Below are 122,702 nucleotides of genomic sequence, written 5' to 3' on the forward strand. Positions count from 1 at the left end.
CTGCCTGCCTCCAGGGCCGGTCAGTGGGCTGCAGGCTGCAAGGAAGTGTCATCGTAGCTGCCTTTCCTCCTGCTTTGTTCTCCACATCACCCCCAGAACAAGTTCCACACAAATTAACATTTACCAAGTACTAATATACATAACCTCAAAAGAGGAAGTACACACTGCTGAAATCAAGACCATTTTGGTGTTTTTTAGAATGCAAATTATCAGTGTGATGTGTTATTTTGAACAAAGAGGAAATAGTTACCACTCTCCACGGGAGAAATTCTGGTAATATATGAAGTTCTAGGCTATTCGGCCTGCCCCCCTGCTTAAAACAAATGAGAAGTGACTTTTGAAAGCACGTTAGACGTACCTAAAACTTTAACAAGACTCAAGAATACACTTTCTGAATTTGAAAAAAAAAAGATTTTGGAAATACTTCTGTTTTGGGTACAAATAAAATTTTGGAATTTCAAATGTGTTAGTACATGTTTTTTCAGGTAGAGTTGTAAGGATATTAATTATAAGCCAGTAGAAGCACAAACATAGAAGCCCCATTTCCCTTTCACACGTTGAAACACAGCCTTCAGTTCAGTAAATTGGAAGATCTAACGCTTTACTGAGCGGTTTGTGCATCGGGGCAGCATCCCACCAGCAAGGAGGGCGCAGCTCCTCCCAGCGAAACACCGGGAAGGTTTGTAAAGGCAGAGACGGGATTAAAGAGAAGAGGAATTCATTAGCAAGGAATGCATTGTTTAGGCAAAGCTGCGTCCAGGGGAGGCTGGGGGCCATCCGAACCTCCTGGGACTGCCCCGGAAATTCCACCTTCATTGAATAAAGGTTACATTCCTGACCTCTAGCAACTCCGACCGCGGCTGTCCTCACCCGCAGGGGCAGAGGCGGCCCTGGCCCCCCGCTGCTGCGGGGTCCCGCACCCCCAGCCCGCCCCGCCCCCGGCCCTCCTCCCCCCGCCCCCCGCCAGCGCCCCGCCCCCGGCCGGGACCCCCAGCCCGCCCCGCCCCAGGCCCTCCTCCCCCCGCCCCCCGCCCCCGGTCGGGACCCCCAGCCCGCCCCGCCCCAGGCCCTCCTCCCCCCGCCCCCCGCCCCCGGTCGGGACCCCCAGCCCGCCCCGCCACTGGCCCTCCTCCCCCCGCCCCCCGCCCCCGGTCGGGACCCCCAGCCCGCCCCGCCCCGCCCCAGGCCCTCCTCCCAGCCCTCTCAAGGATCTTTCTGCCCACACACCGGTGCCGACCCCGCCCGCGCTTCGACCCCTCTCGCACCCCCCGGGTCCCGACCCCGCCCGCGCTTCGACCCCTCTCGCACCCCCCGGGTCCCGACCCCGCCCGCACAGGGAGGCCCACGTCCAGCCCCCCGGATTGGTTGGCCGGGAGAAATGGGTACCCGTAAAGCGGCACCTGGGAGCGCAGTGACCGACGCGGGGACGCCCCGCAGCGAGGCTCTGCGCTCCCGGCCTGAGGAGCGTCTCCAGGGGACCCGGCACAGCCCCCTCCCCAGCGCACGGCCGTCCGGGAGCACATCCGGGGTGGTGGCGCTCCACCGCCCAGCGGCCGCCGCGGAAGGCGCATGCGCCCCTCTCGGACCGGAAAGTGCGCGTTCGCGCGCCGCCTGCCGGCCGCCGGGGACAGCGCAGGAGCGCAGAGCTCCTCGAGTAGTGTTGCCTGGCGCCCCCTCCTGGTCTCTGTGTGTGACGGAACTTCAGCCCTCAGTTTGGAAGCTGACCAAACGCACCCACCACCCGGTGCTTTGACTGGAATGCAAGGAGATACCAAGAATCAGAGTATAAAGTCAATTTACAAAGGTCGACGGCTTTCCTACGCACTAATAATAAACGATTGGAATTTGAACATTTAAAAATGTCATTTTTAATAGCCATTTAACATCCCCCAAATTGAAGTCCTTAGATACGAACCTAACAACCTATGTAAAAATCTGCGTTCAGTAACATATTAAGCCTGCTGAAAGATCGCAAACAAAATCTAAATTAACGCAGAGATGTTAGTTTTTCATGATCCACAGACTCAGTATTCTTAAAATGACAATTCTTCCTAATTTGATGCACGGATTCAGCTTAATCCCAACCAACATGCAGGCAAAGCTAGGAGCTAGACCTAGAATACACAACATAAGACTGAGGAATAAAGCTAGGGAACTCACACACCCACATTGCAAGACTTACATAAATACAGTAAATGAAGTAGAGTAAATTACAGCAATGAGGGGAGTGATCTTGGCAAAGGACTAGACACAGAGAGAACTGGAAGAAGTGAGACCCATGTGGGAAAAAAATGACCATGGACACCAACTTTACAAACTACACAAAAAATACATTCAAATTTAATAGACTTAAATTTACAATGCAAACCGTAAAAATTCTGGAAGAAACCATACAAGAAAATCTACATGACCCTGGGTTTGGTGACATTTTTATTTACAACAGCAAAAGCCAGTTCATGCAAGAAAAAAAAATTGATAACATGGATTTTAATAAAATTAAAAAGTGTATATTTTGTACATGTACACCAGCAACAGTGAACTCTAAGGTAAACCGTGAACTCTGGGTGATAATGATGTGTCCCTGTAGGTTCGTAGATTCCACAGAGGAACCATCTGGTTGATAAAAGGTGGGGGCTGTGCATGTGTGGGGAAGGGTGTGTATGAGAAATCTCCACACCCTTCTCTCAAAGGGGGGGCAGGAGAGGGGTGGGGCACCTGGAGGGGCTGGGAGTGGGGCGCAGGAGCACCCAGAAAGGAGCCCGAGGGGACTGGAGGCAGTGTGTGGAGACCAAGAGTGGCACGTGGCGAGTCAGGGTCGGAGAAGGGCGCTGGGGAGCAGTTCCTGGAGTGGTGCCGAACAGAAGGTAGATGGTGTTCGCGAAAATATCACCTGGAAGCATAACCAGATAAGGAGACCCAGGCACCCAGCAGTATCAATAGTATGAGCTAATAAGATCAATGATCACAGGGCGTCTGCCACAGGGCAAATGCAAGGTTGGAAAGAGGATATACTCAAAATTATTACTCAGAAAGCACCCTTTTTTACAACTTTGGGCCGAACTTACTGGAAAAGGCCATCCTATGCATCTTCCCTAAAAGAAAAAAACGCAATTAATGCATTCTGAAAGACTAGTCCAATAAAGTCAGATTATGAAAAAGACGAGCTATAGCTCTTTTTTTCACATGCAGAGTTACTTGAAAACAAGCACTCTAGAAATCTTTTTTTTTAAATATTTTATTTATTTATTTGACAGCGAGAGAGGGAACACCAGGTGCCCCACGCACTCTAGGAATCTTGAAGAACTCTTGAGTCTTTTGGGTAATTTACCCCTCACAGGGCTCACTGGTGCTCTGCACATGGGACCCAAAGAATTTTCACACACACACACACACACACACACACACACACACACACACACACAATGGCTGTGCCCCGACACTTGAGTAAATGAGTTAAAGTCTTTGCTTTACGTTTCATCTTCACTATTGTCCTGTAAAATATGGAGTGTCTGGGGGCGCCTGGGTGGCTCAGTCGTTATGCGTCTGCCTTCAGCTCAGGTCATGATCCGGGGGTCCTGGAATCGAGCCCCATGTCGGGCCCCCTGCTCCATGGGAAGCCTGCTTCTCCCTCTCCCTCTGCCGCTGCTTGTGTTCCCAAATAAATAAACAAAATCTTAAAAAAAAAATACAAACTGTCTGGCCTCTGGACCGATGTTGTTTACTGAATTATGTATATGTACTTCTGTTGCAAAGGGAATTTAGCGCAGTTAATTGTCATGATTTACATGCAAGATTGCCAAGGCTGCCTAGTGAACTTCCTCCCCAGCACTCCTCAAACTCAGCAGTATTTGCGACTCCGTGGGATCTCATTCTGCTGTCCGTGCATCTCGTGGAGATTTGCCACGACCAGAGTGCTAGACGCAGCACGAGAGGCCAGCGACCCTAGGGAGTGCCGTGCATGTGATCATTCAATGACCAGCGGCCAACCCAGGGGCTTTGGGGCACAGAAACTCAGACGCTGCTGTTTGCCCATCATGACTTGGGTTCTGAACCCACTTCCTTCCAGTGGGGGACGCCTTGTGCCCACTGATATCTCGGCTCCCTTCCCTGGTCGCTGTGGAGCATCAGGACTTCTTACCAGCACTGTTCAGGCAGGAGAAAAGACACTATTGTATACACTTTCAAACTTCTGAGGGAAAGGGTTGGGCTTGTTTTTGTGTTCATTCCTGAGGCCCTGCAGGATGTGGGGGTGAGAACCAGCAGTGAGAGCTCTGTCTGATCCTAGAGCCCACATCACCTTCTGGGGCCACCCTCCCCAGGGATTCTTCAGACCACCTGCCAAAGCCTGGCCTCTCCATCCTTTAACCAGTGCCCAGGACGCCCGCCGCCCAGTCTCCAGGGGCTCTTCCTCTCTCCTGCTCTGCTCAGAAGCTGAGGTCTCCAAGCGGGCTTGCCCTTCTGTGTAATGTCGCATCTCCGTCCACCTGGTTCATCCGGCCAAGCCCCGGCCTGATTTCAGTCCCGCCGGCATGCTCCCCGAAAACCCGCGCCCCCCCAAGGACAGGTCCGCCCTGCTCCCAGTGGCCATTGGTGGTCACCCTACAACGTTCTGCTGGTCCTTTCTCTCGCGTCACCTCCTAGGTGACAGTCTTGACGCGGTGGAGGCAGTCGGAGCAGGGCTCCCTGGGCTCCCACGGCCTCCTCCCTGGGGGCCCGGCTCCCCTCCCCTTGCGTGGTCGGGTCTGATCCCGTCCCTTGTCACCACCCCAGAGGCCTCCAGACACAGCAGCGCTGTTCACCAGATGCTTTACTCTTCTCTCGTGATCAGGTCATTCCCGCCCGCGCACGCGTGGGTCACATCACCCAGGAGGACACCGCACGCCCTCTATGGGTCCCTCACACCCCGCCAGCGACTGTTCCCACAGAGGGTCTGTCTGTACTTGGCGTCTCCCTCAGCCCCTTCGGAATCTGCTGGAGTCAGCTGCCCATCGCACAGACAGGGTCCCCGCCACCGGGGACCTCCACATCCCAAGGCACGAAATCCCGTGGGCAGCTCGCCGTCCTCCTTTACCCCAGGGCACAGCCAGCATTTGACCCGGCCTCTGCCCATCGTGTGGTGGAACCCTCATTTCCCTGGTCTTCAGAACATTGCCTTCCTTGTCTTTGTCCTTCAGCAGCCGGCTCTCCTCGGGGTCCTGGTGCGTCCCCACTCTTCCTGACCTTGGTTGGATCTGTGATTCCTACAGCCTCCGCATCCCATAAATGGGGGCCCCGGGCTGTGACAGGGTTTCTTTCCTCCTGCGCAGACTCATCTTCAACCTGTGAACAAATCCTGCGGGCTCACGCAGACCCCCGAGGCCCAGGCCAAGCCGGGGCACCGCCTGCTCTCACCCGGTTCCTGACCTCAGCCTCCGGCCTCTAGCCTGCGACCCAGCACTGCCGGCAGAGAGTGGCTCTTTGAAAACTGGGTCCCCCCGTGTCTCCCCTTGACTCAAAACCCTCCAGTGGCTTCAGTGTCAGAATCAACGCCTCAGCCCCCGGGAGCCACACTGGCCCTCCAGGACGCAACCCCGACCACCTGTGGGATCTCCCCTGCGCCCCCCGCCCCCCCCCGCCCCCAACCGCTAGCGGTCTCCAGGCACGGACAATGCACTCTGCACAACTTCCCAGGCCTCCCCTCTGCCTGCAGAACTCCTCTCCCGGCGAGTCCCGGTCCCCACCCACACCCCTAGGAGCCACCTGCCCCTTCCCCACGCAGGACACTCTCCTCGCTGCTTTGCTTGGCTCGTCAGCACCGAGAACCCCCGACACCCTGCACACCTCGTCCATAATCCCTCTCCTGACTTCAGCCGGGGCACACAGGGCTGCGTGCGGCATGCGTGCCCCGTGATCCCGCGCCGCACGGTGAGGCGCGCGAGGAACACAGGAGAGAAAAGCGGCCCGCACAGGGGGAGCACGGAGCTGGGCTCCGCGGTGGGACCTTCTGAGGAGCCAACCAAGGGCTCCCTGAAGCCGCTCACGGGAGGGAAGGAGGCGCACGTCCTCAGCCTGCACTTCCAGGGCGCGTGAGTGGGTGGGGGAGGGACGTCACGGGGTGGGAGGGGTGCTGGGCAGTGACACCCCCAGGACGCCCGCGGGAGCCGGCTCGTTGCGGCTGCCACAGCACTGCTGCGTTAGCCAGGCCTCTGCAGAGAACCAGAACCAAGTGGATGTCCGTGGATTAGCAGGAGGATTCCTCCGGAGGGACGGACCCACGTGGATCTGCCATCTGCAGGCCGCGGGCCCAGCAAAGCCTCTGCTGTCTCCAGCCCAGTTCCAGGGACCCGCAAACTGGGGAGCCCAAGTCTGAGGGCACACGGTGGACATCTAGCTCGCGCACGACAAATTCGCCCACCCCCTGCCCTTCTGTTCCACTTGGGCTTTCCTTGATTGGCTGATGCCAGAGTCTGTCCCAGTCACGGGAACATAGGGCCGGATTTCAGCCCCAGCCCGCCCTAAGGCTGGTGTCCTTGTCCGAGTCTGCAGAACAGGACACATCCCTGCTGAGTGACCGACTCAGGATGACTCGGCTCTTAGGTGTGTCGGAAACAAAACTGAACCCTCTCTCTCCAAAATCTGTGCTTTTCCCTCATGCGACCGACTCCTGCCGGCAACACTGCTGGTGCCAAAGAAACATTAGGGTCTTCAGGGAATCTGGTGAGACTCTGGCCAAGCAGAGACACCGGCTCCCTGCTCTGGGCCCCTGCACACCTTTGTCCTCACGCACAAGGCCATCACAAACACGGGTGGCAGGCGGTCCTTCCAGGGGCTCGAAGGACCCCTCCTGCATTCCGAACACCTGCTGAAATGCTGGGGCCCTTGAGCGCACTGCCCATCGAGTCGGTGAGCTCACAGACACCTCGTGTGACGGTCCTGCCGAAGGACGGGAAAACTTGGTCTGTCCTGTTTGAAGAAATCCACCCAATCTGAGTCAGGCCCTGTTTAGAATCTGAAGCACAGAATGTTGGAAGTGAGCTGTGGCATGTCAGGAGTTTGGTGCATTTGCTTCTGTTTTGATGTATTTGGTTATATATTCAGCATTGAGTTCTCTGGGGTTTATTTGTTTTGTTTTTGTTTTTTAATGTGTCCTTGATCTCCCCCTACCTCCCAGATTTGTTGGAATAATCTTGCATTTTTATGTCAAATTATTATGCAAATTCTTTTAATATTATGAAATTTTTCTTTTTTTTTAAGATTTTATTTATTTATTTGACAGAGAGAGAGACAGCGAGAGAGGGAACACAAGCAGGGGGAGTGGGAGAGGGAGCAGCAGGCTTCCCGCGGAGCAGGGAGCCCGATGCGGGGCTCGATCCCAGGACCCTGGGACCATGACCTGAGCTGAAGGCAGACTCTTAATGACTGAGCCACCCAGGAACCCCCATTATGAAATTTTTCTTTCAGAAGAATGTGTATTATTCACATTAGATTAGGTTTTATAATCATACAGAAAACAACCATTTCCATATGAACTCTCAGTAGTGTAGGTTGTTCTCATCACCACTTTCCCTCCAGACTCTGTGTCCCTCATCCTCAAACCCATCCTGGGCAGGATCCCAGGGGCAGCGATGCACCTGAAGCCCAGCTTGTCCTCACCGTATGGCTCAGAAATTCCTCTACTTTCCTGACAAGTGTCTGGTTCTCCTTTAACATTTCTACCATCAGAAAAGATTTCCCTCATTTTTTGGTCATTTTCTTGGCTTTGTGGGAAGGAAAGAAAGTTAAATATATTGACTTATATGAGGATCTTGAATTTGAGGACCTTCTAAATGGTATCACTGAAAAAATAAAGACGCCCGAGGGTCAAGAAACACTTCCTGTGCTGTCATGGAAACAGGGCTCTGGAGTGAATAGTTCACTGTGTCCACTGTCTGGACAAGTGTTGTGTCTTTGTGGGAACCACATGCACCTCGAGAACAGGGGCCTGTCAGACGCTCTGCTGTGCCCTGGGCTGCACATTATAAACTTCGTGGCACATTATAAAAATGCTTTGATTCACCAGTTGTAGATCTTATGTAAGAATCATGAGCCTAAGGGGCGCTGGGGTGGCTCAGTTGTTTAAGCATCTGCCTTTGGCTCAGGTCATGATCTCAGGGTCCTGGGATCAAGTCCCGCATTGGGTTCCCTGCTCAGTGGGAAGCCTGCTTCTCCCTGTGCCCCTTACCCTGCTTATGTTCCCTCTCTCGCTGTGTCTCTCTGACAAATAAATAAATAAGATCTTAAAAAAAAAGAATCATGAGCATATTATTTAGCCTCTAATAAACCACTCAGAACAAATTAAACTTCAAATTAAAAGGTTTAATTTTTAAAATTTCGGAAATGTATTCTATTTTCTTTCTTTTTTTAAGATTTTGTTTATTTATTTGACAGAAAGCGAGTGAGAGAGCACAAGCAGGGGGAGAAGCAGAGGGAGAGGGAGAAGCAGGCTCCCCGCTGAGCAGGGAGCCTGATGTGGTACTTGATCCCTGGGATCATGACCTGAGTCGAAGGCAGACACTCAACCAACTGAGCCACCCGGGTGCCCAAAAATGTATTCTATTTTCTAAATTGGTCCAGTAGGCTAAACACAGACACACACATGGACGAGGGGGAGAGAGAGAGGAGCAATACTTAAGGTTTATATTCAATAATTACCAGAAATAGAAGCTACACAATTGTCCCTTCTTCTTGAAACGACTGGTATGAAATCCAAGCAGGCAACAAGTGGGAAGCCGGCAAATCCTTCCAAAGTGCTGAATTCCTACTAAGATTTGGCTTCTTTTTCTGGCTCATCTGTTTCCTTCCCCTTCATCAAAGCCGTGTTGTAACAGAGCTACAGGTCCGGAAAGGACCGTGCGGCACGAAGGGAACGGCCCTGAACAGGTCTTCAGCGCCAAGCTCTCATTTGCAGGCATTAGAAGAAGATCCGATCACGTATGTACTCTGCTCCTCATCCCAGACAAACTGGCAGAACTGCCTCCTGGTTTGAGAATCCTGCCTGTGGGGACGCCTTCTGGAAGGGCAGACCCCCTGAGCACACTTGCTTAGGTTCCAGAACCTTCCCACATCCCCACTGTGGCACCAGCTCTCCACTTCCCTCCCACACAACTCAAACAGAGCACTTGGGATCCTTCATATTCGTGCTGTCGCCTGCGGGCGAAGGAACAGCGTGCCAAAATGCCGGTGTCGAAACCAGTACGGCGAGAACACACGGTGAGTGGATGCCCTGGGTCCACGTGAACTATCAGTCTCTGCCCCATCAGTTAGGTCATGCGGCTCGAGGGCAGAGGACGTCCCCTTGCCACATGTCTGCGTCCCCTGCACCAGGACACACGGCCCCTCTGGTGCAGGGACAGGGAGGACAGCCGGTCCCCTGTCGGGAAGCTGTGGCTGGCTTGGCCCCGTGGACGCCTGTATGAGGACTCGGGACTATAGTCACCGGACATCAGAGCCACACGAGACTGTAGAGTAAGGGGTCAAACAGCTCACCGGAACCGCGCCCTCCCCTCTCTGCACCCATCCCACGAGAGCACATCTCCGCTGTGGGGTCTGTCTTGACCCCCTTCCCACCGCCCACCAGGCCACGAGCATCTGAGAGCTGGGGTTTGTGTCCTTCACAACATAAAGTTCACCGAGTGTACAGCTCAGAGCTCCTGTCTCCACCGCTCATCACTCCCGGTTGTCTAGCACATGATCGACACTGATGTAATGATTCTATGCGTGAGAAAGCAAATCGAGGCCCACACGAGTTTTGACCCAGGCGAAAGCCACAGATTCAGGTAAACGAGAGGACACAGACTGTATCTTGCCACCTCCCAGGCTGTATTTCCAGATGTGGTCCCCAGTGGGCCAGGCTCAGCTGTGCTGTGGGGGACAGGCTTCTGCTGCTGGGTGGGGAGCTCGCCCCCAGACTCCCTGTTCCGCACGGGGGCCTTCATACGCTTCCCGCAAGAAACCCCCTTCTGACGACTCCCCAGCCAGGAAGAGCAAGTTCCCTGAGTAACGTCAGCTTCCTCTGGACACTGATGCAAGGAGGGATGGCAACTCAATTTTGGCAGTGCTTCCAGAAACGTCAGAGCCAAATTTGCAGCCCCCGCCATGAGATTTATCCCTACCCTTGCCTACTCTTCCTTCCTTCATATATGGGTTTTTTTTTTAATATTAAATTTTTATTTTTTTAAGTAAACTCTACACCCAGGGTGGGGCTTGGGCTCACAACCCTGAGATCAAGAGTCGCACGCTCTACTGACCTAGCCAGCCAGGCGCCCCGTTTCTTCCTTCATCTTAATTACAAGTCAGACTGCCTTATTCTGTTTTTTGGGTGACTGCCCAGTGTTTTATGGCTGATGGGCTGCCGCGAGGCAGACACCCCCGATGCCAGCCTTCTGCTCTGCTCCAGAGAGGGTCTGACACAGAGTCACTGTGCACCTCCCAGTGCCTCTGCAGGGCCAGCCCGGGGTCGGGGTGAGCAGCCCCCATGACCACGCTCCTCCCCCTCCCTTCCCTGCTTCTAGGGTAGCCCAGCACCCGTGACTGCGGCGTCCTCCAAGCTCCCAACAGCCCCACCTCAACCACGGCCTCCGGACTCAAGTCTCTCTTATAGCTCCTCCTGCTCGCCATGAGCAGTAGCCGGAAAGCCTGAGCCACGGGAGCTCGGGTCCTGCTCATTCCTCGCACAACTAGGATGGCCTGCTTTGTGTTCAGGATGGGCCGCGTGCTGCTCGGCGGCAAACAACCACAAGCCACAGCGTCCCACGGCAATGAAGGGCCCTGTGCCACCGGCACCGAGCACCCTTACTGCAGGACTAGAAGGTGGCAGTCTCTCGCTGGCTGGGCCTGTGACCAGGATCAGGGCAGTTCCCTGCTGCCTGAGAGGAAGGAGGAACAGGCAGAGAGCCCACGCGGAGGCAGGGGAGGCATGGGGAGGGCGGGCAGTGGGAGCCCCCCCCAGAAACAATGTAATCCAAACAAGCAAGACAGACTCTCAGACAGGATTAGCACTTGGAAGCGTGCAGACTAGTGGAGGGTTTGAAATCATTCACTTGTGGGCAAATGTCAATGCTCGGTTCCTTTCCAAAGCCAGGTGCTTCTCAGGTGTCAGCTGGGGGTCCCCGAGAGGCAAGTGCCCTGGTGAAAGAAGGATTGAATTCATTTTTCACGCAGCCGCCAGGCTTTCCCCAACATTTAAATCTTTCTCCGGCCCTTGGATAATAAGGTGTCATGGCAGGAAGACAGTTTCGGAAGGACTGTCAGCGCAGATGGGGGTCAGGCCAGCAAGGGAAGCTGGTCTGCTGTTTACACAGCAAATTACATTTTCGAATAATGTATCACAGCAGACCAAGCATTCACAAATCATTCTTTCAGGCCACTGAGCACTTTGAGGGGTTATTCAGTCAGAAGGGACTCCTGATGGTCCTGCACTCAAGGTCAGGAGAACAGAATTTCCTTTGCAGCTGTGCACATCCCAGTCTCAGCGGAGGTGCGTCTGGAGGTCAGCTCACCACACGCTCTCCAGGCCAGTCACCACCCTGAGCATCACTGCCACCTCTTTCTAGGAGAGGCAGCAAGCATTTATTTAAAGCATGCACTTACACCAGTGATTTTTTTTTTTTTAAGTTAACTTGAAATAACTGCAAGACTTTGGGGCTTGGTTTTTCCATAGGAGTTTTGATTGTTCCAGCATCTGGGTCTGGCGTGCAAACGCATACCTGACCTGTCCATGAAAACTAAATACATTCCCAGTTGAGACTCCCTTGGGGTCCAATATTGCAAGCATTCAGGAAAGAGTGTGTCTCCTGCTGGCAACAGTCAGGAGAACGAGGGACAGCATGCTCTCAGGCAGATCATGAGTCTGGGGTCGGGGGTGTCTGTGAGGGATCCACAGGCATTTGGGGTGTTTGCCTCTCAGCTCCCGTTGCACTGGTCTGACTCAGTGGGCTTCTGTCCACAGCCCCACACCTCCCGTTTCTCATGTTGTTGACCAATGGACTCAGAGGCTCCGGGAAGGCTGCCCAGAGCCCCAGATGCATTTACTAACTGCCCCCACACGTGAAAATCACTGAAGGGCAATCTGTCCTTGGCTTAGGGAGGCTTTGCACACATTTTCTCTATTAAAAAAAAAAGGAAAAAGTCTCCTGTAGGAGAGGAGTTGGTAGAAAATTGCCCTGGGGCAACAGCAGAGGCCTAGGGCAGACTATGGACCCCAGGGACTGTCCTCGAACCGGACAGTGCGTGTGAACTGCCCGGCAAGGCGCGTCTGTCCCCAGGGCGTGCCTAGGAGCCAGGGGGAGGGCAGTGGGCAGTTAGCGGATGAGCAAGAGAATACACGGAGCGTGGGTCTAGCAGTCCCGAGAGGCTGTGTCTCGTCAGCAGACCCCACACAGTGGAATGGAGAAATGTAAGGTCTTGAGCACCACCCTCCAGGCAGAGGTAAAAGCAAGAGCTCGGGTCCCGAGGAGGTCCTGGGGAGGTCCCAAGGTCCTGCTCATCCTCTTTGCAGTTCAGAGAGAAGCCCAGAGAGGCTGGAGCCACATGAGCAAGGGGGAGCTGGGGAGGCACAGAGCGGGGGGCCGGACCTACCTAATTCACCCCCAAGGCCACCGGTCTCCGCGTGGAGGGTGCTGGGGGCAGAGGGCACACCAGTGCCGAGGCTCCCCTGACCCGTGGTGCTGGGATAGATCCCTCATCAGGATGTGCTCGTGGGCTGCAGATTCGGACGAGGGCGGGAGGAGAAGGAACTTTGGAGGGGCACAGCCTGGGGCCAGAGCTCCCCCAGGCACCTGGGCTGAGTGAGCAGAGATACTGCATATATGCCAGGAGCCAGCGGGCGTCCTGCGCTGCTGTGAGGAGGACAGGATGCCTGGTCTGGAAGAGCTCCAGGGATTCAACCCCTCCTCGGGGTACATGGGTATGTGGGCGTCTGCTCGCAAAGAGCATGCGGAGGTGAGGCGGGCAGAGGTGTCAGCAGGATGGAGAGGGGAGGGGAGGGGAGGAGGAAGGAGGAGGAGGGAGGAGGGGGAGGGAGGAGGGAGGAGGGTGGGGAGGAGGGGGAGGGAGGAGGGAGGGGAGGGGAGGAGGAGGGGGGAGGAGGAGGGAGGAGGGGGGAGGAGGAGGGACGAGGGGGAGGGAGGAGGGGGGAGGAGGGAGGGGAGGGGAGGAGGAGGGGGGAGGAGGAGGGAGGAGGGGGAGGGAGGAGGGGGGAGGAGGGGAGGAGGAGGGAGGAGGGAGGAGGAGGGGGGAGGAGGGGAGGAGGGGGGAGGAGGGAGGGGAGGGGAGGAGGAGGGGGGAGGAGGAGGGAGGAGGGGGAGGGAGGAGGGGGGAGGAGGGGAGGAGGAGGGAGGAGGGAGGAGGAGGGGGGAGGAGGGGAGGAGGGGGGAGGAGGGAGGGGAGGGGAGGAGGAGGGGGGAGGAGGAGGGAGGAGGGGGAGGGAGGAGGGGGGAGGAGGGAGGAGGAGGGAGGAGGGAGGAGGAGGGGGAGGAGGGGAGGAGGGGAGGAGGGGGGAGGAGGGGGGGAGGAGGGGAGGAGGGGGGGAGGAGGGAGGAGGTGGGGGAGGGGAGGAGGAGGGAGGAGGCGGGGGAGGGGAGGAAGTCTGACCCAGGCCTGGAGGTGACTCCTGCGCTCCGGCTCCCACACCCTCGTCCTGGGTCTTTTGTGGAACCTCCAGGGGACCAAGGAGCGCGGATGGAGCCAGACGCAGTCCCGGCCGCCACCGAGACACGAGACACGGGGAGACCTGAGCTGTCATCAGGTGGTCAATACGGTGCTGTTAACCGTAGTCACCGTGCCCTGCGGCAGGTCTGGGGACTGACTCATCCCGCACGACTGCGGCTTCGCCCCCTTGGACCAGCGCCCCCCGTCCCCAGCTCTTGCCCCTGCTCACCACCATCTACCTGCTGCCTAAAGTTTCAGCAGATAAAGCTGACGTGTTTGCCTTGATGAGTCAGGGAGCCTCTCTCTGGTGAGGACTTGGGCACAGCGGAGGCAGGAGGCTGTCCGGCTTGGGTCACCATGCACTATTTGTTTTGTGTTTTTCTTTGTATTAGGGAAATTTAGAAGCACGTGCAAAAGTAGACAAAGATGTAACCATCAGCCAGTTTTGACAGTTTTGACAGTTTTGACAGTGACGCAGCTTGGCGAATCTGGTCTCTCCTCATTCCACGTCCCTCTCCCCCAGGGGTATCAGGGCACTTCCTGGCAGAGTGTCATTTCATCTACCCTGAGTATCTCTAAAGGATGGGAATGCTTTGCAAATACAATTGCAGCCCTACACTCAAGTGAAAGTTAACAGTAATTGCTGAGCAAAATAAAGCATCCAGCTGTAGTCATCAAGACATGGCTGAGTCCTGTTTAGCCCATAGGCTGCAGCAGAAGTGACGGGTCTCCCTTGGGGGCTAAGCCTTAAGGACCCACAGACCCCCGTTTGCTCCTTGTCGGGCCTGACACCACTGTAGCGGGCAGAGCCAGGGAGGGATGATTTGAGAACGGAGAAGGGAGCAGCCCACAGGCCTCAGACGCCGCTGGGTGTCCCCCTGGGTTTCCAGGCACAGTGGGAGGGCCCCACACCTGGCTGGAGGGGTCATCTGGGCAGTTCAGCCCCTGCAGACACCCGCCTCATAACCAGCCAGCCTGCAGCGCCCAGCCCTGAGATGCAGGCAAAGAAAGCGCTGTTATTTTAGGCCAGTAAGTTTGCGGTAGCGTTGCTACACACGAGTAGAGGAAAGAAAATCATTGTTCTCAATTCCTCAGATGGCTCAGAATTAGACTTTTTTTGTTCAGACTGGAGGGTCCCAGCTATGATGAGCTGATGTGTCTGGTGAGTCTCATAGTCTGGAAGCTGCCCCCCTGCGCCCATCTCCACCCTCCCTGCAGGGAGCCCTGCTCTCTCGCGAGTGCCTGCCCCTAGGTTCCCACTGACAGCAGTCCTGTGGGGTCATTTTGGGAGTTCACCACACCCTGTGTAGACCTGGAAATGTGAGCAGACTCAGGTTCCTGCTTGATTTCTTGCCAAATGAGGAGAGACAAATGTGGATGGCTGGAGGCTCCTTTCTTCCCATCTGGGGACTCGGGAGAGCTGGCTCAGCTGTGCCCACTGTTTCTGGGAACCCCGAGGGCCTTGGTGACCCTGGGGACCCTGACCTGTTCCCAGGACCTTCGACAGACTGAGAGCTTGTGTCCCCAAGTTCTTGAAATCCTAACTCCCACTGAGGTGATGCTGGGGGTGGTCCTTTGGGAGAAGAGGTCCTGAGGCCAGCCAGGCAGGGGGTCAGTGCCCTGCACAAAGGCTGGAGGGCTAGCTCGAGGTGGCCTCTGACACCCACACAGGCACCCATACACCCTCCTCTGAGTGACAGTCCTGGGAGGGGGCGTTCCCTGGTGGGGAGGGCGTGAGCAGGGGAGGGTCCGAGCATGGGGGAGGGCTCGCTGCGGGGGAGGCTCTGTTGGATGGGGGCGAGGGTCCGCAGGGGCGTTGGCGGGGGGCGGAGGGAAGCGTTTGCCCGAGTGAGGGTCTGCATGGTCCTGGCGTGATTTCAGCGCTCTGGTGGTTGGCAGGGATTGGACGGTGCTCGGGTAGGTTTTCCCAGGACTGTTGGCTGTGGCTTCTTTTTTAAAGATTTTATTTTATTATTTATTTGAGAGAGAGAGAATGAGAGATAGAGAGCACGAGAGGGAAGAGGGTCAGAGGGAGAAGCAGACTCCCCGCAGAGCAGGGAGCCCGATGTGGGACTCGATCCCAGGACTCCAGGATCATGACCTGAGCCGAAGGCAGTTGCTTAACCAACTGAGCCACCCAGGCGCCCTTGGCTGTGGCTTCTTGGAAGAGTACAGGACAGCGGAAAGGGTCTTCCGGAGCCTGCTGGAGGGAGGGGGGCGGGCTCAGCCACTGGACGGCGGGTGCCGCAGCGACCGCCCTTGGCCCCGGATGCCCCTGAAGCCCCCCCGCCCCCGCCGGCGCTGTGCCCTGGTGCGCTGCTTGGCCATGGGTTCGGGTCCCAGGAGTTTCTCCTGGCGAGGGAGCTTGAGAGCTGCAGGGGCCTTGTTGGGGTTGCTGGTGTGCGGGGTTTGGGTGCTCCCGAGCTGTGGGGCCCTGGAGCCTGCCCGCTGTCTTGTGCGAAGCCAGAAATGGAAGGCTCTGTCTCCACCGCCCCGCTCCGCCTTCCGGCGCTCCTCGGGGGTGGTCTCCATAGGCTTCCATCCGCGAGGCCGCCGGCGGCTCAGTGCCCTTTCCCACGCCCCTCACGGATGCTTCCAGCTGCAGGAGCTGGACCCTGACCTGCCTGTCAATGGGGGTCATGCAAGCGCTTGGCCCTCCCGGTTCGAGGAGGGGATCTTCAGTGGGTGGTCAGTTTTGCTGTCCAGTCCAGTGTGTGTCTGTTTCTAGGAGATAAACAAGGACACCCCACTGCCCCCATCTTCCCCGAATCTTCCTTGAACCTACGTTTACCTCTTCTAAGGAAACGTGGGCCGAGGTCGATTACAGAAAAGATGAAATGTGTGTCATGTCCATCTCTCTCCACAAACTGTAAGGGGGAGTATATTCCTGGGCGTCGGTGGAAAAGCATGCGTCGCACTATTGTACACGATAATCACTCACTCACATTCGGATTCAGTAGTTCTCTCCAGTACTATAGTTCTCTAGAAGTCTGATCTCCAGTTTCTGGACTGCAGGCTGCTCTGGGGATTAGGAAATAATTCTCCTGGCCTCTGAGCAAATGTGGAGCGAATGGGTCCATCATCATGGCTCCACCCCCTGCAGAGTAGGATCTGCACACTGATCAGCACACACCACCAAGTGGGTCGCAAGCTGGAAAACAGTTTGGAAGGAAATGCGTGATGAATTAAGTTTCAATTGTTGCTGTAAAAAAGTTACCAACCATGACTGGCTTAAACAGCGCGATATTATTATAGTGCCAGGGATCAGAAACCTCTACTGAGGGCCAGTTCTCCAGGGAAGAATCCGTGTCCTCACGGTTGTCCAGCCTCTGGAGGCGCCGGGGCTCCTGGGCTGGTGCCCCTCCTTCTCCAAAGCTAGCAGCCCAGTATTGTCTCCCCTCTCTGGACTCTGCTCCCTCACACCCTGAGCCTCCTGCCTCCTCCTTACAGGGACCCCGTGGTGGCAGTGGGCCTGCCAGATACTGTGAGCGATGCTGAGAGAGCGCCTGGGGCCAGAGGGGTGAAGCATGGGACTCTGGCCAGGGTGGGGGCACAGGGATCGGAGCAGAACTCCCCCAGCCCCACTCCTGCATCTGTGGCAGGCACGGCTCCAGGGAGTTCGGGGCCTGGACGTCTGAGGACACTGCGGCCTTGCCCATGGGAGCACGCTTGGCAGTGGAAGTAGAACTCAGAGGGCTTCCCACTGAGTCACAGGGCGGCCGGCCCTGCAGTGGTTTGCCCTTGAGCCCCTTCTCATGGGACTGCTGTGTAGGGGAGCGCTCGGGGCTAAGGGCAAGGTTTTTGTTTTTGTTTTGTTTTTAAAGATTTTATTTATTTATTTGACAGAGAGAGACAGCGAGAGAAGGAACACAAGCAGGGGGAGTGGGAGAGGGAGAAGCAGGCTTCCCGCCGAGCAGGGAGCCCGAAGCAGGGCTTGATCCCAGGACCCTGGGATCATGACCTGAGCCGGAGGCAGACGCGTAACAACTGAGCCACCCAGGCGCCCCTAAAGGCCAGGTTTTCACCTGGTCCTTGGGGAGGTGGTTCCCTGCCCTGCTGGTCCTGCTGAGTGGAGGTCTGATTCACCCACGGACCGACTGGAATTTGCCTCTGGGGTCATTTCTGTTTAATGCTGTTTATTATTTTTCAGCTACGTTGTCTTACACAGGTCAAAAAGTTTCACAAAATCTCTTGCTTTATTAAGTAAAGAAGCCAGATTGGCTTCTTCACTTGGTGATCTGCATTCCAGGTTCTTCTGTGTCTTTCATGGCCTGATTGCTCATTTCGTTTTGGTGCTGAATAATATCCATTGTCTGGATGAATCCATTCACTTATCTGCTCACCTATGGAAGGACACCTTGGCTACTTTCAAATTTTGGCATTTATGAATAAATCTGCTGCAAACATCCACTGCAGGTTTTTGTGTAGCTATGTTTTCAACTCCTTTGGGTAAATACGAGAGAGCATAATTGCTGGACTGTAAGGTGAAGAGTATGTTTAGTTTTGTCAGAAAACACCAAACTATCCTCCAAAGTGGCCACACCACTCTGTATGCCCGCCGGCTGTGCGTGGGGGCCCCCGATGCTCCGCATCCGCATCCCCGTCAGCACGTGGTGTGGTTGGTGTTGGAGATCTGGGCAATTCTCACGGGGCAGTGATATCTCATTGTTGTTTTAATGGGCATTTTCCTGATAACTATGATGTGGAGCATCTTTTCCTATGCTTACTTGTCCTCTTTATGAATTTTAATTTAGTTTCCAACATTCCTAGGGGAAAAAAAAGAGATGATTTTTGGTTAAAGTTTTCTGGCAAATTGAAGAGGTAGCACATATTTTGTGTTCACATGGCAGATGGTGTGTCTCTGGAACATGGGTGCATGAGACTCCACAAACATCTGGGGGAGAAGGAGTGTCCATAAGGAGACCCGGCATACTGAGCTCTAAGTATTTTGACTTTAGCTAATCACGAGACACTCCTTTAGGTTAGAGAGGTTGAGTGCCATTGTTTTAACCACAGGTGAAAGGAAGCTTTCTGCAAAGTCTATCCATAATAAAGAACTGGAGTATTGAATAAAATGCTGTTCCCTTCCTTTAACAGAACATCCTGTATTGATATAAATAGAAGTGTGTGTGTGTGTGTGTGTGTGTGTGTGTGTAAGCAAGGACACCACTCCAGATTTGTTCAAACTGGTTCAACGCCTGTTTCAATTCAAGTCAAATGCTGGTTTGGAAGGATTTTTGGGGTCATGTGTAATCTACAGTCTAATGATCTAAGCTGATTGAACGTTGAGTAAGAATTTATTTTTTTATATCATGTTTACTTGTTGAAAGCAGAATTTTTTTCAGAGAAAGAGGGGAAATGCCACACATTTCAGTTTAAAAATGTGAAACGAATGGGGGCGCCTGGGTGGCTCAGTCATTAAGCGTCTGCCTTTGGCTCAGGTCATGGTCCCAGGGTCCTGGGATCGAGCCCCGCATCGGGCTCCCTGCTCCGCGGGAAGCCTGCTTCTCCCTCTCCCAGCACCACCACCCCCGGCCTGTGTTCCCTCTCTCGCTGTGTCTCTCTCTGTCAAATAAATAAATAAAATCTTTAAAAACAAAAGTGAAATGAAGTATATTTTTTTGCCAATAAAATATGTGAGTTTCTTTTTCCCAATCCACAGAGTTGATTGAGCGGATCTAGTGTCTTTGCTGAGCCCACAGGTTGAGTATGTAGTGGACCCCAAGTGTATCCACTTAGACCTGCCACAGCTCTCCCAGCCTCCAACGCCAGCCCAGATTCTGATGCCCTCCACGCAGGGTCTTCCTTCCCACAGCTTCACCTCCCGCTTCTCTGATGCCCCGAAGCTCCTCTCTTCTTAATTCCATTAGCTGCTGTTGTCTGTTTCTGTCTTGCACACTGGCTTGTGGGGCTCCCCTCAACGTGACCGCCAAGCTCTTTCTCTCCAACAATTAAAACCAGCCCCAGACCAGGTGTCCACGCAGCTTTGCTGGCAGGCTGCTGGCTTCAAACTCAAACCACTTACAAAAAAAGAGCACTGAGTTACTTACGCTTGTCTGACTTGGATTTACCCCATGGTGACGTGGACCTGATTCAGGACACAGATCCTCAGCGCCCTCCGTGCCAGGCCCTGCCTCGGAAGCCAGGACCCCGGAGAGGAAGAAGCCAGAAAGAAACCAGGTGCTGGAGCGCGGAGCCTGCTCTCCCCTGAGGAGTCAGAATCGGGCCACAAGGAGGGTCGGGTGGGCGCAGGGCGACATTTCCCACGCGCATCACCTGCTGGGTGTGCTGGGCGTGACTGAAGGAGGAGGAGGAAGGGTGTGGGGGCGCCGAGGGCGCAGGTGGATGGGAGGAACTGGCCCCTTGTATGCACGGGGGGCATCCCCAGGCCCCGGTGCACACCAGAAACCACAGAGCCCAGCCAACCCTGGACAGACTGTTTTTCCCTCTACACAAAGTGTGATGATCCATGAGACGGTAACGCACAGGACTAATTGTGAAATCGGACAAGGATAACAACATGCGGTGATGAGGCCGTGCAGCTGCGGTCTCTCCCAGATACCTCGTCCTGCACTCGCCCTCCTGCCCCCTGTGCGGAGGTAAGAGAAAAAAATCAGATTTACAGAAAGTTCCTAAGGCTAGGGCCTCAGCAGGGGCTGCTTTCTGCTGCACAGAGCAGGGCCAGGAAGGCCAGGAACAGATGCCCTGTAGAAGGCTGGATCCTGAGCCCAGAAAACAGTGCAGAGCCTACAGATCTGTGACTCTCGGCGTAATGTTGGGATGGACGCAATCACCTGAGTAGTGAGGGACAGAGAAGGGTTGTGAGCTGGAGTTTTCCAGTATTTACAGGCTGGAAGAGAGCAGGGGTCCAGCCGAGGGGCCAAGGGCACAGAAGGAAAACCAGAGAGGTGTGGTATCTTGGAAGCCAAGTGGAAAAACAAAAAATGTTCAGGGAAAAATCATTTAAAATCTTGGTTTCTGAGAAGTTAGCCAAGGTGTCCCAGTACCGTGGAGAGGAGGGTATGGACCGAGGTTGCCAACAGGGTTTTGCTGATGGGAAGTTGACAGAGACTTTGTCAGGAGCGGTTTCACACAGACCCTGGGGTTGGAAGCTGCTTGGTTCCAGGGAGAATGGAGGGGAGAGTGTGCAGTTCTCCTGGAGAGTTTGCAGCAAACGAGAGCAGAAAAGTGTGTGGAATTTGGAGGCAGGTGTGTGATCGTCAGTGATGCGGGTTTTTGTTTGATTTCTGCTTTGGTTTTGGACAGAGATCGGCATGTCTGCATATTGATGGGTTGATCCGAGAGAAAGAAAACAATAAAGCCATGGGGTTATGGAAAGACCTGCTCGATGTATGCAGATTCCCTTTAGTAACAGGCGGGAAGCCTCTCGTCCTCATTTCTACCTGTGCTGGGGTTCTCGGGGCTCCCTGGTTCGCCCCTCATTCGAACTGCCGGCCAACCATCCACTGTGGCTATTATGAATCACTATACCTCATTCTCTTCTACTTCCTCAGATGGCCTTGTTTGTTTTCTGCACTTGGCGCAAACCTAGATGGTGGGGGCCAGCCTCAGATACACCCACCCGCATGTGCCCCACGCCTTGCTAGCACAGGGGTGTGTCCCAGATGTTACTGTGAGCCTCAACTCTGGAGTCATTTGGAGGAACATCTCGCTCAGTCTGGGCATTAGCAGATCAACTCCATCCGGGATTCTCTGCCCAAGGGGAGGGAGGAGCCGGGCCCAGGGCAGCCTTCCCAGCAGCATGCCCACGTCCCTGGGTGCACAGACTGCACAAGAACCATGGTCCCGGCACTCCATGCCAAGAGGGAGGCTCGGAAAAGCGAACTCTGGAGAGAAATTCAGATTCTACTTCAAGGGAACATGAATTCTGTGCAGATGTGTTTTCCCAGCCGGCGGTCTCGGGAGGACCAAACGGCCTCGACGGGTCCTGTCTGAGGCTGACTACGCGAAGAGGGGAGGTGCGCCAGGCGGTCCTCAGCGCCAGCTGGCCACCCAGACATTCCTGGTCCAACCACGAGGGTACACCAGACGCTCATTTCTCTGTGCTTTTGAGGGTTTGAAGGAAGGATGCTCTAATATTAGAGTCAGAAATGTTAAGGAGACAAGACACATGCTGACATTTTAACAGCTTGCCTTTTTGCCTGTTGTTAAACAAAGACAAGATCCATTGCAGGGAGAGGTTTCCAAGAGAAGGAACTAGAGGGCAAGCTGATTCAGGACGGATTTAAGTAGCATGTCAGAAACAAACAAAAACCAGAGGAAGGCAAGCACAAATTGACTTGAAGTGACAAAATGACAAGCAGAATGAATGTCCTTTGACATATCTAAGGTTTGAAAACGAAAGCAAGTTTATCTGCGCGTGTATGAATTACGTTGGCGTCTTTTGCGTCTTGTCTGACTGCATTCTGTTTCCAACCTCCCGTGAGTCCCCGGCGTTTCCTCTGTGGAGGGGTCTGCAAGGGCCACAGCCCCCAACCAGAAGTCTGTGTACTCAGGGTGTATCCATGGAAACGACGAATGAATTCAGACACGAATCTGTCCTGCTTCCCTCTGCCTTCCTGCTTCGTAGTCCTGTCTCCAGACACCACCTGCTGCGCCCCAGCACACGCGCACACGCACACTCACACGCGCACACAGGACACAGGTGCACCAGGAAACTCTTAGGGCGACACCCCAGGTGCCAAGCCACTCCATCCGTCCCAGGGGGATGGCTCAGCCCGCACATGAAAATCCTTGTGAGTCTGAGGACCCCAGGTTGTAAACCTCACCGAAAATGTACATCAACCTGTAGGCACCAAAGTTCAGCCTTTTTATCTCCGCGTGTCTGCTGCTAGAGGTCCACACAGCCACACTCGTTTCTAAAAGGCTGAGATATTTGGACAGTATTCTGGACTGAATTCATATGCTGAGACCCTAACCCTCAAAACCTCAGAAGGTGACTGTGTTTGGAAGGAGGGCCAACTTATTTATTTGTCAGAGAGAGAGCACGCAGCAGTGGGAGAGGGAGAAGAAGACTCCCCGCTGAGCAGGGAGCCCGACGTGGGGCTCGATCCCAGGACCCTGGGATCATGACCTGAGCCCAAGGCAGACACCTAACAACTGAGCCACCCATGTGCCCCATGGAAAGAGGGCCTTTAAAGGGGTGGTTAGGGTAAATGGAGGCCGCCAGCCTGGCGCTAACGCAGCAGGGCCCATGTCCTTGTAACAAGAGGAGGGGAGGACCCAGGAGAGCCATGTCTGCAGGGCAGGGAGAGGTCTCAGGAGGAACCGGCCCAGGCCTGGAGCTCAGGCTTCCCACCTCCAGGACATCAGAGGGGCAGGTCTGTGGTTTAGGCCGCAGTCTGTGCTACGTTGTTGTGGCGGCCGAGCTGACTCATACAGACTGTAAAATAGTAATGTCCTTAATTTATCTGCTGCCCTCACTTTTCCTGCCTTATCTTTCAGATGCTTCCTCCATCCCCCGTGCAGAGAAGGCGTGCAGGCAAGGCAGTGCCGAGTCCTCTTGTGAACAATGGACGGGGTGCATGTTTACTCCTTCCTCAGGAGCCCCCAGGACACCCCTGTGAACGGTGAGGGCTGATGTGGTTTCAGCACAAACCTGTTCTCTCAGGCTTCGTGACTGGTGAGTGCTTACAGAGTTTGGTTATTATGTTCCAATGGAGATGTTGTAGCCTAAAAATAAAGCCATTTGTGCATTAGCAAACACGTTTGTCACCTTCATTTGTACCCAGTTGCAATGAGCCCCAAAGGAAATGTGAAAGTGAGTGAGACATTATCACGGTTATGACAAGTGGTCGGTGACTGGAGCTTTGGTTGGTCCTCAAACTCTTCTGAGAAACAGGGGAGGCCAGCATCATCCTTTCAATTTCATGGGCCTGGAATGGACTTGAGGAGGCCAAGGGCTTGCAAAGTCATGCAGGGAAGAGAGACAAACCCACACTTCCCTGTGCCAGGCACCAGGCCGGTTCTCACCCTCCGCCTGGAGGAGACAGCGCACGTCACTCGTGTTCCAGCCAGGGTGAGTGAGTGAGTGGCTGGGCTGGTCCTGAAGGTCATCCACAGACAGGGCATGCACATGGAGCGGGAGGGCCTTGTCAGAGAAGAGACATGCATGTTGTCACCAGGTGCTGGCGAGCGGCTCCATCAGACGCCTGTGGGCAAGAAGCCAGGAGTGTGCTGGGGCGTTGGAACATGGTTCTTAGAAACAACGGGGAGAGGAAGGAGGCCCTGAGTGGTCGATGTGCACGGTGAGAGGAACCCAGGGCCGGTGGGTGGGCAGGATGGCGGTACCGTCAGTCAGGAAGTCCCAACGGGAGACCAAGGATGTGGTGGGAGCAGAGCTGGAGGAAGAAGTACTAGAATGATCCATGCTCCGAGCCACAGGAAACATGAAGTTGAATCAGATTCATTTTTAGCAGGTTTCTTAGCAATTATGCAGCTGTCATCACCATCACAGAAAGAATCAGTTACTTGAAGGGATCTTAGGTGAAAAGGCACAGAATAGTTTCAGGCCTTCATTACCACTGTGGATTTTTTTAAGGAAGCTCTTTATCCTACAGTTAGAAAGCTTTCTTCCCCTCACCCCTGCTTCTGACTCCAAAGCCCCATCTGTGCTGATGGGAGTTATGAATGCTTTGTGCAGGGAGAATACACTGCATGAATAGGGACAGTAATTTTAGGGCTGACTGAGCGCAGAAGGCACTGAGATGACATTCTGCAGAAAGAAGCTCTGTACAATCCAAAAATTGGTCATGTCAGGCGGTGTTCAGAGTGAATATGCCAGAAATAGCCTGTTTTTAGTGCGATCAGCCATGACGTATCCCTTTTCTTAAAAGCTTAAAGAAATAGGCATGCACAGCCCCAAAACTTTCTCTTTGGTCCAGTGTGCTTGTGTGCTGAGGGAAGCCCGTCCTTGGGTCTGGTCGCTGGTGAGCCTCATGTGCCCTGGGCATGCACTGAAGGAAGGCCGCTCTCCCTCCGTGTGACACCCGGGCCAGCCCAGCAGCGCGTCGTACTGGCCAGGACAGTGAGGCCCATGTACATGAGCTGTGATGGCCGCCCTCACCTTGGGGGAGAATCTGCGTCCACTGCTCCTCAGGGAAGACTTTCCCCGCCAACCTGGCCGCACACCCTCTGGAAGTGGGGCACCCGCTGCCATCTGGGTGCTTTCAGGGGCCCCTGTGTGTGTAGGATGAGTTGGGGCACAGATCCTCACCTCCTGTGGGGGACACAGAGACCCCTCGGCACCAGCGTCCCTCCTCCACCCCCTCCCCTGCCACACACGTCCTGTGTTACAGGTGAGTGTTCGAGACTTCGTCACAAAGATTATTGCCCCCAGTGGTCAAGGTCTCTGCTTACAGTGCTGTACGGAATGTCGCGTATTTGTGACGGATTTGTGGAGGGCATAGAGTTCACTTCCCCCTGCTTACAGGCTGAGCACCTGCTCGCTGTCCCTGAGCTGCTTTTCCTAGGTCAGGCCAATTCGAATGTCCTCAGCGCCCCACCCCCGACCAGAGTCAGAGCTGCTGCTTACGGGGCCTCTTGCTCCAGGACTGGTCCCACCTGAGTACTTCCTCGGAGGTCTGATTAAACCTCTGCCTTTCCCTTTCTGCAGGGAGCACCTCAGTAGGAGAGCCTCGTGTGTCTGGGTGTTGCATACGCCGGTGCTGGCTTAGAGTGGGGTTGCTAAATTTGCTTGTTCTTTTTCCAAGAAGACAGGGTTTGGGAAGCACGGTGCTAATGGGTGACGTGTGTCAGGAAAAGCTAAGTACAACTGTCCCGCTGAAGTAGTGGGTGGTCCCCCCACCCCTGCTTCCTAATCAGACTTGAAAACCGTAGGGACACCTGCTTCCTCTGCCTGTCCAGCATCCCCTTGCTCTTCTCCAAAGCATGCACCTGGGGGACAGCTGAGCATGTACTTGGGATGGGGCTTCCCCTATCCTGTGTGTCTAGGGGAGGCAGAGAAGCTAGGTCTACCCTACAAGGGTTCTCCATTTCCTGACCACTGAGAGTGGTTCAAGATGGGCAGCTGAACCTAGCAAGACCAGTATGTGTTATATCCAAATTTGCTAAAATTATTGAGGGGAATCCCCTCTTTTTCTGAGGTCCTACATGCAAAGCATCATGAGAGCCCCAAGCTTCAGGGGGTCGTTGTTGCTGCCAAATGAAGAAAAGCAGCTTAGAAATGAGGCCTACACACAGACAGCAGTCAAAGACGGGGACAGATTTCCAGATGATACTGAGCACCTGGATCCAGCAATTCCTGATGTTCACATCTGGACTTTTGGGTTTCAGCCTCTTGCAAGATAAGGTGTCCTGACCATTCCCTGATGGGTCTCCCTGTCAGAATAGAATCGCTTCAGCAGGAGTGTGCTAATGGCAGATGATACGCAGGGAGGAGAGAGTGGAGTCCCTGAACCAGGTGGGGTTCTGAATGACAGAGGAGCTGGCCGTGGGCATGGCCCCCTGGGCTCGGGGACCTCCAGGCCTGAGGCTTCCGTTCCTCTTCTGGTTTCGCCCCAGGGACTGACCCTGTTTCAGCTGTGAGCGTGCGGAAGGTGCAGTTTCCAGAAGAGCAGCTGGTTTGTCTCCTGTTGCCTGTGACTGGCTGAAATTCGGTGCACTGCTGAACCTCGGCCCCAGCTGGTACTGTTCTGCAAAGCTGGGACGCCACCCAGACCTCACATGCACAGACATGCCTACGTGTGTGCGCCTATGTGTGTGTAATCATGTGTGTTCTAAATCTCCCTGTGTCTCTGTCTCTGTCTCCATCTCTGTCTCTCTATCTCCATGTCTCTCTATCTCTGTCTTTATCTCTCTAACTCTGTCTCTGTCTCTATGAAAGACAATTTCTTTTTTTAAGTTTCTTTTTTTTAAGTCATCTCTATACCCAGTGTGGGCCTTGAACTCACAACCCTGACTGACATCAAGAGTACACGCTCCACCAACTGAGCTGGCCAGGCACCCCTGAAAGACAGTTTCTTGTTTCCTTTGGGCCGGTGGTTTGAGCCTTCCAAGTATGGGTCGGACGGCTCCCTCTGCCTGGTTCTGCCCACACTTTCATGTAACATGACAGAAAAGAAACAGCTATTTGCTCTGATGAATTCTCTTTGGCAAAATGAGAGACTTCTTAAAAATTGAAGCTGCCAGGGCTGATACCCGAGTGGAAAAACTTGCATTGCATGCTGTGGAAAGATTAGGAACTCTTCCAGAGGGATGGGAGAAAAGGGGGCCACCTTCACATGCCCACGTTCGAGAATGTTCTAGAGCACACAGGCGTGACAGGGGCTCCCGTGCGTAGGACGTGCTTTCTGGGTGCCTCCCAGGAAGGGTACCACAGTGATAGTACCATGGACTGAGCACAGCGGGGTCGTGTGGACGGGCGCGGCGTGGGAAGTCCAGCGGAGAAGGGCCTCCGGCGGGCAGAGCCCAGCGAGGGGCAGGAGGGGAGAGCTGGGGGCGAGGAGCCCCTCAGCAGCTGTGCTGGGCCAGGCCGTGTGCGCACCTGCACCAGGGAAGGGAACGGAGTGGGGTGGGCATGGAATTCATACCTTAGGGTCATCTGACAAGTAGGACCCATACTCAGCATCCGGCAAAGAGGAGGTAGAGAAGTTTCCAGTATCTTTCCCAGTTTCCTTCTGATTTCTGGTTCCAGCTGCACGGCGTATTTTACCTGGCAGGGATGTTTTTTCCTGATAAATCCTTTGTAGCAAACAGCACACAGGACATCACCCTGCACCCGAAATGAAGCAGAGTCCATTGCTGTAATGATAAAAAACAGTGTATTCTGGACGGCTCGGGTGACACGGCTCAGTGTTGATGGCATTTGCCTTTCTGATTCCTAGAGGCAAGGAGTCATGAAGCCTTCTTCACGGGCAGTAAGTCATTTCTCTCTGAAGCCACGTAATCCTAGAAATCAACAGTCTCGAGGGACTAAGGCAACTTCCCCACACGTCCAGTAACTCTCCGAGGCCCCAAAGAAAAGCCTGCCTGCGTCCAGGAAGATTCGCGCTGCCGAGGCCTTGGTGGGGGGGGGGGCCCACAGACACGAGTCCCAGCGAGTTAAGTGACAGGCTTCTTTGAATAAACTTGTCAATCAAGACAGATGTGGACCGTTGACCTTTTGATCTAGGAATTTTAGTTTTTAGGAAAGTACACTAAGGGAATAATTAGAAGCACAAATATTCACATCCGAAGATATTTGTAACAGTGTTATCTATAAGGGGAAAATTATTGAACACATCTGAGTTCAAAAGGATGAATCAGTTAAATGTATATAAATGCAATGAAATGTTACTTAGTCATTAAAATTGTTTCAAAAAAGTCATTGCTCCTGGAGGAATGTTAAGTGGAAGGGCTATTGTGAATAACGCTGCAATGAACGTGGGCGTGCAGGTATCCTTCCAGGTAGGGATCTCATTTCCTCTGGATAAATAACGAGAAGACGGATTGCTAGACCACACAGAAGTTCTGTATTTAGTTGTTTGAGGAACCCCCACACTGTTCTACAGAGTGGGTTCACCAGCCTGCATTCCCACCAACAGTGTAGGAGGGTTCCCCTTTCTCCGCATCCCCGCCAACACCTGTCGTTTCTTGTATTTTTGATAATAGCCATTCTGACAGGTTTGAGGTGGTATGGGTTTTTTTTTTTATTGTTTTGTTAATCACCATACATTACATCATTAGTTTTTGATGTACTGTTCCATGATTCATTGTTTGTGCATAACACCCAGTGCCCCACGCAGAACGTGCCCTCTTTAATACCCATCACCAGGCTAACCCATCCCCCCACCCCCTCCCCTCTAGAACCCTCGGTTTGTTTTTCAGAGTCCATCGTCTCTCATGGTTCATCTCCCCCTCCGACTTACTCCCCTTCATTCTTCCCCTCCTGCTATCTTCTTCTTTTTCTTTTTTCTTAACATATGTTGCATTATTTGTTTCAGAGGTACAGGTCTGTGATTCAACAGTCTTGCACAATTCACAGCGCTCACCATAGCACATACCCTCCCCAATGTCTATCACCCAGCCACCCCATCCCTCCCACCACCCACCACTCCAGCAACCCTCAGTTTGTTTCCTGAGATTAAGAATTCCTCATATCAGTGAGGTCATATGGTACATATCTTTCTCTGATTGACTTACTTCACTCAGCATAACACCCTCCAGTTCCATCCACGTCGTTGCAAATGGCAAGATCTCATTCCTTTTGATGGCTGCATAATATTCCATTGTGTATATAGACCACATCTTCTTTATCCATTCATCTGTCGATGGACATGTTGGCTCTTTCCACAGTTTGGCTATTGTGGACATTGCTGCTATAAACATTGGGGAGCACGTACCCCTTCGGGTCCCTACATTTGTATCTTTGTGGTAAATACCCAGTAGTGCAATTGCTGGATCATATGGTAGCTCTATTTTCAACTGTTCGAGGAACCTCCATACTGTTTTCCAGAGGGGTTGCACCAGCTTGCATTCCCACCAACAGTGTAGGAGGGTTCCCCTTTCTCTGCATCCCCGCCAACATCTGTCGTTTCCTGACTTGTTAATTTTAGCCATTCTGACTGGTGTGAGGTGGTATCTCATTGAGGTTTTGATTTGGATTTCCCTGATGCCAAGTGATGCTGAGCACTTTTTCATGTGTCTGTTGGCCATTTGGATGTCTTCTTTGGAAAAATGTCTGCTCATGTCTTCTGCCCGTTTCTTGATTGGATTATTTGTTCTTTGGGTGTTGAGTTTGAGAAGTTCTTTATAGATTTTGGATACTAGCCCTTTATCTGATACGTCATTTGCAAATATTTTCTCCCATTCTGTCGGTTGTCTTTTGGTTTTGTGGACTGTTTCTTTTGCACAGCAAAAGCTTTTTATCTTGATGAAATCCCAATAGTTCATTTTTGCCCTGGCTTCCCTTGCCTTTGGCGATGTTTCTAGGAAGAAATTGCTGCGGCTGAGGTCGAAGAGGTTGCTGCCTGTGTTCTCCTTTAGGATATTGATGGACTCCTGTCTCACGTTTAGGTCTTTCAACCATTTGGAGTCTATTTTTGTGTGTGGTGTAAGGAAATGGTCCAGTTTCATTCTTCTGCATGTGGCTGTCCACTTTTCCCAACACCATTTGTTGAAGAGACTGTCTTTTTGCCATTGGACGTTCTTTCCTGCTTTGTCAAAGATGAGTTGACCATAGAGTTGAGGGTCCATTTCTGGGCTCTCGATTCTGTTCCATTGATCTATGTGTCTGTTTTTGTGCCAGTACCATACTGTCTTGATGATGACAGCTTTGTAATAGAGCTGGAAGTCTGGAATTGTGATGCCGCCAGCTTTGCTTTTCTTTTTCAATATTCCTCTGGCTATTTGGAGTATCTTCTGGTTCCATACAAATTTCAGGATTATTTTTTCCATTTCTTTAAAAAAAGTGGATGGTATTTTGATGGGGATTGCATTGGATATGTAGATTGCTCTAGGTAGCATTGACATCTTCACAATGTTGGTTCTTCCAGTCCATGAGCATGGAACGTTTTTCCATTTCTTTGTGTCTTCTTCAATTTCTTTCCTGAGTATTTTATAGTTTTCTGAGTACAGATCCTTTGCCTCTTTGGTTAGATTTATTCCTAGGTATCTTATGGTTTTGGGTGCAATTGTAAATGGGATCGACTCCTTGATTTGTCTCTCTTCTGTCTTGATGTTGGTGTATAGGAATGCCACTGATTTCTGTGCATTGATTTTATATCCTGCCACTTGACTGAATTCCTGTATGAATTCTAGCAGTTTTGGGGTGGAGTCTTTTAGGTTTTCCACATACAGTATCATATCATCTGCAAAGAGTGAGCGTTTGACTTCCTCTTTGCCAATTTGGATGCCTTTGATTTCTTTTTGTTGTCTGATTGCTGTGGCTAGGACTTCTAATACTATGTTGAATAGCAGTGTTGATAGTGGACATCCGTGCCGCATTCCTGACCTTAGGGGGAAAGCTCTCAGCTTTTCCCCATTGAGAATGATATTTGCTATAGGTTTGTCATAGATGGCTTTTATGATATTGAGGTATGTACCCTCTATCCCTATACTCTGAGGAGTTTTGATCAAGAAAGGATGCTGTACTTTGTCAAATGCTTTTTCTGCATCTATTGAGAGGATCATATGATTCTTGTTCTTTCTTTTGTTAATGTATTGTATCACGTTGATTGATTTGTTGATGTTGAACCTACCTTGCAGCCCAGGAATAAATCCCACTTGGTCATGGTGAATAATCCTTTTAATGTACTGTTGGATCCTATTGGCTAGTATTTTGGTGAGAATTTTTGCATCCATGTTCATCAAGGACATTGGTCTGTAATTCTACTTTTTGATGAGGTCTTTGTCTGGTTTTGGAATCAAGGTAATGGTGGCCTCATAAAATGAGTTTGGAAGTTTTCCTTCCATTTCTATTTTTTTGGAACAGTTTCAGGAGAATAGGTGTTAATTCTTCTTTAAATGTCTGATAGAATTCCCCTGGGAAGCCATCTGGCCCTGGGCTTTTGTTTGTTGGGAGTTTTTTGATGACTGCTTCAATTTCCTTAGTGGTTATAGGTCTGTTCAGGTTTTCTATTTCTTCCTGGTTCAATTTTGGTAGTTGATACATCTCTAGGAATGCACCCATTTCTTCCAGGTTATCTAATTTGCTGGCATAGAGTTGCTCATAATATGTTCTTATAATTGTTTGTATTTCTTTGGTGTTGGTTGTGATCTCTCCTCTTTCATTCATGATTTTGTTGATTTGGGTCATTTCTCTTTTCCTTTTGATAAGTCTGGCCAGGGGTTTATCAATCTTGTTAATTCTTTCAAAGAACCGGCTCCTAGTTTCGTTGATCTGTTCTCCTGTTCTTTTGGTTTCTAGTTCATTGATTTCTGCTCTGATCATTATTATTTCTCTTCTCCTGCTGGGTTTAGGCTTTATTTGCTGTTCTTTCTCCAGCTCCTTTAGGTGTAGGGTTAGGTTGTGTATTTGAGACCTTTCTTGTTTCTTGAGAAAGGCTTGTATTGCTATATACTTTCCTCTCAGGACTGCCTTGGCTGTATCCCAAAGATTTTGGACAGTTGTGTTTTCATTTTCATTGGTTTCCACGAATTTTTTAAATTCTTCTTTAATTTCCTGGTTGACCCATTCATTCTTTAGTAGGATGCTCTTTAGCCTCCACGTATTTGAGTTCTTTCCGACTTTCCTCTTGTGATTGAGTTCTAGTTTCAAAGCATTGTGGTCTGAAAATATGCAGGGAAGAATCCCAATCTTTTGGTACTGGTTGAGACCTGATTTGTGACCTAGGATGTGATCAATTCTGGAGAATGTTCCATGGGCACTAGAGAAGAATGTGTATTCCGTTGCTTTGGGATGGAATATTCTGAATATGTCTGTGAAGTCCTTTTGGTCCAGTGTGTCATTTAAAGTCTTTATTTCCTTGTTGATCTTTTGCTTAGATCATCTGTCCATTTCAGTCGGGGGGGTGTTAAAGTCCCCCACTATTATTGTATTGTTGTCAATGTGTTTCTTTGCCTTTGTTATTAATTGCCTTATATAATTGGCTGCTCCCGTCTTAGGGGCATAGATATTTACAATTGTTAGATCTTCTTGTTGGATAGACCCTTTAAGTAGGATATAGTGTCCTTCTTCATCTCTTATTACAGTCTTTGTTTTAAAATCTAATTTGTCTGATATAAGGATTGCCACCCCAGCTTTCTTTTGGTGCCCATTAGCATGGTAAAACGTTTTCCACCCCCTCACTTTCAATCTGGGGGTGTCTTTGGGTCTAAAATGAGTCTCTTGCAGACAGCAAATCGATGGGTCTTGTTTTTTAATCCAATTTGATAGCCTGTGTCTTTTGATTGGGGCATTTAGCTCATTTACATTCAGGGTAACTATTGAAAGGTATGAATTTAGTGCCATTGTATTGCCTGAAAGAGAATCCCTTTCAATATTTCTTGGAGGGCTGGTTTCATGTTTGCAAATTCCTTTAGTTTTTGTTTGTCCTGGAAGATTTTTTTTTAAAGATTTTATTTATTTATTTGACAGAGAGACACAGCGAGAGAGAGAACACAAGCAAGGGGAGTGGCAGAGGGAGGGGGAGAAGCAGGCCTCCCACAGAGCAGGGAGCCCAATGCGGGGCTCGATCCCAGGACCCTGGGATCATGACCTGAGCCGAAGGCAGACCCCCAACCATCTGAGCCACCCAGGCGCCCCTGTCCTGGAAGATTTTTATCTCTCCTTCTATTTTCAATGAGAGCCTAGCTGGATATAGTATTCTTGGCTGCATATTTTTCTCGTTTAGTGCTCTGAAGATATCATGCCTGTCCTTTCTGGCCTGCCAGGTCTCTGTGGATAGGTCTGTTGCCAATCTAATGTTTCTGTCATTGTAGGTTACATATCTCTTCTCCCGCGCTGCTTTCAGGATTTTCTCTTTGTCTCTGAGACTCGTAAGTTTTACTATTAGATGTCAGGGTTTGACCTACCTATTTTTATTGATTTTGAGAGGGGTTCTCTGTGCCTCCTGGATTTTGATGCCTGTTTCCTTCCCCACATTAGGGAAGTTCTCTGCTATAATTTGCTCCAATATACCTTCTGCCCCTCTCTCTCTTTCTTCTTCTTCTGGGATCCCAATTATTCTAATGTTGTTTCATCTTATCATATCGCTTATCTCTTGAATTCTGCCCTCGTGATCCAGTAGGTGTTTATCTCTCTTTTTCTCAGCTTCTTTATTTTCCATCATTTGGTCTTCTATATCACTAGTTCTCTCTTCTGCCTCATTTATCCTAGCAGTTAGTACCCCCATTTTTTTATTGCCTTTTTGATTTCTACTTGGTTAGATTTTAGTTCTTTTGTTTCTCCAGGAAGGGTTTCTCTAATAACTTCCACGCTTTTTTCAAGCCCAGCTAGTATCTTTAAAGTCATGATTCTGAACTCTAGGTCCGACATTGTACTAATGTCCGTATTGAGTAGGTCCCAGGCTGACGGTACTACCTCTTGTTCTTTTTGCTGGGATGATTTTTTTTTTTTGTCTTGTCATTTTGTCCAGAGGAGAAGAGATTAATGAGAGAACAAAATGCTAACAGGTTAACAACGTCCCCAGCAAATATACTCTATACAAATCAGAAAAGACCTGAAACCAGGGGAAAAGAAAGTGAAAGAAAGAAAAAAGAAAGAGAAAAGAAAGGAAAACAAAAACAAAAACAAAAAGATAAAAACAAAAACAGAACAATACAAAAAAAACAGGATATGATCAAATATGATCAGGCTAGTGCATAGATCAGTGCCACACACTAGATTCTGGGCGTATTTTGGTCTGTTAGAAAAAACTGCCTCCTAAAATTTTAAAGGAAGAAAGACTTATATATGTACAAAATAAGAGTTGATACAATGCAGGGATGGAAGATGACTGTAAAGCTGAAAAGTATAAAAGATTTTATAAAAGGAATTGATAAGAAGTTGTTTGAAAAAAGAAAGAAGAAGATTAAAAAAAAAGAAAAAAAAAGGAGAGAATGTGATCAGGCAGGAGACTAGAACAAAGCCAAACACTAGTGATTTAGGGTATATTTTGATCTGTTAGAAGAAACTGTATCTCAAAATTTTAAAGAGAGAACAACTTATATGTATATGCCAAAAATAAGGGTAACTACTATGAAGGGATAAAATATGACTCTAAAACTGAAAAATAAAAAACGTTTCTTTTAAAAAAGGGATTGATAAGATGTTGGTTGAAAAAGGGAAAAAGAAAAATAAAAAAAACAGTTAAAAAATTAACTTTGAAAAACTAATGAATCATGGTAAAAAAAAGCCATGAATTCTATGTGCAGTATTCCCCTAGTGCTGGAGTTCTCTCGTTTTCCTTGATCGGTAAACTTGGTCTTGGCTTGCTGGCTGTTCGTGCTGATCTTCTGGGGGAGGGGCCTGTTGCCGTGGTTTCCAAATGTCTTTGCTGGAGGCTGAATTGCCCCGCCCTTTTTGGTTGGGGCTAAGCAAGCTGCTTGGGTTTGCTCTCCGGAGCTTTTTTTCCCTGCAAGCTTTCTGTACAGCTTTGGGGGACTAGGGTGAAAATGGTGGCTTCCCAATCTCCACCTGGAGGAGCCGAGAACTCAGGGCCCCACTCCTCAGTGCGCCCCCAGAGAAAAGTGTCAATCACTCCCGTCTCCCCGGCCTGTGACCAAGCATTTCTATCTCTGGCACCCGACCCTGAGTGGAGTCTCCAAACCCAGCAGATCCCTGCGGTGCGCTCCCGCTCCGCTCCTCCCCGGGAAGGAAGAGGAGTCTCCCCAGCTCTGCCGCTTGTTGGGTCCCTGCTGGAGGAGCAGTGGCCCGACTGGGCTGCGGATCACAGTTTATGGCAACCCCGGGCCGAGAGCCCGCGCCTTGGCTCTGTCTCTGCAGCAGGCTTCCCCGCTCCGATACCTGGGAGCTCTGGCGCACTCAGGCACCCCCGGTCTTTCTGTGACCCCGAGGGTCCTGAGACCACACTGTCCCGCGAGGATTCCCCCCCCCCCCCCCCCCCCCCCGCTTAGCCACTGCAGCGACGTCCCTCTGCGGAGCCGACTTCTAAAAGGTCCGATTTTGTGCTCCGCGGCTCTATCACTTGCCAGAAGTGGCCGACGGAGCCCCCCCCCCCCCCCCCGTCTATCCTGAATATCACCTCGGATTCACTTCTCCGCATGTCCTACCTTCCAGTAAGTGGTCGCTTCTCTGTTCAGAGAGTTGTTGCTACTCTCTTCTTCGATCTCCTGTTGAGTTTGTAGGTGTTCAGAATGGTTTGATCCCTATTCAGCTGAATTCCTGAGACCAGAGGAAATCCTGGTCTCCTACTTCTCCTCCATCTTGCTCTGCCTGGGTATGGGGGTTTTGATTTGCATTTCCCTGATGATTTTGATGTTGAGCATTTTTTCACATACCTCTTCATATACCTGTTCATCATCTGTGTGTTTTCTTTAGAAGAATGTCTGTTTAGATCCACTGACCATTTTAAAAAATTATTTTATTTATTTATTTGACAGAGAGAGAGAGAAAACGCACAAGCAGGGGGAGGGGCAGAGGGAGAAGCTGACTTCCCGCTGAGCAGGGACCCCGATGCGGGACTCGACCCCAGGACCCTGGGATCAAGACCTGAGCCGAAGGCAGACGCTTAACGACCCCAGGGCCCCTGGAAAGTAGATCTTAACAAACGCAGCAGCGGAGCTGGAGAGACCCTTACAAATTCAAGGACAGTAGTGCGCCCATTGGAACTGGTACTTGGGTCTGTTTTCAAAGTTATCACTTGGATGTAGATATTGCTATACATTTTTAAGAAAATCAGCCTTTAGTGTAAAGACCCATCTACCCACTTATTCCCCAATTCTGAAAACAGCCCCTTAAGAGAAAATCTGAGAAGAAATCTAGTTGGCGGGGGTTATGGATGATACAAAGCAGCCCTCCGCAGGTGGGGTCCACGAGGGCCTTCGCTGCTGGGGGCGCTCCCCTTTCTCCACACGGCCACAGGTGAGGACTCTCCCCTTGATAATCGTGTTTCAGAAGACACGGCTTCAAAATTGAATGAACGCTCGTCTTCATCCACTGTTTGGCACAAGCCATGCAGGCAGAGATATTCGCAGCTGCTGTTGGTGCTGCTGAGGGGGAGGAGGAAGGCGACGGTGCCCAAGGGCAGCATCTGCTCACAGCTGCACCTCTGACTCCATTCCCGAGGTTCACTGGCCTGCCCTTCGGAGTCCAAACGTGCCAACCATCAGTGGGCTCTGTATTCATCTTTGTACTGTGGATTTTGCCCTAATGATTATTCTCATCAGCCCACCAAGAGTTATCCATTATCTCCCTATTCTCCACAGTTTGTCTGCTTTTGCCCCATCTCCTTTATGATGAGAAGCCATGAGCAGATCCCTGGTCTCCCGGGTGCTCATGTTGCCCCTGACGTGTGCGATGTCCCACCCCCAGCATCTGGGTCACCCTTCTGAGCCTGGTGCTCCTGCACCTCCGGTGGTGGCCTGTCTCTGCCTGGGGTGCTCTCAGGGTTGGGTAGATCTCCTGTGAGATATGTTACTGTGGATACTGGAGAGACTCTGTGTGGGAAATGCACATGTGGGGATCTTTTTATTTTAAGTGTTATTGGTAGAAATGAAATATGTGAGCCTGAATCAAGCAAATATGACTTGGTCAGTTAAAAAAAATGCTCTTGTTCAGCCAGAATGAGCCCCAAGGAAGGAAAACGTCCTTAGGCTGTAACGTTTTTGTGAGCACCAGAGAGAGGTGGGTTTGGAGGGGGACAGCATCGCATAGAAGGTTTGAGTTGTGAATCAGAGTAGTTTCGGTGAGCTGGAGAAGCGTGTGCCCCTCTCGTTCTCCCGGCACTGTGGTGGTGACCTGCGCAGATGCCCGCCCTATCGCCTTACTGCAGGGAGGGAGTCGGGGACCCTGGAGCGGGGCTGAGGTGCCAGGAGCCTCCTGGGCTCCTTCCTCCACAGGCCCTGCTCTCTCACCACTGACAGAGAAGCTCAGTCCCCCCAGATGGATTGGGGTATGCCCTCGGCTTCACGTCCTCTACACCAAAGCCTTGCAGACTCACTGGGGGGTGCGTGGAGCAGACAGGGCAGGACCTGCTCTGCTGCATGTGGGGACAGAGCCCTGGTCGCAGGTTGTGCGGGAGAAAGTATAACATAACACACACACCCCACACAAACAACAACACCCAGGGATACAAGCACCCACGTGCACACACTTAAGTACATGCACATTAACACACACACACAAATGCACATGCACAGTGTCAGAGTTGGCCTTGGGTCCGGTACGTTCTTACCCATTAAATCTTCCGTTATTCTGAGGGATTTACACAGCCAACAGGATGGTGTGCTCTGCCCTACACACCCAAGACCATCGCTCACTTATTTCTGCCCTCGCTGGGCGCCGCCTCGGTGACCACACCCACGGCGACGCGGCTGCCTCCCGCTCTGGGCCTGACAGCACAGCCACCGAGGCGGATGCACACAAGACCCCAGCGTCGAGGAGCTTTGGCCGAGGCTGCCAGCTCCACGTGGGCTGGGAGCCTGCAGTTTGCTGGAAGCTTCCGGGCCACGTGGCGCCTGCAAGATCTGAATCATGGAGCCATGGGACCAAGTCGTCCACCCCTGGGTTCTGCAGATAGAAGCGACTCAGAAATCCTCAGTATTTCTATGCAATCTGCCCACTTACCGTTGCATGTAGGCATTACACAAAACTTTGTTTTATGACATTAATTAATGTGATTTTCAATAAGATGGCTTATCCCACATATGAAATATTTTCAAGAATGCTAGGAAAGGAACATGGACCAAACCAATGAATAACATGAAAGACAGTAAGAGATTTCAAAGGCTGAGGTGCTATGAGTGAATGAATGGAAACATTTATCACATACCCACAACTTACTTTACAGATTACATGCCCATTTTTTGTGGCCACCTCATTTTACAGTTCCTGTGGTTCTTTGTTATGTTATTAATTCTCAATATATATCATCTTGTACACACATCTTGATTTCCAAACTAGGTGAACATCCCCATTAGGGCACAGACAGGAGCCTCTGTCTCTTTTAATAGTGTTCAAATATTTATTGATTAGATAATATATGATTGATCGATAAGGACAAAAACTAATATTTTAAATTGGTTGTCACTGAAAAAATTATATTAGACAAGATTTTCCACTGCTTGACAATAGAAATGAGATGACCTAATTGCTATGATTACCTGGTTAAAAACTCCTCCAACTAACTATCTTTGGTTATCCCTTTTTTTATTATACTGCTTCTTTCTAAGAAATCTCTTTTTAAAAAAGTTGTTTGTTTGAGAGAGAGCTAGAGAGTGAGCACGAGTGGGGGGAGGGGCAGAGGGAGAAGCAGACTCCCGCTGAGTGAGAGCCCCATGCGGGACTCGATCCCAGGAGCCCAGATCGTGTCCTGAGCTGAAGGCAGATGCTTAACCCACTGAGCCACTAGGCGCCCCTGTAAGAAATCTCTTGGTAGATAATCTTGTTGGATACTTTACTCTGTTTCATTCAAGGAATTTCTCAAATATGGACAAACTTTTGCATTATTACTTCTGTGTCTTTACTCCTTTAAAGGTGTGGCGTTTGATTTTGAGAAATCTTGTCCTGCTAAAGAATGTAATTTCTGATTTCCATATGTGTAGTCACTGAGCAAAGCACTTCTCAGCAGCTTCAACGGTGAAATGAAAATAGTAGACACCAGCTCTCATAAAATTTCAGTCCCTAGGAGTGCAGGATGGGACCGCCTCCTTGCTCAGAGGTGCGACCGCCTGTCTCGCCTCCTGAAGGGTGGATTTGGAAGGCTGGGATGAGAACCTGGGACAGATTTAGAACCACCTACAATCCAAGATGTGCAGACCCAGAATAGCTCCCGGTCGGACTCACTTGTTGTTCACGAGGTGACGGAGAGCAGCAGGGCATCCCTGTTGCCTGCGACTCTGAGCCTTCCTGTATCCTCCAGAATTCCTGAATGTTGTAGAACCAAAAGGAAAAGCAGAAGGACACACAGGAGAGAAAACACTATTTCTCAGATGGTCATTTATGTCCAGAACTCCCTAACTTCTTCTTTTTAAAAAGTTGAATGAAAGACCTTACCGGTGCAGCATGAGGAGGTTGGCAGCCAGAGGGACGCCACTGGCCTTGGCGCGGGGAGAGCGTGAGGAGCCGGTAGAGCAGATGACAGAAACGGCACCAAACCCCACGGACTCCTCGCGTAGATCTGAATCTCCATGGAGAAGAAACCCCACTCCTTCTATGTTTAGACCCATGCTGTATATTATTCGCAGGAGAGGCAGCTGCTGACTGATACTTGGAAAGACCATTAGGGAACGGGGAGGGGGGCTGCTTGGGTTCAAGATGCCACACACGAGTGGGTCTGCCCACCAGCTCTTTCGCGAGCAGGAGCACCCATTGGCCCCAGGGGGAGGGCAGCACTGCCAAGGACTGCTGCCCCTGAGGAGCCTCCAAGTCAGGATGGAACCCTATCTGGAGGTTTTTCAGCCTGTTTGGCACATAAAATTGGGTTTTAAATCTCCAGATAATCGATTTCCAGGGAGCATGGCCGGTGATGCAGTGATTCTGGACAGGTAGGTTTGGGTGTACGTGATGAACTGCCACCACAGAGGGGGTTGCCCCGAATGACCAGCCCACCTACACCTGCATGCCCCTGGCATTTCCAAGTAAACCTGTATGTGTCCCCCGAGTGGACACACTGAAACTTCTTTACATCAGCCCTTTTCCATGCTGTTCTCACGCATCACGCCATCTTCATGAGCCATTTTGAAGTAGGTGGAAACACACATGTGTTTCTCAGGGCTAGTCTTTTCAGGGAGAGAGGAGACCTTTTCCATATCAAGATGTGTCATCTTTTGGAGAGGTTGTTGTTGTTGTTTTTTAATTTTATTTATTCATTTGAGAGAGAGAGAATGAGTGAGAGAGCACAAGCTGGGGGAGAGGTAGACGGAGAGGGAGAAGCAAACTTCCCACTGAACCAGGAGCCTGATGTGGGACTCGATCCCAGGACCCTGAGATCATGACCTGAGCCGAAGGCAGACACTTAATGACTGAGCCACCTGGGCACCCCTTGAGAGTCTTTAAAAACAAGGGAAATAGGGACCAGAGGGAAAGTGCAATGAGTGAGCCCCACACTTTGTCACACCACAAATGGGAAAATACACCTGTCCTAAATGAAGGAATACATAGTCCTGGATGACTTTACAGTAACATGTCCCAGAATCAATGCATTCTTCTTAAAACTGTCTATAAAAAGGGGCACCTGGGTGGTGCAGTTGGCTAAGTGTCTGACTCTTGGTCTCAGCTCAGGTCATGATCTCAGGGTTGTGACTTTGAGCCCCAGGACGGCTCCATAATGGGTATGCCTCCTGCTTGGGATTCTCTCTCCCTCTGCCCCTCTCTGCCCCCACCTTGTGTGTGTGTGCATGCTCTCTCTCTAAAACAGCCCTAAAAAAACTGCTTATAAAAAGAAAAAAATATATAGACAATATCTGTAAAGCTGTGTTCTATTCAGAAGTTTCCTTCCCAATGCTGGAGTTACAGGTATAATTTCCCTCCTTGCATCCTTCTTGTGCTGAGCAACCACTGAACTGCAATGCTGGGTGAAACCCACCCAAATCACCAAGTACCTTTGCTTTTGAAAGAGACTACATTCACTTTACAGCAGGATCTCACCACATCTTTTTTTTTTTTTTAAGATTTCTCCATTTATTTGAGAGAGTACCCATGGGGTGGGGGAGGGGCAGAGGGAGACACTCTTCAGGTGGACTCCCTGCTGAGTGCAGATCCCACCATGGGACTCAACGTCACAACCCATTAGATCATGACCTGAGCTGAAACCAAGAATCAGACAGAATCGGCAGAGCCCCCCAGGCACCCCAGGATCTCACCACCTCTTTACCTACTATCAACAAAGAAGGCAAACCACTTTAATCCAGGAGATAGATTGAGTCTAGAAAGGAGGAGAATGGTGTCAGACCTCAGCCTTCCCCTCTTGAACGGTACACGTCATGGACAGTTGGAGGGTTTTTTTTTTTTGCTGTGAGTTCAGAAGACCACAGGGCAATGGGGACAGGCTGCCCATATGGTCTCCAGGGAGACTAGAGTTAGCAGAGCAGAGGGCTGGACAGGCTCCACTTGGGCTCATGGTTACTCCGTGCCCAACACTGTGTTCTTCCACATCTTCCTTCGGGAGCTGTTTTGACCATCGTTTCTCCAGGCTCAGGTCTTCCTCAGGCTAGAAGTGTGATGATAGCCACATAGACCAGTGCCACCGAATTTGAGAACTCACACTCCTGAAAGACCCCAGGGCCTCGAGCACTTCTTCCCCAAGGGACCAACATCTAGTTCAAGAAAATACTTTTTAATGGTGAACCAACACAACAAAAGAGAAGTATTTTCTTCATAACATTTAACTTAAAAATAACTCATTATGAGTATGAGTAAGAGATTTGGGGTCATGGTCATTTTGAGACTAGAAATGTGCTTCTCAAGCATGTGGAGATCCCTGAGAAGATATCAAGGGACCTTGTGAATTCCGAAGACCTCAGTTTAAGAAATGGAGCTTCCCATGGTTTCTCTTGCATCCAGGTTCATTTCTCTCCAAAGTTTCTACCTTCACTCCTTAATGTACCATTTCTTTCAGGAAGTATCTTCTGAATCCCAACCGTATTCCACGGCTTTCCCAAGCGGATCCACCTTGGACACATGCTTCTTCATTTTCTTTCCTACAGAATCAAACTAAACTCTGAGACGTGGCTTTCCTATTCGGGAGTATTTCCTGGCAGCTCCCAGTTCTTACCGAGAGCTCTGGACCCAGTGGTGCTGTAGTCGCAGGAAACCCTGTGAGCACGCGGGTCCCCGTGTGGTTGGGGGTCTCAATCCCTTCAGTAACCTCTGGTTGTGCTCTGATTTCACAGAGCACCACGCCAGCCACTTGATTCAGGGAAAGTCTAACAGAGCTCAAGATCCCACCCTTGATCTTCCCTCAAAGAGCTTATTGTCTAAGATGACACCACAGTTAAGCCCAGAGGCTTTGGAATCTGGTTTGTATGGATTCAAACCCTAGTTTTACCTCAAGAAGATCAGCTAACAACACCTCAACCCCGACGTCCTGATCTGTCAGACTGTATCATAAACCTCAGAGTGTTGTCTCAAGCATCATAACAAAACAGGTGTAACGTGGCTGTCAGTACTCCTCCTAGTAAGGACGCAATGAAGGGTGCCCTATGCAAGGCAGGGAGACACAGAAATAACTAACTGTGTCAGATGATCATGGATATTGATAGAAGGGAAATGTCAGCTTAGAAGAAATGAAAATACTCATGAAGTCCTCTTGCCCCGGATCGTCATCCTTCTTTCCAGCCCTCAGATCCCGTGAGACCCTGGCCATACTCCTCAGGTCCACAGGGCGGGTCCTCACCATTGCAGCTCTCAGGTCAACCTGTACTAGTGTTTCTCAGTCCCCATTCTGTGGATGGCAGGTGAAACGTTACTGCCTTGTGCCCACTCCCTTCCCACCTGCCTCCTGCCCATAACACTGCCCTTCTCCCTGGCCTCTGACACTCTGGAGCCCGGCTAGAATTCAAGCAAGTTATTAATCTGTACCAACAATTTAGCACTAAATGCTGGACACACACACCTCTCCTAGTGTCTTCAAGGAGCACTGATCTTACAAAATGTTTCCCAAGGAACTGTGCCTGTGGTCAAATATTAGGGCAAACATTGCTTGCTATCTCGCCCTCTTGGACATTTAAAATGCACATGGACTCTGAGAAATCTTTCGGTAAGGATGCCCATTAATGTTTGCCAAGCTAGCATTTCCCGAACTTACACAGATCCTTTTGCAAATAACAGCTGTGCATAACAAACAGAAGAGGTGTACCACAGTGCAGGCTCTGAGAGGTGTTCCTATTTATATCCTCACTCTGCTGACATTGTTTTGTTAGCTCTACTGCAATAAGACTCATGTTACCTTGAGAGCAGTGACTATGTCCTTAAATTATTTAGTAGCAATAATAGCTAATACTATTATTAAGCAGCAGATAAGCATATAGTAAGTGCTCAATAATAAGTGCCCTCTGGCAGCTCAACCTCTCTGGAGCAATCATTTTCCATGTCTCAAATATACCTGGGTCTTATGTAAGTATCATTTTGCTTTGGCTCTGTGGGTTTCTATTTTTTTAATAAAATCAACTTTACTTATTTATTTTTAATTTTAATTCAATTAGGCAAGGTATAGTATATCATTGGTTTCTGATGTACGTTCAATGATTAACTAGTTCAGTGTAACACCCAGTGCTCATCACAACACATGCCCTCCTTCATGCCCATCACCCGGTCACCCCGTCCCCCCACCCAGCTCCCCTTCCGCAACCCTCATTTGTTTCCCAGAGTCAAGAGTCTCTCGTGGTTTGTGTCCCTCTCTGATTTCTTCCCATTTAGAAAAATAAGCTATTTTTAATTATTTTTATTTATTTTTTTAATTAACATATAATGTATTATTCGTTTCAGCAGTACCGGTCTGTGATTCATCAGTCTTACACAATTCACAGCGCTCACCGTAGCACATGCCCTCCCCAGTGTCCATCACTAGACTATTTGTAAAGTGGCTTTAGGTTCACAGCAAAACTGAGGGGAGGGTGCAGAGCTTCCCTGTGTACCCGCTGCCCACCCCCTTCACCCACCTTCCCCGCACTGTCAGCAGCCCACCAGATGGAACGTTTGTTCCAACCCATGAACCCACATAGATGCTCCATTCTCACCCAGAGCCACACTTTACCTTAGGGCCTCTCTCGGGTTGTAAGACGGTAAATTTATGGAGGGGGGAGAGACAGAAAATGGGAAGATAACATTTTGCTTTAATGCATGAAATCTCACCACATGTACTTGGAGCATAGGACGAGAAAGGGTGGTTTGCTTCTTTAAGCAGCTCTCCAAAGATTGCACACTGGGGATGAATGAATTTTCTGGGTCAAAGAACGCAATGTACATCTGTTGTGCTTTGCAGGCTACCGGGTCAGTTTGGAACAGAAGTGTGACGGTCAACAGAGGGTGGCTGGGATGCCCTGAGAAGGTGCTATCGGCATCGGGGAGGGTGGCTGCCTGCCCCAGAAGCCGGTCTGAACCTGCGGCCCGAGCCTGTCCTTGACCGAGCCTGCTTCTGGCCAGAGGCATTCGGAGCTCTCCTGGAAGACAGTGTGTGCGATCTGAGCAGCAGCTTCTCCTGGAACAGCCGCTGCGGTCCCTTGAGGACCATCTCTCCGACAGGGTGAAAAAGCAGGGGCGTCCTCGGGCCCATCAGCGTGAAACATCCGAGGAGACCAGGCCGGGCACTTACAGGAAAAGGGTGTTGTTCTGCCTGGGAACCCGGAGGCAGTAAGAGCCTTGAACCCCCACCCCCCCGCCCGCCCCCTGCGCCCTCCTGACGCAGCTCGGAGCCCGCCCGCCCCCTCTTCTGCGTGGACGTGCTGGTTCCTCCAACACACTGTGCGACCCTGAGGGCTGACGAGGACACTCTGGACGCCCCTGCTGCTCACAGCACAGCGCTCATGGAGACAGTTCTGCCACGGCGGCCGTCACATGCGGATTCCTGGCCCCTGCACTTATACCACCTATAGAACCCCTGTGCGCCTGCCACGTCCTTCTGGGAGCTTCCACCGCCCGTCAGCTTCAGCCAGGAGCAGCATGCCAGAGGCCAAGGATATGTATTCATTTCTCTCCTGTTGCCTGGAACGTAGTGGGTGCTCAGTGAATGTTACTGCGCGGGGACTACTGGCCTCTGGGGGGTTCAGAACAAGACCTGACCTCATCCTCCCTCTGCCAGGGCTCCTGAGAGGCCCTCCTGCCCGTCTTGAGTATGAGCTCCCTGAGATGGGACCGGGATATCCCGACATCACTGCATCCCCATGGCCCAGACTGGCACAGTCCAACGTGGGAGCCATCGGCCACATGCAGCCACTGAAAGTGGAATTCAAGTGAATGAAAATGAACCAAGAGTCAGAAATTCAGTTCCTTCGCCATCTGGGCTGCATTTCAGGTGCTCAGGAGCCAGGTGGCGGCCGCCCTGCACGGACACAAAACATGCCCGCCCCCGGGAGAGTTCCCACGGACATCCCTGGTCCACAGCAGAGCAGGACACCCAGCAGACACGGAGAACCAGGAGCATGGATGACTGACCTGGGCCACGCCTCTCTCGAAACTGGCGCTGGAGCCCTTTCCAGGTTTCTTTACAGTAGGATGGAGGATCCAGCTACAGTGAAAGCCGCCGAAGCTAACGCACGTGGGCGGCATGGCCCCTGGGGGAGCACCTGCTGTGCTGCAGAGGAGGAAACTGACGTCCACCCCGCCCCAAGCCCAAACTGCCAGCTCGACGGATCTACTCTCCACCTCTCTTTAAAATATGTACATTATAGCACGGCCCCCTTGAAAAACGCTCTGGCACCTTCATCACGAGCGATCTTCCTCCAGCCGCCTACTGTGCCCGTATACGCGATGTCAGTTCCTTTGCGCCCTGACTGCATCATCATTCGGTGGCGAACAGTGTCAAACGGGTAGGAAGTCAACCCGGCAACCACTGTGTCGGATTGTGCGGTCATCCAGCTGATGAGGATGTGAGTATTCTTGGGGTCTGGAAGCATTCCCTTTGCGGTGTCATAGATACCGAAGTAGGCAGCTCGGTAGGTGATAATGCCCTGCACAGACCCATTAAAGCCTTGGTACAGGCCCTTCATGCCATCAGATTTGTAGATTTCACCAGGCGGTCACCACCGAGGCCTCTGAATTCCCTTTCAGCTCCAGCTTTGCCCACCTCGGCTGCTAGCTGGGTTCGGGCAAAATCAAGAGGATACACAAAACACAAGGATGTGGCCCCAGCGGCACCACCTGACGCCAGATTCCTGGCAAAGTAGCACCAAAACTGGGTTCTCTTGTCCACACCACCCAGGAAGATCTGCTTGTATTTACCTTTGAAGGTGAAGTTGAGAGCCTGGGTGGGGAAGTATCTGATGACATTGGCCAGGTTACTGTGCCAGAGGACAGGACTCCCTGCTCCTTGGGGATGCGAACCACACAGTCTATAATGCCCTCGTATCGCTTATCTGCGGTGATTTGCTTGCTGACATGCTGCACCTGCACCAGCAGCTTGACCCGCTCGATGGGCGCTACCGCCATCTTGGAGATGGCCGTGGTCCAGTGTTCTCAGAGGCATGGGTGGTTCTTTCGTGCTGGTCTTGTATGATGCAATCAAGAAGTTCACATAAGTTATTTCCTAGTCTTCCCCCCCCCCCCCCCCGTGAACAGGCATGTTGTATTATATAACCTATCTTGAACATTCTTGATAGACTATTGGCTGTCTATTTATCAATGGCAACTATTCCACTGGTTGAAAACGGGAAGCAATAATATTCATCTGACCAGTTTTCTCTTAAAGCATGATGACAGGACTCAATTATATTTTTTATTTTAGTCACTTCTGATAAATTTGAAGAAATAAAAAATACCTGAAATATAAAAAATTGTACATCATAAATTAATTCTATTTAGATTTCATTTAAAAAATTCTAAATTTACAGGATTTCCCATTTGCTTAAAAATCAGTTTCATACATTGGTGCAGACCCATTTTTCCTGGCATCCACTCAGTGAGGAGCCCCCACCTCGCTCACCTGGACCGATGGGGCAGGTGAGCCCAAAGTCTGCATCTATACTGAGCAAACAGCTGGAAACCTGCCTTTCAGGAGCCTTACATACGGCCGGCTGGGCAGAAATGGGAGACGGGGGTGAAGCGTACCCACGGTATTTAATTCATACCTTAACCATGGATTAGACAGAACCAATGGGCTTCAAATGTGTAATATATTGATGTATTTTCCCTCGAAGAAAGATGAAGTATCTCAGCGTGGTCATTTCAGCAGCCAGACATCCAAGGATGGTGGAGGGGGCTCTCCTCCTACCCTCAGAGCAAACAGAGCAGGTAACATCACTCCTGAGCTCTGAGACTCGGGTTGAGGAAGACAACCTCAAGTCCATCCCAGGTATTCTTAGGACCTCCTCAAGAGCAGTGCAGATGCCACCTCCCTTTGGGGGCCCCGATGCTCTCAGACTGGACTGGGAGTCCTTGTCCTTTCCCTATGTCAACACAACACTTTGACTTACTTCCGTTTTACCCCCATCGAGCTGCATGGGACATAAGCTGATGCTGGGTCCTGGCTGTGAAGTGTGCAGTCTGGCTTCAGCAACACACCCAGGCAGCCACTGCTCTCTGCTGCTTGGCATCTCTTCCCTGGGGAGATGTGCTCTACCTGGCCAGGTGAGCGCAGGTGGCTCAGAGTCACTGGAGAATTCCTGCACTCAGGCATGTGACTGTTTCGGACACTGGCAGGTGACCTAGCCAAGTCAAGTAAACATTCTCCCTGCAAGCGTATGAACATGAGGTCGATGGTGCTTCTTCCTCAGGGGATCCTGCTCTAAGGGATGAGCAGATGCTGTTTGCAGGAAGCTGTGTGCAGCGGAGAACAGTGGGGTGCCATCCACAGAGAGGCAGAGACAAGAAGAGGGAGGGGAGGGTGGAGGGAAGGTCAGGGAACAGGGGACAGAGGCTGGAGGGAGGGAAGACAGGTGGGGTCAGAAAGCAAACCATTCTGACAAAATTGTTTAAATGCCTATATCCAGCCATGACTGCAGCTGGCCTCTCCCCCAGATCTTTGTGATGTGAGCCAACAAATTCCCTTTGGATTAAGCTAGTTTCTATTGCTACCAAAAGGTAATTGTTTAAAGTTGCCTGATGCAGAAAAAGCATTCGACAAAATACAGCATCCTTTCCTGATGAAAACTCTTCAGAGTATAGGGATAGAGGGAACATACCTCAAGCTCATAAAAGCCATCTATGAAAAACCCACAGTGAATATCATTCTCAATGGGGAAAAGCTGAGAGCTTTTCCCCTGAGGTCAGGAACACGGCAGGGATGTGCACTCTCACCACTGCTATTCAACATAGTATTAGAAGTCCTAGCCACAGCAATCAGACAACAAAAAGAAATCAAAGGCATTCAAATTGGCAAAGAAGAAGTTAAACTCTCCCTCTTTGCAGATGACATGATACCTTATGAGCAGAACCAAAAGACTCCACCCCCAAATTACTAGAACCCATACAGCAATTCAGCAACGTGGCAGGATACAAAATCAATGCACAGAAATCAGTTGCTTTGCTATACACTAACAATGTAACTGTAGAAAGAGAAATTAAGGAATCGATTCCATTTACAATTGCACCAAAAGCCATAAGATACCTTGGAATTAACTTAATCAAAGATGTAAAGGATCTATACTCTAGGAACTACAGAACACTCATGAAAAAAATTGAGGAAGACACAAAAAGATGGAAAAACATTCCATGCTCATGAATTGGAGAATAAACATTGTTAAAATGTCTATGCTCCCCAGAACAATCTATACCTTCAATGCCATCCTGATCAAAATACCAATGACATTTTTCAAAGTGCTGGAAGAAACAATCCTAAAATTTGTATGGAACCAGAAAAGACCCCAAGTCGTCAAGGAAATGTTGAAAAAGAAAACCTAAGCTGGTGGCATCACAATGGGTGATTTCAAGCTATATTACAAAGCTGTGATCACCAAGACAGCATGGTACTGGCACAAAAACAGACACATAGATCAATGGAACAGAATAGAGAGCCCACATACGTACCCTCAATGCTATGATCAAATAACCTTTGACAAAGCAGGAAAAAGTATGCACTGAAAAAAAGACAGTGTTTTCAATAAATGGTGCTGGGAAAATTGGACAACCACATGCAGAAGAATGAAACTTGACCATTCTCTAACACCAGACACAAAGATAAACTCAAAATGGATGAAAGACCTCAACGTGAGACAAGAATCCATCAAAATCCTAGAGGAGAACCCAGGCAGTAACCTCTTTGACATCGGCCACAGCAACTTCTTTCAAGACAAGTCTTCAAAGGCAAGGGTAACAAAAACAAAAATGAACTTTTGGGACTTCATCAAGATAAAAAGCTTCTGCACAGCAAAGGAAACAGTCAACAAAACAAAGAGGCGACCCACAGAATGGGAGAAGATATTTGCAAATGACACTACAGATAAAGGGCTGGTATCCAAGATCTATAAAGAACTTCTCAAACTCAACACCCAAAAAACAAATAATCTAGTAAAAAAAAATGGGCAGAAGTCATGAACAGACATTTCTCCAAAGAAGACATACACATGAAACAGACACATGAAAAAATGTTCAACATCACCCTGCATCAGGGAAATACAAATCAAAATCACATTAAGATACCACCTCACACCAGTCAGTATGGCTAAAATTAACGAGTCAGGAAACGACAGATGTTGGCGGGGATGCGGAGAAAGGGGAACCCTCCTACCCTGTTGGTGGGAATGCAAGCTGGTGCAGCCACTCTGGAAAACGGTATGGAGGTTCCTCAAACAGTTGAAAATAGAGCTACCTTAAAACCAAGCAATAGCACAAGACACAGATGTAGTGAAAAGAAGGGCCACATGCACCCCAATGTTCATAGCAGCAATGTCTGCAACAGCCAAACCATGGAAGGAGCCGAGATGCCCTTCAACAGATGAATGGATAAAGAAGATGTGGTTCATATACACAATGGAATATTACTCAGCCATCAGAAAGGATGAATACCCAACTTTTACATCAACATGGATGGGACTGGAGGAGACTATGCTAAGTGAAATAAGTCAAGCAGAGAAAGACAATCATCATATGGTTTCACTCATATGTGCAACAGAAGGAACAGCACGGAGGACCACAGGGGAAGGGAGGGAAAACTGAATGGGAGGAAATCAGAGAGGGAGACGGACCATGAGAGACCCTGGACTCTGGGAACCAAACTGAGGGTTTCAGAGGGGAGGGGGGTGGGGGGATGGGGTAGCCGGGTGATGCACATTAAGGAGGGCACGTGCTGTGATGAGCACTGGGTGTTATACGCAACTGATGAATCATTGAACACTACGTCAGAATCTAATGATGTACTATATGCTGGCTAACTGAACATAATAATAATAGATAAATTTAAAAAATAAAGCCAAGAGAAAAAAAAGAATAAAAAAATATATAAAGTTGTCTGATACATGCTCCTCCTATTAAGCTCCCTCTGGACCTGCTCAGCATGTGTCTAGAACCTTCCCCCTGCCTCCAGGCACCTCAAACCCATGTCCTTCCTAGGGTCTGTGCTCCAGATTGCCCCCTTCCCTATAAAAGTTTTCTTCTCATAGGACCCACGCAGGGGCAGGGGCTTTCTGCAATGACAGGTGCCTTGCTTGTCACCTGCAACTCCATTCTTCCTGCCCTTGCCTTGAGCCCATCTTTTCCCTGACCTGACCTCCATGTTAACTGCCCCTTCGAAGCCAGCACTCTCCTTGGTGGACCCCGGGGGCTGCTCCCCGGCTCCCACAGAATGAGCTCACCAGTGACCCGCATGGCACCGTGTGACACCCTCTGCCCTGCGTGTGTCTCCAGAGATGGTGCTGACATGTCTCCATCTCTCAAGGCTTTCACGCAAGCAGACCCACACAGGTCTTCTCCTCACACCTGTCTCCCAGTGTGTCCCAGCAAGGAGAGCCTCCGCCCTCCCGTCAGCCCCGACGCCCCGTCCTTCTCTCTGTTCATGAATTCCCAAACCCTACTGGTTCCATCACCCACGGTCTCTGACTTTCCTGCATCTTTTCTCCTGCTCGGCCGGCCCCACCCCAGGCCTCACCCGTCCCTCACTGGTTCTCCTACTGCTGCGATGTCTCTTGTGTGTGGAGTGGTTTAGTCTCCACACTGTTCACGCACATCCCCAGCATTTGTCTGTCCACTCGGGTGGTGCAACAGAAAACAAAGACTGGGCGGCTTGTACATAGCAGAGCGGAAGGGGCTGGGGTCAGTGAGGGCCTGGTGCCCAGGGGGCATCTTCCCTGGACCTTCACATGGGGAAGGGGCTGGGGGCTCCCTGGGGTCCCTTTACAAGGGCTCTGATCTGACCACTGGGCTCAAGCCTCATGACCTCACCTCCTCCCCAAGGCCTGCTCCACCCCATCACCGCGGCATGGGACCTTGGGGGGACAGACCATCAGCTCATGGCAATGTGTTCGAGAGCCTCCATTTCTTTCTCAGTAGCATCCAGATTCCGTTGTGTGGTCTGCACGGCATCCCTGGGTGTTTCTCAGCCTGTGGCTATGAGGCTGAAGGGTTTTCCATCTTTGCCATTGTCTGGAGGCATCTCCACGGAGCTGTGTGACCGGGGATGGTTGGCTAGCTTTTCTGGGCCTCTCTTCCTCGGCCATAAAATGAGAGTCTGGGAAAGGAGCCCCACCGCTTTGCCTGCTGAGCTTCCTTCTGATGCACTAATGTCACCGAAAACATCGGTGAAGGTGCCCGTTCTGGGACGGGGGGGAAACAGCAGAGCAGGGGTTGTTCGCCTCCCACCCAGCCTTCCCAGCGCCCAGCACGGAGGACAGCTAGTTCTCAGACACAAAGGCGTTCAGCGGAAACAGCAAGAGGTGAAGCCAAAAGCCCGGAGAACCGGTCGTATAAAGAGAAAAGCTGACTTGAGTTGGGAAAAGCAGGGAACCGTCAGGACATGCAGAGCTCTTTACCAAGCTGCTTCCTGGGATGGTTTCCAAAAATATTTGACTTTTTCCCTTAATGAAGCAATCATATTGAGAGGGCTTCACTTTGTTTGGATTTTGACCCATAATATCTCCCTAAATAAATCAGAATAGTAGAATCAGATATATTGCTGACAAGTTATATGTAAATACCCAGCTTTAAAATTTGCCTTGAGCGGAAAGCACTCAGCTGGGCCCGCGTCGTGTGGATGCCCCCTCCAGGCAGGCTTCCCGGAGCCGCGCACGCGGTTGTGGGCCAGCAGCAGGGACGGTGATGGAGCAGTGAGGAGTGTTTCCTCTACATACCCCGTCCCAGGTGTGTGGTGGGCACACGCTTGTGTGGGTAGGAGTGCGCAGGCTCACGGATGTGGGTGAGAAGAGACAAGCTCCTGGGAGCAGAGAGTAGATGGCGGGGGCCCTGGCGTGGGGACGGGCTGTGTTGGCCCCACTTCCAGCTCTGGGATGTAACGTGCAAGCGGTGTAGTGAACAGTCCTGGGCTGTTCATGCAAGTTGCTCTGAGCGTGGGTCCACAGTGTTCTCACCACCAAAGCATAACCAAGGTAATGGTGTGTCCCTGAGCTTGCCGGGTCGTGACTTCAGCGTGCAGCATGCACGTACTCAAACCTCACGCCATACACCCAGAATATACTCTATACCCGTTGATCATACTCTGGGGCACCTGGGTGGCTCAGTCGTTAATTGTCTGCCTTTGGCTCAGGTCATGATCCCAGGGTCCTGGGATTGAGCCCCGTACTGGGCTCCCTGCTCGGTGGGGAGTCTGCTTCTCCCTCTCTCTCCGCTGCTCCCCCTGCTTGTGCTTGCTGTCTCTTTCTCTGTCATATAAATCTTTTTAAAAAAATATCATACCTCAAGGAAGCTGGGGGAAAACCTTACAAAACAGTCAGTTTTGTCATCATTAGCTTACTCCGCTCGGGGAAGGGGACTGACTTAGGGCTCCGGCGGGGCGAGGGGGAGGAGGCTGCAGGGGGAGGCCCCAGCTATCAGCAGGGAAAGGAGAAGCACCAAGCTTCCTGCCCGGACAGTCCACCTCCCTCCACAGGTGCTGTTGGTAACATGGCAAAATCAGTCCCCAAGTGGTTTTCTCCGAAACTGAGGTGTCAGTTTTGTGTCACATTTCACTCCTGAAATCTACCTGGAAGATCTCTTCTTATTTAGGAGGAGCACATCCTCAAGAATATTGTTCAAGGTGAAGCCCTCTGAAAACATGGACAGAGGCCACAGGACCCCGCACAGCCCCACGGCTCTGGGACCCCAGAGAGCCCCCCCTCCTCGGGGGCATTCAGCCTCCCGGCTGACAGTTACTGATCCCCGGGGTCTGTGGGTCGCGGCTTCCACACACACTCCAGTCCCCCGGGGCGCCACTGATCAAGTGACCTATCGCAGCGACTGTGCAGGAAAAGTCCTTAACAAACACCTTCATACCGCGCTTGGTTTGAACCTCTCCCTAGGGCTTCAGCGACCCCTCGGGTTAGGGTTTCTCACCAGCCGCCAGCCTCACCCATTCTCCTTTCGCCATTAAAGAGCTGCCTCTGGAAGGGAGAGCCCTCAGGACGGCCCTCTGTGCAGTGGAGGCCAGCTCACACCTGAAACTCCGGGCCTGCCACCCACGAGGGGTTCCGCCCCCCCACCCCACAGTGAGGAGGGAGGCTCCCTCGGCCCCTCCTTGCACACCGCTGGAGACGGGCCACATGCACGCAGACGGACGTGCACAACCAAGGCCAGCCAGCCTTCCCCGGAAAGAGAAAGGACTGCCCCTGTCCTCTCCCCGACCTCGTTGAGCCCCGGGGGCCCCTCGCAGCTCCTGTGACCAGTCCATCTACTGAGCCGTCTGAACAGATTCGCTGGCATATGGTCAGCCAACTAGATTCCAGCGCAGGACATCCACGCTGCCTTGCAGGAAGAGCTCGAGGGACTTTGCAAACTCAGCTGCTTATGCACGCAGCTCCATAGCCACTCATCCAGGGGCCTCCCCGGCACACAGAGCAGGAAGGTCCTGCAGTGAGAGCAAGTGTCAGGTGCGGAGCTTCCCGTCCGATGCTCACCCCTTGCAGCCGAGGAAGCAAAGGCCCAGGAGGCCAGTCCCCCACCTCCGTCCAAGTCTGCGCGCCGCGTGGCGGTGGATCGTCCGTCCATCCCCTACGCGCCGCGTTGCGGCGGATCGCGGGTCTAGTTCCCGGGCTTCCGGCTCCCACGGCAAATGATTTGTCTACACGAGGGTTCGTCATCAGAGGGAACGTGTCTGGAGGCAGCATATTGAGACCATCAGGGTGCAAACCCCGCCTGCTGGTAGGGTAAGGCTCAGTCAGCCATCGCGCCCTTGCAGAACGACGTGTGTGTTCTAGGGCAGCGAGGCATCTGAGCAGCGCTGAGCAGCCGCCAGGCCAGGCTGTGACCGTGGAAACCCCCGGCCGCTGCCCGGCCCTAGCAGGTGCGGGCTCTCCCCCGAGCAGCCGGAATCGTGCGGGTCACAGACTCCCCCGGCCTCGGGTCTCCCGTGCGCGAGCGCAGTATCCTCACTGGCGGCGTCCAGAGCCGCACGGGGACGGCCACGAAAACGCAGGACGGGCGGGAAAACCGCAGGTCTTCACGACCTGGGTCTGCGCACACAACTTAAAACCAGGCAGACTTTTCCAAGCTGCATGCGGTGAATATGTGCAGCGTTTTCTGTCTTACAGCAGTTTCTACTGACCCCGGTAGTTCCCGGGGTACACCACCATCCGATAGGTGCCTATACTGCTGCTCCATCACCACACAGTAGACATTTTTCCAGCGACGAGAACGGAAAAAACCTTTTTTAGCAACTTTCAACGCACGGGACAGGAGGGCTGAGCGCAGCACCATTGCGTCTGGGGAACTAGGGGAACCTCTCCTGTGTCACTGAGCCCCCACCCCCACCCCCTACCATTGCCTCCGACAGCTGCCAGTCTGTTCTCTACGCACAAGCTGGGGTTTATGTGTAGATTCGCATGTGAGATCATATGGTATTTATCTTTCTCTGACTGACTTCACTTCGCATGATTTCATTCTCTCCTCTGGCTGAGTGATATTCCCTTCTGTATACACACCACACCTTGACCCCTTTGGCTGTCCACAGAAGGGATTGCTTCCAAACCTTGGTATTGTAGAGAATGCTGCTCCAAACATAGGGGGGCACATATCTTCTCAAATTCGTGTTTTTGTTTTTTTAAAGATTTTATTTTTTTATTTGACAGAGAGAGGGAGAGCACAAACAGGGGGAGAGGCAGAGGGAGAGGGAGAAGCAGGCTCCCCGCAGCACAGGGGGAGCCTGATGTGGCCTGGATCCCAGGACCATGGGAGCATGACCTGAGCCGAAGGCAGTGGCTCAACCAACTGAGCCACCCAGGCGCCTTCAGATTCATGTCTTTGTTTTCTTTGCGTAAATGACCACTGGTGCAATTGCTGGATTGAATGGTAGCTCTATTTTTAACGTCTTGAGGCACCTCCATACTGTTTTCCAGAGTGGCTGCACCGCTTGCATTCCCACCAACAGTGTAGGAGGGTTCCCTTTCTCCACATCCCCGCCAACATCTTTTGTTTCCTGAATGGTTCATTTTAGCCATTCTGACAGGTGTGTGGTGGTATCTCATGTGGTTTTGATTTGTATTTCCCTGATGATAAGGGGGTGCTGAGCATCTTTTCATATCTGTTGACCATGTGTTCTTTGGAGAAATGTCTGTTCAGATCCTCTGCCTGTGTTTAAATCAGATTGTTTTTTGCTCTTGAGTTGTAGGAGTTGTTTGTACTTTACATATTAGCCCCTCACCTGATAGATCACTTGTAAATATTTTCTCCCATTGGGTAAGTTGGCTTTTCATTGTGTTGATGGTTTCTTTTGTTGGGCAAAATCTTTTTATTTTGGTGTAGTCCCAATAGTTTATTTTTGCTTTTGTTTCCTTTGCTTTTGGTGTCAAACCTAAGTTTGTTCTTTATGGAGCCAGCAGGAAATACAGTTCTGTAATCATAATCAGATAATGCATGGAAACGTTTAGCTTCTTTCTACTTACAAAGGGCGATTTGGTGCCTATTCATGCAGCATAATTCTAGGCATTCATGCTGAGTGTTCTTTGTGTGCTGGTGGTTTTATCCCAGCCTGCATTTATGATGACCACAGTTAAAATCATCACAGCATGTTTTTGGATAATTATGGCTGCATATTTGAAGTTTGAATAAAGTCTGTGTGCTTATCAGACATACCAGCGAGACCCGGTTTTGGCCCCAGAGCACTTATAATCTCTCAGTCTCATTCTAAAAAGCTGTATTTTCTTTTCTTTTTTAAGATTTTATTTATTTGACCGAGAGAGACACAGTGAGAGAGGGAACACAAGCAGGTGGAGGGAGAGGGAGAAGCAGGCTTCCCGCTGAGGAGGGAGCCCGATGCGGGGCTGAATCCCAGGACCCTGGGATCATGACCTGAGCTGAAGGCAGACACTTAATGACTGAGCCACCCAGGTGCCCCCAAAGCTGTATTTTCTAAATGAAGCAAAATAAGAGTCCATTTGGGGTTCCTGATCTGGCAGAAGTTTGCTGCTGTAGTGGAAATGGCTGCCTTCTGGTTCAGGGACAGGTGGGAGTGTGTCTGGGCTTGCTGGTCCAAGCGACCCCCATGAGCACAGGTGTGCTGAGCGCTTAGTGTTCAGGGAAAAGCAGACCACATCTTGACCTGCTCCAGTCTGAGGAGGGTGGCTCGATGTTGCTGACGTCTTGTTGGCTTCCTGCCTTCTCTTTGCTGTTTGACCTCTAATGCAGAATTGGTGATAATTATTTGCAATTACCTATTTCTTAAACACACATAATAGTTTAAATTGCAAATGTCTGCTTCTGGGAATCCACTTTCTAAGTACAATTGTATATGTTATTGTCACTTTAATCTTGGATTTATCAAGCTGGAAAGAAACCACACTTCATTTAGTCTTAAACTGGTTTTTTTTAATCACTTACTACTAAATTCTCTTGACTTCCCTTGCTTGAAGGGTTAGGAACAGGAGAGGGGAAGGGGGGGGCAGTGTTGATGCTGAAGGCAAGGTGGCCAGCCTGTGACAGCGTCTTCAGGAAAACATGGCCCCAGCACCTTGCCTCCCCATAAATTAAAATTCTGCTAATTTTAGAATTTGAGGGACCTAAAGGTCATCTGCGTTGAATCCCAACCTCCTGCATGTTACAGATGAGAAAAACAGAATAGAGGTTAGTATCTGGAGGGAGGTGTTCAGTTGCTGGGAGGCCAGGCAGCAGTGGGGACCCACCTCCTTGCACCTGCCCTTTAGCACTTCCCATGCTCAGGCGCCGCATCTGATGTATGATTATGTAGCAATCCATCGTAGGTGCAGCCTGGGTCATTCACCACAAGAGCTAATGGTCTTTAGTTTGTGACTTAGTCATTTTAAGTAAGAGTGCTAGTCTATGCCGTATAAAATTTGAAAATAAGTACTACAAAAAAAATCTTATTCATCAAAAGAAAGAAAAATGGGGTGTCAGTTAGGCATCTGCCTTCGGCTCAGGTCGTGATCCCAGGGTCCTGAGTTCGAGCCCCGCATCGGGCTCCCTGCTCCTCAGGGAGCCTGCTTCTCCATCTCCCTCTGCCGCTCCCCCTGCTTGTGCTTTCTCTTTGACAAATACCTGCACACATGCCAGTCCAGTCTTCATGCTGCATTTCCTGGACTCCCTTCCCACGCCCCTGAGCCGACTTAGGGTCGACCAAGTAGATGGGCTCACGGGAGTCTTCATTGGGAACCAAGTGGGGTGTGGAGAGCTAGGGAGGGAGGCGTTGATTGCTGGAGTGGGCCTTGTAAGCCGCAGTGTGGTTCTGGAGATGGAGGAAGAGGTCCCTTTCCAGTCCTAGCAGCTGGTTCCTCATTGCAGTGGGAACAACACCCCCGTTAGCCCCCCCACTCCTGTGCTGTTGCTTTGGGAATTACCCCTGAGGCTCACCAGAGACTGAATCTTCATCCTTCTCCACGGTTTTATTAGCGTATTAATAATCTTTTAGGCGGCCTTTCTGCCTAAATAAGCAAAGTTTGATCCCATTTTCTACAACTAGACTCTCAAAATACTGTAATTCTGACTAAAATGGCGTTTTCCTGGAGGGCAACTGGGAGATCCAGGATGGGACAGATAAACTAGAGCTGGATTTTGTACCACCCTGAACGCCAGGGAAGAGGTTTGGGGCAAACGGAAGCTGTGGGACTGGCTGAGCAGCCGGCAGATGTGGTTTAGCGTGTGGTCAGGTGCGGGGAGGGAGGAGGGGGGAGGGCAGCAGGACCGGAGCTGAGCGCAGGGTCTGTGCTCAGTGCTAGGGAGCAGTAGGGCCAGACGGCACTTCACATGCCTGTGACCTCGGTCAGAGCTGGATGGTGCTGCAGCTCTAACCAAGAGGCTACCATCTAAAGAGCAGGATTCCCCAGTGCCAAGGCCATTAAAGAAACCCAGAACTTTTCCATCAAAATCAGCTCTAGTTGTGTTATTGTGAACCAAGGAGGCAGATGGAAACCTCTAGAACACACAGAGAATGGCTTTTCTCCTCTAGGATCTCTGGTTAGCAGAGCAAGTCACCAGCTGGGTAGGACTGTGTTGTGTCCACACCCGCTGCTGGCCAGGGGGCTACTTAGAAGCCACCTCAGAGTGAACAGACCGGGACTGCGTTTCTGTGTCCGGCCAGCCACATTCTGAGCGCTGTGGGGCTGCCGCCGCGGACCGCACACGGAGGGCCGCACAGCACCCCCATCTACGAGCTCCTAACACAGTTGCCTGCAGACACAGACCTGCCTCCACAGCGCCCACAGCAGACAGACCCTGGCTTTCAGAAGCACCCCGCGACTGGCCGGGGCTCCTGTCCGCTGTGTGTTACCTGGAACACCCCGCGACCCGATGGGGCTCCTCTCCCCTGTGCGTCATGTGGAGCACCCCGCCACCCTGCCGGGTCTCCTGTTCGCTGTGTGTTACATGGAGCACCCCGCGACCCGACGGGGCTCCTCTCTGTTGTGTGTTATGTAGGCAAAAGTACCTTTCATTGATGTGTAACCTTCCGACTCACATTTCTATAATATGTATGTTTTCTGTCAATTAAGTTATTGTCAATCTTGTCGTGGGTGTCCTGGCAGAGAGTTTGTTCCCAGTCGCGTGCCCTCTGCACTGTGCCCACAGGGGGTGTTTGGGTCAGTGGGAGCTGGGGGCTGAGGGATAAAGCAGGGAGCGAGACTATATCCCTAAACTGGCGGCCTGAGAACCTGCTGGAAATGAGCATCTACACAAATGAGAAGCCGAGGTTCTGGACTCAGACAGCAGCTGGGGCGACCCTCTGACCTGTCACAGGCCAACAGCTTACACACTTGGAGACCGCGACCTGTAGGTAAGAGTTAGCCTTCCAAATGCCCAAAGGCTCAGAGCCTCCGGAGCCCATGGTGTGGGTGAGGGTTCGTGCTGTGCTGGCAGATCTGAGCAAGGGGTTTTCAGGGGAATGTCCATAAGTGGATTTTTAAATAATATCTAAGTGGAGATACACAGTTGAGAGGTAAATAAAAGTCGAAAAAGAGATGTTGACTGGAGAGACAGGAGAAAAGTTCTAGTCACAAAGATTTTTAGCTGAAGTCATAGGAGTAGGCATTTTTCTAAAGCAAAGAACAAAGTAATGAAATTTCAAGGCTGAACATTTTACACTGAAAAATACAATTAGTAAAGATAGAAGTAGGCACCACTAAATAAGAGAAAGACAACTACATGGCAACACCAGAGCATGTATTTTCACTATTTAAAAAAAAAAAACCTATTTTGAACATCTAATATATATCTAATACTGCTAGATGTTGAGAGAGTGAGGAAGAATGATCAGATTTCCTGTTAAACATGGTAGATTGAACAGAAGCAGTTACGTATGTACCCTTCAAAACCTCTCTAAAATTAAAGCACGATTTCTGAAAAATATAGCCTATAAAAATAAAAGTGACTCAGCGCCAGCAGCAGAATTTTGGAAGCTGGCAAGTAGATGGGAGAATGGTAATGGAATTATTAGCAGACCAGACAGAGCTGGTATGTAAGCATCAGGAGCCCAGCGCAGCAGAGACACTGGGCAGGACACCCTGAGGATGGACGCAGGACAGACGGGGGCCAGCTCCCACAGGAGCAAGTGGGGGTCCAGCACACAGCCGACGTGCAGAAGGCTGTCCCATCCAGGGCAGTGGCAGACCCAGGCTCTCTCTGAACCAGGGGTCCCAGTGGGATGAACGGAAGGATGTCTGTTCAGCAGGATGTTAAAACAGAGCCGTGGCCATGACCTTGCTGCAAGCCTTCTTTGCAAACTAGACGTCCAGAACCAGTAATAGGACTTTTAGCCACACACACATAGGGAGGATTAAATCGTCAGCAGTGGGACCTTTTTCAAGGCCTCTTTGGGGAGACATAAATGGTGTTACACCTTACAAGTACATCATACCTACTGAGGGCAGTTTTAAGGAAATGACTCAGCAGCTCAGGAGTCCCTGGGAGTTGGGGTCGGGAGACTGATGAGTGAAACATGCCTGCAGCATCTAAAGCTATGGGTAAATGCAGAAGGTGGAGCAGAGCAGGAGAAAATATGTAAAAATCAAAATTAGGAGAGAGTTGTCTTTCCACCAGTAGTGGAGCCGAGGACGGGCCTCCTGAAGTGGGGAGGGGCTCCCACAGGAATGCTGGCCCCAAAGGTGAAGGTGCAGGTGCTGTCCCAGCCGCCAGGACTGAGCCCTTTGTGATGGTCCGCTCGAAGGCCTGCCTGCCCAGGGCACCCAGAGTCTGGAGCACCCACCAGTAAGGGACATTTTCCTTCTCCCTCCCTCCCTCTCATCTCTCCCAGCCTGGGTGGTCAGCGTAGCTACAGTTGCTGGGGAAAGTGAGCACAGGAAAGGAGATGCCACTGTGCACCTGCCCCGCCATGGGCCTTGGCAGGGACAGTGAGAAATCCTCAATTTAAGTCAAAATCAGAATTGTATTTTTAGAAAGAAGTGGATAATTTCCATCACTGAACTGATACCATGCATGTGACCTAAAGTGACAGAAGAACTTGTTTAACTTAAAAGGGAGCAGAAAAGTCCCAGGCCTGTGTTTTTTATCCAAGAAAGAGAAGCTCTTCTCACAGCCAATATACTTAATTTATTTCTAATGACATCCCACAAATCCAGCTTGCAACAAGAACTGCCCAAAACCAGCTCCATAACTCTGGTCATTCACGTGTGGAGAGTGTGTGTGACCCCACCCTCCCACCCCAGGGAGGAGAGACAGACAGACACAGGATGGACAGATGGAGAGGGACAGAAACTTCAAGAGAACAGGAGGTTATAGAAAGTGAACGTGCAGTTAACAAAAAGAGCCAGGAACTTAAAATCTGATACAAATCCTTGAATTGCATAAAAGTTGTACTTAAGTCGACACACCTCACAGAAAGCAAAGCAACAAGAAAGAGACTCTAAACGTGGAAAAAAGTATGAGACCATTGGAGGATCTATTTAGGATCTTCAACATCAGCGAGTTCAAGGAAGAAAATGGGAGGACGAAGCTATCAAATAACTCAAGAAAATTTCCCCAAACGGAACCGGTTTCCAAATGGGAAGCGCTAGCCCAGAGGTGATGACAGACCTGCCTCCCAGGCCTGTACTGAAGGCTGGGGGGGGGGAGGGGCAGCGGGTGAGGGACTCGGACCACAGGGTGACTGCAGCTGTGGAGAAGGCAGCTGTTGACGTCAGTAATGCAAGGTGTCCTCCAGGAAAGGAACTTATGACTCAGGAATAAAATCGTACAATCAGTATTGATCTAAAAATTATGCTACATTTACATTGGGAGGATGGAGAGGTGTGTGTGTGGTCAGAAGGGGAAAAGAATAAGAAAAATCCGTACAGCGTGGAAAGCCATCGATAATAGCTAACAAGAAAAAAATCAGCAGCAGAGCCATGTTGGTGAATTTGCAGGCAAATCTCAAACGCAGCTCGAAGTTGAGAGCGTTGGTCTCTGGGGCAACGGCAGCGAACAGCTGTGTGGACTGGGGGGCTTGTTGTTACAAAAACCTTACAGACTGATTTGACTTACTAAACTACACAGGATGTAACTAAAAATTAATACAAATGTTTAAAGCATGATGGAGCCAGTTGTGTGCAGAACTCATTCTCAGGAACAAGGGAAACTGAGGAATGAGCTGAGAGTTTCAGGGCTTGAGGGAGGACAGCTCCCCTGATGCGCCAGGTGCCGCGTGCAGGGTTAGCTCAGATCTTCAACCCTCACGAAGTGAGCGCTGCTGTGAGCAGCCTGCTACAGCCATCCTACAGTCGGACCAAGACCACAGCTAACTCCTGAACGCAGGCGTCCCCGTGGCCTGGCCCACCCCGCCCGAGGTGCCGCATGAGCAGGGCTGGGGTCCAGACGGGCCCACTGGCCCCGCAAACTGAGGGCCATCTGTGTGACCAATGTGTGTTCTGACGTTAACTATTTCGGACTCCTTCCCTGCTGCCCAGCATTCCCTCGGGTCCAGGAGGAGGGAAGAGGGGGGAAGAGACCTTGCTCTCTGCTCACCCTTGGTTGTTGCTGGTGCCTTTGATTTTGTTAATATCCTGCACAGATTTTATCATCGAGAGCTGCAGGAAGGTTAGTCCTACCAGCTTGTGAGGCCATGACTTTGATATTATTTTACTTTTGGGTTTCCATCCATTTAGAGTTCATTTCTGGATATGGTGTGAGGGGTGGGCCACTTTTCCTTACTTTTTTGTTTATCTTTTTCTAAGTGGTTGCCCTGCTGCCTGTTACTGTTCACGAGTCTTCCCGTTTGCCTCGGTTGGTGAGATGCCACCTTCTCTACAGACTAAATTCCCATGTGCGCGGGTCGTTTTCATGATTTTCTATTTCAGTCCATTTGTGTGTGTGTCAACTGGGCCAGAACAATGTTGCCTCCATTACAGAGGCTTCAGAGTATGTCTGTAAGAACTGATAAGGCCGGTCTCCTGTACCTCTTCCTTGTTGGCGTTCCCTAGTTTTGGGTTTTTTTTTCCCCTGTGTGCACTTCTTTGGCCCCCAGGCTGTGTCCTGATGGATCTCAACACGACTGCACAAGGCACACGGGGTCACGGGCCTTCCAGCAGCTCCTTCCCTGAGTAACTAGAAGAGGCTCGTGTTTCCTAAAGGAGTCCGGGCTTTTTCACCCTAAACCTTTAAAAATAGAACATGGTTAAGAGAATTTATAAATGAGGACAGGGCATGCCTCAGTAAGCCAGCCAGCTCTCTGTGGCATGGTTCATGTTTCAAATCTCTCAGTCCTTCAGATTGCAAATACACTCGGAGGACCCAGTCCCAGCACACGGTCGCCTCCTGACTTTCTTACAGAATGCTCAGCCACACAGCACGTATGTAATGTCTTCCTAAATCCTTGCTGTTCTGTAAACTGCATGAGCACGAACACATCAGGAGACTGAGTCTGAGCTGGGTGGGGCAGGTCAGTGTCCCCCTAGGAAGAGGGATACACCTGCTAGGACCCCGTAAAGTACCACCCACACTCTGGAAGGGAAGATACGTTGTTGCCACCCATACTGTGCAAGAGTAACTCAAAGTTGCAGATTCAGTAACTTGGCAAAGCAGAGCTGTGGCAAATCCCAGGAAGTTGTGCTAACGGGATATTTGATGGGCAACTCTAGAACTCGTTGGCCCCTTGTAAAACCTGCCTCAGGTTATAACACATCAGGAACTCAAATCCTACCATTGGCATCAGGATTTTGGAACTCAGAGGAGTGTGTGAACGAGGTTTTGTTGCGTTCACCGTGTTGGGACCGCGGTGGACACTTGCAATGAATGATGGCCATGCTCAGCAACGTGGACGAGCCTCGAAAGAATTATGCTGATGGAGGAGCCTGAATGCTTTATGATTTCAGATTCTCAAAAGTTCTAGAAAATGCCACACAGTATGTCGTGACAGAAAGCAAGTCAGTGGTTGTCTGATGAGTGAGTCCCAGTCCCTTCTGAGGGAACCTTACAGGTCAGCCCAGAGACGATGGTAATGCAAGGCTTGTCAAAGCAAGCAGGGAGTGAGGGATTGCTAAGGAGCCCGGAGAGACTGCGGGGCGGTGGGTGTGTTCGTTATCTTGATTGTGGCGGTAATCACACAAGTGAATGTGTCTGTCAAGACTCACCACACTGATGTGCACACAAATATGTGTGTCAGTTGTACCGAGAGAGTCAGACGGGGGAAGGGACAAGAGGGAGGAAAACGTAATTGGATTATCTGAAGTCACTTATAGGAAGAAACAGCAGTGAGGACAGTGGTATCTGCAGGGTCTTCCCTCGCCTCCACAATATTTCTGGGGGAGTCATCGGTTTATCTTTGCAGATGAGAAGGCAGAACCTCAGCTGTTCTCACACCGACAACAGCTGGCAGCTTCTGCCTTCCTGTCCCAACGCTCAGAGCACACGGGACTCCGGGACTCCGGGATGCGGTGCTTCCAGCCCTCCTAGACACTAGGACATGTGCTGAGTAAGAAATAGCGCTGGGTATTTGTAAACAAATATTTCCACTCAGATATATTCAAATTAGTTTTAGATAACTTTTCTTTATCTCTATAGAAACGTATTGGCCATAATAGAAAGGTGGCTGTTGTTAGCTAGGCAGTTCTATATGGTTTTGTTTTTGTTTTAAACAATTTTAAAAAATGACTAACTGAAATTTTTTTGACATTTTGATAATGCTAACTTGAAAGGTAGTTTCACCTTTTGAAATTGGAGACATTGTTCCCTATCCAAGTCCTAAAAATGGTGACAGAAAATTCTTAATTCGGTAGTGAAGCGGGTGGGATCTCTGTTATTTTTAGATGTAAAAGGATCACAGCCTGAAGTTTTAAAGCTTTCGCCCACCGCATGTATTAAACAAACAAATCAAATGGTCCTACAGGTTACATGGTTACTGTAACCCAGCAGGCTCAAACCCATTCGGGCACTCGCTCACTCAGGAAATACAATTTACACAGGCAAATGTAAAAATGTGCTCTGTCTATGTTAAAGCTGTCTCAGGAGAACATGTTGAATAACGAGGAAATAGCTTCATTATAAGTTAATAGGTCAGCTTTTCATGGTGTTACCTTCAACTAGAGCAACTGAAAAAGAAACTAGTTATCTTTCTGAATGTAAGAAAATAATCCTGTTTCCCGTTATATGTTGCAGATTGGAAATCTGAGCAGTGTGATAAAAAGTGATGCATTGAATATGAAAGACAATGAGTTTCATGTTGCAGCATTTTCAGGAGCATTCGTGCGGAGAATGCCCTGGGCTTGAGTTAGGAAGCCTGCCACCCAGTGAAATGCAATCCAATTCCCCGGACTTTTAAACACAATCTCTGTGAAATGTAAATGATGAGTGAGTCCCAATCCCTTCTGAGGGAACCTTACAGGTCAGCCCAGACACTATGGTAATGCAAGGCTTGTCAAAGCAAGCTGGACAGTAAAAACAAAGTGCATGCTCCAAAACATCCCTCTGTCCAAATCTGGGGGCTGTGCAGCACAGAGCAGAGCTTTACAGAGGAGACTGTGTTTAAAATGGACTCTGAAGGTATCAGGTTGAGTCTCATAAAATTGCCAGTGTTTGAGCATCATGGTCTACAAGAAGACTACAGAGACAATATGGATTCCACCCCATTTGCAGGGACGCAGAAGGAGGGGTAGGTGGGGAAGCAGGTGTGTCTAAGGACGGCTGGTCTTCAACAGCCCTGGGCTTTTGGAGGGGGCACGTTCCTGAGAAGGGGCTGGGACCCGGGTCTGATGTCACGTTTTGTGCAAAGTGGAAGCACTGAAGCTTTCCTAGTAAGGATGTAGTAAGTCCAGAGCTGGGTTTTATGGAAACCAACCTGAAAACCCAGTGAAATGGAGTGAGGATGGGCATCTGGAAAGCAATCATTCCAGAATTTACTGCAGTAGCCTGGGCTTAGACTGAAATAGGTTCATCTGCAATGTGAATAGGAAGCAGATGGCTGGAGGAGAAGTGCGAGGGGGTCCACGGTGCTTGGCAGTTGATTAGATCTGTAATCTAGTGATACAGAAGAAACATAACTGCGATGGTTGGAGTCTAGGCGATTAGTGGAAACTGGGAATAAAGGAGGAGGTGTATTCGGTAGAAGGATCATGGTCTTGGTTTTAGGTAGCCCAGATAAGTTGGTCAAGAGAGAGCTGAGCCAAGTGCAGGATCTGGAGAGTGTCGCTCTTGTGAAGAAGGTATTTATTGAACATCTGAATGTGTCCATCACTGAGCAGCCTGCTAAAGACTGAACAGTGGCCCCGGGGTCATGACTGAGGCACAGGAGCAATAATGGGATCCTGAGAGTCATGGGACAAAACACCATCCCAAAGAGACGAGACAGGCTGAGGGCCCAGGAGGAAGTCCAGTGACAGATCCTGGGGGACCACTGATGTGTACGTGACGGGAGAGGGAAGTGGCAGCCACATCAGGTCACAGGAGCAGTGGTAAGGTGAGTTGGACCCGTGGACCCCAAGGGAGGAGAGGCATGGGCCGGAGCCCTTGCCCACCCTGCAGAGAGATCAAGGAGGATCTATCCGTGTTGTCGGTTCTGCTGTGACATGTCGTATGGCCTTGGAGAGTCTTTATGTCTTCTGGGCCTCATTGTTTCCTTCATATGTAAAGTTACACAACTGTACAAGATGAGTTCTCAGCACTCTTTGCCTAAAATCACTAGATTTCCTGATCATTGAACACAAGCAATCAAGTTAGGTAGGTGTGAGACTGATTTTCCCCCAATTAAACCTGAGGGGCTGGTGCATCTGTGTGTGTGGTAAGAGCACTGAACACAGCATCCACCTTCTTAACAAATGTTTCAGTGCGCAGCATTGTGAACCACACTGCCCATCCCTCCAGCTAGTGCATCTCCCATAACCGAAACCCTACAGCTTCTGAGCAGTGGCATCCCTCTGCCTCTCCCTTAGCCCTGGGCACCCATCTACTCTCTTTCTCTAGGAGATGGACGAATCTCGGGACTTCCTGTAGATGGAATCATGCAGTACTTGTGCTCCTGTGACTGACTTATTTCATTTCCCATAACGTCCTCCACATTCATCCATGTTGTCACATGTGGGAGGATTTCATCTTCTTAAGGCTGAATAATATTCCACTGTACCCAGAGACTACATTTTCTTATCCATTCATCCGCTGACGGACATTTAGTTTCCATATTTTGGCTACTGTGAATAAAGCTGCAATGATTTGGGGAGTGTAAATCTCTCTTTGAGATCCTGATTTTAATTCTTTTAATTTTCCTGGGATTGCTGGATCACATGATCATTCTAGTTTTACATTTTTGAGGAACCTCCATACTGGTTCTCACAGGGGCCGCACCATTTTGCATCCCACCAGCAGTGTAAAAGCAACATCTACAATCTCTCTACGTCCTTGCCAACACTTACTATTTTTTCTTTTTTTGGATGACAGCCATTTTTAACAGGTGTGAGGTCATATCTTATTGTGCTTTTGATTTGTAGTTCCCTGATGATGAGTGATGTTGAGCATTTTTTCATGTGTCTGTTGGCCATTTGTATGTCCTCCATAGAGAAATGTCTATTCAAGTCCTTTGCCCATTTTTAAATTGGGTTATTTCCTTTTCTGCTGTTGAGTTGTAGCAGTTCCTTTCATATTCTGGACATTGACTTCTTAGGTTTATAGATGGCAAACATTTTCTCCTATTCTGTAGACTGCCTTTTCACTCTGTTCATTGTTTACTTTTCTGTGCAGAAACCTTTAGCTTGAAGTAGTGCCATTTGTCTATTTTTGTTTTGTTGCTCGAGCTTCCGATGTTATATCCAAGAAATCACTGCCCAGACCAATATCATGAAGATTTCCCCCTATGTTTTCTGCTAGGAGTTTTACAGTTTCAGACCTCACATTTGAGTCTTTAATCCACTTCGAGTTTATTTTTGTGTGTGGTGTGAGGTAAGGGTAAAGTTTCATTCTTTTGTAAGCGGATATTCACTTTTCTCAGCACCACTTACTGATGAGACTCTCCTTTCCCCATTGGATATTTTTGGCATGCTTGTTGAAAATCAGTTGGCCATATATGCATGGGTTTATTTGCGGGTTCCCTATTCTATTCCATTGGTTCAAATATCTGTTTTTATGACAAAACCATACTGTTCTGGAGACTGTAGATTTGTAACATATTTTGAAATCAGGAAATGTGATGCCTTCAGTTTTGTTCTTTCTCAAGTTGCTTTGGCTTCTTAGAGTCTTCTTTGGTTCCACATGAGTTTTAAGGATATTTTTACCATTTCTATAAAAAATACCATTGATATTTTGATAGGGATTGCATTGACTCTGTAGAGTCAAAACGTCCATCTTACTTTAGGTAGGGTGGACATTTTTAACAATATTAAGTCTCCCAAACCATGAACATATGATTTATTTTTATTTATGTCTTCTTTAATTTTTTTTTACCAATATTTTCATAGTAGTCAGTGTACAAGTCTATTCCCTTCTTGGTTAAGTTTATTCCTAAGTATTTCATTCTTCTCGATGCTTTTGTAAATGGGATGGTTTTCTTAAATTCCTTTGCAGATAGTTTGTTATTAGTGTATATGATTTTTAAAATGTTGGCTTTGTATCCTGCAACTTTACTGAACTTATTAGTTTCAAGTATTTTTTTGTGGCATCTTTAGGATTTTATACATATAAGGTCATGTTATCTGCAGACAGGGATAATAATTTTACTTCTTCCTTTCCAATTTGGATGCTTTTATTTCTTTTTTGCCTAATTGCTCTGGCCAGGACTTCCAGTACAATGTGGGATAAAAGTGATGGGAGTGGGCATCCTTGTGTTGTTCCTGGTTTGAGGCGAGAAGCTTTCAGCTCTTCATCATTGAGTATGACGGTAGCTGTGGGCTTGTCATATATGGCCTCTGTTATGTTGAGGTACATTCACCTCTACCCACCCTGTTGAGAATTTTGTCAGATGCTTTCTCTGCTTCTATTGTTATGATCGTTGATTTTTGTTCTTCATCCTGCTAATGTGGTGTATCATGTTGATTGATTCACGTATGTTGAACCATCCTAGGAAAAAACCCAACTTGATCATGGTCTATGATCTTTTTAATGTGCTGTTGAATTCCATTGGCCAGTAGTATTTTTTTTTTTTTTTGGCTCATTATCACTGCCATTTTTAAATGTCAAGACAGTTTATTTAACTAACTATAGTTGTTTATGAGATATGATACATTTTTAAAATGCTTAGAAGCTCAGCTCATTAGCAATTAAAAAGTGGGTCCAAGGAAAAAGGTTTGATATGTATATTATCAAATCATCATCTAGTTAAGCTGAAAAAGCTGTCTGCTCAAAAGTGAAAAGATAGAGTCTTATATTCTGGTTGTTTGTCTTGCTTTTTCTTGTTGAAGTTTTCCAGAAGGGAAATATTTACTAATATATTTATTAATAGATATATATTTCCAAAAGAGGAATACTTACTAATATAAAGTATGCATACTTTATTGGAAAACAGCCCTCATTTCATGCTTCCCTCAGAGTACTACCTATTGTCCTTCTTTGTTGAAATGTGTCAATTAATGACTATGATAGACTATAATTTTTTTTAAGATTTTATTTATTTAAATGAGAGAGACAGCAAGAGAGAGCGAGCACAAGCAGGGTGAGGGTGGAGGAGCAGAGGGAGAGGGAGAAGCAGACGCCCTGCTGAGCAGGGAGCCTGATTTGGGACTTGATCCCAGAATTCCGGGATCATGACCTGAGCCAAAGGCAGACACTTAACTGACTAAGTGATCCAGGTGCCACCCGCCCCCCCCCGACCTTTTGGAAGATTTTATTTATTTGAGAGGGAGAGAGATAGATTTTTTAAAAGATTTTATTTATTTATTTGAGAGAGAAAGGGAGTGTTTCTTCTGTTTTTTAAAACTTGTAAGCAGATGACCTTTTTTTAAAATAATTTATTAGCATTGAAACTACTTTTTTATTGAGGTATAATTGACATGTAACATTATATTAGTTTCAGGTGTATAATGTAATGATTTGATATTTTTGTACATTGCAAAGTGATTTCCACAATAAGTCTGGTCCCTAAGTCTAGGGACATCTGTCCCTATACATAGTTATAATCTTTTTCTTATAATGAGAATTTTAAGATTATGCTTCTAGCAAATTTCAAACATACAATACAGTATTATTATACCAATGCTGTACATTGCATCTCCATGACTTTATTTTATACCTGGAAATTTGTACCTGTAGACCCTCTTCACCCAATTCACCCACCCCACCCCACCCCACATCTGTCAACCACCAATCTGTTCTCTGTATCTATGAGTTTGGGGTTTTTTCTTTTTCTTTTTTTAGATTCCACATATAAATGTAGCCATATGGTATTTGTCTTTCTTTGACTTATTTCACTTAGCATAATGTCCTCAAGGTCCATCAGTGTTGTTGTAAATGGCAAAATTTCTTTCATTTTATGGCTAAATAACATTCCTGTTGTGTATATAAAGTATTCTGTTTATCCATGCATCCACTGATGGACACTTAGGTTGTTTTCCCATCAAGGCTGTTGTTAATCATGCTGCAGGGAACATGGGGTGAAACTCCTTTTGAGTTGGTGTTTTCATTATCTTCAGATAAATACCCATTAGTTGAAATTGCTGGGTCATATGGCAGCTCTATTTTAATTTTTTGAAGAACCTCCATACTATTTCCCACAGTGGCTGCACCGGTTTAAAATACCACCAGCAGTGTGCGAAGGTTCTCTTTCCTCCATGTCCTCAACATTTATTTCTTGTCGTTTTGATATTAGTCATTCTCCAGGTGTGAAGCGATATCTTGTCGTGGCTTTGATTTATATTTTTCTGGTGATGAGTGATGTTGAGCACCTTTTAATGTACCTGTTGTCCATCTGTATGTCTTCTTTGGAAGATGTCTATTTAGATCCTCTGCCCTTTTAACAAATTTTTTCACAGTATCACTGCCATACAATGTTCTATTAGCTTCAGATGTACAATTCTGTACATTGTGCAGTGCTCACCATAATTGCGTTGTTCCCATCTGTCACTGTACAGCACTATTACATTATTGACTATGTCCTGTGCTCTGCCTGTTTTTAAATCAGATTGTTTGGTTTCTTTGCTAATGGGTTGCATGACTTCTTTATACATTTTAGATATTAGCCCCATATCAGATACATGATTTTAAAAAAATATCTTCTCCCATTCACTAAGTTGCCTTCTTATTTTGTGATGGTTTTCTTTGCTGTGCTGAAGCTTTTTATTTTGATGTGTCCCACTTTTTAATTTTTGCCTTTGTTGCCTTTGCTTTTGGTGTCAAGCCCAGAAATCATCACCAAGACCACTGTCAAGTAGTTTGGTGCTTATGTTGTCTTCGAGGAGTTTTATGGTTTTAGGTCTTACATTCAGGACCTTAATTTGTCTTCAGGTAATTTTTGTATTTGGTGTAAGATCCAATTCTTCCAGAACCCTTTATTGAGGAGACTGTCCTTTCCCCAGTGCATATTCTAGGCTCCTTTGTTATGAATTACTTGACCTTATATGTGTGGGTTTATTTCTGAGCTCTCTACTCTGTTCCATTGATCCATGTTTCTGTGTTTATGCCAATATCTACTGTTTTTTTTCAAGTTTGCATTTTTAATAACATAAATTACCAACAAGGTCCTGACCTAGTAATCAAAAATTACATAAAACCTCAAAATCTAAAAACAAGAAACAGACTAAATCACACACTAATCTGAGCAAACAAACTAATCCTGGAATATTTCCCAAATAAGAAAGTAAGCACAATTATTACATTCCGTATTTTAGAGAAGAGGCATTAAGGATTCCTGCCATAAGTTTATTTACAAACATATTATGTTGAAATCAAGACTTTGATCCATTTTTCAAAGAGACTGCACCTCTTAAAATGTTCCTTTTCACATCTGTTTGATGGATTAATTAAAACATCCTTATTTCTTTTTTTTATTTAAGAGATTAAATAGAAAAAAATAATCTCTCAAAGATTTTAATGCTGTTTTGATAGTTTCCATCCAATTCTTTTATGTAGAGCAAATGTACTAGCTTAAAAAAAGTGCATTCTTCAGCTTTCTCCTATACTTTTTCTGCCTATCTTTCAAAACTAAGCACTGAGTATTTTCAACCTAAGTAATGTGATTTTATATGTACACACTTTAATTGCACGTTTTAGGAATAAAATAAATCCATGATATTTTGTAACTCATAGTGTATTTATAAAATGAAAAGTTTTCTATCAAAATACACTTTTCACTGGGAAAAATAAATAAAATAGACGAATGGATCTACACAAAGTAAAAATTAACTTTGGTAGATTTCAGTGTAGGACAGTCCATAACAAGCCTATTTGCCCTTTTTCCCCCAGAGCTGCTCATCTTCCGACTTAATATTTTAAAAATATTTTAATTGAGATTATGTTGACATTTTCTCATTCCACATCATCTTCAGCTAAGCTCTGAGCACTTAAAATTCTCTAATTGTTGGAAGCTTGGTCAGAAGCATCTGGAACACGGGTGGTGGAAGAGTTTGCTGTAACACTTGGAGCAACTGCTGTGGCTGTCCACACACAGCAATTGCATTTGTCAGATGGTCTACACCTTTCTCATATTCACCCTGGGCTAGCAACTCTTCACCAAGCTGTATTTCTTCAGGGAAGAATTTCTGAACAGCTTCAGCATCTTTAAGGTCAGGTAACTTGCAAAGTCCAGCTCTCTCCTTGGCAAGCTTTTGTTTCTTTCTTCGTTCTCGAAGCCTGTTCTTGAAGTTGGGGTCACTCCGTCTCTTGCGGTCAAAGTAAATGCAGTACCCGAGGAAAAGAGCCCCGCAGACACCGGCGGCGATGGCGTTGTTCCGGCCCACCAGCTTCCCTCGACCGAGGAGCAGGACTGAGCGCCGCGGCCCGCGAGCAAGCAGTCGGCCGGGAACCCTCAGCGCGGACCACGCTGCTGCGCCCTGACGCTCGCCGCGAGGAAAACATCCTTCTTTCTTTCTTTTTTTTTAAGATTTTATTTATTTATTTGAGAGAGAGAGAATGAGAGATAGAGAGCACGAGAGGGAAGAGGGTCAGAGGGAGAAGCAGACTCCCTGCTGAGCAGGGAGCCCGATGTGGGACTCGATCCCGGGACTCCAGGATCATGACCTGAGCCAAGGGCAGTCGCTTAGCCAACTGAGCCACCCAGGCGCCCCAACATCCTTATTTCTTAAGCAGCTGATGTCTTGCTATAAAAAAAGGTGCAGCAAATCCAGATCCAAAGTACAAAGTCATCGTAAGTAGTAATCACCACTTGTTTTCCACTGAAAATGGCAAATTCTTCCCTGGCCCTCCTCATAGTGGCTCCTACGGACCACAGAGGTTGTGAACCTCCAGCTGCTCTGTCCCAACGTGGCGCCGTTGGAAGTTCTGCAAAAGGGGCAGAGCCCTAAGACCGTGGAGATGGCAGCACCCCAAGTCTCCTCTTCTCACGACCTTGTTCCTCAGCGTGTGTCAATAGCATACTGCTTTGAAAGCTGTAGCTTGGAAATACACTGTGAAATCAGAGACCAGGATGCTGCCTATTCAGGGTCTTTTGTGGTTCCATATAAACGTTAGGATTGTTTGTCCTATTTCTGTGAGAAAAGCCGTGGAATTCTGATAGGGATTGCTCTGAACCCGTAGATGTTTTAGGGTAGAATGGACATTTTCACAATATTAAGTCTTCCAAGCCTTGAGCACAGTATGTCTTTCTATTTATTTGCATCTTCTTTGGTTTCCTTCATGAATGTCGTATAGTTTTCAGTGTACAAGTGTTTACCTCCTTGGTCACTTTATTCCCATGTATTTTATTCTTTTTGATGCAATTTAAAATAGGATTGTTTCTTTATTCAACTTTCTGATGGTTCATTTTTAGTGTGTCAAAACACAACAGATTTTTGTATATTGATTTTGTATCCTGCAACATTGCTGAATTTATTAGTGCCAATGGCTTTTTGATGGAGTCTTTGGATTTTCTGTATATAATATCATGTCATCTGAAAATACTGACAGGTTTGCTTCTTCCTTTCTGGTTTAGATTCCTTTGATTTCTTTTTCTTGCCTAATTACTCTGGCTAGGACTTCCAATACTATATTGAATAAAAATGGTGAGAAAGGGCAACCTTGTCTTCTTCCTAATCTTAAAAGAAAAGCTTTTAGCTTTTCACTTTTGAGTATGATGCTAGCTGTGGGCTTGTCGTATATGGCCTTTTTTATATTGAGGTATGTTCCCTCTCTGCCTACTTTGTTGAAAGTTTTTAACATAAATGGATGTGGACTTTTGTCAAATGCTTTTTCTGCATCTATTGAGATGATTTTAGATTTTTATTCTTCATTTTGTTAATTTGGTGTGTCATATTGATTGATTTGTGGATGTTGAACCATCTTTCCATCCCTAGAATAAAACCCATTTGATCATGGCATATGATCCTTTTAATGTATTGTTTAAAACAATTTGCTAATATTTTGTTGAGGATTTTTGCATCTATGTTTATCAGGGATGCTGGCCTGTAATTTTCTTGTAATGTTCCTGTCTGGCTTTGCCATCAAGGTAATGCTGGAGTTCTAAAATAAGTTTGGAAGTGTTTCTTCTTTTTCCACCAGGACTATTGACTTAGGCAGCCTTGTTTTGTAGAAGTTCTCCAAAAGAAATGTTTCAAAATTCAAACTTGTAAATATAAATAGAATTTCTTTATGTAGCCGAAGCATGCTTTGCCTTTGTATTTATAGCCAGACATCTTTTAAGATTAAAATAATTATTTTATTATAATAGTTTTACAATTTAAAAAATCTTTTGAGATTCACCTTCAGAAAGTAAAAAAATAATAACAAAATCATTCTCTACTAGAAGAGAACTCCTTTTTTTTAAATTAACATATAATGTAATATTTGTTTCAGGGGTACAGGTCTATGATTCTTCAGTCTTACACAATTCACAGCACTCACCATAGCACATACCCTCTCCAATGTCCACCACCCAACCACCCCATCGCTCCCACCCCCCTCCCCTCCAGCAACCCTTAGTTTGTTTCCTGAGATTAAGAGTCTCTTATGGTTTGTCTCCCTCTCTGGTTTCGTCTTGTTTCATTTACCCCTCCCTTCCCCTATGATCCTCTGTCTTGTTTCTCAAATTCCTCATACCAGTGAGATCATGTGGTAATTGTCTTTCTCTGATTGACTTATTTCGCTCAGCCTAATACCCTCTAGTTCCATCCATGTCATTGCAAAGGACAAGATTTCATTCCTTTTGATGGCTGCATAATATTCCATTATATATATGGACCACATCTTCTTTATCCATTCATCTTTTGATGGACATTTGGACTCTTTCCATAGTTTGGCTATTGTGGACACTGCTGCCATAAACATTGGGGTGCATGTGCCCCTTCGGATCACTACGTTTGTATCTTTGGGGTAAACACCCAGTAGTGCAATTGCTGGGTCATAGGGTAGCTCTATTTTCAACTTTTTGAGGAACCTCCATACTGTTTTCCAGAGTGGCTGCACCAGCTTGCATTCCCACCAACAGTGTAAGAGGGTTCCCCTTTCTCCACAACCTTTCTGTCTGTCGTTTCCTGACTTGTTAATTTTAGCCATTTTGACTGGTGTGAGGTGGTATCTCATTGAGGTTTTGATTTGGATTTCCCTGATGCCGAGCGATGTTGAGCAGCTTTTTCATGTGTCTGTTGGCCATTTGGATGTCTTCGTTGCAGAAATGTCTGTTCATGTCTTCTGCCCATTTCTTGATTGGATTATTTGTTCTTTGGGTGTTGAGTTTGATAAGTTCTTTATGATTTTGGATACTAGCCCTTTATCTGATATGTCATTTGCAAATATCTTCTTCCATTCTGTTGGTTGTCTTTTGATTTTGTTGGCTGTTTCCTTTGCTGTGCAAAAGTATCTTGATGAAGTCCCAATAGTTCATTTTTGCCCTTGCTTCCCTAGCATTTGGCAATCTGTCTAGGAAGAAGTTCCTGTGGCTGAGGTCGAAGAGGTTGCTGCCTGTGTTCGCCTCAAGGATTTTGATGGATTCCTGTCTCACATTGAGATCTTTCATCCATTTGGAGTCTATTTTTGTGTGTGGTGTAAGGAAATGTGGCTGTCCAATTTTCCCAGCACCATTTGTTGAAGAGACTATCTTTTTTCCATTGGACATTCTTTCCTGCTTTGTCGAAGATGAGTTGACCATAGAGTTGAGGGTCAATTTCTGGGCTCCTTATTCTGTTTCATTGATCTGTGTGTCTGTTTTTGTGCCAATACCATACTGTCTTGATGATTAAAGCTTTGTAATAGAGCTTGAAGTCCGGAATTGTGATGCCACCAGCTTTGCTTTTCTTCTTCAATATTCATCTGGCTTTCGGAGTCTTTTCTGGTTCCATACAAATTTTAGGATTATTTGTTCCATTTCTTTGAAAAAAGTTGATGGTATTTTGATAGGGATTGCATTAAATGTGTAGATTGCTCTAGGTAGCATAGATATTTTCACAATATTTGTTTTTCCAATCCATGAGCATGGAATATTTTTCCATTTCTTTGTGACTTCCTCAAATTCTTTCATGAGTAATCTATAGTTTTCTGAGTACAGATCCTTTGCCTCTTTGGTTAGATTTATTCCCAGGTATCTTATGGTTTTGGGTGTAATTGTAAATGGGATCAACTCCTTAATTTCTCTTTCTTCTGCCTTGTTGTTGGTGTATAGAAATGCCACTGATTTCTGTGCATTGATTTTATATCCTGCCACTTTACTGAATTCCTGTATGAATTCTAGCAGTTTTGGGGTGGAGACTTTTGGGTTTTCCACATAAGGTATCATGTCATCTGCAAAGAATGAGAGTTTGATTTCTTTGCCAATTTGGATGCCTTTGATTTCTTTTTGTTGTCTGATTGCTGTGGCTAAGACTTCTAGTATTATGTTGAATAACAGTGGTGATAGTGGACATCCCAGCCATGTTCCTAAACTTAGGGAAAAGATCTCAGTTTTTCCCCATTGAGAATGATATTTGCTATAGGTTTTTCATAGATGGCTTTTATGATATTGAGGTACGTACTCTATCCCTACACTGTGAAGAATTTTAATCAAGAAAGGATGCTGTACTTTGTCAAATGCTTTTTCTGCATCTATTGAGAGTATCATATGGTTCTTGTTCTTTCTTTTATTAGTGTATTGTATCATATTGTTTGATTTGCGGATGTTGAACCAAACTTGCAGCCTAGGAATAAATCCCACTTGGTCGTGGTGAATAATCCTTTTCATGTACTGTTGGATCCTATTGGCTAGTATTTTGGTGAGAATTTTTGCATCCATGTTCATCAGGGATACTGGTCCTTTTTGATGGGGTCTTTGTCTGGTTTTGGGATCGAGGTAATGCTAGCCTCATAAAATGAGTTTGGAAGTTTTCTTTCTATTTCTATTTTTCGGAATAGTTTCAAAAGAATAGGTATTAATTCTTCTTTAAATGTTTGATAGAATTCTTCTGGGAAGCCATGGCCCTGGGCTCTTGTTTGTTGGGAGATTTTTGATTACTGCTTCAATTTCCTTACTGGTTATGGGTCTGTTCTGGTTTTCTATTTCTTCCTGGTTCAGTTTTGGTGGTTTATACATCTCTAGGAATGCATCCATTTCTTCCAGATTGTCTAATTTTTTGGCATATAGTTGCTTATAATAAGTTCTTATATTTGTTTGTGTTTCTTTGGTGTTGGCTGTGATCTCTCCTCTTTCATTCATGATTTTGTTGATTTGGGTCATTTCTCTTTTCTTTTTGATAAGTCTGGCCAGGGGTTTATCAATCTTATTAATTCTCTCAAAGAACCAGCTCTTAGTTTCATTGATCTGTTCTACTGTCCTTTTGATTTCTGCTCTGATCTTTATTATTTCTCTTCTCCTGCCGGGTTTAGGCTTTATTTGCTGTTCTTTCTCCAGCTCCTTTAGGTGTAGGGTTAGGTTGTGTGTTTGAAACCTTTCTTGTTTCTGGAGAAAGGCCTGTATTGTTATATACTTTCCTCTTAGGACTGCCTTTGCCACATCCCAAGCATTTTGAACAGTTGTGTTTTCATTTTAATTTGTTTCCATGAATTTTTTAAATTCTTCTTTAATTTCCTGGTTGTCCTATTCATTCTTTAGTAGGATGCTCTTTAGCCTCCATGTATTTGAGTTCTTTCTGACTTTCCTCTTGTGATTGAGTTCTAGTTTCAAAGCATGTGGTCCAAAAATATGCAGGGAATGATCCCAATCTTTTGGTACTGGTTGAGACCTGATTTATGACCCAGGATGTGATCTCTTCTGGAGAATGTTCCACGTGCACTAGAGAAGAATGTGTATTCTGTTGTTTTGGGATGGAATGTTCTGAATATACCTGTGAAGTCCATCTGGTCCAGGGTATCATTTAAAGCCTTTATCTCCTTGTTGATCTTTTGCTTAGATCATCTGTCCATTTCAGTGAGGGGGTTGTTAAAGTCCCCCACTATTATTGTATTGTTGTCAATGTGTTTCTTTACTTTTGTTATTAATTGGCTTATATAATTGGCTGCTCCCATGTTAGGGGCATAGATATTTACAATTGTTATATATTCTTGTTGGATAGACCCTTTAAGTAGGATATAGTGTCCTTCGTCATCTCTTATTATAGTCTTTGGTTTAAAATCTAATTTGTCTGATATAAGGATTGCCACCCCAGCTTTCTTTTGGTGTCCATTAGCATGGGAAATTGTTTTCCACCCCCTCAGTTTAAATCTGTAGGGGTCTTTGGGTCAAAAATGAGTCTCTTGCAGACAGCATATCGATGGGTCTTATTTTTTTTAACCAATCTGATACCCTGTGTCTTTTGATTGGGGTGTTTAGCCCATTTACATTCAAGGTAAGTATTGAAATATATGAATTTAGTACCATTGTATTGCCTGTAAGTTGACTGTTACTGTATATTGTCTGTGTTCCTTTCTGGTCTATGTTACTTTTAGGCTCTCTCTTTGCTTAGAGGACCCCTTTCAATATTTCTTGGAGGGCTAGTTTCGTGTTCGCAAATTCTTTTAGTTTTGGTTTGTCCTGGAAGCTTTTTATCTCTCCTTCTATTTTCAATGATAGCTTAGCTGGATATAGTATTCTTGGCTGCATATTTTTCTCATTTAGTGCACTGAATATATCATGCTTGTCCTTTCTGGCCTGCCAGGTCTGTGTGGATTCGTCTGTTGCCAGTCTGTTTCTACCATAGTAGGTTACAGACCTCTTGTTCTGAGCTGCTTTCAGGACTTTCTCTTTGTCTCTGAGACTTGTACATTTTACTATTAGATGTTTAGGTGTTGACCTATTTTTATTGATTTTGAGGGGGGGTTCTCTTTGCCTCCTGGATTTTGATGCCTGTTTCCTTCCCCAAATTAGGGAAGTTCTTCACTATAATTTACTCCAATATACCTTCTGCCACTCTTTCTCTTCTTCTTCTGGGGTCCCAATTTTTTCTAATATTGTTTCGTCTTATGGCATCACTTATCTCTCAAATTCTGCCCTCGTGATCCAGTAGTTGTTTATCTCTCTTTTTCTCAGCTTCTGTATTCTCCATCATTTGGTCTTCTATATCACTAATTCTCTCTCTGCCTCATTTATCCTAGCAGTTAGAGCCTCCATTTTTTATTGCACCTCATTAATATCCTTTTTGATTTTGACTTGGTTAAATTTTAGTTCTTTTATTTATCCAGAAAGAGATTCTCTAGTATCTTCTATGCTTTTTTCAAGCCCAGCTAATATCTTTATAATCGTCATTCTGAACTCTAGTTCCAACATCTTACTAATGTCCGTATTGATTAGGTCCCTGGCAGTTGGTGCTGCCTCGTGTTCTTTTTTTTCTGAGGTGAGTTTTTCCTTCTTGTCATTTTGTCCAGAGAAGAATAGATGAATGAGAGAACAAAATGCTAAAAAGGTAACAACGACCCCAGAAAAATATACACTAAACAAATCAGAAGAGACCCAAACACAGGGGGGACAAGAAAAAAAAAAAAGAATATGATCAGATCTGGTGAATAGAACAGAGCCACAGACTAGATTTGGGGTATACTTTGGTCTGTTAGAAGAGACTGCCTCCCAAAATTTTAATGAAAGAAAAACTTATGTATATACAAAACTAAGGGTAAATATGATGAAGGAATTGGATATGACTGTAAAGATGAAAATTAAAAAAGATTTTAAAAAAAGAATTGATAAGATAAGAAGTTAGTTGACAAAAGAAAGAAAAAAATTAAGAAAAAAAAAGAGAATGTGATCAGGTGGGAGACTATAACAAAGCCATACACTAGACTTAGGGTATATTTTGGTCTGTTAGAAGAAACTGTATCCCAAAATTTTAAAGAAAGAAAAGCATATATATATTTACAAAAAATAAGGTTAAATACAATGAAGGGACAGAATATGACTGTAAAAATACAAATTAAAAAAGATTTTTAAAAAGGAATTGATAAGATGTTGGTTGAAAAAGGAAAGAAGAAAAATAAAAAAAAGAAATAGAAAAAGAAAAAATAAAGTTTTTTCTTTAAATTTTTTATTGTTATGTTAATCACCATACATTACATCATTAGTTTTTGATGTAGTGTTCCATGATTCATTGTTTGTGCATAATACCCAGTGCTCCACGCAGAACGTGCCCTCTTTAATATCCATCACCATGCTAACCCATCCCCCCACCCCCCTCCCCTCTAGAACCCCCAGTTGTCCTTCAGAGTCCATCATCTCTCATGGTTCATCTCCCCCTCCAATTTTCCCTCCTCCATTCTTCCCCTCCTGCTATCTTCTTTTTTTTTCTTAACATATATTGCATAAAAATAAAGAAAATTTTAAAAATTAACTTTGAAAGACTGAAGAATCATGGGAAAAAAACCATGAATTGTATGTACAGTATTCCCCTAGTGCTGAGGTTCTGCTGTTCTCATTGATCTGTAAACTTGTTTTTGGCTGGCTGTTCTTGCTGATCTTCTGGGGGAGGGGCCTGTTGCCATGGTTCCTAAACGTCTTTGCCGGGAGGCGGAATTGCCCTGCCCATGTCGGTCCGGGCTAAGCAATCTGCTCGGGTTTGCTCTTGGAAGCTTTTGTTCCCTGCAAGCTTTCCATACAGCTTTGGAGGACGAGAGTGAAAATGGCGACCTCCCAGTCTCTGCACCGTGGAGCCGAGAACTCAGGGCCCCACTCCTCAGTGCGCCCCCAGAGAAAAGCAGTCACTCCCGTCTCCCCGGTCTCTGGTCGCACTCTGTGCTCACCTGGCCTGTGACTGAGCATTTCTATCTCTGGCACATGACCCCATGTGGAGTCTCCAAACCCAGCAGATCCCTGCGGTGAGCTCCCGCGCCACTCCTCCCGGGGGAGGAAGGGGAGTCTCCCTGGCTCTGCCGCTTGTTGGGTCCTTGCTGGAGGAGTAGTGGCCCGACTGCCAAGGATCATGTTTATGGCAACCCTGAGCTGAGAGCCTGCGCCTCAGTTCCGTCTCTGCAGCTGGCTTCCCTGCTCCGATACCTGGGAGCTCTGCAGCACTCAGTCACCCCCGGTCTTCCTGTGACCCCGAGGGTCCTGGGACCACACTGTCCCACGAGGGTTCCACCCCCCGCTTAGCCACTGGAGCGACGTCTCTCAGCTGAGCCGACTTCTAAAAGTTCCGATTTTGTGCTCTGCAGCTCTATCACTTGCCAGAAGCAGCCGACGGAGGCCCCCTCCCCCGCCGTCTATCCTCCTGAATATCACCTTGGATTCACTTCTCTGCACGTCCTACCTTCCAGAAAGTGGTCACTTTTCTGTTCATAGAATTGCTGCTATTCTTTTCTTCGATCTCCTGTTGAGTTTGTACGTGTTCAAAGTGGTTTGATACCTATCTATCTGGATTCCTGGGACCAGGCGAAATTTAGGTTGCCTAGTCCTCCACCAAACTGCCAACAGTTGAAGAACTCCTTTTAACTCCTGTATTTATCAATCGTGTTTGAGAATCCAGTGCATTTTGAAAGAAACATAGACTAACAAGCTGGAACACAGAACAGATTTCTGGGCATGTTCTTCAGGGCATATGACAATGCAACTCACCAATTTCTCATGAAATGCCAAAATTTTAAACGTGAAAACTTATAACCCCGACTGAACATCTAAGGTGATGCCCACATATAAAATCCTGTCTGAAAAAGTCAGCTTTGTATCTGTCAATAACATTCAGAGGAATTAAAACAAGGGCCCAATCCCAGGACTACCACTGGCTAGTCACATAAACTTGAAGGTCACTTGGACCTTGATCTTAAAAGGGGAAGAGGAATGAGATGCTACCCAAAATTTCTAATACAGTTGGGTGAGCTCTTCATTTCCTTCCGGCCCTAGAATGGAAGATTCCAACTTAATGTTCCTCTTCTATGTCTTTGAGCTGGTAGATAGCTTTCATTGTTGCAGATTTAGAAGATAAAGTCAGCGCTATGTAGTTCTTGCCAAAAAGGTTAATTTAGTGCAGAGTTTATACATAAGGATTTTTGTGAAATACTGATTCATGGGCTCTTAATAAGTATTAAGGCAAAATCTTGTACAGTCCATTGAGTTTGGATAAGCTAGTGTTAAATTTCTGGAAACATCAACTATGCTCGTGTGCACTGTGACACCTGTGAATATAATCATGGACATCACCTGGTGTCCCTGACCAAGAAGGCCTTTTTCCCCCAAAGTGTTTCATGGGGCTGGTGTTCTGCAGAAATGCCATAGCAGTAAACATTTTCTCAGTATAGCTTCCTAAGAACAAAATCATTTCAAATTTATTAGAGTTGTTCTCATTAATTTACCAGACTCCTACACCCTAATCTTTCATGAAATAATTCCAGTTAGTATTATTACTAGAGGAATAGGAGGCAAGGTCAAGAGGTAGTTCCAGAAAAAAACCACTGGGTAGCATTCAGGAAATACAGATCACAGTCCCAGCTACATTAGATTCTGGCCATGAGAAACTTAAAATATTTTAAGACAATCAAAACAATGTTTTAATAATTTATTAATTTAAAAATTCAGTAGTAATTTGAATATAATTTTGGTAAAAGAGCTGTGAGTGTTGTGTTCCCAGCATCTCCATGGTTCTTGAACTAGGACGTGTCACATTCGATCTGTATGATGGTTTCAATTTCAATACATGTTCTATGGTAACTATTACTCGTTTTATCTCGTTCCTACCATTGCATTGAGTGGAATACTTTAACTCATCTGTATGGCACAATATGAAAATGAAGCATTCATTCTGAACATTTCCAGCAATCATGGTGCCAGATTTCTATCATGAAACTTTCAGTACTGCTTTGAAGGATTCAGCGGTGTCCAAATGTCTTTATGTTATATTGTCTGTGAAATTGTGCATTTCATGATATGTTCGTGCTGGGAGTGCTGAGAGAGGGAATTCCAGCTTGAACAGGAAGTGTGCTCTCTGAGAATTTAAGACGCTTCTGGGTTTGTCCAAAGTCTTTTTGGCATAAGGAACCACAACCTCCAACCAAGGCTTGGAGGGATGAAATCATCTTTAGGGAGGGGAACTGAGAGGGCCTGCCTTCTCCCTGTTCAATCGCAACAGGGAACAGGATAACTGGGTGTTCTGGGTGCCTGGAGGATGCGACCCTCTGGCGTCCATCCACCCAGGGTAGGACAGCACCACACAAGGGACCAAAGATGCCAACCTTAAGGACAGGACAGAGCCAAGCTGAAGAAGACCACCTTGGCAGCTTCAGGCATATGGAGAGATGATGACCCTGGAGGAGGTGTGCTTGCTGCACCACAGGCCCCCTTGTGTGACATCATCCTTGGGATAAATGTCATTGTGAGAGGCTAAAGAAGGAGAGAAGGACATGGTAGCTGCATCTGGGGGCCTGAGGTGTCCCTGTGCTGTCCCCTTGCTGTAACTGGGTGGAGGAGGCTTAGGGAGCATCCCCTTGCAGCTGACGGCTCTAGGTGCACAGATGGTCCTCATCGCCACCCACCTGTTCCCACTTGGGAGGCCCTCTGCCCTTTCCACCCCAAACCTTGCAACCTGGAGGGGCATGTGGGAAGCTGGGCTAAGTTGTGACCTTCACTGAGAAAGGGAAGTGCACGTAGTCTTTTAGTGGGGCGGTGTCAGCTTAGCATGAGTAGCTGTTTTATGATCTACAGGAAACAGAAGAGGAATGATGGGCTGGTGGGAGAGTGGGAGGAACCACTAAGTTCTGTGAGCAAGGAAATACCTTCAGGAAAATTTTCCATGTTGTTTTAGAAATGACGTACCACTAGAGGGGTTTCATTAACAGACATCTAAGTACATATGGGACTTGATATACCTAAAACATCACTTCAGATCACTGGGAAGAAGTGGATTGTTCAGTAGTTTGTAGACTCTGGCTAGCCATCTGGAAACAAAGTAAGCTGAATTCCATTTCACTATTTATAGCAGAATTAATAATTCCAGGTCGATAAATGATTTATTTATTTTTTTAAAGATTTATTTATTTATTTATTTGACAGAGAGAGACACAGTGAGAGAGGGAACACAAGCAGGGGGAGTGGGAGGAGAAGCAGGCTTCCCGCTGAGCAGGGAGCCCGATGAGGGGCTCGATCCCAGGACCCTGGGATCACGACCTGAGCCGAAGGCAGACGCTTAACGACTGAGCCACCCAGGCGCCCCCGATAAATGATTTAAACAAGCAAATGAAATAGTAAAAGTACATTAAGAAAACATGACAGAATTGATTTTGTAATTGTGAAGTAGACAAATTATTTATAAACAATCCAAACAATGAAAACTATAAAGAATAATAGGACAAATTTGACCACATAAAAATTTTAAACTTCTGCATTGTTTTTTAAAATACCGTAAACAAAGCTAGAATATAATGCAAAACTGACAAAAATTGTTTTCAAGACATATGGCAGAAAAATGCCCAATTACATTAATATGCAAAGGGCTTTTTATAAATCAACAAAGAAAAGGAAAAACAAATCAAGATGGTCAATTCACTGAAAAAAATTAAATGATCCGGGGGGGCGAAGCAAGATGGCGGAGGAGTAGGAGACCTAGATTTTGTCTGGTCTCAGGAATTCAGCTGAATAGGGATCAAACCATTCTGAACACCTACGAACTCAACAGGAGATCGAAGAGGAGAGTAGCAACAACTCTCTGAACAGAGAAGCGACCACTTACTGGAAGGTAGGGCGTGCGGAGAAGTGAATCCGAGGCGATATTCGGGAGGATAGACGGCGGGGGAGGGGCCTCCGTCGGCCGCTTCTGGCAAGTGCTAGAGCCGCGGAGCACAAAATCGGACCTTTTAAAAGTTGGCTCGGCGGAGGGACGTCGCTGCAGTGGCTAAGCGGGGGGTGGAACCCTCGCGGGACAGTGTGGTCTCAGGACCCTTGGGGTCACAGAGAGACCGGGGGTGCCTGAGTGCGGCAGAGCTCCCAGGTGTCGGGGCGGGGAAGCCGGCTGCAGAGACGGAGCAGAGTCGCGGGCTCTCAGCTCGGGGTTGCCATAAACTGTGATCTGCGGCCCAGTCGGGCCACGGCTCCCCCAGCAAGGACCCAACAAGCAGCAGATCCGGGGAGACTCCCCTTCCTCCCCTGGGAGGAGCGGTGCGGGAACGCACTGCAGGGATCTGCTGGGTTTGGAGACTCCGAGCGGGGTCGGGTGCCAGAGATAGCAACTGCTCGATCACAGGCCGGGTGAGCACGGAGTGCGGCCAGAGACCGGGGACACGGGAGTGACTGCTTTTCTCTGGGGGCGCACTGAGGAGTGGGGCCCCGAGTTCTCGGCTCCTCCGGGCGGAGACTGGGAGGCCGCCATTTTCGCCCTGGTCCTCCAAAGCTGTACCTGAGAGCTTGCAGGGAACAAAAGCTCCTGAGAGCAAACTGGAGCAGCTTCCTTAGCCCGGACCGACAAGGGCGGGGCAATTCTGCCTCCGGCAAAGACATTTGGAAACCACAGCAACAGGCCCCTCCCCCAGAAGATCAACACAAACAGCCAGCAAGCCAAGACCAAGTTGATCGATCAAGGAGAATAGGAGAACTCCAGCGCTAGGGGAATACTGCACATAGATTCATGGCTTCTTTTTTTTTTTTTTTTTACCATGATTCATTATTTCATCAAAGTTAATTTTTGTTGACTTTTTTTTATTTTTCTTTTTCCCTTTTTCAACCAACATCTTATAAATCCCTTTTTTAAAAAAAAAAAACATTTTTTATTTTTTTTTCATTTTTAGAGTCATATTTTATCCCTTCATAGTAGTTACCCTTATTTTTGGCATATATATATAAGTTGTTCTCTCTTTAAAATTTTGAGGTACAGTTTCTTCTAACAGATCAAAATATACCCTAAACCACTAGTGTATGGCTTTGTTCTAGTCTCCTGCCTGATCACATTCTCTCCCTTTTTCCTTTTTTTTTTTTCCTTAAATCTTCTTTCTTTTTTCAAACAACTTATCTTACCAAGTCCTTTTATAAAATCTTTTATAATTTTCATCTTTACAGTCATCTTCCATCCCTTCATTGTATCAACCCTTATTTTGTACATATATGTCTTTCTTCCTTTAAAATTTTAGGAGGCACTTTTTTCTAACAGACCAAAATACGCCCAAAATCTAGTGTGTGGCACTGATCTATGCACTAGCCTGATCATATTTGATCATATTCTGCCTTTTTTGAATTGTTTTGTTTTTGTTTTTATCTTTTTATCTTTTTTTTTCTTTTTCTCTTTCTTTTTTCTTTCTTTCCCTTTCTTTTCCCCTGGTTTCAGGTCTTTTCTGATTTGTATACAGTATATTTGCTGGGGACGTTGTAAAACTGTTAGCCTTTTGTTCTCTCATTCATCTATTCTCCTCTGGACAAAATGACAAGACGAAAGAAATCACCTCAGCAAAAAGAACAAGAGGTAGTACCATCAGCCAGGGACCTACTCAATACGGACATTAGTACGATGTCGGACCTAGAGTTCAGAATCATGACTTTAAAGATACTAGCTGGGCTTGAAAAAAGCGTGGAAGTTATTAGAGAAACCCTTTCTGGAGAAATAAAAGAACTAAAATCTAACCAAATCGAAATCAAAAAGGCTATTGATGAGGTGCAATCAAAAATGGGGGCACTAAATGCTAGGATAAATGAGGCAGAAGAGAGAATCAGCGATATAGAAGACCAAATGATGGAAAATAAAGAGGCTGAGAAAAAGAGAGAGAAACAACTACAGGATCACGAGGGCAGAATTCGAGAGATAAGTGATACGATAAGACGAAACAACATTAGAATAATTGGGATCCCAGAAGAAGAAGAGAGAGAGAGAGGGGCAGAAGGTATATTGGAGCAAATTATAGCAGAGAACTTCCCTAATGTGAGGAAGGAAACAGGCATTAAAATCCAGGAGGCACAGAGAACCCCTCTCAAAATCAATAAAAATAGGTCAACACCCTGACATCTAATAGTAAAACTTACGAGTCTCAGAGACAAAGAGAAAATCCTGAAAGCAGCTCGGGAGAAGAGATATGTAACCTACAATGGTAGAAACATTAGATTGGCAACAGACCTATCCGCAGAGACCTGGCAGGCCAGAAAGGACTGGCAAGATATCTTCAGAGCACTAAACGAGAAAAATATGCAGCCAAGAATACTATATCCAGCTAGGCTATCATTGAAAATAGAAGGAGAGATAAAAAGCTTCCAGAACAAACAAAAACTAAAGGAATTTGCAAACACGAAACCAGCCCTCCAAGAAATATTGAGAGGGGTCCTCTAAGCAAAGAGAGAACCTAAAAGCAGCAAAGAGCAGAAACGAACACAGACAACAGACAGTTAACAGTCACCTTACAGGTAATACAATGGCACTAAATTCATACCTTTCAATAGTTACCCTGAATGTAAATGGGCTAAATGCCCCAATCAAAAGACACAGGCTATCAGATTGGATTAAAAAACAAGACCCATCCATATGCTGTCTGCAAGAGACTCATTTTACACCCAAAGACACCCCCAGATTGAAAGTGAGGGGGTGGAAAACCATTTACCATGCTAATGGACACCAAAAGAAAGCTGGGGTGGCAATCCTTATATCAGACAAACTAGATTTTAAAACAAAGACTGTAATAAGAGATGAGGAAGGACACTATATCCTACTTAAAGGGTCTATCCAACAAGAAGATCTAACAATTGTAAATATCTATGCCCCGAACATGGGAGCAGCCAATTATATAAGGCAATTAATAACAAAAGCAAAGAAACACATTGACAACAATACAATAATAGTGGGGGACTTTAACACCCCCCTGACTGAAACGCACAGATCATCTAAGCAAAAGATCAACAAGGAAATAAAGACTTTAAATGACACACTGGACCAAATGGACTTCACAGACATATTCAGAACATTCCATCCCAATGCAACGGAATACACATTCTTCTCTAGTGCCCATGGAACATTCTCCAGAATTGATCACATCCTAGGTCACAAATCAGGTCTCAATCGGTACCAAAAGATTGGGATCATTCCCTGCATATTTTCAGACCACAATGCTTTGAAACTAGAACTCAACCACAAGAGGAAAGTCGGAAAGAACTCAAATACATGGAGGCTAAAGAGCATCCTACTAAAGAATGAATGGGTCAACCAAGAAATTAAAGAAGAATTAAAAAAATTCATGGAAACCAATGAAAATGAAAACACAACTGTTCAAAATCTTTGGGATACAGCAAAGGCAGTCCTGAGAGGAAAGTATATAGCAATACAAGCCTTTCTCAAGAAACAAGAAAGGTCTCAAATACACAACCTAACCCTACACCTAAAGGAGCTGGAGAAAGAACAGCAAAGAAAGCCTAAACCCAGCAGGAGAAGAGAAATCATAAAGATCAGAGCAGAAATCAATGAACTAGAAACCAAAAGAACAGTAGAACAGATCAACGAAACTAGGAGCTGGTTCTTTGAAAGAATTAACAAGATTGATAAACCCCTGGCCAGACTGATCAAAAAGAAAAGAGAAATGACCCAAATCAACAAAATCATGAATGAAAGAGGAGAGATCACAAGCAACACCAAAGAAATACAAACAATTATAAGAACATATTATGAGCAACTCTATGCCAGCAAATTAGATAACCTGGAAGAAATGGGTGCATTCCTAGAGATGTATCAACTACCAAAATTGAACCAGGAAGAAATAGAAAACCTGAACAGACCTATAACCACTAAGGAAATTGAAACAGTCATCAAAAATCTCCCAAGAAACAAAAGCCCAGGGCCAGATGGCTTCCCAGGGGAATTCTATCAGACATTTCAAGAAGAATTAATACCTATTCTCCTGAAACTGTTCCAAAAAATAGAAATGGAAGGGAAACTTCCAAACTCATTTTATGAGGCCAGCATTACCTTGATCCCAAAACCAGACAAAGACCCCATCAAAAAAGAGAATTACAGACCAATATCCTTGATGAACATGGATGCAAAAATTCTCACCAAAATACTAGCCAATAGGATCCAACAGTACATTAAAAGGATTATTCACCACGACCAAGTGGGATTTATTCCTGGGCTGCAAGGCTGGTTCAACATCCGCAAATCAATCAACGTGATACAATACATTAACAAAAGAAAGAACAAGAATCATATGATCCTCTCAATAGATGCAGAAAAAGCATTTGACAAAGTACAACATCCTTTCTTGATCAAAACTCTTCAGAGTATAGGGATAGAGGGTACATACCTCAATATCATAAAAGCCATCTATGAAAAACCTACAGCGAATATCATTCTCAATGGGGAAAGGCTGAGAGCTTTTCCCCTAAGGTCAGGAACGCGGCAGGGATGTCCACTCTCACCACTGCTATTCAACATAGTATTAGAAGTCCTAGCCACAGCAATCAGACAACAAAAAGAAATCAAAGGCATCCAAATCGGCAAAGAGGAAGTCAAACTCTCACTCTTTGCAGATGATATGATACTGTATGTGGAAAACCCAAAAGACTCCACCCCAAAACTGCTAGAACTCATACAGGAATTCAGTAAAGTAGCAGGATATAAAATCAATGCACAGAAATCAGTGGCATTCCTATACACCAACAACAAGACAGAAGAGAGACAAATCAAGGAGTCTATCCCATTTACAATTGCACCCAAAACCATTAGATACCTAGGAATAAATCTAACCAAAGAGGCAAAGGATCTGTACTCAGAAAACTATAAAATACTCAGGAAAGAAATTGAAGAAGACACAAAGAAATGGAAAAACGTTCCATGCTCATGGATTGGGAGAATCAACATTGTGAAGATGTCAATGCTACCTAGAGCAATCTACACATTCAATGCAATCCCCATCAAAATACCATCCACTTTTTTCAAAGAAATGGAACAAATAATCCTAAAATTTGTATGGAACCAGAAGAGACCCAGAATAGCCAGAGGAATACTGAAAAAGAAAAGCAAAGCTGGCGGCATCACAATTCCGGACTTCCAGCTCTATTACAAAGCTGTCATCATCAAGACAGTATGGTACTGGCACAAAAACAGACACATAGATCAATGGAACAGAGTAGAGAGCCCAGAAATGGACCCTCAACTCTATGGTCAACTTATTTTTGACAAAGCAGGAAAGAATGTCCAATGGCAAAAAGACAGTCTCTTCAACAAATGGTGTTGGGAAAATTGGACAGCCACATGCAGAAGAATGAAACTGGACCATTTCCTTACACCACACACAAAAATAGACTCCAAATGGTTGAAAGACCTAAACGTGAGACAGGAGTCCATCAAAATCCTAAAGGAGAACACAGGTAGCAACCTTTTCGCCCTCAGCCGCAACAACTTCTTCCTAGAAACATCGCCAAAGGCACGGGAAGCCAGGGCAAAAATGAACTATTGGGATTTCATCAAGATAAAAAGCTTCTGCACAGCAAAAGAAACAGTCCACAAAACCAAAAGACAACCGACAGAATGGGAGAAAATATTTGCAAATGACATATCAGATTAAGGGGTAGTATCCAAAATCTATAAAGAACTTATGAAACTCAACACCCAAAGAACAAATAATCCAATCAAGAAATGGGCAGAAGACATGAACAGACATTTTTCCAAAGAAGACGTCCAAATGGCCAACAGGCACATGAAAAAGTGCTCAACATCGCTTGGCATCAGGGAAATCCAAATCAAAACGTCAATGAGATACCACCTCACACCCGTCAGAATGGCTAAAATTAACAAGTCAGGGAACGACAGATGTTGGCGGGGATGTGGAGAAAGGGGAACCCTCCTACACTGTTGGTGGGAATGCAAGCTGGTGCAACCCCTCTGGAAAACAGTATGGAGGTTCCTCAAACAGTTGAAATTAGAGCTACCGTTCGATCCAGCAATTGCACTACTGGGTATTTACCACAAAGATACAAATGTAGGGACCCGAAGGGGTACGTGTACCCCAATGTTTATAGCAGCAATGTCCACCATAGCCAAACTGTGGAAAGAGCCAAGATGCCCACCGACAGATGAATGGATAAAGAAGAAGTGGTATATATACACAATGGAATATTATGCAGCCATCAAAAGGAATGAGATCTTGCCATTTGCAACGACGTGGATGGAACTGGAGGGTGTTATGCTGAGTGAAATAAGTCAATCAGAGAAAGACATGTATCACATGACCTCACTGATATGAGGAATTCTTAATCTCAGGAAAGAAACTGAGTGTTACTGGAGTGGTTGGGGGTGGGAGGGATGGGGTGGCTGGGTGATAGACATTGGGGAGGGTATGTGCTATGGTGAGCGCTGTGAATTGTGCAAGACTGTTGAATCACAGATCTGTACCTCTGAAACAAATAATGCAACATATTTTAAGAAAAAAGAAAAAGAAGAAGATAACAGGAGAGGAAGAAAAGGGGAGTATGTCAGAGGGGGAGACGAACCATGAGAGATGATGGACTCTGAAAAACAAACTGAGGGTTCTAGAGGGGAGGGGGGTAGGGGGATGGGTTAGCCTGGTGATGGGTATTGAGGAGGGCACGTTCTGCATGGAGCACTGGGTGTTATGAACAAACAATGAATCATGGAACACTGCACCAAAAACTAATGATGTAATATATGGTGATTAACATAACAATAAAAAATTAAAAAAAAATTAAATGATCAGTGAGCATATGAAAAGATAAAATTTAAATGGTAATAAAATTGGAATGAAATAAAAAATTAGACTTTCAATAAAATGTACAATTGAAGTCAGAAAAATAACCCCTTTCAATATTCATGAATCAATCAGTGTGATCCAGCACATTAATAAAAGCAAAGACAAGAACCATATGATCCTCTCAATAGATACAGAAAAAGCATTTGGCAAAATACAGCATCAATTTTTTTTAAAAGATTGTTATTTATTTATTTGTCAGAGGGAGAGAGAGAAAGAACACAAGCAGGGGAAATGGTGGGCAGAGGGAGAAGCAGATTCCCGCGGAGCAGGGAGTGTGATGCGGGGCTCGATCCCAGGACCTCGAAGGCAGACGCTTCACTGACTGAGCCACTCGGGCGCCCCTGACATCCATTGTTGATAAGCTCTGCTGGAGTGGACACCATCCACAGAGGTGCGATCCGTCAGTAGACATCGTAGTTGTTGGTGGTGAGGGTTTTCTTTTAAATTGTTCGTGTAGCCAAATTTCAAAGTCTAAATAAAAATGAATGTCTTTTTTTTAAGATTTTACTTATTTATTTGACAGAGAGAGAGACAGCGAGAGAGGGAACACAAGCAGGGGGAGTGAGAGAGGGAGAAGCAGGCTTCCCGCTGAGGAGGGAGCCCGATGCGGGGCTCGATCCCAGGACCCTGGGATCATGACCTGAGCCAAAGGCAGACGCCCAACGACTGAGCCCCCAGGTGCCCCATGAATGTCTTTCATAGATAAGAAATCTCCACATATCCACCAGCAGAATACACACCTGGGCGGTTTACAGACGCGGGGATTCCTGACCCTGTGTAGGCTCTCCCTGCTAAAACGCTGTCTACCTGGTAAAGACATAAAGTCCCAAATTAAAATAGCAATCGTGAGTTGCAATAAACAGGCAATAAATGTTTTCCTTAAAAAGCATTTTCTGATATACACAGCTGCTTTCAGTTAGGATGATTAAGCTTCATTTCATTTTAATCGAAGTCAATTGACCATATCTTGGAAATTCAGAAAGTGGTAACCTTTATGCTTATAACCAAAACGTATATGCATTCATGAGGTTTGTGTGTGAGGCACTGCACACCCCAAATAGCCATAGACCTTGCTCGCTTGGGAAGAAGTCACTGATGACATCACTCAGGTCTGAATTGTTGGGTGTGGAGGAACAGGCTCCAGGCGAAGGAGCCGACCCAAGACATGGCACTGGGGACTTACCCTGAGAAGGTTGCTGTTGGTAACTCAGCACCAGAGCTCCACGGAGGAACGTGTCATTGTCCCTGGCCACCTCAGGCAATGATGAGGGGGTCGCAAAGCCGAAGGGGAATGAGTGTCAAGGCGAGACCCCTACTAATAAATCCTGAGTCGTGGTGGGAAGGGAAGCCTGGCCCAGCCTGTGGGGAGCGTGCCCTGGTGGGCAAAGAATTCACCTCTGGCTGGACGTGAATGAATCTGGGCTGTGTTCAGGGACACAGTTCCTCATTGGCAGGAAGAGACACTGGCCACTTTTCTATATTCACCTGCCAACCTAATCCACAGAAGAATGTCCTCACAGTCCTATGTGAGGCTGTGGAAGGAGCTGTCCCTGGGAAGGCTGACGCGGAGGCGTCCTCAGGAAGAAAGCAGAGCTTCCAAGCTTTGACCAAAAGGCTGTTCTTAGCCTGCCGTGGAGAGAACAGAGCAGGCAGTCCAGATGGAGAGCGAGTCACAAACCCAGGACGGCAGAGCTGACGTCCACGGCAATCTGTTCATCTGGGCATCTGCAGGCAGCAGACACAACATGACCCACGGCCACGAGCCACAGCCATGAGCCACGGCCACAAGAACGGGGGACAGTGGCAACCACTTTCCAGCCAGGCTCGCCAGGAGCCAAGGAGAAAGGGTCCTGCCCCAGCCCCCATTCCTGCCGCCTGAGCTCAGTGACGTGAATCACACTGAGGTGATCCTGCTCAACAGAGCGTATTTGGCGGGTGTACTCTCTGCTGCAGCAAATAGAAAAAAATGGTTTAAACACCCCTAACATTCACAAATGGTCCTCCGAAGTTACACCGTACAATCCAGAGTCCACAGTACCATAGGAGACGAATAACAGAACGGATCCTTAGTTCACAACTGGGTCATGCCACGTTACAGGTCCAGAGCTGGGATGAGAATCGTGAAGGGTTCTGTCAGCCCATTGTGCGCCCTGTGCATCTTACCGCACACGGGGTCCTGGCAGCCCCGTTAGCAGCCGATGGCGCAGAGGAGAAATCAGAGCCGAAGCCAGGAAGGACTTTAAGGTCAATTGCTGGAAGCTCAGTCCTTCTGACCGTGAGTACTCAGAGGTCAGCTGCCATCCAGAGAAGAACGCTGGTCCAATGCAAAGTGAACTTACCTAGCAGGAAACCTATTTTCTCCAGAATATTCATTGTTCTAAGAAACTCTTGTTACTCAAAGTTGCGACACCTGCTGGGGAAAGGTCATATAGTCAGTGCTAAGGGAAGAACACTTCCCCCGTCCTCTCTTGCTTTGGAATGTGTCTGCTCCCTCACAGCAACGCACTTGTGGAAGGAGCGATGGGCCAGGAGTCGGAAGACGCTGGTGCAAGGCCACGTCCCCTCATTTTCAAATGCAGTGCTCTTGGGTGAGTCGCCGCCCTCTCCGCTTCCTGGGAGGAACAAGAACCTGTCGTGTCCACCACTGGGGGCAAGCTGCAGGATCATTTGGTGAGCTGGAATCTGAAAGAACTCTGGAGAGGATGGAGTGATCTGCGGGGGAAAAGTTGCTATCGGCCTCAGCAGCCTAACTTCAGACACCGAGGAGCATTCTGTGTAAGCAGAGGTTCTTTACTGAAACATTCCAATTTCAAATGTTTAAAAGACTCCTAAACCAGGCATGTGGAAGATAAATTTGCCTGTATTCCTGTCTTGTTATGAATGTCCTCTCCTGGCTGAAAACCCACATGTGGACGGCGAGAGACGAAGACATGGATAGAGACTTCTGAGTTGTCTCCTCAGCGGCCTCGGCAGCAACCCCAGAGCCTCCTCTCTGCCGAATGGTTCCTGGTGTCCGCTGGTTTGAGGCCACTCTCCCCATACCCAGGAGCAGCCCGTGGTGTGTTCTCCCAGTCACTGCCACATGGCAATGGGGGGTGCCGGCACTGAGGGGGGATGGGGAGTTGGGATTAGTGGGCACAGAGTTCCAGGTTTTCAAGGTGAAAAAACTCTAGAGGTGGATGGTGTGATGGTTGCACAGCAGTGTGAATGTGCTCAACACCAGTGGATCGCACACTTGGACGTGGTTAAGATGGTAAATCTTATGTGTGTTTTACCACAGAAATGTTTGAAGGCTTCATATGCTTTTTTAATTTAAAAAATGAAATGTCCTTCAATAACACATGCTTTGCAGTCAGAAGTAGGCATCTGCTGAAATCTTGTAAATAGTCAGCCAGTAGAGAAATAGGGTTAAACACACAACAGATGACCATAAGCATTTTGCTGGGCTCTGTTAAAATACAAAATGAAATTTCATTCATAAAATATTTCACATATGTGCTAAGTTCCAAGCACTGAAGAAGTAAAATGAATAAGATAAGTTCTTGTCCTTGAGGGTCTTGCCAGCGAGCCCAGGAGGACGATATGTAAGCATCCCGACGTCAGACAGGGTTCGAATCCGCGCACAGAAGGAGCTCTGAACGCTGTAGAAGACTAAAGGAACGGAGCCCACAAAATGCAACTGAAGCTATTTTTACACACACCGAATGGATGATTCTGCAATCAGATGGACTGTGTTTGGGACCTGGCTTCGACGTCGGGTGGGGTAATTTCTCCTCTCTGGGTGGCAGTGACCGGGTCTGTAGGGTGGGGCTGGGGTGTAAGAAGGCACAGGACTCTGGGTGGCTGACGCACCTCCAGCAGCCGCATCCCTGACCCTCAGACCATAATGCTGCCCACACAGAGGTCAGCACTGCTCCTGCTGTTCCCGGGGGCAGGCCCTCCCCTGGGAGGTGACAGGGGCACAGATGGAACCTGGGACCTCCTTTAAACAGCGCCACTGCGGGATTCTGCCTCCAAGCCCTCACAGCCACGGGTTTCATCTGCAACTCACCCACTGCTGAGCCTCTGCTGTCCTGGGCGGAGCTGAGACCCCCGGCCATTCAACCCACTCCTCAGTAATTATGCTGTGTAGCCAGATTTGGAAAATAGTGCCCTGCGCGTTTCTGAGGTGCACACCACAACAGAGAGAATCTTTGGTTTTTTTCCAAAGTTGCAATTTTCACAATTGCTTTTCTGAAAGATTTGGTCAGAATGTCACCTTCTGGGATGCCTTATTTGCCTGGTTTTCTGAAATCCTCCTGACTGCCGTAGTTTTTTAGTAGATCTGGTTGGACTTACACCTATGGTGTTTTTAAATAGCCGGGAAGATGTGTTCATTCTTCCATGGAAAATCGAGTAAATGTGTATCACCGGGAGGTAGTGAAGGCGGCACCGTTGGCTTCTGCGCTCCTACAAAGCTTAGAAAGTGATTTCTTAAAATGCCTTCTCTCCAGCAATCGACCACATCAGTCAGACCTGTCGATAAAGTATGTCCAGTCTAGGAAATAAAGCACCAGTCACTTTTTAGAATGCTGCTCAACACATTAAGGTCCTGCCCTCTCTCCCCATTGAGCCCCTTGCCCGCGGTGAAACGGCACCGGACCCTCGTTCCCTGTGTTTTTGGTTCAGTAGCTGCTTTCAGTAACGTTTGTGCTTCTGGTGAAACAGGTGTCGGCTTTCAGAAGAAATCCTGCCTTCGAGTCCAGCCACCTCTCCTGCAAAGCGAGTTCATCACCCGTGTAATTGTGTCCCAGGAAAAAATCCACATGGAACACAAGTCACGGTTCAAGTGAGGAAAGTCGGCAAATTAATGAAGAGAGTCAGGAGAAACCTGCAAATTATTCACAAGTGCTGCCAAAGTCCTTGCCAACCCATGGGATTCTCGAGTGCCCTGTAATGCCCTGCTTTCCGCGCCCCAAGCTGTCGGGACCCTGGGGCTCCGTCACCACGTGGACCCGTGTGGGGTGCAGACACCGGGAGAAGGAGCGGGGCCTCGGTTCCAATCACATAATCGGAATTAGCGTATCCGTGCGCTTCCCAGGTCAGAGAACGTCAGATCTGCTAAAAGCCAGTGAGAGCACATCAAAGCAAGGGAGTCACTTCATGTTTCTCCGCCGGGGGGTGAAGGTGGATGGTCACAGTTGGGGCAGGCATGCTCCCTCGGTGCGTTTGCAGACGAAGCTGGGGCAGCGACACACCCCATGTGCGCCTCCCTCGGCCGTCATGCGCGTGACCGGGGCCGCGTGAAGAACAGTTGTCAGGAAGTGCGTTGGCTTTCCAAGGACGCCATAGAAGGCACTGGAACATTTATAGAGCAGCCTGAGCTCACACACAGATCTACAAGTAAGCTCCCCTAAAGGCGAAGGCCCGGCCGCCTGCTGAGTACCGAGAAGTCTTCAGGGACATGCAGTAGCAGGAGGACCCTCAACATATTTGGAAAGTTGTGATCCCAGTGCAAACACAAAGTCACTGTGTGTTTGACAAGCATAATGCACGAGCCACTGAAAGTACAGCTCTTGAGAGCTTCCTAGCCTCAGGATCTCCGCGAGAGTGAGTACAGTGTGGGAGCTCGGCTGCCTCTGCTTGGAAGACGCCAGATGGGCCAGGAGTTTCCGTCGGGCAACAGTGTTGGGTAGAAGATCAAAGGCCTCCTGCCTGCACCCTCTTGCCTCCGTAAAGGTCCTCAAAGTGTTTCCCCTCAGCCTGACTTCCACCCGGAGTACGCAGCCCTGCGATGGCCCCCACACCCCACCTCCCGTGGCCCTCCACCCCCCAGGACTTCCCACCCCTTCCTGGGCATCCCACCCGAATCCATGCTTCAGCCAAGTTCTGACTCACGAGGATGACACAGTAGCTTTTACAAGTGAAAGAAAACTTGAAGAATAACGTACTTCAAGTCCTAACAGATGAAAGATGAAGGAACAGAATAATGGGTCCAGATTAACCCAACTACAACCTTATAGACCCGACATTAATTCCAAACCTACCTTTCATCTGTCCATACTGACTCCATTAGAGCATCATCTCAGGAATTCAATAATTTTTAACAAATCACAGATACCAGGGACACCTGGGTGGCTCAGTCAGCTAAGCAGCTGATTCTTAGTTTTGGCTCAGTTCATGATCTCAGGGTCATAAGATTGAGCCCCGTGTCAGGCTCTGCTCTCAGCAGTGAGTCTGCTGGAGATTCTCTCTCCCTCTCCCTCCACCCCTCCCCACGCCCCACTTGCGTGCACGCTGTCTCTCTCTGTAAATATTAAGTAACTAAAATCTTAAAAGTCACAGATACCAAAAGAAGTACAAAACAAATGTTCAGGCTGCTCACTATCGAGTGAAGGAACACCATGCACTTTTACCTGCAGCTTGTCTGCTGCATATCTGGGGGCACTTCGGTTTTCCTGTTTCTACACCCTCCCTCTGCAGACTGATGTCTTGAGATATTTGTCTTCACTTGCTTATAGTTTAGGATTTGCAGAGGACCCTCATGACTTAGTTTTATTAAAATGTTTTGGGTTTTGCTCTCTGGTTGCCTTATTTTTATGTAGTGATCCAGAGATGAAAAATCATGCTGCCTCTGTCAGCTTGTCGGAATCCTGCAGCTCTGAGGATTTTGAGAGATTATGGGATTTTTATTCTGCTTATATTAAATCAAATCCATTTAATGTGAACAACCTTTAAAGACCTTCCACAGGCTGGGGAGACCCTGCGCAGATGGGGTGAGTGGACCTCTACTGCTGCCTGGCACCCTCCTGCCACACACACACGCACACGCACACGCACACACACATGCACTCCCTTGTCCTAAGAGGTCTTCTGTGACGCTGTCTGTTTGCCAGATTTGTAGAGGACACCTGACCCCTGTTGGCCCTCATAAGCACCGTTCTGCACACAGGCATTGAGGGACTTGTCTTCTCCCTGGATCAGGGCTGAGCCACCACTAACTGTTGTCCCGAGGCTGTGCTCCGGTTCTCCCCATCACCCGTGTCACCCGTACGTGCTGCTGGTGGCCCTCACCCACCTTGTCACTTTCTGGGGAGGCGGTTTTTCTGCATTCCAAGCATGTGCCTGCACCACCCGTTTGGCCACCGAAAGGCAGCTAACACTGGCTCCTTGTTGTTCATTTTCTTACTCAGACGTTCATCACTCACTGGCTCCACCTTATTATGAGAATGAAAATGAATCCAGTTGCAGTTCTTTTAAGACTTGGCAAGTTTCTTCCCCACCTCTGTAAATGCTCCTCCCGCCAGGGCTCTACCACTCAGTGGGAAGAATGTGAGGGACGGAGTCGTGGTGGGAGCCCTGAGGTGCTGACCTTCCATGTCAGTGTGACCCTTGCCATCAAGGTGGCAGAAAGCTAGAAGCGGAATGTCTTAGACTCACTGATTTCAGATCTCTTGTTGTCCTATTGCCCAGTCCTCAACACTCCCTGTGCTCCTTCTCCACACTGTGTCATCCGTCATCTGAAATTATTCTTGTGGTCACTCTTGTTTAGCTGAGCACTTTTGGGGGCTATGTGAGCCTTCTGAGTCATGGAAACGTTCCCTAGAGAGCTCGGTGCAGGTGTGCAGAGGGAGGGAGCCTGTGAGTGGCCCGTGGAGAAGGGCAGACCGCAGAGGGGACCACTGCAATGCTATGGTGAACCTGTACCCGGAAGACTCTCAGGGAAGAAGAAACGGTTAGGATAGGAGCAAGTAACAAAACCATAATCACTAGTCAAAGACAGCAGTTTTAGGATGGAACTGGAGGAGATTATGCTAAGTGAAATAAGTCAAGCAGAGAAAGACAATTATCCTATGGTTTCACTCATATGTAGAACATAAGGAACAGCCTGGAGGACATTAGGAGAAGGAAGGGAAAAATGAAGGGGGGGAAATCGGAGGGAGAGATGAACCCTGAGAGACTACGGGCTCCAGGAAACAAACTGAGGGTTCTGGAGGGGAGGGGGGTGGGGGGATGGGTTAGCCCGGTGATGGGTATTAAAGAGGGCACGTTCTGCGTGGAGCACTGGGTGTTATGCACAATGAATCATGGAACACTACATCAAAAACTAATGATGTAATGTATGGTGATTAACATAACATAATAAAATAAAAAAGAACACTTAGGTAACTCAAACAACAGTTTTAGAATAAAGACATGTGCTAAAATTTACCAACCATTACTATCCAAAGGGAAAATAAAATCTTCTTGAACCAAGGATTCCAGTGTTCAACTTCCAAAATCCAGTCCAGAAAACCGAATGCCTCCCAACACACAAAATTAATGTGTTAAATCAAACATGCAGGTGCGGGTTGCTATACGTATGAAGATGTTCTTAATCCCTGATTCCCAGGGGTGGCTGAGTCTGAACATACTCGCATAAGCCATGACGAATGAGCCTGTGGGGAAGCTCAGGACTCGTCACTGCAGTGTCTTAACTCTAATGGTCTCTCAGTTGTTGTTGTTGTTATTTAATGGACATGATGTGGGAAACAAACGCCAAAAGAAAAATTAAATTTCCTTACTGCCTACAGCCCACTGATGAGTCCTTGAGATGGGCAGAGTGACCTTCCCCTGGGAGCTCAGCTGCCTCGATGTGGCCCTTTGCTAAGGGCAAGAGGCAACCTCAGCCCAACCCCAGGATCCTGTGAGTCTACTGTAACATACAAAAATTCCTTTGGAAACTTCCTTTATCTCTACTTCCCCTTCCCCCAAAATAGCGAGCCCTTCAGGATCCTGGAAACCTTGTTTCCAAAATTCCTGAGAGACTCCTGCTCTCCCTAACCACCCCCCAACTTGAAACTACAGAATCAGTTACTCCTCACAAACCCCTGGGGGGGCAGCAGCTCCTTCTGCCCACGGTTCCTGTCCCCATACTTTAATCAAACCACCTTTGCACACCAAAGACGTCTCAAGAATGCTTTTTTGGCCTCCAAACCCTACCATCTTTCTTCCATTAGAGATATTTGCAGCATTAGGATTTCCCGGCACCAAAGTCCAAGGACTGCACCAGAGAAAGCCACCAAGTTCAAGCAGAGTCTGCAGCCTCTCGAAGCCCATGCCAGGGACACTGGCAAAACAAATATTCTGAGTCGTGCGGGTTGCTTGCCTCTCCGTTAGGTCCCTCCGCACATCTTCTAGGAGGAATTCGGTCTGCAGGGTTTGCAAGGGCAGCAAGGGCAAAAGCAAACACCGGAGTCCTTCATTTGTCCCCAAAGACAATAGGATCCAACCGTCAGTCTTCTACTTTCAGAAGCTTCTGAGCTTTGGCTTCGGAAGTTGAGAGGAGCGCCGTTACCTGTTGTGAGACTGTGATTTATAAAATGAAATCCGTATTTGGTCTACATTCCTTTTCTGGCAAGGAGCTCCTAAAACCCTGGAATTTCCCAAGTGAGAAGCATCCTGAGGTATTTTTGTTATGTTAAGGAAGCGTTGTTTTGAAAGCACCCCAGGATGGGGCTGGTTGCCCGGGCAACTAACCCCGTGTTTGGAGAACCAGAACTTTCAGCCCCTCTGGGGTGGGGAACAGGCCAGAGGGTGAATTAATCACCACTGGCCAATGATTTAATAATGAAGCCTCAAAGCCCAGCCTTGGGACAGTGGTGCACCCAGAGAGCTTGGGAGCTTGCGCCCCTCCCCACACTTTGCCCTATGTATCTCTTCCGTCTAGCTGTTGCTGTATCCTTGTAAACTGTTAATTTAGTAAGTAAAATGTTTCTCTGAGTTTTGTGAGTGAGTCTAGCAAATTAATCAAACCCAATGAGGGGCTTGTTGAGACCTCCAGCTTATAGCCTGTTGATCAGAAACACAGGTGACAATCTGGGCTTTTGATTGGCTTTTGGGGTTGGGGGCATGTCTTGCTGGACTGAGCCCTTAACTTGTGGGATTTGATGCTATCTTCAGGTAGACTGGCTCAGAATTGAGTTGAATTGTGGGACACCTAGTTGGTGTCTGAAAATTGCTTGGTGGTGTGGAGGGAAACCCCCACCCATTAGAATTGGGTACAGAATCACACCTGTTCACTGACACTGGATCTTTATGGAGCTGGACCAACCAACTCCCCAGGTGTTCAAAGAACAGTGAACTCAAGCTATGGATACTCTTGTTCTGTCCATGACAATGACTCACGACGACAGCCTCAGCATCATTCACGTTTACACCAAGCTCCTGAGCCTTAGCCGTGCTACTCAGTTTATTTCTGGTTTCTGGCCCTCGAACTTGGTTTTGACCTTTGGTGCTCACAGAGGCTCATACTTCCTGCATGCCCCTTCTTCCCAGCCATGTTGGAGAAGCAATCACCTGGAGGGAATCCGCCCGCTTTGACAGGTGCAGGACCTTAGGCTACTCAAGTTACCTAATATCTCCCTCCAAGTCTCTGTTTCCTTAGCCATAACATGGGACTTAAAAACATGCCTCATATGGTCTTGTGATATTGGAATGAGAAAATGCATGGAAAGATCCTAGCAGCATGCCAAGCTCTCAACTAATATTAGCTGTTTTCTTATGCATGATTTTATGAAAAATTTACTGAAGTGTTACAAGGTGGCTGCATGATGTAGGCTGTGCTAAGGGGCAAGCACAGTCTACATCACATCCCCAAGGATACACTCGCTTTCCGCCGGGGCCAGGAACCACGGCCTTCTGCCCTGTCGGCTGCTATGTTCCACAGCCCTGCCTTCTTCATGTCGTTCTTCTCAGCATCGAGTCCTCAGATAGGTGTACATAATTGGAAGCAGCAGGGTCATTTCTGGACCCAAGCGCCAAGAAAAGTTTGGAAAATAGACTTCTACCCTGGAGAGGCATGGTTCCCAAGGTGGGAAATTCCCCAAACATAAGAAAGGTTTGCAAATGTTAATCGATGACCATAATGCATTACAAGCGACTCCCCCACTTGGAGGGTTGGGGCATCTTCCTCCGGGCAGCCCACCACCACACACGTCCCTCTGTCGGGTCATCTATGTCTCTGCTGCAGCTAGGTCTCCTTGTGTGTGCCGCCCGCCGCTGGCTCTGACTCACTGAGCAGCTCTAAGTCCTCATTGTGTTCATACCCCCTGCACTCTGGACACAGAGGCTACTTGATACAGGACCGCTCAACTCTTGGTTGAAAAGCACGCACTCCTGGGGCAAGAGTGGCAGAATCTGTCTCTGGTTTATGCATCTCGTGAGTATTTGAAGATGAACTTACTGAACTCAAAGCTCTCATCTCCACCCATGGGCTTGTTACACATCAGCACTTGTGTTGCATATACCACACCAACTATGGGTTTGTCCTATATTTAAGCAGGTTCCATGGGCTTTGAAATTCTTGCCACACTGATGAATATAGCATCAGAAAACCTTATTTTGCTGGAACATGTAACAGCTGGAAAGCATCCAAAGCACCAAGTGCTTGTTGTACCTGGATTTCAGCGGGGACCCTGATGGGTCAGTCATTCTTAAAGTGTCGTTGTATGTAAGTTTGCATCTCGAGTGAAAGATCCTCAGACGGATTGTAAGAACCCACCGTGACCATTTCAGACATGCAAACAAAGCACAATTTTCTGCATTTCTACTTCAAGTTTTCCTGAAAACATGTAAAGAGTTCACTATTCTGAGCGTCTGCCATATGTGTGTAATTGGGAACGCGCTAGCAGGAGAACAGGTGAACATGAAGCCTATCGAGTGGCACAGCTGTCCCATCGTTTAGAGTAAATACCTCAAAATAGTCACCAGTCATATTTAATATAGAGAATGTCATTGATGTCTAGACTTTTAGGACTTCACAGAGAACCAAACTATCAAGCTTAATAACAGCAATAAGGGTAAATATATATTTTCCATGGAAAATAATTTGCTCAGAAACAGGAATGCTTTAGATCTGACATTAAGAATGTGTTAACTTGCTAAAAGAAACCTTTAGCCCTTGGCTTGTATGATGAAGAAAAATAGGTCATTAGTCTGGAAAAAGACTTGAAATATTTTATATAATGACTGACTAATGTCACTCAGCATAACGTCCTCAGGGTCCATCCATGTGGTTACAAATGGCAAGACTTCATTCTTTTTATGGCTGAGTAATATTCCACTGTGTGTGTGTGTGTGTGTCTGTGTGTGTGTGTGTGTGTGTGTAATCACATTTTTAAATCCATTTGTTGATGGACACTTAAGTTGTTTCCATATCTTGGGGTTATAAATAATATTGCAGTGAACATGGGGATGCAGAATCTTTTTGGTTAGTATTTTCATTTCTTCGAATCAATACTCAGTACTGGAATTGCTGGATCACATGGTAGCTCTATTTTTATTGTTTGAGGAACCTCCGTGCTGTTGTCCACAGTGGCTACAGCAGTTTGCATTCCCACCAACAGTGCAGGAGGGATCCTTTTTCTCCACATCCTCACCAACACTTGTCTTTTGATTTTAGCCATTCTGACAGGCGTGAGGTGATCTCTCATAGTGGTTTTGATTTGGATTTCCCTGGTGATGAGTGATTTAGAGCACCATTCATGTACCTAATAGCCATTTGTATGTCTTCTTTGGAAAAATGTCTATTCAGACCCTCTGCCGATTTTTAAATCAGATTGTTTACATTTTGCTATGGGGTTGTAGGAGTTCTTTACATATTTGTAATATTAACTCTATACCAGGCATATGATTTGCAAATATTGTCTCCCATTCAGTAGGTTGCCCTCTCATTGTGTTGATGGTTCCCCTGCTGTGCAGAAGCTTTTCAGTTTGATTTAGATCTACCTGTTTATTTATGCTTTTGTTGCCTTTGGTGCCACATTAAAAAATCATCGCCAAGATGAATGTGAATGAGCTTACCACCTATGTTTCTTCTAGCAATTTTATGGATTCAGGTATTACATTCAAATTCATTTTGAGTTAATTTTTGCCTATGGTGTAAGAAAATGGTCCAGTGTCATTCTTTTGCATGTGGCTGTCCAGTTTTCCCAACACCATTTGTTGAGGAGACTGTCTTCCCCATTATATATTCTAGTCTCCTTTGTCATAAATTGATCATATGTATGTGTGGGGTTACTTCTGGACTCTATTCGACTGTTTTTTGTTCCATTTTTGCCAATACCATACTGTTTTGATAACTGTAGCTTTGTAACAGTTTAAAATTCGGGCACATGATGACTCCAGTGTTGTTGTTAAGATTGCTTTGGCTATTTGGGGTCTTCTGTGGTTTTATACAAATTTTAGGATGGTTTGTTTCTATGAAAAATGCTATAAGAATTGCATTGATTCTATAGATTGCTTTGAGTAGTACCAACATTTTAACAATAGTAATTCTTCCAATCCATGAGTATTGTATATCTTTCCATTTATTTGTGTATTCTTCAATTTCTTTCATGAACGTCCTGTAGTTTTCAGAGTATAGGTCTTTCATTGTCTTGTTAAATTTATTCCCAGGTATTTTATTCTTTTTGATGCAATTTTAAATGGGATTGTTTTCTTAATTTCTCATTCTGATAGTTTATTATTAGCATATAGAAAAGCGATATATTTTTATATATTGATTCATGTTCCACAACTTTGCTGAATTTATTAGTTCTAGCAGTTTTTTGATGGCATCTTGGGGTTTTCTATATAATAGCATGTCACCTACAAATAATGGCAATTTTTATTTCTTCTTTCCAATTTGTATCCTTTATTTCTTTTTCTTCCCTAATTGCTCTAGCTAGGACATCCACTGCTATGTTAAATAGAAGTGGTAAGCATCTCTTTCTTGTTCCTGATCTTACAGGAAAGGCATTCAGCTTTCCACCATTGTGTATAATGGTAGCTGTGGGCTTGTCATATGTGGCCTTTTTATATTGAGGTACATTCCCTGATACACACTTTGTTGGGGGTTTTATCACAAATGGATGTTTAATTTTGTCAGTTTCTTTTCTACATCTATTGAGTTGATCATGTGATTTTTACAATTCATTTTGTTAATGTGGTGTGTCACACTGATTTGCAGATGTTGACATACTTGCATCTCTGGAATAAATCCCACCTGATTGTGGCATATGATCATTTTAATGTAGTGTTGAATTCAGTTTGCTCATATTTTTTTTCAGTTTGTTCATATTTTGTTGAGGATTTTTGTATCTATGTTAATCAGAGATATTGACCTGTAATTATCCTTCTTGTATTCTTGTCTGGTTTTGGTATCAGGTAATGTGGACTCTTAGAATGTATTTGGAAGTGTTCCCTCTCTTCTACCTTTTGGAAAAGTTTCAGAAGGATTGGTATTAATGCTTCTTTGAATGTTTGGCAGAATTCACCAGTCATGTCATCTGGTCCTGGACTTTTTTTTGTTGGGAGGTTTTGATTAGTGATTCAATCTCCCTACTAGAAATCAGTCTGTTCAGATTTTTTAATTTCCTCATGATTCAGTCTTAGTAGGTTGTGTGTTTCTAAGAATTTATCAATTTCTTCTAGGTTGTCCAATTTTTTGGTATATAATTGTTTATTGCAGTCTCTTGAGGTCCTTTGTATTTCTGTGTTATCAGTTATAACATTTCCCCTTTCTGTTCTGATTTTGAGTCTTCTCTCTTGGTGACTCAGCCAAAGGTTGTCAATTTTTTTTTTTTTTTAAGATTTTATTTATTTGTTCGAGAGTGAGAGTATGTGGGAGAGCACAAGCATGGGAGGGGCAGAGGGAGATGGAAAGGGAGAAGCAGGCTTCCTGCTGAGCAGGGAACCCGAAGCAGGACTGGATCCCAGGATCCTGGGATCATGACCTGAGCTGAAGGCAGACACTGAACCAACTGAGCCACCCAGGCACCCCAAAGATTTGTCAATTTTGTTTATGCTTTTCAAAGAACCAGCTCTTGGATTTATCAATCTTTTCCATTGTCTTTTTAATCTCTATTTAATTTATTTGTTAGTGCCCTGAGGGTGGTAGCCTGCCAAGAATTGTCTGATTGTTACAGTCCCATGGGACCCAGTAATGCATGGCCCGCCGGGTTTCCAGAGCTAGGCAATCAAGGGGAGTGCCTGAGTGGCAGTCACAAAAGCCAGGGCACCAGATGCATGTCAAGGCTCCCTTCCAGGAGCTATTGGCACTCTGGAATGTGGTTGGGGGGGAGGGTACAAAAATGGCACCTGCCAGCTAGATGGCGGCAGAGCAGGAACACACAAATGGTGCCCGCTGGGAGAGGAAAAGATTGTGCCCACCATCTGGAGCAAGACAGAGGGAGAGCATGGAGATGGTACTCATCAATTTCTATCCCTGGAAAGTATCCCAGCAGGTTCCTACATATGTGTGTTAAATTAGATGCCTGCCCCATAGGCTTACACTTTAATACAAGCAAATGACCATGCTTCACATAAAGTCTGGGCACAGTTGGCTGCTCTGCACTGGGTGGGTCTAAGCACATAAGCATTTCAAGAGTCATTTCTCAGTTCTTTATACTTTTATGGGTGTTATGGATATGAGTCCCATTGGGTTTCAAAGCTAGGTGTTTTGGGGGCCCCTCTCTCAGGTGCGGGACCTAAAAGTTGGGGTTCCCAATGTGGGGTTCAAACCTTTCACTCCTCAGGAAGAAGCTCCAGGTTTTGAGTTCCCTCCTGATTGTGGGTCACTGCACCAGCGTTGGGTTTATGCTGAGATTCTATCTCATTCTCTCCAACCTTCTTCAGTGTGTTCAATGAGCATTTGCCCAATGGGTAGGGCTCAATCTGCTGGGTTTTAGATTTATTTCAGAGGAAATTGTTCATATGTAGCTATAGATTCTGTGTCTGTGGAAAGAGGTGAGTTCAGGATCTTCCTATTTGCCGTCTTGAACTAAAATCCAAAAATATTATAATTTTACAACATTAATCAGCTACGGAAAAATGTCTACAGAACTTTTGCAGCCCACTGGCGGTAGCCATTTTTACCATTTTTACTACATTTTTACCCAAATGTAGTTCAGACTCTTAACTCTAGGTAAGTTCATGCAAATGTAGCAAACCTACAGATCATAACCCCAAACTCCAGACATAACTTGGATTTTTTTTTCATAACTTGGATTTTATAGGGATGTTCAACCTCACCAGGCATAGGAACTTTATTTCTGAAAATTTCGGTACCATGCCGACCAGTGAAGAAAATATTTTAATTGTATGACTCATTTTTAACCTCCAAAGGCATATTTTGTAGCCAAATACTTTGTTTCAAATAGTTTAATTAAAATTTAAATAATCAAAACTATTGTCTCCTGGGGTGCCTGACTGGCTCATTCAGTAGAGCCTGTGACTCTTGATCTCAAGGTTGTGAGTTCAAGCCCCATGCTGGGTGTAGGGATGACTTAAAAATAAAATCTTAAAAAAAAAGAAACTATTGTCTCCTAAAAAATTCTACATTCTGTCTTTTTTATTATTCTCTCCTATTACTTAGCAGAGTATCTATTCTGTCGAACAGATTTAGGTAAATATTTCAAATCTTTAGACCAGGAGTCAACAAATTATGCCCCAGCCAAATTCAGCCAATATCTGTTTTTGTAAATAAAGTTTTAATAGAAAACAACCACACCCATTTATCCATGAATTATAGGGCTGTTTTCTTGCTACAACAACAGCGTTGATTCATGAACACAAGGTATATGGCCTGCAAAGGAAAACGTTTACAGACCATGCTGTACTTGATCCTTATAATATTAGCCATCAGCTATGCCAGGAACTAAAACTTGAAGAACACACTAAATTCCCCTTGTTACTTTTCTTCACAGAAGTTTGATGAAATTAGATTTTTACAACAGACTTTTACAACAGTTTTGTTTTACAAAAAACAGATCAAACTAAGCAGTTTTTCAATGTGTTAGTTACAGTAATTGTAATTTACTGTACATCAGCAAATGGGAATTGGCAACCCAATGTACGTTACTGACTTATAGGCTTTATGTACCATCTCAGAACTGAAAAAATGTATATTGGAAAAATGTACAATCAAAGCTCCTCATTCAGAGAAAAAAACTGCTCCAAGGATAACAGTTTACTTTGTAGATGGTCAATTCTGAGGGCTAATTTTGCTTGAAAGTAAGCATAACATGTATCCAGCATGTCTTCTGACACTGGGAATATCACAGGGACCACGTTTTGAAAATTTTAAGTAATGATATGTCCAGTTTCTAAGTATAATTATGTGCTTTATAATTATTCATTGAGTCACAGTGGTATAGTCAAGACCGGACAGATCCTGATTCACAGAAAAGTATTAGAGTCAGTTTGAGAGCTTACAAAGCCTGTCTTTTGGCGGACAAAGATCACTAACTGAATTAGGGGGAAGTAGAAAACGCCAAGCGAATGGCATCTACTGTTAGCACGACAGGATTCAGAGGGAGGAAAGTTTCAATCCAAGTTGGTAGTCAAGAAGGAAGCATTTAAATTTGACCTGTGACTGAAGAGCTGGCTAGAGTGGGGATGGTTTGAAAGGGAGCAGGAAGAGGAAAGAGAAAGAATACAAATGTCTAGGTGGTTCAAGAACCAGGAGATAGGGGAAGGCCTGTTCCAGAGCCAGTAAAGCATTACATGGCTTTAAACAGAATCTAGTGGATGACAAAGTTCAAGCCACAAACAACACACAGGGTCCCCACTTGCTGTGCTATTCCATCTGTACCTAGGGCCTCAAGGACATTACTTGCATTAGAACAAGTAAATTTTTCTCTAGAAATTGGGTTCTCTTCCCCAGGGTTTGAGTCACTTCCTGGCCATTGATTCTTTCAGGCTTGGGGCATACTTACCCTCAATTGCATTGCTTCCATGCAATAAGTGGAAAAGAAAAAATGTGTAGCTTGGAAAATGAAGTGAATGGCTGACTCTAGATCTTAGCAATACAGAACAAGGGAATATTTGACGTTGTTGTGTTTTCTGAGTTTTAGTTTTTTCACCTGGAGAAAACACTATGATCACGAAGTCCCCTTCTAACTCAGATTCTCTGAGGTCCATGGGTCTACCAGCTCTCCTTGCATTCTGAACCTCACTATCTAGAATGTCAATATAGAGAGTAAGCCACGCTTGTGCCACCTTCTAAATTTTAAACATGCTCAACCCCCAAAGATACATAGCTGGGAGGGGTACGTGACTAAGAGATAAGCTTTGGCTTCAGCACACAAAGGCATGGGAAGCATTAAGGCTTGGAGTATGCGTGATTGGAGCAGAAGAAGCTCACTGGTTCCATTACCTGCTGAAACTGCACTTTTGTAATGTTGCTGGCCTCAGCACCTCATTTCCTCCTCCTGGTGTACAGGAGAGACTCATGAAATCTCTGGGGCATGCTATCATTGCTATCATATGAGTTACTCTGACCAGAACCATTTTTATTTTCTCAAACTGTTTTTTAATATTTTTGCAAATTTGAGAAAAAGACACATTTTGAGCAATTCCTGCTATAAAATAATAGCTAGTATTTTTGTAGTACTTCAGCTTTACAAAACATTTGACATTCATATAATCTCAATTCGTCATCCCAGCAGCCTTCTAAAACAGCTATTTCTGGGTTTCACTGAATCTAAGGCACCATCTTTAGAAAATACACAGCACTATTTTGTATCACAACCAGAAGAGAGTGCTACCATTTAAGCTACGATACACTGTGGCTTAGAATTGATTAAAAAGCAGTATTTCCCACATCCTTCAGATGAGGAAATTGAGGTGGCCAAGGTCAACTAGATAACCATGGCAGAATTGGGATTTTACTTTATACATCAGACTCTAAATGACCTGTAATTTACAACTAAAACATAGGCCATCCTAAGCCATTCATCAATGCTTTAATTCCAGTAATTATAATTTACTTTTTTACACCAGTAAATGGGAACAAGCAACCCAAAGAATATATTATTATGCTTTATGTACCTTCTCAGAACTGAAAAAAAATTATTGGAAAAATGTGTAAGGTACACTGCACAAATGGCCTTTATATGTGTGTAGCAATGTACACGTCCACATCGCAGCTCTTCTGCACTAGAAACTGCTAATCCCTAGAGTGGGAAGAAGGAAAACTTCTGATCCTCTTTCCCTGCAATCTCCCAGACATCATATTCTCTCCTGGCACCATTTTCTCACATGTTACCACCACAGAAATACCCCTTCTCTTTGTGTTTCCAGGAGTTCATAGCAGCCTACTAATTAGGAGAGCAACAAGAAAAGATTTGAAAATTTCCAAATGTTGAGCACATATTTAAAGGTTCCCAGAGAGGGGAAAGGATGCAGTTCTCTGGGAGACACTCTGGGATAGGGAGCCCCTTAGCCCTGTTGTTGAGCCATGTGGTCTATTTTTTTCTGCATGTGATACATGAGAGCCAAACCTTGGCTTGGAATGGGTAGGGAGTAACTGCTCCCCAAATGTTTCCAGGTCTCCTCTCTTCCCTGCCCTATATCTGTCTGTGGGACCTCCTTTAACCAATGAGATGGAAACAGAAATCATGCGCATCACTTCCAAGTGGAAACATCAAAGTCAGGAGAGATGTGCCATGTCTCTCTGGTCCTGCCTCTGTAGAAAAGAACCTGGAGTCCCAGCACCTCTGGTGAGCACACAGAATGGAGCCATCCAGTTCCAACAAGATGTGCACGTGGCAAGACCATGAAATAGTGATCTCTCTTTCCAGTGACTGAGATTTCCCAGTTGTTTGTCACCAGGGCTTTGACTTATACTCCGATATCTTGTGCCAAGCATTAATACCAATTTCTTTGTGAAATTTGCCACATCTGTGTTGTACGCCTTTGGCATGTTTTGCTAAGACTATGAAGACAATAACAAAAACATTGTCAAACACACAAAAGTATTTATAGAGAAGATCTGTACAGTGACTGTGATGCAATCATGCTGGTAACAGCCAGGTCCTGTATTACTAGCATGCTCCCAATGCTATTCTGAATATTTTACGTGTATTAACTAACTTCCTTCTCACAACAACATTATCATGACCACTTTCACTGCCGTCTCATAGGTGAGGGACCATGGCACAGTGAGGTTCATGGCCTGCTCAGCTCACACAGCAGGCAGGCGGCAGAGCCTGGACTCACAGAAGCTGGCTCTTGAGCCAGACTGCCTTCAGCCCCTGGAACAAGGGGATGTCATCCCAAACCATGAGGAAAAGCTGGGGCCTTTGCTGCAGAGAACCCAGTACATTTTCTAGTTCCAAGAGCAACTTATGTGCAAGTTTCTCTGGCATTTTCTTTGCTGATTTGCTGAGACCATTATAAGATTAAATGTTCTTCAGTGACTTTTCACATCTGCTAATGAATTCAGCAAAGTGTTTATTGGTGACTTTCTATGCCTAATTGTGGTAATCATTTAATATGATTAAACTTAATTGAATACCATGTCATTAAATGAAGCTATGTCTTTTCCACTGATGAAATTAATAAATGAGATATCATGACCCATATGCTCACTTTAAGTAAATTTCCAGAATGCTTCTGTTGACGTGTCCAGAAAGTTACATAATTAGAAAACTAATTGCATGGCATGTTCAACAATTTTGAGCATATTTTGAGCAGATCGTCAAGCTGGGATCTCAAAGGCAATTCAGCCACTAGACTATCAGCCTGCCAGGAGCTCTGCCCTGTGGCTGATGCTGAGAGAAAGGCAGCCTCGTCTGGGTTTCCTTGTGTCAAATCCCTGCTTCCTTCTTAGTCCCAAGGCATTTCTCCCATCAAAGCCTCACTTTCTCTTGCCACATTCTAGAATATCACTTAGATCAAAAGCGAAAGACACGTTCTGGATCAATACGACTGAGGAGACATGGAGGCTGAGTAGTGAGAAGGGGTGAGGGGCAGTCCCATCAGAACCCGAGGCTGACTGAGAAAGAAGGAGAGTCTTCCCTATGTGCCAGTATGAGCGAGGCTGGGGGACAGGGTACTCGGTGGACCGCCTGGTCACAGAAGGACAAACGCTGTAGGAGGCCTCGCGCATCTGTAACAGTCCGATTCCCAGCACGGGAGTGGCGTGGTGGGTATCGGACTGGGGAGCAGGAAATGCGGAGTTGCTTGTTAGCCGGGGGGCCTGGATTGCAGTCCTGCAGGATGGCCAGTGTTACTCTGCGGTACAACCCGTGCCCGCGCGGCACACAGAAAAATTTAACACCCGCGTTGGCACTTGCTAGCGAGGCTGGCATTCCACGTCGAAAACCAACCCCATTAGTGGCCACACAAAGCACGCCGTGCGGAGTAGAATAAAAGGTCCAGTGGGTTTCCTTGCACGGTACTGGCTGCGCAAGTCCATTTTTCCCTTACGGTTTGCAGAGCCCTGGGGGCGCTCACGGCATCGTCTCTGCCTCCCGCGCTGCCTTCATGGGGCTCGCTTGTGCACATGTTCAGAAATGCAGCAGGCATTTCTCCCTCCGAAAGATCTCGTTAAATAAGTACACCTCCCTCCCTTCACGGTGCAGCCCCGAGAGATTCTGTTTGTCGGGATGTTCGCCTAATTGGCATGGTCTGTTTCCTCGGGGGGAGACACACCCTTCAAAAGGACTAGGCAGGGTTTGTTTTAAGTCCCTCATATATATGGCTCACATGCGCCTTTGTACTTACTTTAGCGCTCACAAGCCCCTTCCTGCGCGTTTATACAGATGACAGTCCAAAAGGCAATTCCGGCTGCCAACCAGCTGCTTCCTGCTTTTACATCCCAGCCTCCCAGAGTTTATCTACACAAGATGTTTTCTCAGCCTCTGGAGCACAATTCTGAACCCACACAGAAAAGTGACAGTTGCCGTTCACCTACCGTGATGTGCGGCCAGTTTATTCTCCATGGGCTTTGCCACGGGAAGAGATTCCCTACAAGATGCCGCCACCCCTGTGATCTGTGGGGTTGATACTGTCCACGGGAAAAACGATGGAAGCTTGAGAGAGAAAAAAGTCCTTTGCTGCAACATTATGTGAAAGAGAAAGAAAAGCCATACGTGTGAAAACACAAAGTCAGGCTTGTCGCTGACGGAGATCCTGTGAGCCCGGGACATACGGGTTGCAGAAGACTGTCCTCGCAGGTATGCGGGAAGAACGGTGACCTGGGACATTATACGATAGGAAGAAACAGACCCAACAAAGTGTCGTCCAGATGAGCTCAGCAACGAGAGCACCATTGAATGAGCCCAGGAACATTGTGTTTGGAGGGAGATATACACACACCCGCATATATATTACATATTATATCATCATTATTATATATCACTATATATTATGTAATTATGTATAATATATAATCCTATGACTATGTAGTTTATAATATGATTATAAAATATATAAGTACACAGTTTTTCTATGTATTACATAATAAATGCCATGATATGTAATAAATGACATTTTAAGATTAAATATACTATATGTTCTATATAATATGTGCTATAGACACTGTATATTATACTCTATATATTACACACTATATATCATATATTGTATGTATACAAAATATATAGAGTATAAAATACGGTGTGCAGGATAGTTATAGTATCACTAAAATATAAGGCTATTATATACAGTAATATAGTATGAGGCATAATATATATGTAAAAGGTAAATATAAATACATTATATAAAATATTTTAAAACATTTTAAAATATTAAGTGGAGAAAACATAAATATTCGATATTGGATCTTTTCAACAAAGATGAGTGAATTAAGAATCCAATAGGAGCTACCGCTGAGTTCCCGTTCATTCTAACTGGCTGTGAAGTGCTGGAAAATCACTAAGCTACATGGTCCAGTCTTGACAGTGAATGAACCATTAGGTGGAACCACCTCTGGAGGACCTTCCAGACCTTTCTAGCCATGTACAGCCCAGCGGAGCAAGGCAGACCCAGGATAACGCTATTCAAGAAGCAAATTCTGCTTAGCCTGCTGAGTCTGCTCCCTTCAGTTGGTCCTTCTGAGTGACTCACCCCTGCTTCCTGGCCGAGATTTCCTGAGCAACCTGCCCTCTTGGAGTGAGACCCCCAGCAGGCTGAGAGCAACCCCCTCCCTCTGCCCCGCATCCCCGAGACCTTCCTTGGGTCTGGCTTCTGGAGGAATGTTCTCCCCACCCTCCCTGCCCACCCGCTGCAGACATTCAGACCCTGGTTGGGAATGTCTGCCAGAATCAGGTGCTTCAGAATGGCCCTTCCTCCTGGAGCCCAAAGCTCAGGCTCTGCTTCAGTTTGCTGCTTTCCTGCATCTGGTCCCCAAGTCCAACCTACTGGACTGAGAATACTTTGTATATGTAGAGCACAGTGTATGCGGAGACCAGACACAGTGAATCAAACAGGTTCTTCTGGGGGCACCTGAGTGGCGCGCTGAAGCATCTGGCTTCGGCTCAGGTCATGATCTCAGGGTCCTGGGATCAAGCCCTGCGTTTGGCTCTGCTCAGCGGGGAGCCTGCTTCTCCCTCTGCCCCTCCCTCCCACACTGCTCGTGCTCTCTCTCTCAAATAAACAAATAAAATCTTTAAAAAACAAACCAGGTTTTTCTGCTCTAACAGGAGTGGGGGAGGGAGGGAGGAGGGAAGGCAGGAGAGCGGAAGGACAAGAAAGAATATGGCCAGCCATGATCCCTAATAACAAATACATTTGGTTTTATCATACTGCTTCTCAAATACACACCCAAGCAATAAAAGTCATCCTAAGCAGAATACATGCACAGCCTCCCCGTGCCTGTCTGCTTCCTGGAGGAGATGCTGCCCGGAGCATGAACCCTTTAATAAAGCCAGCGAGTCTTCAAATCCGCTGGGGCGAATGTTATTATTTAACAGCAGAAATACAGATTCTCGGCTAAAGAATCATCACAGAGACTTGCAGCTGAACAGGGTTAAAAATGAACCATTGGAATGCCGCTGGAAAGAAGCCCTTCAGGGGCACCTCTTCCTGCGTTCACGGACAATTTTCTCTCTAGACGCCAGACATCCCGCCCTATCCTTCAAGGTCAGTTACTTAATCAAGATGTTTGATGATGTCGATCTTCTGTATCACTTTTCTCCCTGGAACATAATATCGGCCAATAAGCATTTTTCATTGTGTCAAGATAGCTTTATGCTCTCATATCTTTCCTCCTTCCCTTTATTTCTTCTGTTCTAAGAGTACTACTGTGCACAGGCTGTCTCTGGCTACCCCGTCTCCATCTCTGCAGCCACTCCGCCCTTCTGCCCGGTATCCAGTGTGATGCTGCGGCTCTGTCCCAGCATCAAGGACTGTGCTTCCGGCCATGATCATCCTGAGGCTCCCGGCTTCTCACGCAGCTGACATGTCCACGATTCTCTCCCGCTTACCCCTGAGCGAAGCAGCTGCTTCCTCACCTCCCTGTTCTGCAGCCTCCCCCCCAGCACCTGCACCTCTGCCCTCAGCGTTTGCTGCCTACGAGAGCTTATCTTGACTCTGATTTGATTTAGGGATGTTGTTGTTCCTTTGAATGATTTCTCATTTCTTTGCCTTTTTGCAATTTTGAAAAAAATTTAAAGATACAGGAAAAGTGAAGAACGTTTACAAAACACAGTCATATTCCCACGACCCAGATTTATCTAAATATCCTGTCAGATGGGTTTGTAATCTTTCTAAAAGAAAAAAAAATAGGGGCCCCTGGCTGGTACAGTTGGTGAAGCCTGCGACTTGATCTCAGAGGTGTGAGTTCGAGCCCCACGTTGGGGGTAGAGTTTGCTTAATTTTTTTTTTTTTAAACAACAAGGAGCACCTGGGTGGCTCCATTGGTTGAGTGTCTGGCTCTTAATTTCAGCTCAGGTCATGATCTCAGGGTCATGGGATCGAGCCCCATGTTAGGCTCCGTGCTCAGTGCAGAGTCGGCTTGAGATTCTCAACTTCCCCCTCCACCCCTCCTCCCCCACTTGCAAAAGCTCTCTCTCTCTCAAATAAATAGATAAAATCTTTAAAACAGCAGCAACAACAACATACAGTCTCATCCTTATTGAGCCAGTGGTAACTGGTTTGGCATGTTTTGTTTTTTATTCCTTTTTTAAAAATGTGAGGCAGTTCCATGTATCCATGATATAAAACTGTTTCTGAAAGTGTCGCTTTCCATAAATGGCACTGTGCTCTATGTATTGGTCTTCCTCTTTCACGCTGTGTCAGTGATTTAAAAAGTCCTGCATTGCCTATCTTTTGTCCCTCCAGTGTTTGGTTGGTCACAGGATTTATCCAGCTACGTAAGCAGGAGTCTTGTTGAGTGGGTTTCCCATACAGAAACCCACTCTCCACGTTCTGTGTAGACTGTGCTCGGGTGCCCCACGACTTGTGACGCCGCCTCCATCGTATCACCCAGTTTCTGCGTACGTGCTCCCCGTCCTTCTCCGCGGGTCTGTGCTGACCTCACACTAAGTGACTGCACCCTTGTAATGTGGGCGCCCTCTCCTAAGTTAATTTGGCTTTTTCACAAGGAAAAGTTTTAGTTATTTTTTTATTCATAAACTTTTTTTAACCTTGTATTATAGAACATTTTAAACATACGGGAGTAGACCCCGTGGGCCAGTGACCTCCTGTGTGCTCCCTCCCCAGTTTCAAGGATCATTACTTTGAGCCTCCCTCCTGGTTCCCAGCCCAGCCCCAGATTCTTCTGAAGCAAATTCCAGGTACGGTATCATTCCAAACATTTCTTAAACTGCTTCTCCACACATATTCTTCCATATATGCTTTAGAACCAGCTTAAGTTCCCCATGTATGTCAATGGAATTTTGATTGAATTTTCATTGAATTTATAGGTTTTAGAGAATTCAGGTAAAATGCTGTATCTTCCTATCCGTGCATTTTGCATTTCTCACCACTTATTTGATGTTTCCTTTATAACTTCCAATAAGTTATAGTTTTCTCCATGAAGGTCTTGCCCCTTTCATTAGATTTTGCTGTAGTGACAAATGAATGACACACACTTCCAGCCTCCCGCCCCTTCTGGTCATTGCGGTTGTGAAGAAATGCTGTGAACTTTGTGTGTGGCTCTTATTCTCTGCAAATCTAGCTGAACTGTTATTAATCTCAGTAGTTTATTCCTAGATTCTCTTGGATTTTATATGGGGATGATGACATCATCTGCAAGAACATGAGAGTTGTGCTCTACCTTTTCCTTCCTTATAACACTTGTTGTTTCCCCACGATGGCTCGGAACCCCAGTTAGATGAGAGTAGTAATAAATGGCAGCCTGGCTTTGTTCTGTCATGGGTCACGTAGGCTCTCCCTCGCCTAATGTCTTTTTCCTGCCTGACTGTCTGATATGTTCCCAGGCTCTCTACTTAGCCCCGTGCAGATTCCTGGCTAGTACTCACCTTTGAGGGAGGCAGTTCTGAGCCAGCCTCGTCCGGGAGTGGGAGGCAGAGTGAGCTGCCGAAAGGCCGCCACATTCATCCATCTGGGCTGTTGTCATCCTCTCCTGAGCTTCCCTAAATCGCCCCCAGGCCATGGCAGCCTCCCTTCCCCCTGCCCACCTGCCCTTGGGCAGACTTTCAAAGCTGAAATGCAGGATTCACCTCCATTTTACCTCCCACCTTGGAGATAGTGATGCCGCTTCTTGAGGGCCCATCAGTGGATACCCACCTGCCCCCCACCACTGGGACAGAGCCTGTCTCTGGGGCAAAGAAGAGCCTTCTGTGAGCAGGTCAGATGGGGTGGGGTGGCCCAGGCGGAGTGATGTTTAAGTTGCCCCCAAACCTCATCTCCGCTGTGTTGCGGGTCCCCAAGACATCTGCCTCTTTCCCTTTGCTCCTGCCCCTGCCCCTGGCCCTGGGGTTTGGAAACCCTGGGCGGCTCATGCTTCGTTAACACCTGTCCCTCCCTGCACTTGTCACCGAACATTTCCAGGTGTAAGAAAGCCTCTGATTTACACGATTGCAAATTCAGCTGAATGTACAGTGATATGAGAAACCCCCAGGAGTCTGCTTTCCCCTGCTATCACCTCAGGACATTTAAGCAATTAATTAAAACAATTAATAGTTCAGTGGCAGAGAAATCAACCCCCATATAAGCAGAAAGTTTCCCGGTTAGAAAACAAGCGATCAGAGAAAAAACTACTTTTAAGAGAGAAGAAAGAGCGGGCAGGCCGAGTTTCCTCTCTCAGCTGGTAGATTAATGATTATATGGCAACTCTGCAGCAGGTTACGATTCTCAAATAGGAAGGCACAGGATGCAATCTCTGCTCATGCTCTCTGCAAGCTGTTTCTCTAAGCTTGGCTTCCGGAGGCAGCTCTCCAGTGACAGCCGAGATGATCAGCACGTGGTGAGCAAGCCCTGTTCCCTGCTTCCCTGGTTGACTGAGTCTCTGAAGTGCTAAGGAGCCACATGCCCAGGATCCTGTGTGCTATGTGACCTTCAGTGTCTTGTTCTTGCCGGAATCCTCTCTCCTCACACCTTTCCAAGAAAGTGGAGACAGTGTTCGGAGCTCCTTGCTCCCGTCCCGAAGGCCCCTGAGACCTGCTGGCGGCGTGGGGAGCGCGGGCGCCACGGCTCCTGTCTCCTCCCAGACATGGGTGATTTAATGCCTTCGTTTCGGGGTCAGCAAACTTACTCATATTTCTCTCCTACTAACCTACTAACAGATTGCTCCCGACAACCTGTTGTTACTGTTGAAACGGATCTCAACTTAGGGTCAAAAATCCCGAAGGTGGTACCTACTGGTCACTGGGCGTGAGGAGTGAGGACCTCAAGCCGGGCAGTGAGCCCCGTGGGCAGCACCAGGACTGGACCCACCCACTCAGGATAACCTGTCGCTCCATCTCTACTCACTTTATGTTTGTATTTTCTTCTTCAACGGATTAAAGGACATTTACAGAAACCACACTGACATGCTTTTTCAAACCAGCTTCCCCCTCTCCCTTCTCCAGACTGTTGCACTTCCTGGCGGAGATCCTTGGATCGTGTGTGTGCCGTGGCTTCAGCGCGAACGTTCCCAGGGACGGTGGTGAGAAGGAGAAGCGTGACATTCAGGGGCTCGCCACGCCCCAGGCCCTGCTCTATGTCCGAGGACAAGTGACGACAGCGCATGCGATTGCTGAGGGAGTCCCGCTGTTACCCCTGTTTTACGAAAGGGAAACTGAGGCACAGATGGTCAAGGAACTGGCCTACGAGCTGCGACCCGAACCTCAGTAGCCTGAGGGTCTGCTCTGGTCACCATCGCGTCCTGGGCAGTGTGGGCTGCTGGGAAGTCAGACACCTTTGGGTTGATGCCACCCATCATCTGCTGGAAATTTCCACCCAGTCAAGCCTTCGTTCAGTGGGTGGCCTATTCTTTCAGTCACTCGTTCAGCAGATCTCTGCAGAGCCCCTGCTCAGTGCACGTTCTGAGACCTGAAGGTCCAGCGGGAACAGACGGAGTTGTCCTTCCCCAGGGAGGGTGCAGTCCCCCCAGGACACGTGCACTGTGACCACGTCATAAGTAAGAGAGCCACTACAAGGGTAGGGTCTGTGGGAAGCTGCTCCAGGCTCGGAGGTTCTGTGGCATTCTTGTGGACCCCAACTCCTATATTATTTTGAGAGCCGTGTGGCACCAACAGGAAGTATTTATGCTTGCAAATACGGAGTAGACCGTGCGGGGGCAGGGCGGGTGCCCCGCAGAGCCGGGGGAGTGGAATCGGCAGCAGGTGTGAGGATCCAGGGCAGCTTTCGTGGGGCTGTCAGGCCTGTCACAGAAATGCTTTCTGCCCTCTTCCCCGGCTCTAGAAATGACCCAGGACAGGTCTGCCTGTGCAGGACCATGGCTCTGGCAAAGACCAGTAACCCGTCTGTGGTTGGCGGAGGGGGGGCCCCAGAGATGCCCGAGGCCTCCTCCCCAGAAACAGTGGTATGTTCGGTGGTACGGTAAAGGAAATGAAGGATATTCGCGTTGCCAGGCTGCAGTCTGTGAGGTGGGAGGGTAGCCTGGGTGACCCAGGTGGGCCTCGCATAATCACAGGGCCCTCACAAGCAGAAGGCAGTGGAGAGCCAGCGAGAGGGTGGGAAAGACATGGCCAGTCACTGCTGGCTCTGAGGGAACGGGGGTGGCCTCTGGGAGCTAGAAATGGCAGGAGAATAATTCTCGAAGGGACACAGCCCGGCAAGGCCCCTTTCAGTCTCTGAGCTCCAGAACCATCAAATAACAAATCTGTGTTGTTTTAAGCCATTAGTTTATGATAATCTCGTTCCAGCGGCAACAGGAGACGAACACAGCATTCAGTGGGTTTGTCCTTCCTGAATGTTTTATTTATCGCACTGATTTTTGTGTGAAACAACGGGTTTAAAAATGCAGGTACGATGGATCTGACCCCTTTAGAGAATCCACAGCCCCTCTCCGTGTCCGGCTGCTGTTGCGGCAAAGGGGCTGAGTGGAGTCACCATCTCCCACCACCTATGGAGAGTCCTCAAGCCAAGGTGCTGGCAGGGGCTCCTTCTGGCACCTCGAGAGGAGAATCTGCTTCCTCGTGGGCTTCCAGCGTCCAGAGTCGGTTCCCAGGTGCGGCCCCTTCCTCTGTCTCCAAAGCAGCCTCGTGTCTCCTTGCAGCCTCCCTGGCTCCCACGCTCCCCCATGGAGCTCTCCGCCCAGCACAGACGCACTTACTGAAAAGTTCTAAATGCACACACGCAAGATCCTGGTTTTATGGGTGGGGAAACAGAGACCCAGGCAAAGTGACTTTCCTCAAGCAGTTGGAGGCTGCATGGAGTGCTTAGTTGCAAGGTTAGGTGAGATTCCAAATTCCAATCCAGAGCTCTTTGCTCAGCTAGGATAGTAACCGGTGCTTCTGCACTCTCCCAGCTTCTACAGGAGGGACCTAGGCTGATGTTTAGATTGTGTATGTGTGCGTGTGTGTGAGAGTGTGCAAATATGGGCATGGTGTGTGCAAGTGTGTGTGCATGGTGTGTGCAAGCGTGAGTGTGTGCACGGTGTGCGCAAGTGCAAGTGTGTGCATGGTGTGCAAGTGCGATGTGGGTGCACGGTGTGTGCAAGTGCAAGTGTGAGTGTGTGCGTGGTGTGTGCAAGTGTGAGTGTGTGCAGTGTGTGCAAGTGTGATGTGTGTGCACGGTGTGTGCAAGTGAGAGTGTGGTGTGTGTGTGAGTACAAGTGTGTGTGGTGTGTCTGCCAATGTCTGGATTTAACCCAATTTGACATCAGAGTCAATTCTTTGTGAAGCTTTGTCTAGTCCCAACTGATTTGAGAATCTCTGAAAGCAGAGAACGTTTGCATCACGTTTGTCTCTGGGTAAGAGGAATGTCCAGGCCGCTGAGGCCAGAACAGGAGTGAACTGCAAATATAAAGACTCCCCAGGGCCAAGGAGCTAAGATGCTCCTGACCTCGTGCGGAGCTGCCTTTCCAACTTCTAGTTCAGCAGCTGAGGAGCTTGGACAAGGTCGTTCCTGTCCCTATCCACCAGAGAACTGAGGTCACAGGGTGAACTGCAGCCCCCAACATTGGAGACACAGCCGGGTGGACCAGAGAATCACAGTTTACGGCACAGAAACCTCCGCGGGAGCCAGCAGCCAGGGGGAAATCTGGATGTTGCTGACAAATTGCCAAGGTTCGGTGGGGACAGCCTGAGAGTCAGGGGTCTAGGCATGGGATGGGAGTCTGCACTTTTGTGGGTTTGCCTCTGGGAGCTGGACCAGGTCCGCACCATGAAGATCAGAAGATGCCCTCGTGCTTCTGGTGCCGGGAGGGAAGTATTTCTGAAATAGGCCAGAAATTTCCCATGGAAGCTGGTGAACCGGAGCCTGACCC

The 122,702-nt window shown here is 47.3% G+C and overlaps 1 long non-coding RNA gene and 3 pseudogenes across 2 annotated transcripts; 1 reads left to right on the forward strand and 3 right to left on the reverse strand.

Annotated features, from left to right (window-relative positions):
• Positions 1–23,625: 23,625 nt before the first annotated feature.
• Positions 23,626–27,785, forward strand: LOC114206190 (uncharacterized). 2 transcript variants are annotated; one of them, XR_003608574.2, is made up of 5 exons: positions 23,626–23,704; positions 23,811–23,933; positions 24,570–24,983; positions 26,209–26,331; positions 27,531–27,785. It is a non-coding gene; the product is annotated as an uncharacterized LOC114206190 (long non-coding RNA). The 2 variants fall into 2 exon arrangements; XR_015767806.1 differs by lacking the exon at positions 27,531–27,785 and having other exon boundaries at positions 26,209–27,028.
• Positions 27,786–45,627: 17,842 nt separating this feature from the next.
• LOC114206097 (ADP/ATP translocase 2-like) lies at positions 45,628–54,736 on the reverse strand (annotated as a pseudogene).
• A 17,464-nt stretch (positions 54,737–72,200) lies between these two features.
• Positions 72,201–73,112, reverse strand: LOC114206098 (mitochondrial import receptor subunit TOM20 homolog pseudogene; annotated as a pseudogene).
• Positions 73,113–73,114: 2 nt separating this feature from the next.
• On the reverse strand, positions 73,115–118,385 carry LOC114206099 (cytochrome c oxidase subunit 7C, mitochondrial pseudogene; annotated as a pseudogene).
• Between the last annotated feature and the right edge of the window lie 4,317 nt (positions 118,386–122,702).

Source organism: Eumetopias jubatus, unplaced genomic scaffold, assembly GCF_037043125.1.
Source record: "Eumetopias jubatus isolate StellerSeaLion01/CBP00866 unplaced genomic scaffold, mEumJub1_p1.0 scaffold_2, whole genome shotgun sequence".
Classification (NCBI taxonomy): domain Eukaryota; kingdom Metazoa; phylum Chordata; class Mammalia; order Carnivora; family Otariidae; genus Eumetopias; species Eumetopias jubatus.